The sequence below is a fragment of the Acipenser ruthenus genome, chromosome 41, assembly GCF_902713425.1.
Source record: "Acipenser ruthenus chromosome 41, fAciRut3.2 maternal haplotype, whole genome shotgun sequence".
NCBI classification, from domain to species: Eukaryota; Metazoa; Chordata; class Actinopteri; order Acipenseriformes; family Acipenseridae; genus Acipenser; species Acipenser ruthenus.
In genome coordinates this window covers 7943691-8087869 of record NC_081229.1, presented here as the reverse complement: position 1 = coordinate 8087869, position 144179 = coordinate 7943691, and the positions used below count along the sequence as shown (strand labels likewise).

Genomic DNA, 144179 nt, shown 5'->3' with positions numbered 1-144179 from the left:
CACAGGCTTCAGTGTGGTTACGTACACATCCACACAGGCTTCAGTGTGGTTACGTACATGTGCACGCAGGCTTCAGTGTGGTTACGTACACATGCACGCAGGCTTCAGTGTGGTTACATACACGTGAACGCAGGATTCAGTGTGGTTATGTACACATGCACACAGGCTTCAGTGTGGTTACATACACGTGCACACAGGCTTCAGTGTGGTTACATACACGTGCACACAGGCTTCAGTGTGGTTACGTACACGTGCACGCAGGCTTCAGTGTGGTTATGTACACGCAGGCTTCAGTGTGGTTACGTACACGTGCACGCAGGCTTCAGTGTGGTTACGTACACATGCACACAGGCTTCAGTGTGGTTACGTACACGTGCACGCAGGCTTCAGTGTGGTTACGTACACGCAGGCTTCAGTGTGGTTACGTACACGTGCACGCAAGCTTCAGTGTGGTTACGTACACGTGCACGCAGGCTTCAGTGTGGTTACATACACGTGCACACAGGCTTCAGTGTGGTTACATACACGTGCACACAGGCTTCAGTGTGGTTATGTACACATGCACACAGGCTTCAGTGTGGTTACGTACACGTGCACACAGGCTTCAGTGTGGTTACGTACATGTGCACACAGGCTTCAGTGTGGTTACATACACGTGCACACAGGCTTCAGTGTGGTTACATACACGTGCACACAGGCTTCAGTGTGGTTATGTACACGTGCACGCAGGATTCAGTGTGGTTACGTACACGTGCACGCAGGCTTCAGTGTGGTTACATACACGTGCACGCAGGCTTCAGTGTGGTTACATACACGTGCACACAGGATTCAGTGTGGTTACGTACACGTGCACGCAGGCTTCAGTGTGGTTACATACACGTGCACACAGGCTTCAGTGTGGTTACGTACACGTGCACGCAGGCTTCAGTGTGGTTACGTACACGTGCACGCAGGATTCAGTGTGGTTACGTACACGTGCACGCAGGATTCAGTGTGGTTACGTACACGTGCACACAGGCTTCAGTGTGGTTATGTACACGTGCACACAGGATTCCTACACATTACGTACAGTGACGGGGTAATGCAGTGTCCGTTGTGTTGGTTGGAATGCAGACTGCATTTTTGTTTCAGCAAGTTCAGTTTGGAAGTAGTTTTTATTGCATTTAGAATTAAGTTGCGGGTTACTTAACTTTTAGATAAACTCACAATGTTGAAATGATTTTGATGTTCATAGTTGTTTTCAAATACACACAATATCATCACTTCAGTTGAAGTCTCATTGTGGTGATTACAATATCTTACTGTAATGTCTAGGGTGTTACCACAATACCTTCTATGTTACCATCACAAATACATCAAAAGTTATCAAAAGTTATACTGAACATATATTTTACAATAAACTATAAATAAGCTATAAATATGATTGATTCATTCAGCATATGATTTAAGGTTTAGACAATATTCAACCTTGATTCAATTCAATGTTATCATATATCAGTGCTATTCAACAGTCAAAATCAATAGAAATAAATCTTGTTGAAAGTAAATACCTTTCATTTAAAAAGTTACAAAAAAATAAAGTAGATTGTATTAGATTGTAATAATTAGTTTTCAATGTATAATCAAGTATTATACTAAGAATGTTCAAGACAAATTAACCATATATTCAGTTGTAATTAAGATTCTAAATATATTCAACATTGCATTCATAACCATGTAATTCAACACAGGTTAATATTACTTCATACTCAATTTAAACAGAATTAATCATATAATCTATTTATGCACCATGGAAATTAATAATTGTTTAGTTACCAGTCCTTATATGTGAAGAAAGTTGAAAGAGTCTTGCAAGGAAGAATTATATAGCTTTCTCATCAGGGTTAAAAGCTTTTCAGTTTGGAACACAATCTGAAACACAAGATTGCTTTTTCTTCAGGACTCCATGCCCCACAATGCAATGAAACCACACACCAAATGGTTTCCTCTTCCTGTGTGCTTCAATGCGGTTTGATCCCAGTGATGCAGCGCCAACAAGAAACGTTTTAAAAAGCCCTTTGGTATTAAGTAACTTCAGTATTCTTCTGTTTACTTTGTGGATTTAGCATACTTTCAGATTTAGTAGCAACAACGTATTTTTATTCATCGTTTGATTTAAGATCTTTTCTTTAAAAAGCAGTTTTCTTGTGGTCCAGCAGCTGTGTTTTAGTTTTCGTTCCTTGAAGTTAAAATGTTGAGATTTGTTAAGTCTTCAACGATTCAGTCCAATTGTTTCTGTGGAGCTTTTCCAAGAGAGACTTATTTTACATCTTGCAAGCGTCTTTATAACATTGCAAATGGGCAGGACATGGTCAAGATTATCGAATCACAGAAGAGTTTTCATTAGAATATTTCTTATTATCATTTCAAAGATTGGCTGTTTTCAATGTAAGCAAGATTACATCATAAATTCATTACAAAGATACCTCCCTCTTTATTCGGACAAAGAGGTCGTAAATCACAGAAAATGCATTCAGTTAAAAATACTCTTGTGAAATAAGTTTTCCTAAGTTATTCATTTTTACTTAATAATCACATTTCTATATTCCTGGTGTGTTTTCAAACAATGCAATACCAACATAAATCATATAAGTACCATAATTATCAATATAATGAATTAATTAGATTTTAATCCGAGTTCACAAGAATATCGTTTTTATAACAGTTAACATATTTTCCCATTTAAAACAATGGGAATTTAATTCCAAACTGAATCATCTCCATCGTTCACTAGAAGGCAGGATTACACCATTTTTGACCAGATTTCTTATTGCATACCATTCAGAGACACAATGTCTCGTATGAACTTTACGTGGTCATGTTATCAGTTTAAAGATACAAGGTGTAAACAAAATCTCGGTACTTAATCTGATAAAGATTTGAATTTGTTTAACAAAGTCACACCTAGCCAATCTTCACAGCAGGGATTTAGCTTAACAAATGGCATTCTGTGTCCTGGTGAGTTTATCCAGATCTCTTATCAGAGTTGTCTTCGGAATAAAGATTCATTTAAGAAAATATAAATTGTACTTTTTATATCACATCATTTTGTTTCAATTGTTCATCAAAGTAGCATTGTTTGTCTCTTTAATCTTAGTGTCACGCTGTGTTACACTGTATTAAACGTTTATTTTTTGTTTGCATGTAGATATTTCTTATCCAAACAAATAGTATTTTAATTGAATCTTAAAAATCTTGAATCTTAAAAAAGTCTTTGATACGTAATATTTATTCTGGAGATGTGGTCGTTGTTGAAAAACGAAGTTGAAATGCAGCTGGTCTTCTTCGTAACACAGAGTTGCATTTGGATGTAGATTCAACATCTTGGGAGGACGTCGGCATTACGGTGCTGAATGGAGCCCCATTCCAGCGTTGGCTCTGAGGTCACTTCACTGTGAGAGGAGTCTGGATCCAAGATGAAGACCCCAAGAGAACGAGTTCATGCTTGCTTCACTTCATTGTGAGATGAGTCTGAATCCAAGATAAAGATCCCAAGAGAACGAGTTCATGCTTGCTTCACTTCACTGTGAGATGAGTCTGAATCCAAGATAAAGATCCCAAGAGAATGAGTTCATGCTTGCTTCACTTCACTGTGAGATGAGTCTGGATCCAAGATAAAGATTCCAAGAGAACGAGTTCATGCTTGCTTCAATTCACTGCAAGATGAGTCTGAATCCAAGATAAAGATCCCAAGAGAATGAGTTCATGCTTGCTTCACTTCATTGTGAGAGGAGTCTGGATCCAAAATAAAGATCCCAAGAGAACGAGTTCATGCTTGCTTCACTTCATTGTGAGATGAGTCTGAATCCAAGATAAAGATCCCAAGAGAATGAGTTCATGCTTGCTTCACTTCACTGTGAGATGAGTCTGGATCCAAGATAAAGATTCCAAGAGAACGAGTTCATGCTTGCTTCAATTCACTGCAAGATGAGTCTGAATCCAAGATAAAGATCCCAAGAGAATGAGTTCATGCTTGCTTCACTTAATTGTGAGATGAGTCTGGATCCAAGATAAAGATTCCAAGAGAACGAGTTCATGCTTGCTTCACTTCACTGTGAGATGAGTCTGAATCCAAGACAAAGATCCCAAGAGAACGAGTTCATGTTTGCTTCTCTTTAAATATAGCGCCCAAAGAGGAGTTTACTTTGGTGATCCAATCACTTCGGGGTAAAACAGGAAACTAACCCCTGACCGAAATCAGTCCTTTCATTGGCTTATAGAGTTTGACTGACACCTCACTTTTACACAAGCAATGCATGTCATTAACACAAGCAGTGTCCCTCCCCCATGGATAGAGAATTCATTGAAACAGTAACCTTTATAGAACTATAACAATAAGCAGTTCAGTTTCCTTCTCCTAATTAAATTACCATTACAAGCATGTTAAACATGTTATACAATAAATTAAAGGAAAATAATGTAATATTAATTAATTTCACTTTAAACGTCATTCAAACACAATAAACATTTCAATTGTATTGGGAAAACATACTTAAAAAACTCTTACACTTGCGTCAGCAAGATTAGTTATTAAAATGATTTAACCAGGTTAACCCTTTGCGGTCCTATGTCGGACCAGGTCCGACACTACAATTATTCCTTTCTGGTCCGAATCATCATCAAAAAGACATCAAGCACAGGTCTCTAGTCATTTTTCTCTAGAAAAAGCAGAGAAAACCTTTCAATGGCCGAGTGAGAGCGAGAGAAGCCAAAAAAAAAAATACAGGGCGGATCTGAGCAATACACCCTGCACCACAGAGATAACACGGACATAAACAAACAAGACAGCTGCTTCCGCATCCAGCGCTCAAAGAACATCACAGACATTTTCAGAGCGTTTTGAGATGTTACAGTGTGGCAAAGTGGTAATGACGTGCAGGTGAGTGCAGTGCAGAAGAATCACACAGACAAACGTTGGTACAGGTGCAAGGGTGTTTATTTAAATTAATAAATGTCCAGAGCCTCAAGGCAAAACCTGTAACTAATAATAATGCTGGAAGTGATACAGCGGCGTGTATCACTTCTCGTTATAATCCTACGGGTTTGACCCGCAACCCCAAAGTCCCGTTCCGACACCCACACTAAACACAAACACAAAGACAGTGCGTGATTTAAGTGCTAAAAGGTGCAAAACAAAAGACAGTTCCAGTAGTGAAAAGGTGAGTGGTGAAGTCCGGGTTTGTCGCTGGCCTGCGGCTGCAGCTCCGGATCGTGCTCAGTAATCTTTAGTGAGACAACAACACACAAGACACACAGTGCTAGAACACAGACACAAAACACTCACGGTCGATCTCACAAACGGGCTCCTTCTTGGTCATATAATTTAACCATATGCAAAGGAACAGATCACTCAAGCCATGCCCCCTATTTATACCCTTGCCCATGACCCCGAGGTTAACGAGCGCATCCGCTCCTCCAGTCCTCGGATGCCACGCCGCTTACCGTCTGGGTCACTGAGCTCGGGTGCCATAGCTCCGCCCCCTTCCGAACTGACCGACTTCCATCTACCCTACGGAATAAATTGTCGTGCCATTTCATTAAGGGTACTCTGTTCCTCGTACACCGTGCTCTCACAGGTCGAAAGGGAGATCTAACACTAAGACTCATTCGATCTCTGTCACATATCCCACCGCTCAGAGTGGAGCCGAAGGAACACTCGGCTAAACCTACCTTTCCCATTACTCCCCCCTCCCGGGAAAAATAATCCGCATTTTGGTGGTCTTTCCCTGCACGGTGTACCATATGGTACATGAAGGGCTGCAATGCCAGATACCACCGAGTTATCCGGGCATTGCTGTCCTTCATTGTGCTTAACCACTTGAGTGGGGCGTGGTCAGTGACAAGATCAAATGAGTGTCCCAGCAGGTAATATCTTAAAGAGTGAGTAGCCCATTTAATGGCCAAACACTCTTTTTCGACGACGGAGTAGTTGCGCTCCCGAGGGAGCATTTTTTTACTTATGTACAGAACAGGGTGTTCTACTCCGCCTACCATTTGAGACAGGACTGCACCCAAGCCGACATCCGAAGCATCGGTGTGGAGGATGAATCTCTTAGTGAAGTCTGGCGTGATGAGAGCAGGGGCCTGGCAAAGTCTCTGCTTAACAGTATTAAACGCCCCCTGACATTCTTCTGACCATTTAATTGAATTTGGTGCGCTCTTTTTGGTGAGGTCAACTAAGGGATTAACCACTGTGGCATACTCGGGGATAAAGCGGCGGTAATAACCGGCTAACCCCAGTAGCGACCGCACTTGAGCCTTGGTTTTGGGGATTGCCGCGTCTACCAAGGCCTGGACCTTGGAGACAACGGGTTTCACCCTGCCATTCCCCATTACAAACCCCAAATATTGCGTTTCTTTTTTGGCAAACGCACATTTTCGCAAGTTAGCTGTCAGCCGGGCTGCCCTTAGAGACTGAAGGACGGCTGTGATCCTAGCCAAATACTCTCGCCAGGTGGAGCTGTAAATGACCACATCATCAATATACGCTGCCGCATATTCACGATGTGGGTGTAAAACCTGGTCCATCAGTCTCTGGAAGGCAGCAGGCGCACCATGTAACCCAAACGGCATGGTTGTAAAATGAAACAGCCCCTCTGGTGTTGAAAATGCGGTTTTCTCTCTAGAACTACGAGTTAACGGGATCTGCCAATATCCCTTCGTCAGATCCAGAGTGGAGATGAACCTCGCCGTCCCCAGTCTATCTAGGAGTTCGTCGACCCGAGGCATGGGATACGCATCAAACTTGGCAATAGCGTTTACCTTGCGGAAATCAACGCAGAAGCGGTTGGTGCCGTCCTTTTTGGCCACTATCACAATTGGACTGCACCACTCGCTCCTGGAAGGCTCAATCACCCCAAGTTCGAGCATGTCCCATACCTCTTTGCGAACGCCACTCCGTCGACTTTCCGGGATCCGGTAAGGTCTCTCTCGCACTGTGACACCTGGGGGAGAGATAATGTCATATTCAGCGAGGTTAGTTCTACCGGGCGTGTTAGAAAAAACATCGCTAAATTCCTCAATTAACCTACGTAGTTCACGTTGCTGATCAGGAAGTAACTGTTCCCCCATCGAAATGTTCTTTGTGCTAGAGGGTTCTAGCTCGGGCCCTAAATCATCCTCTATATTGCCTGGGGCTATAAATAACACCTCTCTTGCCTGCCAGGGCTTTAATAAATTTATATGATAAATTTCTTTTTTGTTACGGCGATCGGGCTGTTTAATTTCGTAATTCACCTTTCCTATAGCCCGAATCACCTCATATGGCCCTTGCCATTTAGCACATAGTTTGGATTCCGCTGAGGGAAGTAGCAGCATTACTTTGTCTCCAGGTCGAAAAGTTCGGATTAATGCATTTTGATTGTAATGCTGCTGTTGTCGATGCTGAGCCGATCTGAGATTGTCTTGGGCCAAACGACCGACCAAATCTAGGCGATCTCTCAGTAGGAGCACATGCTGCACTACATTTTTGGACGAGCCTTTGTGCTCCTCCCACCCCTCTCTCAACAGATCGAGAATGCCGCGAGGCTGTCGGCCGTACAAGAGCTCGAAGGGGGAGAACCCTGTCGAACTCTGCGGCACCTCTCTCACCGCAAAAAGGAGGTAGGGAAGAAGCGATGCCCAATGTTTTTGCTCCTGATTCACAAATCGTCTCAGCATCGCCTTTAGAGTCTGATTAAAACGTTCCACCAAACCGTCCGTCTGTGGATGGTAAACCGACGTTCTGATGGGACGTATTTTTAGTAATTTATATACCTGCTGTAGCGTATTTGACAAGAAATTAGTTCCATGATCAGTCAATATCTCGTTGGGGATCCCTACTCTTGCCATAATCTGCACTAGTTCTTTGGCTATCGCAGCAGCACTAGTGGACCTCAATGGAACTGCCTCTGGGTATCGCGTTGCGTAATCTACCACCACTAATATATGCGTATACCCGGAGTCAGAAGGTAGCAAAGGGCCGACTATGTCCACTGCGATGCGTTCAAAGGGGGTGGAAATAATCGGCAGTGGGACCAAAGGGGCGGGGCGCACTCGACCCGGCGCTACTCTCTGGCAGTCTGGGCATGTGGCTACATATTTCGACACTTCCTTATAAAGACCTGGCCAAAAGAATCGAGCCAATATCCGTTCCCTTGTCTTGTCAACTCCGAGGTGCCCCGCAAAAGGGATATCATGCGCCAGCCTCATGACCTCCAGCCGACAAGACGGGGGGACCAATAATTGTGTTACAGGATGTCCTGTGCCCGCGGCCAGGTTTACCCTATATAGTAATTGCCCCTTGATAATGAAGTGTGGAAATACTAGTGCCCCAGCGCCTTCAACATCCTTACCTTCAATGGACCGGACCTGTCCCCGAATGTGCACCAGTGATGGGTCATTGTCCTGCTCCCACACTAGGTTCACATTCGAGTGCCACATGTCCGGTATATTGAGCGGGGCGGGAGTAACATCTGCCCTTGATGGCCCAGTAACCTCGCCCTCTCGGTCACACTGCGTTCCGACCCCCTTCGACTGACGTTTTTCACCGTTATAACAGGCTCCCACCAGCCCCCAGCCTTGTCTCATTAACGCTCCCTCCCATTTCCGCAGCCTTCTCTCTTTGTTTGTTTTTTTCGGCCGGAACAGGGAAGAGAACATTTCCGCTTGAAAGGGAAAAACATTACCAATCATTTCCCCTTCTACTTTTTCTGCCACATTTGCGTGTATGGCCGGGACTGCCCTTAATTTCAATAAATCTTTATAGTTGGGCCAGTCCCGACCCAGAATAATGGGATGTGGTAACCTTTCCGCTACCCCAACTACCAGGGAACGTTTCATCGGACCGACCGATAAATATGCTTTTACTGTGGGGTATGTTGCCGTGTCTCCATGGATACAGGAGATCGCCACCTGACCTTGTGGCTGCCACACCATACCGCCTAAGAGAGATGCTCTAATTAAGGTCTGACCACACCCTGTGTCCACTAATGCATGGGTTTTCACATTTCCAAAAATCACCTTAACAATACAAGGCCCCTCCCGACCATTTTTCCCTCGCTTACCCGCTTCAGATGCCAGATTACAGACGGCCACGTCACACTCCATCGCAGATGGGCATGACCTAGCCTGATGTCCCGGCTGGCGGCACCTAAAACAGGTAGGGGGAAAGGAGGGCACAGTATTAAATGGTCTGTCCCGCTGCTGGTATGGCAACGGGGCAGGGGCAGCACCTCTACCCCAGCTGGGGGCCAACCTTGGTCTCCATGAAGAGGAGGCAAGGTCGCCCATTGGGGTTGGTGCTCTTGGAGGTCGTTGAACCGGTCCTGGTGGTGGGGCTGATGGAGCAGAGAGAGGAGGTGGGGCTCGGCCGCTCCGTTGAGGTGGGGTGAGTAGCCCGGTCTGGGCGGATACCAGGGAGTCCTCGAAGTCCTCAGCGAGCTTGACTGCCTGTTCCAGGGTGTCGGGGTTGTGGCGCCGTATCCATCCTTGGGTCTCGGCGCCGACCACATGACAAAACTGCTCAATGACGATGGCCTCCCCCATCTGGGCAGTTGTTTTTAGCGCCGGGGTGAGCCAGTGTATCATGTGGTCACAGAGCTTCTGCGCGACCACCCTGGGGCGTACGTTCGGGGACCTCCTGTACTCCCTGAACCTCACTCGGTGCGTTTCCTCCGTAATGTTAAGACGGCAGAGAATAGCCAGCTTTACCAGGTCATATTGAGCGGCGTCGTCATCCCCCATCGCCTGGTAGGCTGCCTGCGCTTCCCCAATCAGGCAGGGTCCCAGCTGGCTTGCCCAGAACTGTCGGGGCCATGACGCGGTGGTAGCCAGCCGCTCAAATGCCACCAGGTATGCCTCTGGATCATCATCCGCCGTCATTTTCTGCGTCCGTGCTTTGGGCGCTCTGAAGCTGCATTCTGCTGATGCTGTGGGAGGTATTGCCAGCCCGACCCTCTCGATCAGCGCAGTGTACCTCTCCTCTCTCCGTCTTTCCTCCACCTCCCGTCTGCTGTCCAGCTGCTCCAGCAGCGCCGACAGTGTTGCGTAGTCCATCCTTACTTCTGACAACCACGTGTGGCAAAGTGGTAATGACGTGCAGGTGAGTGCAGTGCAGAAGAATCACACAGACAAACGTTGGTACAGGTGCAAGGGTGTTTATTTAAATTAATAAATGTCCAGAGCCTCAAGGCAAAACCTGTAACTAATAATAATGCTGGAAGTGATACAGCGGCGTGTATCACTTCTCGTTATAATCCTACGGGTTTGACCCGCAACCCCAAAGTCCCGTTCCGACACCCACACTAAACACAAACACAAAGACAGTGCGTGATTTAAGTGCTAAAAGGTGCAAAACAAAAGACAGTTCCAGTAGTGAAAAGGTGAGTGGTGAAGTCCGGGTTTGTCGCTGGCCTGCGGCTGCAGCTCCGGATCGTGCTCAGTAATCTTTAGTGAGACAACAACACACAAGACACACAGTGTTAGAACACAGACACAAAACACTCACGGTCGATCTCACAAACGGGCTCCTTCTTGGTCATATAATTTAACCATATGCAAAGGAACAGATCACTCAAGCCATGCCCCCTATTTATACCCTTGCCCATGACCCCGAGGTTAACGAGCGCATCCGCTCCTCCAGTCCTCGGATGCCACGCCGCTTACCGTCTGGGTCACTGAGCTCGGGTGCCATAGCTCCGCCCCCTTCCGAACTGACCGACTTCCATCTACCCTACGGAATAAATTGTCGTGCCATTTCATTAAGGGTACTCTGTTCCTCGTACACCGTGCTCTCACAGGTCGAAAGGGAGATCTAACACTAAGACTCATTCGATCTCTGTCACAACAGTAATAAAATAATGACTTGGATCGCATTATTGAGGAGTTTGGTGATAAAACGAGTGATCAGGAGATGATTTATCAATATGCACGACTATGAAGAGGTATGTGAAAAATACAGCGAACAAGGGGTGGGGCGGTGCTGGAGATGCAGTACTGAGTGTCCTGTTGATATGCAGTGCCTTTCAAAACTGTTTTACTGTGAAAAAAATACTTTTAAACAGCGCGTCTAAAATAAACTGCGTGTGTGAAAATAAATTGGACCTGACGCGCCTGAGACGTGCTGAATAAATGGGCCGCAAAGGGTTAATCAGTTAAATTGTGACTCATTTCATCAAACTATATTTGAACCAGTTTCAGTCATTTCATGGGAGTGTCACGGCACCTCATATCCACCAGGTGACGCACTTCTTAACCCTTTATAGGAAGAAAGTTGTAGATTGGCTTTCAGACAGACATTCTTACTGGAAAGATAATAATCAGCTTGTTTGTTTAGACAAGACTGGCAGGTCAGCACAGCAGGGAATCTAAACCATTCCCCAATTGAAATCTTTACGACCCTGTTACTGATATCTAGTCCTTTGAAGCAGATTTAGGCTGTTTTGGGGGGAGGAAGGGGAAAGACAAACTTCATTAACATCACAGCATCTCAAGTCTCATAGGGTTAAGAAGTGAAATGTCATGTTATGGTACATTCAATTACAACTACGAATTTCTCCCACAGAATCCAGGTGCATTATGGGACACTATCATTTATTAGTTTTAGAATCATGATGAATTTACAAGTCAAACCCTCCAGGCGGTTGTCCAGTAAGGACGGTGCAGTCTTGTCTCTGGGATGCTACATACCGGGGTCGGGATACTCGTTCCCATCAATGTATTAATTTTCAAGTTAATGCAGTTTAAATGCTAAACCCTGAAACTCATTCCCCACACTGAGTTATCGGTTTCTCCTGAACATGGTTCCTAGGGTTTGTCTCCTGTGTGAATTTGCTGGTGTGCTTTCAGGGATTGTGTGTGACTGAAACTCATCCCACAGTCAAAGCAGCTAAATGGTTTCTCTCTAGTGTGCATGCGTTCGTGTTTTCTTAGAGTTTCTGACTGTCTGAAACTCTTCCCACAGTCAGAGCAGAGATATGGCTTCTCTCCAGTGTGAATTCTCTGGTGTATTTTCAGGTGTGCTGACTGACTGAAACTCTTCCCACAGTCAGAACAGTGACACGGTTTATCTCCTGCGTGAATTCTCTGGTGTCTTTTCAGATTTTGTAACACATTGAAACTCTTCCTACAGTTAGTGCAAAGATACGGTTTCTCTCCAGTGTGAATTCTCTGGTGTATTTTCAGGTGTGCTGACTGACTGAAACTCTTCCCACAGTCAGAACAGTGATACGGTTTATCTCCTGCGTGAATTCTCTGGTGTCTTTTCAGATTTTCTACCACACTGAAACTCTTCCCACAGTCAGTGCAGAGATACGGTTTCTCTCCAGTGTGAATTCGCTGGTGTGTTTTCAGGTTTTGTAACACACTGAAACTCTTCCCACAGTCAGAGCAGTGATACGGTTTCTCTCCTGTGTGAATTCGCTGGTGTGTTTTCAGGTGTCCTGAATGACTGAAACTCTTCCCACAGTCAGAGCAGCGATACAGTTTCTCTCCAGTGTGAATTCGCTGGTTTGTTTTCAGGTTTCCTAACTGGGTGAAACCTTTCCCACAGTCAGGATATTCTCCACTGCCCGCACTCGCTTTAGCTGCTGGACTGGAACCTGGAAAATATGAACAGGAAAGAAAGTCAGAGGGACTGCTTGTAGGCTTAGGGCATGTGGCTAGGTGGTGAAGTGGATTAAAGTATGTGACAACATTACAAATATGTTTAGGCAAAATCCACGTGAATGATCTCGATCACATTCCTAGTGGATCTGTGTGTCCTCATACACCTGTTCTTGTGCGGATTAGACACAGGTGTTAAAAGCCAAGCAAATCCACAATCACCCCAGGAAACTTTATTAAAATATCTAATACGCTGTTTCCTATGTCAAGATCTCATTATTTACTCTTAGGTTTCTATTTGTATAATTCAAAAAAAATCTACAGTGGAGCTCAGCTGTCATGTATTGTACGTATGCAGAGTTCAGCTGCAGTGATCATTTCTTGGTACAGTGGTAACATTACACTGGGTGCAAATAACAGAATATCATTTTAGCAATACAACACATGTTCCGTGAGGTTACACATGATTAAAACAAGTGAATAAATATCATTCATAACCACAGGTATAGAAAAGGCTAAAATATTTTCATAACTGCAAATATTGAATTATTGAGGTAGTCTGTAAGAAATTAACCCTGGTCCTGTACACTCTCTCTCTGTATCACCGGTATCACAGCTGCAGTCTGTTAAATTTTGTTTCAAGGCGAGTTATATTCTCTTTTATTAATTAAAACCCTCCTTTTCCAAGTGGAAATTAACTTCTGATAAATTATATCAACATGGATTTGCTTTTAAATTCCCACACAAACAAAAGAAATAGTCTCAAGAAGCCCTGCTCATTAAGATATTAACACAATTCTGGAACATTAGCACAATTATTTAATAATGAAATAGACATAACAACCACGTGAAAATGCCAAAATCAATGCTACATACAGAATTTCTGATTAACACTGGAGTTAGCATTTACAGCCTTCTGAACATCCTGCCCTGTGTTTTTTGTTTAGAAAAAAAAGATTTCTTATTTCTGTAATTGAATCCCAACATTTATTGTTAAACATGAGAGGATGTTGCTTTTAGGTGATTTTAATGTACGTGTTGATGTCGCTGGAGACCCTCTTGATAGAGATTTTCTGGCATTGCTTGAGTCCTTGGGTTTCATTCAACATGTTACTGGTCCTACTCATATTCATGGCCATACATTAGACTTGGTTATCTCTTGTGGTCTAACTATTCAGAATCTGTCCATCAATGATCTAACAATTTCAGACACCTATGCGGTTGTCTTTGAAATGTTATTTCCCGACTCTATGAAACAGCCACCATCCAGTATTAAAACTAGATCTCTAAATTTATAAACTTCTAAAAAGATCCTGGAAGTTTGTCTGTTTTAGATTGTGCTCACTCTGGAGCGGTCGGAGAGTTGGTAGATAACTGTAATGCCACTCTAACAATCACCTTGGATACTACTGCACCCTATAAACTGAAGGAACTATCTACAAAAAGATTATCTCCTTGGTTCAATGATACAACACATACACACAAACGTATGAGTCGCAAACTAGAACACAGATGAGAGCTACAGGACTTCAGGTACATTATCTAACTTGGAAAGATAATCTTTCAAAGTACAGGCTGCCTTGTCTCTAGCTAGATCAGTCTATTATTCTGATCATAAGAATAGCCCAAGATTTATCTTTCAGTCCACAACAAAAACAAATCCACAAAATCTGCCTGCAAGAGGTGCTCCTCCTACGCTGTAGCTCTGAGGTGGCTGCATGGGGGGCCTGCAGAGTGAAAAGAAGCGGACGGCTGACGACACATATCGGAGGACGCGTGTGTTCGTTTTCGTCTCTCCCGAGTCAGCGCAGGGGTTGCAGCGGTGAGCGGGCTTGAAATTAGACATTTCAAATTGGAGAGAAAACGGGGTGAAAAAAATTTTTTAAAAAAATTTTAAAAAATAATTGGCGATTCCAAATTAAAGAAAAAGAAAAACATAAAACCCACATCAGGTACATTAGATCCCATTCCTACTACACTTTGAAAAGAAGACTATCCAAAAATAAATAGCACCATTTTAAATATTGTTATCAGCTCTCTTTCATCAGGTATTGTTCCTAATTCTTTCAAGACAGCAGTAATAAAACCTTTGCTCAAGAAGCCCACCCTCGATCCCAATGTGTTTAATAACTACAGGCCTGTACCCAATCCTCCTTTCTTATCCAAGGTGCTAGAGAGAGTGGTGGCGGAGCACCTTAACAGATTTCTTGCTGCACAGAACATTGCTGAAAAATTTCAGTCTGGTTTCAGGTGGTATCACAGCACTGAGACGGCACTAATTCGAGGGGTAAGTGATGTGTTGTGGTCCTCTGACGTGGGCTCGTCTTCGGTTCCTGTTTTACTGGATTTAAGTGCAGCTTTTGACATCGTTGATCACTCTGTTTTAATTACGATGGGAATTAAAATATGATGGTGTGCCAGGGTGACTGGGCGGTGACGTCAGGCAGAAGCAGGAAGGAAAAAATACTGACACCAGGGAAGTACTGCAGGTAAAGGCTGTGCCGTTTTTATTCCAGCAAAAATAAATCAAAAGTCTAAACAAAAAGAAACTGTGCCCACAGAGCAAAACAAATAGTCAAACAGAACAAAATCACAAACACAAAAATACACACTGAATAGGTCAGGCTGGGCTATCGCCTTCAATGTTCCTATCCGTTTTACTGTTTACGTTTCTCCCTCTCAGTTCTCTCCACTCTCGCTCTCTCTCTCCTTCCAACACCACCCTGAGTGCCGAGAGCTGCAGGCTTTTATAACAGGTGACCATCTCCCAATTAGCAACAAATTAAATCACCTAATTAATTCGGGAAATGGCCACCTTCTGCACGAGTTTTTAAATGGGGCTTCCCATCCACGCTACTAAACAAAAACAAAACATTTGGCTACGCCATCACTAACAAAACAAAATATGCAGCGCCTCGCCGTCATACATTTAAATATAATAAAACAAATAAACAATACAAAATAACACAGGGGCAGAGGGGGAGACCCCTTTCTAAAATAAACAAACCCTGTACAGGGCTGCTCGCCCTGTTACAGATGGGACTGTCAGGTCCTGTCCTGTCCTGGTTCCAGTCCTCTCTCTCTAACAGGTTTCAGTTTGTTAAAATTGAGGAGGAGACCTCTTTTTTGTCAAAGGTTACATGTGGGGTCCCCCAGGGTTCGATTCTTGGCCCATTTCTGTTTTCTCTTTACCTGCTACCCTTGGGTAATATTATTCGTAGACGTGGAGTTCATTTTCATTGCTATGCTGATGATGCTCAGCTTCACCTTTCCCTCAAGCAAGGTGGTGGGTCTGCTGCTAATATTTTGAAAACCTGTCTTGCTGACATCAAAAATTGAATGTTTGAAAACTTCCAAATGCTAAATTCAGACAAAACAGAACTGCTGATATTGGGACCTCAGAAACAATACAAGAATATACACTTGTGTGATTTTGTGCTCGACTGTCTTTGTACAGATGTTACAGCAGCAATAGAAAATAAAAAAACGTAGGTGTCATTTTTGACCCAGGCCTCTCATCTGAGGCACACATTAGAAATGTTACAAAAAATATATACATTTTTCCCCCCATTTAAGAAACATTGCCAGAACATTTTCCAGACATGATGCTGAGCGATGATGCATGCTTTTATATCGTCAAGAATTGATTATTGTAATAGTTCTTTGAATTGGTACTGATAGCAATGTGATACCTCGTGTGCAACTTGTACAAAATGCTGCTGCAAGAGATTTAACTGGGACGAAGAGATGAGATCATATCACTCCTGTGTTGGCATCCCTACACTGGCTTCCTGGCTTTAGGATTTTAAGGTGTTAATCTATAAGGCTGTAAATGGCCTTGCTCTATTTAGACCTTAAAGATCTTTTGACATCATGTCTCCCTAATTGGTCACTCCGATCTGAGGATGCCAGGTTATTTTCTAAACCCATTATTCAGAAAAAAAACCCTCAGGTGGTAGATGCTTCTGCTAGACTGCTCGACATTCTGGAATGAGCTGCCCAGTGCTGTAAGGGAAGCTCCCTCGAATGAGCTGCCCAGTGCTGTAAGGGAAGCTCCCTCGAATGAGCTGCCCAGTGCTGTAAGGGAAGCTCTCTCGAATGAGCTGCCCAGTGCTGTAAGGGAAGCTCCCTCGAATGAGCTGCCCAGTGCTGTAAGGGAAGCTCCCTCGAATGAGCTGCCCAGTGCTGTAAGGGAAGCTCTCTCGAATGAGCTGCCCAGTGCTGTAAGGGAAGCTCCCTCGAATGAGCTGCCCAGTACTGTAAGGGAAGCTCTCTCAAATGAGCTGCCCAGTGCTGTAAGGGAAGCTCTCTCGAATGAGCTGCCCAGTGCTGTAAGGGAAGCTCTCTCGAATGAGCTGCCCAGTGCTGTAAGGGAAGCTCCCTCGAATGAGCTGCCCAGTGCTGTAAAGGAAGCTCCCTCGAATGAGCTGCCCAGTGCTGTAAAGGAAGCTCCCTCGGTTCTTGATTTTAAATCTCAATTAAAAACACATTTTTATAGTCTGGCGTATCCAATTAGCTAAAATGAAATTCTCTTGTCTCTATAAGGCATGTTTGACTATTTAGCATTATTTTCCTGTTTTATTTATTCTAAATAAACTATTGTATGTGTATTGTTCTTGTTGTTATTACAACTACTGTTATTACTTTTTTTTATTATTATTTTTTGCTCCTTATATATTACAATGTGACATTTCCAAATCGAACATAGAATACCGTGCTACTGTTCGGGCTTCTGGTAGACATTTGCAATTTAATTTAGTAGTTTCTTTGATTATATGATGCTAAATAAAAGGTCTAAATGATGTTTAGATATTTTTTTATTATGCCTCAATCCTACAATTGTAGGAGATGCAAAGCTTTTGTCCATAGCTGTAGAGCCCTGTCTAATCCAGCCCCTCTACAAACCAGCATTCTAATTCGGTATGATTTTGGGGTCCTGATCAAATCCCTATTGAAATGAATGGTGTGATCCCCTCTACAATCCAGAACCTGGCTATTCTGGAATCTGTCCCTTCTGCCTGATGTTGTGTATACACTACCATGTCCAGCCGGCTCCATTCTGAATTGTGCAGTTGTTGAACAGCAAATACATGTCTAACCGTCCACACAGCGAGCGAACTCTTGAAAGAAAAGATGAACAAAACACCAACTCAAAAGAGCTAACAGTGAGAGACCCTGAATGCAGCAGAAAGCACCTGAATCCTCATACAGGTACAGTACGAGAACGTGAAGGTCTTTCTATGGGAATGGGTTAAACAGGCTTGTGATAATAACAGGTGAAGAGTTTGCTGTAGCATTACTGTGTTTATTACACTGTGTATGTACAGTAACACAGTTGATTTTTAACTGTTCAAATAGTTTAGTCATTTTTAGATCAGTATTCTGATTGGACAGGTTTTAAAGCAATCTAACCAATATGCTCCCTCCCTCTCCACCACACTGTGGATTTCACATAATCTAGAATGACAATGTCACAGCTACTGGGAGTCACTCACCTGCTATACTGCATTCTGAATGGGAGCGCCCGTCTTCCTTTCCACCTCCTTGCATGCTGTTGGGAGAGCCTTCCTCTCCAGCGCCTTGCTCTCTCACGCAGATTCTCTCCAGCACCACGCTACACTCCCGCAGGCGTACAGGCTCCAGCTCAGGGATGTTTGGTTTGAAGTCCTCAGATTCTTCCTTCACTGGTTCCATGTGCTCAAACTCTATTTCAGGGGGCTCCTGTTTAATACAGACAGTTTCCAGCACCTCTTCTTGTTTAACAGGAAGGGGTTCTTCTGTCTGGGGGATCTCCAGTTCATTATGCTCAGCTTTAATCTCAGAGTCCTCTGGCTGACTGCTGTCACATTGCATCTCACAGAGCTCCTGTTTAATAGGGAGGGAAGCCAGCCCAGAGAACTCCACTCTAATGGGGACAGGTTCAGGTTCAAGGAACTCCTCTTTAATCTGGACAGATTCCATCTTCACACTGTCCATGGCAGCAGACAGGATTCTGTTTGATAGCTGCCAAAAAAAGAAAATCATTGATTTATTTAAATACAGTGTTATGAAGAGCATTCAATGGACAAATGCAATCTGGCCTTAACAGCAGGAGTGGCTTTACTATTGAAGGAACACAGAACTTCTTGCAATAGGAAGTTTATTATATCATAGGATTTTATCTGTTGAAAAAGTTTACTCAATTTATTTAACCATTCTATATAGTCCATCCATATCTGTAACCACTTAATCCTATAGAGGATCGCGGTGAGCCAGAGCCTGACCCGGCAGACACAGGGGTGCAAGACGGGGCTACACCCTGGACGGGACGCCAGTCCATCGCAGGTCAACTAAGGGACACATTCTATATACAGTGTTTCTGTGAATGAAAGCATTTGTACTGAACAGATAGGAGAGAGAAGACTTCCATAAGACCAGGCTGGCAGATCTAGACTAGACTTTGCATTGTGCTTTCATGTCGACGAACACACGAGGCAGCCAATCAGAATCATGCATGAAAAGGAAATAAACAAATCCTCCCTCCATCGCAGACTTGCTTTGTTAACAAGCCTGGAACTGCCCAATCACGCACTCATTCGATTGGCTGTGCCTTTAAAGGGCGGGGTCTAGAGGCCCGTCACAGACCTATCGCTGCCAGTCAAACTGACGAGCGGCTTCAGTCTCTGCCAGTCAACTAGCTTTTGAACCTGCCTGACAGGTTTACCAGTGCAGTTTTGTGATAGTTACTTTTTTATATATTATGTACAGTGCCTATAGAAAGTCTACACCCCCTTTCAAATTTTTCACCTTTTGTTGCCTTATAGCCTGGAATTAAAATGCATTAAAATAGTTTTTTTTTTCATTGATCTACACATCCTACCCCACAACTTCCAAGTGAAAAAAATGTTCTAGAAATTTGTAGAAAATTAATTAAAAATAAAAACTGAAATAGCTTGGGTGGATAAGTGTCTACCCCCCTTGTAATAGCAATCCTAAATTAGCTCAGGTGTAACCAATCGCCTTCAAAATCACACACCAAGTTAAGTGGCCTCCACCTGTGTTAAATTGTAGTGATTCACATGATTTCAGGATAAATTCAGCAGTTCCTGTAGGTTCCCTCTGCTGGGTAGTGCATTTCAAAGCAAAGACTCAACCATGAGCACCATGGAGCTTTCAAAAGAACTCTGGGACAAAGTTGTTGAAAGGCACAAATCAGGGGATGGGTATAAAAAAATATCAAAGGCCTTGAATATCCCTTGGAGCACTGTCAAGACGATTATTAAGAAGTGGAAGGTGTATGGCATCACCAAGACCCTGCCTAGATCAGGCCATCCCTCCAAACTGGATGACCGAGCAAGAAGGAGACTGATCAGAGAGGCTACAAAGAAGCCAATGGCAACTTTGCAAGAGCTACAGGCTTTTACTGCCAAGACTGGTCAAAGTGTGCATGTGACAACAATATCCCAAGCACTGTATGGTAGGGTGGCAAGAAGGAAGCCATTATTCAAGAAAGCCCACCTTGAATCCAGTTTTGAAGTATGCAAAAAAACACACAGGAGATTCTGTAGCCATGTGGCAAAAAGTTTGGTGGTCTAAAATGGAACTTTTTGGCCTAAATGCAAAGCGTTATGTTTGGCGCAAACCCAACATGGTGCATCACCCAAAGAACACCATCCCTACTGTGAAGCATGGTGGTGGCAGCATCATGTTATGGGGATGTTTCTCTTCGGCAGGGGCTGGGGCACTTGTCAGGATAGAAGGGAAAATGAATGGAGCAAAGTACAGAGAAGTCCTTGAGGAAAACCTGCTGCCCTCTGCAAGAAAGCTGATGCTGGGACGGAAGTTCACCTTTCAGCATGACAATGACCCAAAGCACACAGCCAAATCTACACTGGAGTGACTAAGGAACAAAAAGGTAAATGTCCTTGAGTGGCCCAGTCAGAGCCCCGACCTAAATCCAGCATTACTTGAAGATTGATGTCCATCAACGCTCCCCAAGGAACTTGACAGAGCTTTAACAGTTTTGTAAAGAAGAATGGTCAAATATTGCCAAATCTAAGTTGGTATCCCAACAGACTCACAGCTGTAATTGCTGCCAAAGGTGCTTTTATTATTATTTGTTTATTTAGCAGACGCCTTTATCCAAGGCAACTTACAGACTAGGGTGTGTGAACTATGCATCAGCTGCAGAGTCACTTACAATTACATCTCACCCGAAAGACGGAGCACAAGGAGGTTAAGTGACTTGCTCAGGGTCACACAATGAGTCAGTGGCTAAGGTGGGATTTGAACCAGGGACCTCCTGGTTACAAGCCGTTCTCTTTAACCACTAGACCACACAGCCTCCTATACGAAGTACGAAGTATTAACCAAGTATTAACTCACGGGGTGGAGAATTATCCAATTATGATCTTTCAGTTTTGCATTTTTAATATATAATCTTTTTCTCAATAAAACCTTTTTTCCCCTTAACAGTGTGGAGTATGGTGTTGAGATAAGTGGAAAAAATCCTAATTGAAATACATGAAACTCTGAGGCACTGACACAACAAAATGTGAAAAAAGTTCAAGGGGGTGTAGACTTTCTATAGGCACTGTATATAGTCAACTCTCATTAATATGAATTTCAAGGAACCAGCAAAAAAAATGTACCATCAGTAATTATTTTTATCAGGTACTGTGAGTTTTTATCAAAGTTACAGTGACACTGCAATCAAATTTAAATTACAGTACAATGAAAAGTACCAGAAATGTAAAAGTACTGTGCATTTTATTGAAAATACGGTTGTAAGTGAACTTTTAAAAAGTATACATGGCAAATGAACTGCAGTTGAAATGTGCATGTCCCAGCTGCTGTGCTCATTCCTTAGGGAGGGTCTCATAGCGAATGATTAAGCTCAGAAAACAAGTTAATGCCCGTCTTAAAAGGTACGATGTACTGAGTTTGGACTTAAAGATCTTTTTAATATCTTTTTTTTTTCACAATTCAGCAAATGCATGTGACTAACTGATGAGCAACACATTGTGTTATCTAACATTGTAAACATGTAGGATTCTGTGTGTGATCTACAGTTTGTCTTGTTTATAGAGACAGTGGATCATTTTTTTTTACGGTACACAGGTCAAGTTTTGGTACCACTTTCTGCACCTACACTGGTTTTCAGCCACTTCCTGTAGCGCGACACACTCTAAATACTTAAAACAACAAAATAACGTAAAACAACCGCGTCAGTATCATTTAGTTTATGGCATCTGCAGTGAAAACAAAATAACATTTTTAAAAAGTACTATTGTAATCAAGAACATTGTTTTATAAAGTGATTAACACAGACAGACGTGCTTATTTCTCAGCGCGCAATGCGTTTTCATGTAGTTTATATTCAATATGAATCTACAATCACGTGTAGTTTCGTACAGTATCTGTTCAGTTCAGTCGGGATTTATCCCAGACACTAGGAGAGCATCGAGAGGTTGCAAGCATCCGAGTTCAGCAGGTTAAACCACATCAACAACGCGCTGACATTACTAGCTGCTTAAAACAAAAGGGAGATAATATTTAAAAAGTGAGCGGATGGGTATTTTAAAATAACTATCAAATAGGCAATATTTAAATGGTCAAAGTAGTCTTATGAATGATTTAACAGTGTGTCCCGGTTTTGAGCTTTGGAAATCTGGTCACCCATAGCGGGAATATCACAAGCCTGTGCTGGAACGGGTTTGAATGAGCATTGCCTTGTTAACACAAGAGCGTCGCAAACAACTCCACTAAAATGAGAAACTAAATGTAGCTTACTTTTTTATCATCCACGCCTTGTCAACGGGTTCCCAACAACATTTAAATATATTAAATACAACCCTGCGGGGCTCGGTCGGTTTTTTAACTGCAGACGTTTGTTGTTGTTATTCTCTTTGAAACGACGCCATGTCTGCAGCAGGCACCCTTTTAATACGTCACTGAAGCTTTTATGAGCTGCCTCGGTCACATGACAGGTTTGTATTCCGCAGTGAAGCCGCTGTGTGAGCCTGTACCGTAAACCCGTCTCCTTGTTAGGAGGGAGCGCTCTTCATTTTTCTTAGTGGAAGGGAACAGTTCAGACTCTGTGCCTCAAACCTGCCCTGCAGGGAGTACTGAAGCCAGTGGTTTTATATGTGGCTGTTCTGTGTTGTATTCAAATCTAAATGTAATGATGCTGTTTATATGTGTCTGTTTTGTGTTGTATTCAAATCTAAATGTAATGATGCTTTTTATATGTGTCTGTTTTGTGTTGTATTTAAATCTAAATGTAATGATGCTTTTTATATGTGTCTGTTTTGTGTTGTATTTTTTTGTGATATTACAGAAGCGAGTCAGTGCATTTGTTTTGTGTGTTTTTAATTCATTCTAAATGTCATCAGTCACAATTCATGAAAACCAGGGACCGGTTGCATAAAACACCTCCAGGTAACCCTTTACTGCACAGAGCACTATCATCATCATCATCATCATCATCTTCATCATCATCTTCATCATCATCACCATCATCACCATCACCATCATCACCACCATCACCACCATCACCATCATAATAATAATAACACACTACAATAGTCTTCGTATTACACTGGACACTGCATCCAGATTTTAATAATGGTGCAATGAGCCTCCAGCATGAGTCAATGCAGCTCCATTGAAACACATACTAACTCCTGCACTGGGAGACAGTGGACACAACCCTTATATTCAACTCTTAAGAAGCTGTCAAAGTAATTTTATTCCAAAGCACAGCATAACAGTATAATAAAATGTATACACAGATATATACTTCAGTTAATTCTTTCCTCCATTTACAAACTTGCAAAGTGTAATAAACAAATAATAATGTTGAGTTTTCTGTCCGGTTTGGATGGAAATAGACAGAGACAGATAAAAAAGCAATAATCTCCATTTATTTGTACAAAAAATAAATAAAACAGAAGGGAAGGGAACTGGGAGTTGAAAAATAAAATACAAGGTTGTCATTTATTTCATCTCTATTCTCAATTATTTTAATCACACACACACCCTCATATTCCCCCAACGACGTGGGCAACTCCCATGTGTCCCCTATATACCCTCAGGTCTCCCCCTTCTGTCAGGGTGCATATCCTCATGTTCTTCCCGTGCCAAACATGCTGCAAAACTCTCTCTTGCACACACATACACAAATGCACACACACACACACACACACACACACACACACACACACATTATTATTATTTATTTCTTAGCAGACGCCCTTATCCAGGGCGACTTACAATCGCAAGCAAATACAAATACATTCAAGTGTTACAATACAAGTAATACAATAAGAGCAAGAAATACAATTATTTTTTTTTTTCAAGTGTGACAAACCACAATTCAATAATACAGCAGATAATAGTGAAAGTTACATCAGGATATGATTAAATAGTGATAGTTACATCAGGATATGATTAAGTACAAAATACTACAGGTTAAACACTTGGCAGATTACAATATTCTGAAGTACAGGATTAAATGCAGTAAAATAGGGGGCAGATAAGAGCAAAATAAAGCACATTTAAATGAAGGGTGATAGTGTCCCAGGATACAACAGAGGAGTTCTACAGGTGCTGTTTGAAGAGGTGAGTCTTAAGGAGGCGCCGGAATGTGGTCAGGGACTGGGCAGTCCTAACATCTGTAGGAAGGTCGTTCCACCACTGCGGAGCAAGGGTGGAGAAGGAGCGGGCTCTGGAGGCAGGGGAGCGTAGCGGAGGTAGAGCCAGTCTTCTAGTGCAGGCGGAGCGGAGAGGTCGAGTGGGGGTGTAGGGAGAGATGAGGGTCTGGAGGTAGCTGGGTGCAGTCTGGTCAAGGCATCTGTAGGCTAGTACAAGAGTCTTGAACTGGATGCGAGCGGTGATCGGGAGCCAGTGGAGCGAGCGGAGTAGTGGAGTAGCATGGGCGAAGCGAGGCAGAGAGAACACCAGGCGGGCAGCAGAGTTCTGGATGAGCTGGAGCGGACGGGTGGCGGACGCAGGGAGGCCAGCCAGGAGGGAGTTGCAGTAGTCTAGGTGGGAGAGTACCAGGGCCTGGACCTGGAGCTGGGTAGCATAGTTGGTGAGGAAGGGTCGGATTCTTCGGATGTTGCTCAGGAAGAATCGGCAAGTGCGTGCCAGAGTGGAGATGTGCTGGGAATAAGAGAGGCAGGGGTCCAGGGTGACTCCAAGGTTCTTAGCGGAGGAAGAGGGAGAGAGTGTGGTAGATTCCAGAGGAACAGAGATAGAGAGATCAGAGGAGGGGGAGGAGGAGGGAAAGAAAAGGAGGAGGGAAAGAAAAGGAGGTCAGATTTAGAGAGGTTGAGTTTGAGGTGATGCGAGTGCATCCAGGAGGAAATAGCAGACAGACAGGTAGAGATACGGGAGGAGATGGTGGAGTCAGAGGTGGGGAAGGAGAGGAAAATCTGAGCATCATCAGCATAGAAATGGTATGAGAAACCATAGGATGCGATGAGGGGGCCCAGGGAGCGGGTGTAGAGAGAGAACAGGAGAGGACCCAAGACTGACCCTTGGGGGACTCCAGTTAAGAGTGGGTGAGGTGTGGAGGTTGCTCCACGCCAGGTTACCTGGTAAGTGCGGTTGGAGAGGTAGGAGGAGAACCAGGCCAGAGCAGTGCCAGAGATCCCCAGGTCAGCAAGAGATGATAGTAGAATAGAGTGATCAACAGTGTCAAAGGCAGCAGAGGCACATACACACACACACACAGAATGCAACCCCTGCACACACGCTAAACAGCCTCCCCCTACACAATTAGATCCACGAACACATTGGTTTGAGAACCTCCCCCACGACACAGAGGTCTGCAGATTCTTCTGGACATTGCCATCCTTTCTGATGCCAGCCAGTGGCAAGAGGGCAGAGCATTGTGGCTTCAGGCATATTGTAGGTCTGATCTAGCTGATGCACACTGGGATTTATATGAGAGTGAGGCAGAGAGGTTTGTGGAACACTTTGCTGTGACACAAGAAACAGTGGCCAGAACAACTTGCTCAAAGCAAACGTGTCCATAAAACATAATGTTGGAGGTAAAATGACACTGGTTTCCAGATATTTGCATTTCAAGCGGTTTGCTGAAAGCATCTTTTAAATATCTGTTAAGAACGAGGTACATGTTGGAAATCACAGGTCCTACAAATCCATACCCCTGAGCATTAAAAGTAGCAGCTGATATACAGTATATGTAAAGACAGATTTTAAAAGAAATGCCATTTTATATACACTGTAATAAAATTAGTAGTTTCATGGTGTCCATTTGTATGTGAGCAGCATGATTTATAAACATTATGCATGCTTCTTTTTGACAGTAGACAGGGCAATGTTCACATGAAGTTAGAACCACAACCACAATTTAAGATATTAGTCATATTAATTCAAAGCTTACTGTATTGACTTTGTGGTAATAATAGCATCTGTTTTTTTCTTATTTGTAGAGACAGAATGGTACAGTACAGTGACTCTGCAGGACAGAATGGTACAGTACAGTGACTCTGCAAGACAGAATGGTACAGTACAGTGACTCTGCAGGACAGAATGGTACAGTACAGTGACTCTGCAAGACAGAATGGTACAGTACAGTGACTCTGCAGGACAGAATGGTACAGTACAGTGACTCTGCAAGACAGAATGGTACATGACGCTGCAGGACAGAATGGTACAGTACAGTGACTCTGCAGGACAGAATGGTACAGTACAGTGACTCTGCAGGACAGAATGGTACAGTACAGTGACTCTGCAAGACAGAATGGTACAGTACAGTGACTCTGCAAGACAGAATGGTACAGTACAGTGACTCTGCAGGACAGAATGGTACAGTACAGTGACTCTGCAAGACAGAATGGTACAGTACAGTGACTGCAGGACAGAATGGTACAGTACAGTGACTCTGCAGGACAGAATGGTACAGTACAGTGACTCTGCAAGACAGAATGGTACATGACGCTGCAGGACAGAATGGTAGAGTACAGTGACTCTGCAGGACAGAATGGTAGAGTACAGTGACTCTGCAGGACAGAATGGTAGAGTACAGTGACTCTGCAAGACAGAATGGTAGAGTACAGTGACTCTGCAGGACAGAATGGTAGAGTACAGTGACTCTGCAGGACAGAATGGTAGAGTACAGTGACTCTGCAGGACAGTATTTGTCAGTGTGAGGAAAGCAGCACTCCTGTTTTGGTGCACAATAAACAACTAGTTTTGTTACCTTCATATTTTGAAGTCTATATAATAAGAAATCATTTGTAATAGCAATATAATAGGATTGTATTACTGTAATATGGGTATAGAATAATATACACTGTAACTATGTGATTACTGGCTATGGACTGATGCTAATGCTGTTCAATGAATTTGAATAGGAAGGTGTGGAATGTATGCTGTGCAATACGGGTGTGTGAAGCTCGGAAATTTGTGCAAGACTCGCCACCTGTACTGATCCTTAGTGTTTCATTTCTCAGCCAAGACACAGGACTTAACCCAATCATCTCCCACAGTCTGTGGATGTTCTGGGGATAAAGATAGTACAGAAGCAGCTATATAACTTTATCACACACGCCCATTTCAGTTTTAACATTACATTTGTAAAGAACTATGCATTGATTTGGCATAAAGGGTTTTTCACAAAGGATCATTAACTCACTCAGTATGTTCTGTTTGGACAATTAACATGAAAAAACGTGTTACATAGTTAAATAGTTAAACGTGTTACACATGTTAAATAGTCTTTAACTGATGTGTTTCAGACAAAACAAATCTTTCAACACTTTCAATCATTTTACTTTTATTTCCATTTTACGTAACACGTGATCTATTTGTTCATGTTGAGCAAAATATTGATTTTTATTTTAAACGTACACCACACTTGCATGCACTTCATGCAATGGAAGTGATCTTCATGGCTCCTTTTGGAGTGGAGTCTGTGGCATGTGGTGCAAGTACGATGGAGTGTCAGCTCCAGAAATGAAAGCTGTGAAAGAAAAGGGCAATGATGGAAGACATGAGCATGATGTTTGGTAGTTTCATGCAGAGAAGATGTTAAGACTAAGAAGATGTTAAGACTTCATTATATTTTACATGAATATTATTTTGCCAAAAGTTGCCTTCAAGTACAGCAGATATGCAGGAATGTGTCCAGTTGTATAATTACTGTGATATAACTGCCACTTTCACAGGAGCAGAATGGTAGGCTATCATTTTTTTTACAGTATTTCATTTTGGGGCCTTTTTTGTTGAGAATAATATTTTCAGATTCTAAACCATCAATCAGGACAATCAAGAATGAAAAAGTAATCTGCACCGTCAGAAACCGAAAGGTTATGCTTGGTAATACTGACATTCTATTTGACCTAGTTGTGTTGAAATGGCACGTGTTAAATACATTGTCTGCTTTATTTCTTTGCACTTCAAAGTCTCAGTCATTGGTGTTTGCTGTGCAAGGTGGAGACAGCTTTAATCCGCACTGGTGATGAGGCTCATAAGAAGGGCAGTGTTCTCCAGAACTATCCCAGATGAATGCAATAGTGCATGAATTACTACCACTACTACTACTACTACTACTACTACTACTACTACTAATAATAATAATAATAATAGATGTCATCAACCCCAGTGCATTCCAGTTGCTATCAAACCAGTGAGATCTGGCAACGCTGTGCCAAGAGTTTCCAGAGCATGTTGAGAGATGATAATGTGGGGGAGGAAACGAGAATCACCACAGATAAGTTGCAATTATTCTAAATGCTAGCAGCACAGCTGTGCTCCACATACAGCTCTAATAGGAGATGCAGAACGCCATCTTCGCGGCTCTGCCCACTCCCTCGCTCGCCCGCTTCCTCGCTCCCTCGCCCGCTCCCTCACTCATTCGCTCCCTCGCCCGCTCCCTCGCTCGCTCCCTCCCTCATTCGCTCCCTCGCCCGCTCCCTCGCTCGCTCCCTCCCTCGCTCGCCCGCTCCCTCCCTCCCTCCCTCCCTCGCTCGCTCCCTCCCTCGCTCCCTCACTGAAGGGCAGTATGCGCTGCTGCCGCTGCCCCTCCCTCCCGGCTCGGTCTCAGTCTCGCTCCCGGTCCCTCAGTCACAAGTGGAGTTTATAAATACCTTACCCATCCCAATGGGATGTGTCATTGAATTTGTTTTTCTATTATTTTTCCATTAGCCTCGGGTGGATGAGCTCTTAGGCAGGCTGGGGAAGGCTCGGTATATCTCTAATCTGGACCTCACCAAGGGGTACTGACTCCGTCATCACAGCCTCAAACAGCTTTTCCAGCTCCGGATGGACTGCTCCAGGTTTGCATGATGTTGTCACGTTGGTAAAGCTGAGGAGGGAGCAGCACTAGTGGTTTAAAGGTTGTATACTCATGCTCTAGTGGTTTAAAGGTTGTATACTCATGCTCTAGTGGTTTAAAGGTTGTATACTCATGCTCTAGTGGTTTAAAGGTTGTATACTCATGCTCTAGTGGTTTAAAGGTTGTATACTCGTGCACTAGTGGTTTAAAGGTTGTATACTCGTGCTCTAGTGGTTTAAAGGTTGTATACTCGTGCTCTAGTGGTTTAAAGGTTGTATACTCGTGCTCTAGTGGTTTAAAGGTTGTATACTCGTGCTCTAGTGGTTTAAAGGTTGTATACTCGTGCTCTAGTGGTTTAAAGGTTGTATACTCATGCTCTAGTGGTTTAAAGGTTGTATACTCATGCTCTAGTGGTTTAAAGGTTGTATACTCATGCTCTAGTGGTTTAAAGGTTGTATACTCATGCTCTAGTGGTTTAAAGGTTGTATACTCATGCTCTAGTGGTTTAAAGGTTGTATACTCATGCACTAGTGGTTTAAAGGTTGTATACTCATGCTCTAGTGGTTTAAAGGTTGTATACTCATGCTCTAGTGGTTTAAAGGTTGTATACTCATGCTCTAGTGGTTTAAAGGTTGTATACTCATGATCTAGTGGTTTAAAGGTTGCATACTCATGCTCTAGGCCAGAGGGAAATGAACACATCAAACCCAGTAAACTTCATGAGAAACTAAAACCAGACACCACACTTGTTTCAGGATAACAGCCTACTTCAGAGAAGCTACCCTTAATTAAGAACAATACTGCAATAATACCGCATCGCTTCTGACAATATGTTGTACTATTTGAAAATGATATTTAATTTATTCAAACAAGCTTTGCATAAAGAGAGACTCGAAAGAAAAATAGCTAAACAGTTACTGCATTAGTCAGGCATATAATCTATCTATACCACACTATACATGCATATGCTAATCCCACTCATATTTGAAACCTCTATCTTTCAGGTAATGAATTCATGCTTACCTCCTTCTGTGAGGTGTAATTAATTCAGAGCAGGCAGGTGATGTCAAGTAAGTCATGGTTTTTCAGAGTCTCGAATCAGGATTCAGCTGCAAAGGCCGGGTTCAAATGCTCACAAGCTCAAGTCAAGATCGGAGATTGAGATCAATTTGGTATATTTTGACTAGCCTTTAATGCTCAGTTTTCCTTTCCACCCATCCTATATGATATCAGCACAGACCCCCTGCTCATGTGGTTACAATGTGTTTGATAACTATGAAGCTCACTCAAATGGTTAAACAAATCTTACAAGCAAGTCTGCTCACTTGAGCCATTTTAATGTCCCTAATATAATATCGACTGGCTTCCATGTCCGCCACCTTCCACACCTCAGTGCTGTAGCACTGCCTCAGCAGTGTGGAATAGTGGTTAGGGCTCTGGACTCTTGACCGGAGGGTTGTGGGTTCAATCCCAAATGGGGGACACTGCTGTTGTACTCCTGAGCAAGGTACTTTACCTAGATTGCTCCAGTAAAAACCCAACTGTATAAATGGGTAATTGTATGTAAAAATAATGTGATATCTGTATAATGTGAAATAATGTATAATGTGATATCTTGTAACAATTGTAAGTCGCCCTGGATAAGGGCGTCTGCTAAGAAATAAATAATAATAATAATAATAATAATAATAATAATAATAATAATAATAATAATAGACACAGTCAGTAGGTATTTGCAGCATCGCATTTGACAAGGAGCCTACCTGAACATCAGTATTTACTTTAGAAATTCTCAAAAACTTGCCAGCCTCCAGGGTTTTAACCAGCTCTGTGACAAAGCCTTTTGGATTGCACGGAGCCCCAGATTGATGGACCCTTGACTGGGAAAGTCATGCGAGGGCTGACTGCTGTTCTAAGATCTTTGAGACAGCCGGGGTTAACTGCAAATCCAGGCAAGTGCGCAATAGGGCAACGGGAAGTTTGGTATTTGGGTTATATTTTAGGGAATGGAAGGATTAGGCCTCTGACTGACAAAGTATAAACCCTAATAAATGCTCCAGTTCCAACCACCAAGAAACAGGTTAGGTCAATTCCGGGGTACTACTGGCGGTTCGTGCAGTCGTTCATCACAGTGGTGGCCCGCTCACAGAATTGACGAATATATTGAACCCAAATAAGATCCTGTGGACAGATGAGTGTTGAAGGCCTTTACTGCCTTGAAAAGGGTTCTCACATCAGCACCTTTATTAATCTGCCCTGACTTTTAGCAGGATTTTATCTTACGGATGCTTCAGAAGTCAGGCTGGGAGCTGTCCTGTAGAAAGAAAAAACATTTTTTTGAGTGAAAGCATGTGTTGCATCGTTATGTATTTGTGTACTAAAGGTAAATAAATCCCTTGCAAAATCTATCTGCCCCCCCATGTTTATTCCCATTACCACACTGCATTGTATATTATCCTGTGCTCTGTAATCTACAGACCCCCCATGCTGATTCCATTGGAACAGGCTATAGCAAAGACTATCGGATCCTTCAAGAATAGACTGGATGCTGTCATGAACAACACTGTATAACCCTCTCTGTGATCATAATAAGACCTTTAGCTAGCCGTCTGGAGGAAGGGCGGACCGTCTAGCCAGGGATTCCCACAGGTTTCATTTCCCCTACTAACTAAATGGTTTGGGGGGTTTTGTTTTTCCTCTCCTGAGTGTTAACGGACCACGCTTGCATTAAGCGAGCGAGCAGAGGTGGGCCGAATGGTCTTTTCTTGTTCTAAAATTTCTTATGTTATTTAAAAAAAAAATAGAAAGAAAAGAAAGAAATCAAATGAAGAGAAAAAGATCAGATGAAATATACAAAAAATGAATAATAGTTTTTTGAGGGTCGGTAGAAAAAAGAAATTAGATCTAATATAAATTTATAAAAGTAAGAAATATGACTATAGGGATTACAAAAAAAATAAGATACACTATTTGAAAAATATGTAAAATAGATCACTCCTATGTTCAAACTCATTAGCCTAACAGTTCCTCTCCAACCAACTCAACCAGACACAACAAGTCTGAGATACGAGGTTTCACTCACAGTAACTGTTTACCCTCTGATCACTGAGTTTACGCCACAGGACAAAATAAATAAACAAATAAATAAAGTTGCAGCTACAGTAGCTCCCACACGCTTGGTGCATTACAATGGTGTCACACGATGATACAGTAGCTCCCACACACTCTGTACATTACAATGGTGTCACACGATGATACAGTAGCTCCCACACACTCTGTACATTACAATGGTGTCACACGATGATACAGTAGCTCCCACACACTCTGTACATTACAATGGTGTCACACGATGATACAGTAGCTCCCACACACTCTGTACATTACAATGGTGTCACACGATGATACAATAGCTCCCACATGCTCGGTGCATTACAATGGTGTCACACGATGATACAGTAGCTCCCACACGCTCGGTGCATTACAATGGTGTCACACGATGATACAGTAGCTCCCACACACTCTGTACATTACAATGGTGTCACACGATGATACAGTAGCTCCCACACGCTCTGTACATTACAATGGTGTCACACGATGATACAGTAGCTCCCACACACTCTGTACATTACAATGGTGTCACACGATGATACAGTAGCTCCCACACACTCTGTATATTACAATGGTGTCACACGATGATACAGTAGCTCCCACACGCTCGGTGCATTACAATGGTGTCACACGATGATACAGTAGCTCCCACACACTCTGTACATTACAATGGTGTCACACGATGATACAGTAGCTCCCACACACTCTGTACATTACAATGGTGTCACACGATGATACAGTAGCTCCCACACGCTCGGTGCATTACAATGGTGTCACACGATGATACAGTAGCTCCACACGCTCTGTGCATTACAATGGTGTCACACGATGACAGTCAGGAGCAGGAAGTATCTTCCTCTCTGTCACATGAACAAAACAAGACATAGACAAATAGTCGTATGTAACTTCAAAGCTGATTTCATGAAGCACAGCTCGATAAAACAGCTACTAATCAAAAGGTAAACTTTTTTTATTATCAATCCTCATTGAAAAGAAAACAAAAGTTACACACAGATTGTTTTAAATTCATTCTGGATGTTTCCAGTGCAAGCCAAAGATGGCCACTGCTTGCATTCAAACAGGCTGTAAATTACATTTAACAACTGCATCACATCAAATATATTTTATCTGTGTAATATAATGACATTAAAGCAACCAACCTAATATGTTGTGTAATAACTCCTCAATGAGCCACCCCGAATGAAAAAACAGCAATCCAGATTTTTTAAACCATGTTTTTAATCATAACGTACCAGGTATACCATGATATGAAAATTCTCTCAGACGATTATTCTGTGGGGTATTATCACGATAATTGCGATACAGCATGATATTTTACAAAGAACTACAAAAAATGTGAACTACTTATTAAGCTAAAATATGTTTTACAACATTATAAACCAAATTGAAAAAAAATATGGTGCTTAATACAACAGATATTTATAAAACACTCAATATTTTAAATACAGAACTCAGAACCATTTTTAAACATCGACGAAACATAGGTATCAATTACAGTAGATAAACTAAAGTGCATTTTAATCAAGATTGGTCTGTATTTTTTTTTTTTTAAATGGCTTTTGTTTAGTTTTTTTACCAGATTAGTTTGCGTGTTTCTCATAATTGTTAGTCTGATTTCAAGGGTGTTAAATGTCTTATTCCCAAATCCAATAGCTACACTATTAATGGGTTAAACGCATTTCTAAATGGAGCTGGTTCCGTCAGCCTAGTTTTACTCCAGTACCAGTAATTGAGCATATGAAAATGAATACATAGAAAAAATGTCAATACAGACCAGCTGTGGTGAACCTCTCCTTACAGTCAGAGCCCAGGGGGTTTATGACTTTACTGATGACCTGTACATCAACAAAATGATAGACGTGAATTAAATTAATGTTTGAAAACGCTAATATTTAGTTGGAAATAAATAATTAGAAAACAGCCGCAAGGATATAGTGTGCTCTGAGAGTTTAGGGAGCAGACAGATATATTGACGTTCCTGTTTGAGTCACACCACACTCACTATATCCTTGTGTGTTTTAAATAGTGTTAAAATGTTTGTCCTACTTAAGCTATGTAGATAAAAATATATCATTTTGGTTTTTAATCATAAAACGGGAATACTTAAAACGCATTAGGATTATTATTATACACGCAAATGGTTTTACTTAAGACTGTTTTTAATAAATACTGTGTTCCTTACCGATGTTGCTTCTTTATAAAGTGCTCGACAATTTACAAAGTGGCCCTCCCTCTTCAATAACCTGACCATCGTCATTTTTTAAACCCAGAATGATCCCAGATAACTGATTATATCTGTTTTTTAGGAGGAAAGTTAGTTTCTGTCGTTCTCGCTATCTTCCACATTTGTTGTGCGCTGCTCTTGTTGATTTTTGTGCCCATATAAAACCCAGTGGAAGGTTCATTACATTATTTGTTTATTTAGCAGACACCTTTATCCAAGGCGACTTACAGAGACTAGGGTGTGTGAACTATGCATCAGCTGTAGAGTCACTTACAACTACGTCTCACCCGAAAGACGGAGCACAAGGAGGTTAAGTGACTTGCTCAGGGTCACACAATGAGTCAGTGGCAGAGGTGGGATTTGAACCGGGGACCTCCTGGTTACAAGTCCTTTTCTTTAACCACTGGACCACACAGCCTCCTATCATTATCGCCATCTATTGGATGTTTCTACTGTAGTTTTTTTTGCATTCTGTATAGTTGATGAGTCTCTGTGTGTAAAATCATAAATATAAAATTACTGCGATATTTGAAACTACTGACAATAGAATAATTATTAGAATGCATATCGCGATTATCTTTATCATCATATCGCAACACTCCTATCTGTAGCACAGGGAAAGCACTTGTTATGACGTGCAAGGTATGCCGTAGCACAGAAGAGGTTAATGTTAAAATATAACATAATGAATTTGCAGAGTCTGTGTGATACCTGGGAAAAAATGTGCTGAGCCGATAAAGAACCTTGGAGAACTGTGGTTGTACCGTAGTTCAAAGAAACACTGCAGTTAAAATGGAAGGCTTTTTTTTTTAATGCCTGCCCATTAGCATCAAAGATTGTACAGTATTTATCGAGATTACTCAGGACTTCAAGGTAATGTTGCATTTTACCCACTGAAAATACATTTTACTCTCAGTGTTAAAAATTAGAGGGTAAGTTACCCCCAGACCCAAAACCTTATCTGGAGCGCTGATGTAAGGTAATGTTTCTTTCTGAATGAACATGGTCCTTAGGGTTTGTCTCGGTTGTGAATTCGCTGGTGTGTTTGAAGATGTCCTAACTTGTTGAAACTCTTCCCACAGTCAGAGCAGCGATACGTTTTATCTCCATTGTGAATTCGCTGGTGTGTTTGAAGGTTTTGTAACACACTGAAACTATTCCCACAGTCAGAGCAGCGATGCGGTTTCTCTCCTGTGTGAGTTAGCTGGTGTATTTTCAGGTTACTTAACCGACCAAAACTCTTCCCACAGTCAAAGCAGCGATGCGGTTTCTCTCCTGTGTGAGTTAGCTGGTGTGTTTTCAGGTTACTTAACTGACTGAATCTCTTCCCACAGTCAGAGCAGGGATACGGTTTTTCTCCTGTATGAATTCGCTGGTGTTTTTTCAAGGAGTCTGCATGCCTGAAACTCTTCCCACAGTCAGAGCAGCAATATGGTTTCTCTCCTGTATGAATTCGCTGGTGTGTTTTCAGTTTTCCTGAAACTCTGAAACTCTTCCCACACTCAGAGCAGTGATACGGTTTCTCTCCTGTATGAATTCGCTGGTGTGTTTTCAGTTTTCCTGAAACTCTGAAACTCTTCCCACAGTCAGCACAGTGATACAGTTTCTCTCCTGTGTGAATCCGCTGCTGTCTTTTCAGGTTTCCTAACTGGGTGAACCCTTTCCCACAGTCAGGATATTCTCCACCACCCGCCCTCGCTTTAGCTGCTGGACTGGAACCTGGAAAATATGAACAAGAAAGAAAGTAAGAGGGACTGCTTGTAGGCTAAGGGCATGTGGCTAGGTGGTGGAGTGGATTAAAGCATGTGCATTTTAGTTGTGAGGGTTTGCTCTGGGTTACACCAGTTTAAAAATACAATGTTAAACTTAAAGCCTTTATGTGTGAAAGCAAAGTCAGTAAAGACTGATGTTGATGAAATCGAACCCTGGGATCAAAATCTGACTTTGAAGTTCTCCTGTAATGTTTCAGGTCTATTTCCCCTGACAAACCCTACAATATATCTTTCTCCTCAACATTAGATTACAATGATATCTTTCTCATGATGGCATTTTGAGTTTTTTCTAATCTTGGGGTCTGTACAGATGCATACACTGAACTGCAGTGTAATCCGCATCAGATGTCAATGATGTGCTTGGAGACTGGAACGGCTCCCTCCCTCTCTCTGTTTGGAATCATCTTGTTTATTGTTGTACAGATATACATCACGGTGCATTAGAAATGTGCAGCCCCATGCCATAGCATTACATTACACATGCAGGGTTTATGTGTTTTGTTAATTCAATTCTCTCTATTTATCATTCCTATAATTGAATCCCAACACAGTGGGTTACAGGACTCCAGTATACAGACAGAAACACAAGCAGTTTATTTTATACAGTTACACAGACTGTAAATGCATCAGCAACCTACACTACGGACAAAAGTTTAGAAACACCGAGAATTTTAGGATTGAGACAAAAATAAATAAATAAACACTATATAATGTGACATTTCGAAATCTAACAGGAAATACTGTGATACTATTCTGGCTTCTGGTAGAATTTTGCAATATGTCGTTTCTTTGATTACATGATGCTAAATAAAAGGTCTAAATGATGTTTATATATTTTTTATTATGCCTCAATCCTACAGTTGTAGGAGATGCAAAGCTTTTGTCCATAGCTGTAGAGCCCTGTCTAATCCAGCCCCTCTACAAACCAGCATTCTAAATCGGTATGATTTTGGGGTCCCGATCAAATCCTTATTGAAATGAATGGTGTGATCCCCTCTACAATCCAGACCCTGGCTATTCTGGAATCTGTCTGCCTAAATCAATGTATATCTGACTACAGCATCGACTCATGTGATTTTTTCTTTTTTATGTTTGAAACTAGTCTGTAAAACAAAACAAATACAAATACAGTAATCTGTTGCGTATCTGACTGCAGTGGAACCAGAGTAAATACCATTATACACAGCTGTAACAATTATTGTATTGCCGTCTGCTGTTGCATTCACTGCTGAGTGGCAGGCAGGAGATCGAGACGGAGGTTGAAGTTGATACGCCCCGCAGGTGAACAGGATTTATTTACATATCAACACACTGAACAGCTCACGTGACACTACCAGCAATGGCAGCACACGGAGCACATACAACACAGTGTCCGAAAACTTTAGGAGGATCTACAATCTCTGAACTAATCTTCTCTGTTCAATAATAAATGAATGCTGCTGAAGAGATTGATCATGGCAGATAAATGGTTAGGACGGATATGTGACGGATTACTGTACAAAAGCAAGGTGTTGTGTATATGCTACCATGTCCAGCCGGAGCCATTCTGAATTGTGCAGTTGTTGAACAGCAAATACATGTCTAATCGTCCACACAGCGAGTGATTTCTTGAAAGGAAAGCTGAACAAACACTTGGTGTAACGATTCACCGGTATGGACGATATGTCGCTCCTGACTCTCTAGGTTCAGTTCAATCGATAAGGAATCATTCATACCGGTACAGATGCAATGCAGCTCATTAAGTAAACACAGTGCTAATGCAACATCGTTCACTGAACATATTGTTTGTTATGAGCTATTTCTTTATTGAAGGATAGTAGCATGTTTGCTCTGAGTTGTAAAACTGGTTATTTACACTTGTTTCAGGACGCAGTTAATAAGATTTAATAATCAATGTTTCATTAACATTAGAATTATTCATGATCATAGTTCTTCCAGTTAGCATTACTGGATTATACTGATAAGCAACTTTTTGTGCTTTATTAGTTGTATTGTGATATGTATCGTATCGAGGTACATATAGTATCGCAGCCCATATATCGAGGTACATATCGTATCGAGGTACATATCGTATCACAACCCATGTATCAAGGTACATATCGGATCACAGCCCGTGTATCGAGGTACATATCGTATCACAGCCCGTGTATCGAGGTACATATCGTATCACAGCCCGTGTATCGAGGTACATATCGTATCACAGCCCATGTATCGAGGTACATATCGTATCAGGGTACATATCGGATCACAGCCCGTGTATCGAGGTATATATCGTATCAAGGTACATATCGTATCACAGCCTATGTATCGAGGTACATATCGGATCACAGCCCGTGTATCGAGGTACATATCGTATCACAGCCCGTGTATCGAGGTACATATCGTATCACAGCCCGTGTATCGAGGTACATATCGTATCACAGCCCATGTATCGAGGTACATATCGTATCAGGGTACATATCGGATCACAGCCCGTGTATCGAGGTATATATCGTATCAAGGTACATATCGTATCACAGCCTATGTATCGAGGTACATATCGGATCACAGCCCGTGTATCGAGGTACATATCGTATCACAGCCCGTGTATCGAGGTACATATCGTATCAGGGTACATATCGTATCACAGCCCATGTATCGAGGTATATATCGTATCAAGGTACATATCGTATCACAGCCTATGTATCGAGGTACATATCGGATCACAGCCCGTGTATCGAGGTACATATCGTATCAGGGTACATATCGTATCACAGCCCGTGTATCGAGGTACATATCGTATCGAGGTACATATCGGATCACAGCCCGTGTATCGAGGTACATATCGTATCACAGCCCGTGTATCGAGGTACATATCGTATCAAGGTACATATCGTATCACAGCCTATGTATCGAGGTACATATCGGATCACAGCCCGTGTATCGAGGTACCTATCGTATCAAGGTACATATCGTATCACAGCCTATGTATCGAGGTACATATCGTATCACAGCCCGTGTATCGAGGTACATATCGTATCAAGGTACATATCGGATCACAGCCTGTGTATCGAGGTACATATCGTATCACAGCCCATGTATCGAGGTACATATCGTATCAAGGTACATATCGTATCACAGCCTGTGTATCGAGGTACATATCGTATCACAGCCCGTGTATCGAGGTACATATCGTATCACAGCCCGTGTATCGAGGTACATATCGGATCACAGCCCATGTATCGAGGTACATATCGTATCACAGCAAGTGTATCAAGGTACATATCATATCACAGCCCGTGTATCGAGGTACATATCGTATCGCAGCCCATGTATCGAGGTACATATCATATCGAGGTACATATCGTATCAAGGTACATATCGTATCACAGCCTGTGTATCGAGGTACATATCGTATCACAGCCCGTGTATCGAGGTACATATCGTATCACAGCCCGTGTATCGAGGTACATATCGGATCACAGCCCATGTATCGAGGTACATATCGTATCACAGCAAGTGTATCAAGGTACATATCATATCACAGCCCGTGTATCGAGGTACATATCGGATCACAGCCCATGTATCGAGGTACATATCGTATCACAGCCCGTGTATCGAGGTACATATCATATCACAGCCTGTGTATCGAGGTACATATCGTATCACAGCCCGTGTATCGAGGTACATATCGGATCACAGCCCGTGTATCGAGGTACATATCGTATCAAGGTACATATCGTATCACAGCCTATGTATCGAGGTACATATCGGATCACAGCCCGTGTATCGAGGTACCTATCGTATCAAGGTACATATCGTATCACAGCCTATGTATCGAGGTACATATCGTATCACAGCCCGTGTATCGAGGTACATATCGTATCAAGGTACATATCGGATCACAGCCTGTGTATCGAGGTACATATCGTATCACAGCCCATGTATCGAGGTACATATCGTATCAAGGTACATATCGTATCACAGCCTGTGTATCGAGGTACATATCGTATCACAGCCCGTGTATCGAGGTACATATCGTATCACAGCCCGTGTATCGAGGTACATATCGGATCACAGCCCATGTATCGAGGTACATATCGTATCACAGCAAGTGTATCAAGGTACATATCATATCACAGCCCGTGTATCGAGGTACATATCGTATCGCAGCCCATGTATCGAGGTACATATCATATCGAGGTACATATCGTATCAAGGTACATATCGTATCACAGCCTGTGTATCGAGGTACATATCGTATCACAGCCCGTGTATCGAGGTACATATCGTATCACAGCCCGTGTATCGAGGTACATATCGGATCACAGCCCATGTATCGAGGTACATATCGTATCACAGCAAGTGTATCAAGGTACATATCATATCACAGCCCGTGTATCGAGGTACATATCGGATCACAGCCCATGTATCGAGGTACATATCGTATCACAGCCCGTGTATCGAGGTACATATCATATCACAGCCTGTGTATCGAGGTACATATCGTATCACAGCCCGTGTATCGAGGTACATATCGGATCACAGCCCATGTATCGAGGTAAATATCGGATCACAGCCCGTTTATCGAGGTACATATCGTATCGCAGCCTGTGTATCGAGGTACATATCGGATCACAGCCCATGTATCGAGGTATATATCGTATCGAGGTAAATATCGTATCGCAGCCTGTGTATCGAGGTACATATTGTATCGAGGTACATATCGTATCACAGCCCGTGTATCGAGGTACATATCGTATCAAGGTACATATCGCATCACAGCCCGTGTATCGAGGTACATATCGTATCACAGCCCGTGTATCGAGGTACATATCGTATCAAGGTACATATCGCATCACAGCCCGTGTATCGAGGTACATATCGTATCACAGCCTGTGTATCGAGGTACATATCGTATCACAGCCCGTGTATCAAGGTACATATCGTATCACAGCCCGTGTATCGAGGTACATATCGTATCACAGCCCGTGTATCGAGGTACATATCGGATGGCAGCCCATGTATCGAGGTATATATCGTATCGAGGTAAATATCGTATCGCAGCCCGTGTATCGAGGTACATATCGGATCACAGCCCGTGTATCGAGGTACATATCGTATCACAGCCTGTGTATCGAGGTACATATCGTATCACAGCCCGTGTATCGAGGTACATATCGGATCACAGCCCGTGTATCGAGGTACATATCGTATCACAGCCTGTGTATCGAGGTACATATCGTATCACAGCCCATGTATCGAGGTACATATCGTATCGCAGCCCATGTATCGAGGTACATATCATATCGAGGTACATATCGTATCACAGCCTATGTATCGAGGTACATATCGGATCACAGCCCGTGTATCGAGGTACATATCGTATCAGGGTACATATCGTATCACAGCCTATGTATCGAGGTACATATCGGATCACAGCCCGTGTATCGAGGTACATATCGTATCACAGCCCGTGTATCGAGGTACATATCGTATCACAGCCCGTGTATCGAGGTACATATCGTATCGCAGCCCATGTATCGAGGTACATATCATATCGAGGTACATATCGTATCAAGGTAAATATCGGATCACAGCCCGTGTATCGAGGTACATATCGTATCACAGCCTGTGTATCGAGGTACATATCGTATCACAGCCCGTGTATCGAGGTACATATCGTATCACAGCCCATGTATCGAGGTACATATCGTATCACAGCCCATGTATCGAGGTACATATCGTATCAGGGTACATATCGGATCACAGCCCGTGTATCGAGGTACATATCGTATCACAGCCCGTGTATCGAGGTACATATCGGATCACAGCCCATGTACCAAGGTACATATCGTATCAGGGTACATATCGTATCACAGCCCATGTATCGAGGTACATATCGTATCAAGGTACATATCGTATCACAGCCTATGTATCGAGGTACATATCGGATCACAGCCCGTGTATCGAGGTACATATCGTATCAGGGTACATATCGTATCACAGCCCATGTATCGAGGTATATATCGTATCAAGGTACATATCGTATCACAGCCTATGTATCGAGGTACATATCGGATCACAGCCCGTGTATCGAGGTACATATCGTATCACAGCCCGTGTATCGAGGTACATATCGTATCAAGGTACATATCGTATCACAGCCTATGTATTGAGGTACATATCGGATCACAGCCCGTGTATCGAGGTACCTATCGTATCAAGGTACATATCGTATCACAGCCCATGTATCGAGGTACATATCGTATCACAGCCCATGTATCGAGGTACATATCGTATCAAGGTACATATCGTATCACAGCCTATGTATCGAGGTACATATCGGATCACAGCCCGTGTATCGAGGTACCTATCGTATCAAGGTACATATCGTATCACAGCCTATGTATCGAGGTACATATCGTATCACAGCCCATGTATCGAGGTACATATCGTATCAAGGTACATATCGGATCACAGCCCGTGTATCGAGGTACATATCGGATCACAGCCCGTGTATCGAGGTACATATCGTATCACAGCCCGTGTATCGAGGTACATATCGGATCACAGCCCATGTATCGAGGTACATATCGTATCACAGCCCGTGTATCGAGGTACATATCGGATCACAGCCCGTGTATCGAGGTACATATCGTATCAGGGTACATATCGTATCACAGCCCATGTATCGAGGTATATATCGTATCAAGGTACATATCGTATCACAGCCTATGTATCGAGGTACATATCGGATCACAGCCCGTGTATCAAGGTACATATCGTATCACAGCCTGTTTTATCGAGGTACATATCGTATCACAGCCCGTGTATCGAGGTACATATCGTATCACAGCCCGTGTATCGAGGTACATATCGGATCACAGCCCATGTATCGAGGTACATATCGTATCACAGCCCGTGTATCAAGGTACATATCGTATCACAGCCCATGTATCGAGGTACATATCGTATCACAGCCCGTGTATCGAGGTACATATCGTATCAAGGTACATATCGTATCACAGCACGTGTATCGAGGTACATATCGTATCACAGCCCGTGTATCGAGGTACATATCGGATCACAGCCCATGTATCGAGGTACATATCGTATCACAGCCCGTGTATCGAGGTACATATCGTATCGCAGCCCATGTATCGAGGTACATATCGTATCGAGGTACATATCGTATCACAGCCCGTGTATCGAGGTACATATCGGATCACAGCCCATGTATCAAGGTACATATAGTATCGCAGCCCATGTATCGAGGTACATATCGTATCGCAGCCCATGTATCGAGGTACATATCGTATCGCAGCCCGTGTATCGAGGTGCATATCGTATCACAGCCCGTGTATCGAGGTACATATCGTATCACAGCCCGTGTATCGAGGTACATATCGTATCACAGCCCGTGTATCGAGGTACATATCGGATCACAGCCCATGTATCGAGGTATATATCGTATCGAGGTAAATATCGTATCGCAGCCTGTGTATCGAGGTACATATTGTATCGAGGTACATATCGTATTACAGCCCGTGTATCAAGGTAAATATCGTATCACAGCCCGTGTATCGAGGTACATATCGTATCAAGGTACATATCGCATCACAGCCCGTGTATCGAGGTACATATCGTATCACAGCCCGTGTATCGAGGTACATATCGTATCAAGGTACATATCGCATCACAGCCCGTGTATCGAGGTACATATCGTATCACAGCCCGTGTATCGAGGTACATATCGTATCACAGCCCGTGTATCGAGGTACATATCGTATCACAGCCTGTGTATCGAGGTACATATCGGATGGCAGCCCATGTATCGAGGTACATATCGTATCAAGGTACATATCGGATCACAGCCCATGTATCGAGGTACATATCGGATCACAGCCCGTGTATCGAGGTACATATCGTATCAGGGTACATATCGTATCACAGCCCATGTATCGAGGTATATATCGTATCAAGGTACATATCGTATCACAGCCTATGTATCGAGGTACATATCGGATCACAGCCCGTGTATCGAGGTACATATCGTATCACAGCCCGTGTATCGAGGTACATATCGTATCAAGGTACATATCGTATCACAGCCTATGTATCGAGGTACATATCGGATCACAGCCCGTGTATCGAGGTACCTATCGTATCAAGGTACATATCGTATCACAGCCCATGTATCGAGGTACATATCGTATCACAGCCCATGTATCGAGGTACATATCGTATCAAGGTACATATCGTATCACAGCCTATGTATCGAGGTACATATCGGATCACAGCCCGTGTATCGAGGTACATATCGTATCAAGGTACATATCGGATCACAGCCTGTGTATCGAGGTACATATCGTATCACAGCCCGTGTATCGAGGTACATATCGTATCAAGGTACATATCGGATCACAGCCTGTGTATCGAGGTACATATCGTATCACAGCCCATGTATCGAGGTACATATCGTATCAAGGTACATATCGTATCACAGCCTGTGTATCGAGGTACATATCGTATCACAGCCCGTGTATCGAGGTACATATCGTATCACAGCCCGTGTATCGAGGTACATATCGGATCACAGCCCATGTATCGAGGTACATATCGTATCACAGCCCGTGTATCAAGGTACATATCGTATCACAGCCCATGTATCGAGGTACATATCGTATCACAGCCCGTGTATCGAGGTACATATCGTATCAAGGTACATATCGTATCACAGCCCGTGTATCGAGGTACATATCGTATCACAGCCCGTGTATCGAGGTACATATCGGATCACAGCCCATGTATCGAGGTACATATCGTATCACAGCCCGTGTATCGAGGTACATATCGTATCACAGCCCGTGTATCGAGGTACATATCGGATCACAGCCCATGTATCGAGGTACATATCGTATCACAGCCCGTGTATCGAGGTACATATCGTATCGCAGCCCATGTATCGAGGTACATATCGTATCGCAGCCCATGTATCGAGGTACATATCGTATCGCAGCCCGTGTATCGAGGTACATATCGTATCACAGCCCGTGTATCGAGGTACATATCGTATCACAGCCCGTGTATCGAGGTACATATCGTATCACAGCCCGTGTATCGAGGTACATATCGGATCACAGCCCATGTATCAAGGTACATATCGGATCACAGCCCATGTATCGAGGTATATATCGTATCGAGGTAAATATCGTATCGCAGCCTGTGTATCGAGGTACATATTGTATCGAGGTACATATCGTATTACAGCCCGTGTATCAAGGTAAATATCGTATCACAGCCCGTGTATCGAGGTACATATCGTATCAAGGTACATATCGCATCACAGCCCGTGTATCGAGGTACATATCGTATCACAGCCAGTGTATCGAGGTACATATCGCATCAAGGTACATATCGCATCACAGCCCGTGTATCGAGGTACATATCGTATCACAGCCCGTGTATCGAGGTACATATCGTATCACAGCCAGTGTATCGAGGTACATATCGTATCAAGGTACATATCGCATCACAGCCCGTGTATCGAGGTACATATCGTATCACAGCCAGTGTATCGAGGTACATATCGTATCAAGGTACATATCGGATCACAGCCCATGTATCGAGGTACATATCGGATCACAGCCCGTGTATCGAGGTACATATCGTATCACAGCCCGTGTATCGAGGTACATATCGTATCACAGCCCATGTATCGAGGTACATATCGTATCAGGGTACATATCGGATCACAGCCCGTGTATCGAGGTATATATCGTATCAAGGTACATATCGTATCACAGCCTATGTATCGAGGTACATATCGTATCACAGCCCGTGTATCGAGGTACATATCGTATCAAGGTACATATCGTATCACAGCCCATGTATCGAGGTACATATCGTATCAAGGTACATATCGGATCACAGCCCGTGTATCGAGGTACCTATCGTATCAAGGTACATATCGTATCACAGCCTATGTATCGAGGTACATATCGTATCACAGCCCATGTATCGAGGTACATATCGTATCAAGGTACATATCGGATCACAGCCTGTGTATCGAGGTACATATCGTATCACAGCCCATGTATCGAGGTACATATCGTATCAAGGTACATATCGTATCACAGCCTGTGTATCGAGGTACATATCGTATCACAGCCCGTGTATCGAGGTACATATCGTATCACAGCCCGTGTATCGAGGTACATATCGGATCACAGCCCATGTATCGAGGTATATATCGTATCGAGGTAAATATCGTATCGCAGCCTGTGTATCGAGGTACATATCGTATCGAGGTACATATCGTATCGCAGCCTGTGTATCGAGGTACATATTGTATCGAGGTACATATCGTATCACAGCCCGTGTATCAAGGTACATATCGTATCACAGCCCGTGTATCGAGGTACATATCGTATCGAGGTACATATCGTATCAAGGTAAATATCGGATCACAGCCCGTGTATCGAGGTACATATCGTATCACAGCCCGTGTATCGAGGTACATATCGGATCACAGCCCATGTATCAAGGTACATATCGTATCACAGCCCGTGTATCGAGGTACATATCGGATCGCAGCCCATGTATCGAGGTAAATATCGGATCACAGCCCGTGTATCGAGGTACATATCGCATCACAGCCTGTGTATCGAGGTACATATCGTATCACAGCCTGTGTATCGAGGTACATATCGTATCACAGCCCGTGTATCGAGGTACATATCGTATCACAGCCCGTGTATCGAGGTACATATCGTATCACAGCCTGTGTATCGAGGTACATATCGGATGGCAGCCCATGTATCGAGGTATATATCGTATCAAGGTACATATCGGATCACAGCCCGTGTATCGAGGTACATATCGTATCGCAGCCCGTGTATCGAGGTAAATATCGGATCACAGCCCGTGTATCGAGGTACATATCGTATCACAGCCTGTGTATCGAGGTACATATCGTATCACAGCCCGTGTATCGAGGTAAATATCGTAACACAGCCCGTGTATCGAGGTACATATCGTATCACAGCCCGTGTATCGAGGTACATATTGTATCGAGGTACATATCGTATCACAGCCCATGTATCGAGGTACATATCGTATCAAGGTACATATCGGATCACAGCCCGTGTATCGAGGTACATATCGGATCACAGCCCGTGTATCGAGGTACATATCGTATCACAGCCCGTGTATCGAGGTACATATCGTATCACAGCCCGTGTATCGAGGTACATATCGTATCACAGCCCGTGTATCGAGGTACATATCGTATCACAGCCCATGTATCGAGGTACATATCGTATCGAGGTACATATCGTATCACAGCCCGTGTATCGAGGTACATATCGGATCACAGCCCGTGTATCGAGGTACATATCGTATCACAGCCCGTGTATCGAGGTACATATCGTATCAAGGTACATATCGGATCACAGCCCGTGTATCGAGGTACATATCGTATCGAGGTACATATCGTATCACAGGCCATGTATCGAGGTACATATCATATCGTCATCAAGCTTAAGGTGCACACCCCTAACAAACACTAACTCAAAAGAGCTAACACTGTGAAACCCTGAATGCCGCAGAAAGCACCTGAATCCTCATGCAGGTACAGAACAAGCACATGAAGGTCTTTCTATGGGAATGGGTTAAACAGGCTTGTGATAATAACAGGTGAAGAGTTTGCTGAAGCATTATTGTGTTTATTACACTGTGTATTTACAGTAATACTGTTGTTTAGTGTTCAAATAGTTTAGTCATTTTACCTTTAGGTCAGTATTCAATGTTTTACATTAACTCTCTAATCCGGCACCACTTTCCAGTCCCAAGCGATGACGGATTGGACAGGTTTTAAAGTAAAGTAATCTAACCAATATGCTCCCTCCCTCTCAACCACACTGTGGATTTCACGCAATCTAGAATGACAATGTCATAGCTACTGGGAGTCACTCACCTGCTAGACTGCATTCTGAATGGGAGCACCCATCTTCCTTTCCACCTCCTTGCGTGCTGTTGGGAGAGCCTTCCTCTCCAGCGCCTTGCTCTCTCACGCAGATTCTCTCCAGCACCACGCTACACTCCCGCAGGCGTACAGGCTCCAGCTCAGGGATGTTTGGTTTGAAGTCCTCAGATTCTTCCTTCCCTGGTTCCATGTGCTCAAACTCTACTTCAGGGGGCTCCTGTTTAATACGGACAGTTTCCAGCACCTCTTCTTGTTTAACAGGAAGGGGTTCTTCTGTCTGGGGGATCTCCAGGTCATTGTGCTCAGCTTTAATCTCACAGACCTCTGGCTGACTGCTGTCACATTGCATCTCACAGAGCTCCTGTTTAATGGGGAGGGAAGTCAGCCCAGAGAACTCCACTCTAATGGGGATAAGTTCAAGTTCAGGGAGCTCCTCTTTAATCTGGACAGATTCCATCTTCACACTGTCCATGGCAGCACACGGGATTCTGTTTAGTAGCTGTCAAAATAATAAAATCATTGATTTATTTAAATACAGTGTTATGAGGGGCATTCAAGGGACAAATGCAATCTGGCCTTAATAGCAGGAGTGGCTTTACTATTGAAGGCACACAGAATGTCTTGTAGTAAGTTCATAATACCACAGGATTGTCTCTGTTGAAAAAGTTTACTCAATGTATTTAGCCATTCTATATACAGTCTTCCTGCTGTAGGCTTGGTCTGGTACCTTGTGAGCATGGCAGACTGAACATATTTTTGGAGCAGGTGAAAATATGGACCTTTGTTAATGGATTTAGCATTGCAACTCCTCCCTATACTAGATGAATGGGTTTTTTCTGGGATTTTTGATCGAACATCCAGGAATATTTAAGACAAGTTGTATTTGTTTGTTCATTGGATCTGCTATTTGCAAGGGCTTTCGAGTTACATTTTAAACAGGCTGGCCAGGCTTTGTGTGTAATGATTTAATGTAGTAAAGCTTGTGTTCATTAGTTCAATTAGAATAGATTGACATTTATCTAGTAAGACTTGCATAAGATACAATTAACTCTACCTGAAAGCAAATGTCACTCAGTACTTAACCTATTATTTAACTGTGTGTTACATTAGCATTTAGAAATAGGACTGGCAGGGTGACTATATTACTCCATGGTCATCGGGACACCGAGACAGGACAGGATTTTAAAGATACCCTTAAACTAAGAGATTAACGTGGAAATTAAGCATTACACCTTAATTACACTACACATCAATACTAATAATAATGAATAAAATGCTTATCAAACATATATTTTAATTAATTTAAATGATCGATTCCAGTTGTTCACTCCCTCTGATCGGTGGGAGGAATACTGAAGAGCTGATATGTACAGTGGGAGGAATAGTGAACAGCTGATATGTACAGAGGGAGGAATAGTGAACAGCTGATATGTACAGAGGGAGGAATAGTGAACAGCTGATATGTACAGAGGGAGGAATAGTGAACAGCTGATATGTATTACTTGTTTGATTCCCACAGTAATTAAGCAACAATATTCATCTTAGCAATTTGTCCCGGTGACCATGAAGCCATATGTTCACCTTAACTTGTGGTCATTTATGTGGCGCATATGTAGAATAATATTGTCTGGCATTAGGTTTGAATACCAAATACTTAACGCTTGAGGACTAAATTACTCAAAATTCCCATCCCTAATATATACACAATCAACTCTCATTAATATGAATGTCAAGGGACCAGCAAAAAAATGGGTCTCATCAGTAATTATTTTTTATCAGGAGTCCAGGCCAGACTGTGAGTTTTTACTGAAGTTACAGGAAGACTGAACTTTCAAATTACAGTACAATGAAAAGCATATAAAATGTAAATGCTGTGCATTTTTTTGAAAATACGGTTGTGAGTATGCATTGCAAATTTGAACTGCAGTTGAAATGTGCACGTCCCAGCTGCTGTGCTCATTCCTCAGGGTGTGTCTCATAGTGATCCCAGATTCAGGCACATTCTGATCACAGGCATTTTTAAAGCACAGAAGCAAGGCGTCCTCAGCATCAGGTATTGAGCAAATCAGAAACGCTGACGACTTGCATCCAGTTTGCTGTTCACAGGCCTGTATTATTGTATCCCGTTATTTCAGAACGGTTTTCAAAGTGCTTGTGGGAATGTTGAAATCTGCAGCAGCATCTTTCTTTTTCTTGTACGGTGCTGCATTATCCATCGCTTTCAGCACCTCCACTTTTTTATTTATTTATTTTTTTTTTTTTAAATTTAGTCGTTGCCAATTATTTTTTATTATTTTCTCCCAATTTGGAATGGCCAATTATTTTATTACGGTCGGCTCACCGCTACCACCCCTGCGCTGACTCGGGAGGGGCGAAGATGAACACACGCTGTCCTCCGAAGCGCGTGCCGTCAAGCTGACCGCTTTTTTCCACACTGCAGACTCACCATGCAGCCACCCAAGAGCTACAGCGTCGGAGGACAACGCAGCTCTCGGGCAGCTACAGGCTAGCCTGCAGGTGCCCGGCCAGACTACAGTGGTCGCTGGTGCGCGGTGAGCCGAGGATACTCTGACCGACCTAACCCTCCCTCCCCCCGGGCGACGCTCGGCCAATTGCGCGCCGCCACTTGGAAGCTCCCGTCCTCGATCGGCAAAAGACTAGCCTGGATTCAAACTCGCGACTTGCAGGCTATAGAGCGCATCCTGCACTCACGTGGAGCGCCTTTACTGGATGCGCCACATGGGAGCCCCCAGCACCTCCACTTTTGTCTGCACAGATAATGCATGTTTTTTGCTCTGGTCACTAATTTCAATGTTTCCTGGAAATGGCAAAAAACACATTGCAACTGCAGTTTAACACCAGACTGTAATAATCATTGTAACTGCAGTGTAACACCACACTGTAATAATCATTGTAACTGCAGCGTAACACCAGACTGTAATAATCATTGTAACTGCAGTGTAACACCAGACTGTAATAATCATTGTAACTGCAGTGTAACACCAGAGTGTAATAATCATTGTAACTGCAGTGTAACACCAGAGTGTAATAAAGGAAGTTGTCTCATGCCATCTAACAGCAGATGATGAGCGCCCGCTATCCCCTTCTATAACATCAGACACATCCCCATTTTCCAGGACTCTGAATACATTGTATTATGTTTCTTTCTCTTGTTTTCCTTTTCCCTCCTTCAATACGCTGTGTATTAATTTATTATCCATCTCTAAGCATTCAACTGATTTATTAACACCTCTTTGTTTGAATTTACTACATTCCAAAATATAATGTTGTACAGTTTCCAACCTTTGACAATCTCCACATGATCCATCTACGTGTTTCCCTATTCTAAACAGATGCTGCCTCAATGCTGTATATCCAATTCTCAATCTCTTCATTATAGTTTCTTCCACTCTGTTCAATTCCCCTCTAGATGTTTCACTCCCTAATCTATCCTTTGACTGTCTATCATAATAAAACCTTCCCTTAGGATTGTCTTCCCATTGGTTTTGCCATAATTCCATGACTTTTTGTTTAGTTATTGCATTTATTTCTGCCATTCCCACCCCCACACAGCAGCCAAAGGAACCAGACAACACAAGCAACCGCAGACTGCCGTGATCAGGTAAGACACAGAACATGCAACTCTTTCCAGGTGACACAAGAGACACCCACCCTCATGGTCCACCGGCGCTGTAGCAATGGATATACATGAACACTTCAACACATACACACCCACTTCAGGCTGCAGAACCGTTTCAACTTTAATAGTGGGTGTGAATGGCGAGTTAGGGTTAAAAACCCTATATATTATTGTGAATGATCTGTTCGGTATTTAACGTGGTAGCCAACTGGCAGTATGAGAGGCGACACACGGAGGCAGAAAGGAAGGATGAAGAAGAGGCAGTTTTATTATTGCTTGTTTTAAAGTTCACACAGACCAACCAAAACGTTTATGAAAATAATAAAACAAAAGAAAACCTGCACACTAAGCTCACTCCTTCAAGCCTCTCTAAACCTGCACGAGCTTGTCTCGTTTGCAAGTGGAAATTGTTTAAATCCAGATCAGGCTCCTTTGAGTGGCTGCTGAGTGCAGACCCAGCGTTGGATCAGTAGGCTCCACTAGGTAAGTAAAGCATACAATATAATTGTAATCCTTTTGCAGGTAAGCAGTTGGTATCTCTCTCTGCGCCCGATGAGATTGCAAACCCGTGTGGCCCACACAGGAACAACAGGTAAGTAAGGTTGGTTTGGTTATAGTCCTTTGGATTAATGTAAAACCCCTTTCTTTCAGGTGTGCTGGCGCCCTCTGCTGGTGAGCACTGTGTCTGGCAGTCAGCACTTTGCAGCCTCCTGGTTCAAATTCCACAACAAAACAATAAACTTTAACACAGTCTGTGTCGCGGTTGCTTGTTTGTGTTTCTTTATTATGGCACACAGTTCATTAAAAAAAGTGTCTGGGTCCATAAATTCCTTTCAAACACTCAGTCCACTCACTGTAGGCTGTAATGCTTCCATAAGAACATAAGAACATAAGAACATAAGAAAGTTTACAAACGAGAGGAGGCCCCATTCAGCCCGTCTTGCTCGTTTGGTTGTTAGTAGCTTATTGATCCCAGAATCTCATCAAGCAGCTTCTTGAAGGATCCCAGGGTGTCAGCTTCAACAACATTACTGGGGAGTTGGTTCCAGACCCTCACAATTCTCTGTGTAAATCGTATTTTCTGTTCTGAATGCCCCTTTATCTAATCTCCATTTGTGACCCCTGGTCCTTGTTTCTTTTTTCAGGTCAAAGAAGTCCCCTGGGTTGACATTGTCTATACCTTTTAGGATTTTGAATGTTTGAATCAGATCGCATCGTAGTCTTCTTTGTTCAAGACTGAATAGATTCAATTCTTTTAGCCTGTCTGCATTGCGTGCACACAGTGCATGCACACAGTTTGCACTGGTAAAACTAGTGTTCAGTTTGGCATTTTTACCTTTACAGCTGGGGCAAGCAGAGTAAGAGCTGTACACAGCAGGTAGGTGAACAGGTGAGTAAAAACAGTCTCAATAACACCGTGGCTTTCTTTATAAAAACAGGTGCACACAGAACGCTGCTTTAAAAACAGAGCACAATTGAATACCGCCAGCTCGCGGTTTGAATTACTCACTGTAGAGATCTCTGTTTGGAGAATGCATCAGTTAGGCTTCAATCCAGGCTGCAGACACGTTGCAGTTTCCTCCAGCAAGACAACGACAAAACACTACTCGCTTTGCAGTCTGAAGTCCCTCCACACAGCCACCTTTGATTCTGGAATCTGAAGTTCTTCTCTGGTCGCCTTTTTCAATCTCTTTGTCTCCGTGTTTCTATACACAGAAAGCACGGCTGTTCTTGACTCTGCTCCGCTATTACACACACACACACACACACACACACACAGAGGTATAATAGTTGCTGTTTTACAATGCACTTATCTGCAATGGTGTAAAACCGACCACACCGCTTGGCAGCACAGACACGCTGCTGTACAGCACAGAGTACCTCCCTCCTCGCTCTATGCTTGCTTTTAAACCCCCTTGAATTCCCTGGGGCAGGTCACCTGACTTTTGACCATTGGAATCATGGGAAATTAAGTTTCTTTAACACACAGTACTACTACCGAGATAAACGTCATTCTTGTTTTGAGCTCAGAAGCAAGATATCAGAATCCCCACTTTTCTGATGCCTTACTCGTATGTGGATGTGCACACGCATGTACGTGTGTGCATGTGTGTATGTGTGTGTGTGTATAGTTTTTGTTCAATGTAAGCACAATAAACTGTGTGTATGATGTCTCATAAAAATTGTTTTATAGTGTGTTCAATTGTAAAAAGGTCCCAGTGCCCCGACATTTCCCAGATGCCCATATCTTCCTCTCCACCCTCTGACTGACATTTCCTCCCGTATCTCTACCTCTCTCGGCCATCTCCTCCTGGATGCACTCACATTATCTCAGACTCAAACTCTCCAAATCAGACCTCCTTTTCTTCCCCCCTTCCTCCCCCACCGCTGATCTCTCTATCTCTATTCCTCTTGAATCCACCAAGAACCTCAGTGTCACCCTCGACCCCTCCCTCTCCTACTCTCAGCACATCTCTACTCTGGCACGCTCCGGTCGCTTCTTCCTCAGCTACATACGCAGAATTCGCCCCTTCCTCACCGACTACTCCACACAGCTCCATGCCCTGCTACTGTCCCGCCTTGACTACTGCAACTCTTTCCTGGCTGGCCCCTCTGCCTCTGCTATCCATCCGCTCCAGCTCATCCAAAACTCTGCTGCTAGCTTGTCTTTTCCTTCCTTGTTTCTCCCACGCTACACCACTGCTCCACTCTCTACACTGACTCCCTACTGCTGCTGGCATTCAATTAAAAACTCTTGTACTCGCCAATCGCTGTCTTGACCTTTCTGCTCCCTCCTATCTCCAAACTATCATTTCTCCCTACACCCCCTGATCACCCCCCTCTGCTCCTCCACCTCTGGCAGAGTACTCCCCCCGTCCACTCCACCTCCAGAGCCTGCTCCATCTCCATCCTTGCCTCCCAGTGGTGGAATGGCCTACCCATGGATATCAGGACTGCTCAGTCCCTGACCACCTTCCAGCACCTCCTCAAGACACACCTGTTCAGACAGCATCTGTAAACCTCACAACTCTCCACTATACTGGACTATACAGAATTGTTCCAGTACTTGCATCAGTTTGTACTTGCACTGAACTGCTCCATACCTTGCTGTACTCTACTACTGCTCCTAACCAGGGTTGGCTGATTTAAATCAAGTCGATTTAAATCATTGATTTAAATCATGATTTAAATCATTTGATATATATTTTTAAATTATTTATTTAAATCATTTTTTCATGTACTACCTATTTTATATAGTTTCTCAAGGAAGACATGAAAAGCATATTTAAAAAAAAAACATTTTAGTAATACAAACATCTTAAACTCTTCCTGTCTATATACTAAAACTCTTAGGGCTGTATTCTGATCACAGTGCAAATGCGAGTGCAAGCGCTACCAGCCCCGATTCTGTGGCTCATAAATGGAGCGAAAAAAAAAAAAAATTTACTGCACTGAAATGGTATTCTGAAGACATGTCTTGCCCCGTTATAGAGCGTCTGCCCCATCATTAACATATTCACCGAAGCGATTCTGATGACTGTGCAATGGGGTCCCAAATAGACAATTGAGCTCTGTGTTAGACCCGCTGAAACCAGGTTTATTTAGTGGTGCAATCAGGAACTTTAGCAATTGAACACACTATAAAAAGCAAAGCAGTCCTAAGTGACAACTGCTTGTGTTTGGACCGACACAGTAAGAGGAAATCAAAGAAAGAAAAGAATGCCTGGGATGAGTTTCCCTGGCGTACTCCATCGCTAAATTCTTGTAGTTCACATATTGTAGTTCACATTTAGAGGCTGCCACAGTGATAAATAATTTGCTTTATGTATTAATTTAAGATTAAGATAAGCAATTTTAATTTAGTTTGGAATGTAACTATTCACAAACCACCATTTCCAACATCCTTAAATTTAGTTTGGAGGTACTGTGGAGCTACAACTACGGTACTACAAAAACAATTCCATAATTAATAAAAAAAGAGATTTAAAATCAAATAAATCAGATTTTTTTTATTTTACTCTTATAGGTAACCGTACTCACTTTTGTTTGTAATTGCTCTTATTTGAAATCATTCTCATCCATGTATCATTCTTACTATGTGTTCTTACTGGACTTTACTCATGTAAGCAGATATTTACTGTTTTAGCTGCTCTCAGTGGAACTCGCTCTTTACTGTATTCTTTATTCTGCTCTTACTTGAATTTGATCTCACTGTACGTTCATAACTGCTCTTACCTGTATTATGATATTCTGTAATGTGATATTTTATAATGCAATACTTTGTACTGTGATAACTTGTAACAATTGTAAGTCACCCTGGATAAGGGTGTCTGCAAAGAAACTGTCTTCAAAAGACTTCTGAACACGACCCAAACACAATCATCCCCTAGTCCACCTCTGCTACATCTCCAAAATATGTAAGGTGAACTTCTGAACTGATGTTATTCTTTCTTGGTACCAGAGAGTTCCTAAACACAGCATGCATGTGAATACAGTGCAAGTATATGAAAAATACATCGAAAGATGTGTTTTTTTAATATATAACACCTATCTCGGTGTAAATAAGGAGAACGTCTTTTGAAGTTAAAAGGGACATCATATATATATTATATATATATATATGTCCCTTTTAACTTCAAAAGACATTCTCCTTATTTGGTTGGCTTTGTTACATAGATGTGGTTTAACAATTAACTAAAATATATTGGATAGGGGCTGGTAGAAGGCTCATAGCAAACGTCTTAAGCAGGCAACTATATATTCAAGCATTCTCACTTAAATTCAGTCTATCAGGAACATAGCCAAAATATAAACAGTCTCATAGTAGCCATTCAGTACTTTAAACTTGACCTCTCTGTTTTTTTTCTTACAAAAATCCTGTTAAGGTAATTTCTGAACCACCTGCTTCTCTATCAAGGTCATCCATTATTGATAGAAGACTGTTTTGTAAGCACCTTCTCAGATGTATGGCATTCCATGGTCCTATGCTATGGCCCCCCTCATTTGTTCCAAGAGATATTTCTTATATGTAACAGATCACTCATTATATAAACCTTGGATTCCAAACCCCCAGACTTCACCCTCCGCCTGGTACTGTAAACAAGCAAGGGTTACCAAGGTTAATTACCTTCTCTTTGGCAAGCCTGCTGGATGCCTGACACAGACTGGTACCATTCTGCTTTGACTACCATTCTTACTTTAGGTTCATTTCTGCACTAGATTCTCTTAGTTCCAAATTCTTATAAACTTTCTGCTAATACACTTCATATTGTTCTACCTTACAGTAAAATCACAAACCAGTATTTCTTTTAATTCAATTCTAACTGTCTTTACACTATTTGGGTTATTTTCATTTCACTTGCCTTTGCTTTACTGGATTGGAATGCTAAGGAGGCTCCATGTATATGTTAGAGATCCTACCCCCTGATAAGAGAGAGAGGCCCCAGACTTCAACATGCTAGCAGGAGTTTCTATCAATGAACCGTTTACACAGACTCCATCCAATTCCACTAATAACATTGTTACTGGTTACAAAGAATATTTTAAACAATCATACAGTAGATTAATAACAAGGTACATCATATTATATTATTGTAAACTAACACAAAGAATATAGCATAATACATTTATAAGTAAGGTACTTCAACAATCTTAGATTCTCCCATTGATTTCAAGCAAGTCAGCCCTGCTCCAGCAGGATTCAACTTCTCTCTCTGGTTCAGCTCTGAGTGGTTCTGTGAAGGCCACGACAGGCCGAGATAGCCATCTTTTCACATCACAGGTATGAGGGACATCAGCCTTCACTTGATACCTGCAAGATATCTGGACACGTCTAGCAGGGATACCTTCTTCGCATTCCAGTTTACCCAATGTGCCCATCTTACAGTACGATCAGTTTCACACCCCACACATTCGACTCGTCTTACATTATCTGGATCAATATTCAGGTGCGAGAATGACACACCTTCAGGTCCATCACATTGAAAGAGCATTCGACAATGCTTACCCATATGGCTACAAGCAGGGCAGGGTTTAGGCCCTGTCATTGATAACTCACCCTTACATTTGTCACATCCACAGTTTACCAGAGACTTGCTCCTGGTTCCTTTACTCAGAGTCATTCTTTCACCAGCAACAATCGTACTGGATTGATAGCTATTTTCATGATGCATTTCATGCTGCTCACAAAGGGTAACCTTAAGAGGGATTCCCTTCATCCAGAACACAGGTGTAGGCCAGAACTCACTATTCTTCATATCACTAGATTTCCAGCATATTCCTTCATCTATATCATCAGTGGGGAAGTTCATAGTAACTGATTCTGGACCCAATGAGGATCCGCAAAAGGGTCTAAATTCTTATAGCACAGGATGTACAAACCAAAGCTGCTTGCGACAAGGAGCTGCCTCTCCCTTCACCACTACAGGACCAGGACAGGATGCTGCCGGTCCTCAGCAGCCCCTGAATATGCTGCTGAGCGGAGCACGGGGGGAAAACCGTCCGGCCGCAGCGGCCACGAGCAGGGTCAACACCAGCACCCCAGCTAGTCCTGATTCCTTCACCAGGGGGAGAAGTGGAGCGCCCGCTGCCACCTTCATGGCCAGGGGCTCCCCTTCCGCCATCACCTCCCGAGGGTCCACTGCTGACGTGCGCAACTGATTTCAGCTCAGAAAACAAGTGAACGGCCGTCTGAACGGGTGCGATGCTGTAAGAAATAATAACACCCGATACAAACTGAACACGGAGGCTTTTCTGATAAACACGGACCCTGTGCGGGGCGGTGTACACATGGCTCTGTTCCAGTTCAATGGCACAAGCTCTTATTGTTTCAACAGCCGTTTGTTCCTTTTCACTAAGCAACCCGTTGCTCATGCTTACCTTTTAAATGGTGAAGAAGTGAGAACTGTCTGTAAATATTCTGTGGTTTTCCTGTGTTTAATGTAAGCTCTGAATCAACACAGGGTTTATGAAGTCTTAAAATGAAGCTGTACATAGCTGGTGCACATCAGCCGTTTGCAATCAGCAGTCTTGTTGTTCGACCTTGTGATGCGTGGGTATAGCACTTTGCAGTCTAAGAATTTAGCAAAACTCATATCAAGTTGTTCTTAAATGTAACTACGGGGCAGCAGTGTGGAGTAGTGGTTAGGGCTCCGGACTCTTGACCGGAGGGTTGTGGGTTCAATCCCCAGTGGGGGACACTGCTGTTGTACCCTTGAGCAAGGTACTTTACCTAGATTGCTCCAGTAAAAACCCAACTGTATAAATGGGTAATTGTATGTAAAAAAAATGTGATATCTGTATAATGTGAAATAATGTATAATGTGATATCTTGTAACAATTGTAAGTCGCCCTGGATAAGGGCATCTGCTAAGAAATAAATAATAATAATAATAATAATAATACTTGTAATCTGGGTTTCTGCTGACCTTGGTGAAGCGAAGAAGAAACGTAGATGTTAACTGTTAATTTGCTTTGTCTCACATCATACTCAGGAAATAAGACCAAATGTCAAAGATCATAGACATTACATAAGCTAGCTGTATATCTGTGCTGTACTAAGTCATTTATTGGCTCAGAAACTATGAAAGCTCAGAAGAGAAATATCTACACTGATACCAGCTCAGAACACCACCAACTGAGGCTTGTGCGTCAAGATCACTGATGTATCACATTTGATTTGCTTTGTTCCTGAAATTAAACTCTTTTGATTAAAACTTAACGGAAGACGACTGACTGACTTTTTTTTTTTAGAAGAAGAAATCGAACCTTACAATGTACTGAGTTTGCCCTTAAAATTATATTAATTTGCTGCTGCCTTTCGCCACTGTACAAAGCCTTGGTGTACTTCTGGATAGTAGCCTCTCCTTTGATGCCCAAATCTCCTCTGTAGTCAAATCCTCCTTCTCCCACCTCCGAAACATCTCAAAGGTCCATCCCTACCTTTCCCTCCTGGATGCAGAGATACTCTGTCATGCATTCATCTCCTCTTGACTCGACTACTGCAACTCTCTCTATGGTGGTCTTCTATCACGCGCCATAAACCGATTGCAGCTGGTCTAAAATGCTGCTGCTAGGATGTAAAAACATGATCACATTACCCCCTGTCTTGCCCAGCTGCACTGGCTACCTGTCAAGTTCAGGATTACTTTCAAAATTCTCCTGCTTGCCTACAAGGCCCTTCATCACACAGGTCCGGAGTATCCAACCTGCTGACCCGCTATGTCCCTGCACACAAGCGGAGGTCCTCTGACTCAGGCCTGCTTGTTATACCCAAGCAAAAGTGCACCACACTGGGAGACGCTCTCTTAGCGTCATGGCCACGACTCTCTGGAACTCTCTCCCATCTGTAGTGCGTGATGCTCCCACCGTCGCTCGCTTCAAATCAACTCTCAAGACCCACTTGTTCTCTCTTGCTTTCCATGCTCTTTAAGCCTGATATCTGTTATTAGCTGTTGTCTAAATTGCTATTTCAGGTTTTTCACTCCAACTTATCATTTAATTCTGCTTGATGCACGCATCCACAATGTTTAGAATTCACATCCTAGCCTGTATTTAATGTATTTGCATTGTTTTTTACTGTCTGTATTTAATGTGTTTGCATTGTTTTTTACTGTTTGTATTTAATGTACTATGCCCTGTATTTCACTGTATTTAATGTATTATGCATTGTTCCTCACTATCTTGTAAAGCGCTTTGTGATGGTGGTCCACTATGAAAGGCGCTATATCAAATAAATATTGATTCATTGATTAAAAAGACCTTCTTCACAATCCAGCAAATATGTGAAAAAACCACAGCATTGGCAGCGTACCATTTTTTGACGTCACACGGGTCAAGTTCTGGTACCAGTACCACATACCACCACTTTCTGGACCTACGCCAGTTTTCAGCCACTTCTTGTAGCGCGACACACTCTAAATACCTTTTGTCAAAATAACGTAAAACAACCGCGTCTATATCATTTAGTTTAAAACAACCGCGTCTATATCATTTAGTTTAAAACAACCGCGTCTGTATCATTTAGTTTAAAACAACCGCGTCTGTATCATTTAGTTTAAAACAACCGCGTCTATATCATTTAGTTTAAAACAACCGCGTCTATATCATTTAGTTTAAAACAACCGCGTCTATATCATTTAGTTTAAAACAACCGCGTCTGTATCATTTAGTTTAAAACAACCGCGTCTGTATCATTTAGTTTAAAACAACCGCGTCTATATCATTTAGTTTAAAACAACCGCGTCTGTATCATTTAGTTTAAAACAACCGCGTCTATATCATTTAGTTTAAAACAACCGCGTCTCTATCATTTAGTTTAAAACAACCGCGTCTGTATCATTTATCTGTATCATTATGGCACCTGCCATGAAAAAAAAATAACATTAAATAAAATAAAATAGAGTAATCAAGAACATTATGTTTTATAAAGTCATTAACACAGACAGACGTGCTTATTTCTCAGCGCGCAATGCGTTTCCATGTAGTTTATATTCAATATGAATCTACAATCACGTGTAGTTTCGTACAGTATCTGTTCAGTTCAGTCGGGATTTATCCCAGACACTAGGAGAGCATCGAGAGGTTGCGCGCATCCGAGTTCAGCAGGTTAAACCACATCAACACCGCGCTGACATTACTAGCTGCTCAAAACAAAAGGGAGATAATGCTAAGAGGATGGCTATTTAAATAACCATCGAATAGCCTATATGTAAATGGTTAACACATTAGTCGTATCAATTATTTAACAGTGTGTCCCGGTTTTGCGCTTTGGAAATCGTGTCACTCATATTGAGAATATCTCATACCTGTGCTGCACACAAAGCATGGACCGTGCTGAGATTTGAATGAACATTACCTTGTTCAGTCTGGCTCTCCCGCACCACTGCGTGGCAAACAAACTAAACCTAAATTAAAAACTAAATGTAACTTACCTTTTTTTTTATTGTCCACGCCTGCCAATAAATACAACTCTGCGGGGCTCGGTTGTTTTTTTAACGTCTGACGTTTGTTGTCGTTCTTATTCTCTTTGAAACGACGCTGTGTCTTTAAATGACTGCAGCAGACAAATTAACACGTCACTGAAGCGCTTATCAGCTGACTCGGTCACATGACAAGATTGTATTCCGTCGCGAACTGGAAAAAGAGAAAGTTACTATAAAAACGAACTGTTTTATAACTTATGAATGCATGTCCTTATTTTAGTGATCTGTATGGTTTGTGTTTATATTGAAGTTGTCACATGTTCACCAGGAATGTAATGTTAACTATAAGTAACATAATTAATTTGGAGTCAGTGATACCTCGAGAAAAATGCGCTGAGCCGATAGAGGCTTGTAACACTCGCAGCTGTACAGCGGTTCACATTGCAGTTAACATGGAAGTCTGTTTTTAATGCCTACCCCATCACTATTAAACATTGTACAGTATTAATCGAGATTACTCAGGACTTCAAGGTAATGTTGCATTTTACCCACTGAAAATACATTTTACTCTCTCTGTTAAAATTAGAGGGTACAATACTCCCAGACCCGGACCCTTCTCTGGAGCGCTGCGCAGTAGCGAACTACATCGAGAGGAGCAACTTCCTGGACTATGATATATTATTAATATTAAAAACTCTGCGAAAAAAACAAAAACATTGTTGGATTTTTTTCAGGTAGAGAATAAGCAAAGGGAAGTTTTTTGTACAGTCGTAACATTACAGTGAAAATTTAGGGCTGTAGTTCATGCATGCCCCAAGTTTGCATTTTTTTTTTTTAAATTTATTTATTCCTTAGCAGACGCCCTTATCCAGGGCGACTTACAATTGTCACATTATTTTTTACAGACAATTACATTATTTTCTACACATTATTTTTACATACAATTACCCATTTATACAGTTGGGTTTTTACTGGAGCAATCTAGGTAAAGTTTCTTGCTCAAGGGTACAGCAGCAGTGTCCCCCACCTGGGATTGAACCCACGACCCTCCGGGTCAGGAGTCCAAAGCCCTAACCACTACTCCACACTGCTGCCCATGAAAGCATGTACTGTATACTGTAAGTACACGTGACTTCAAGGTAATGTACATAATGTTGCATTGTACTCACAGTGTTTAAACTGGAGAGTAAATTACTCAATGACCCTAACCCTGATCTGGAGCGCTTTAATTAGTAACATGACCCAATGAAATTATTCAATGATCCTAACCCTGATCTGGAGAGCTGGGTTAGTCCAGAGCAGGCTTGAGGTACAGAGACTGAACTGTTCCCTCCCTCCATCCCTCACCCACCTAAGAGAAAGGGTGCTCCCTCCAGTCCAGGGCAGGCTTGAGGCTCGAAGGCTGAACAGCTCCCTCCCTCCATCCCTCACCCCCCTAAGAGAAAGGGTGTTCCCTCCAGTCCAGGGCAGGCTTGAGGCTCGAAGGCTGAACAGCTCCCTCCCTCCATCCCTCACCCCCCTAAGAGAAAGGGTGCTCCCTCCAGTCCAGGGCAGGCTTGAGGCACAGAGACTGAACTGCTCCCTCCCTCCATCCCTCACCCACCTAAGAGAAAGGGTGCTCCCTCCAGTCCAGGGCAGGCTTGAGGTACAGAGACTGAACTGCTCCCTCCCACTAATAAAACGAAAGAGTGCTCCCTCCTAGAGATGTGCGAACCAGTTCCTTTGAAACCGGGTACCCGGTCCCTGCTTTGGAACCAACAAACCGGATACAAACATTATGTTTTTAATAAAACTGATTATTAAAAACATTGATATCTGTCAAAAAAATACACTTAATAACTATAATTATTAAATGTAGGGTTCTTAGAAGAAAAAAAGGTCTGGAATGTACACACATTTATTTGAAAAAAAAGTATATAAATGATGGACATTGACGAAATGTTTTTGGTTTCTTTTTATTCACTCGATCATTCATCCTTGACCATGACACACTTGAGTGACTATGACTGAAGCATATTAATCACCTAATTAGTGAGACAGTTGACTGGACACTGGGTATGGAGTGATTTCAGCTGTTGAATTGCAAGCTTGAATAAAAGCAATAAAGAAAATCACAGAAAAAAAAGCTACATATCTGTCAAGAGAGCAGCACCTTCGTGCGATCGGGATATTGGAGGCTGGACGAGGGCAGCGTGCTGTGGCTCGCCGTCTTGGGTGCTCACAGCCAGCGATTTCAAACCTGGCGAGACGGTATAACCAGACACACTCTGTCAATGACAGGCCACCAACTGGGAGACCAAGAGTCACAACACCTGCCCAAGATCGACAGATCATTTTGCAGCATCTTCGTGATGTCAGTTGTTAATCAACACAATAAAAAGTCACTGCACCTGCTCTGAAACAGAGTTTGTCATTTTTCGATCACATCTAGTGCATTTTATACAAATATAAGTGATCATTTTCTTTTGATGCTCAAATATAAGTGATACGTTTCTTTTTACGTTCAGTATATTTATTACAGCATTTTTTAACGTTTATTTATTATTATTATTATTATTATTATTATTATTATTATTATTATATTTATTTCTCTGGAGAATAATCTCACTTTGATATGAAGGGATGATCGGATCTTCTTCAGATGGGCTTCGGGTGAAATGAATCTTCTGCACCTCATGGGCTCATTCACAAGACAACCCAAGCCAAACAAGACAAGATTTTAATTAACTAAAAATGTCATTTAACCCCAAGCCAATCGGGTCGTATTTTGTGTTTTTATAAATAGTTTTGGAACCGGAATCAGAATCGAAATACCCGGTTCCAATGACAGATAGGCGGTTCAGAACCGATTGTAAAAATCTCATCAAATGCACATCAGTAATCCTTCCTAAAGCAAAGTGACCGATTCCATTCTCACAGCAGCTTCAATGCGGAATACAAACCTGTCATGTGACCGAGCTAGCTCATAAGAGCTTCAGTGACGTACTAAAAGGGTGCCTGCCGCCGTCATTTGAGGCACAGCGTCGTTCCAAAGAGAATAAAAACAACAGTCAGAAGTTGTATTTAATTTATTTACATTCTGTTGCGCATCAGTTTGCAAGGCGTAGACGATAAAAAAGTAAGTTACACATTTTATTTTTTAAATTTCGTTTTAGTTACTGGTGTGGCAGTCAGAATATCAGGGCATGGCGGTCGGGCCTCAATGGTCTTTCCAATACAGACCTGTTTGTGCAGCGCAGGTATGAGATATTCTCGCTGTGGATATGCTTACTACACCGTACCACGGCTTAATGGGAGAATACAGCGCTATAGACCAGGGTGACGTTGTTTTGATATTGGATATTCGCAGTACACTGTATAATACTACAATTATAGTGCCAGCTTCAACCGCTCCTACCAAAAAAAACTAAACGCAGTACTTATTCAACATTTCAAATCCACGTTTTTTTTCAATGAAGTAAGTTTCATCACGTGGTGTTGCTGGGAAGGAGGATCAGAAATACATTGTAGACTGGCAGCGTGTGTTCTGTGAAGCAGGAGAGTTTTTAGAAATACATTCTAGACTGGCAGCGTGTGTTCTGTGAAGCAGGAGAGTGTTTAGAAATACATTCTAGACTGGCAGCGTGTGTTCTGTGAAGCAGGAGAGTGTTTAGAAATACATTCTAGACTGGCAGCGTGTGTTCTCTGAAGCAGGAGAGTGTTTAGAAATACATTCTAGACTGGCAGCGTGTGTTCTCTGAAGCAGGAGAGTGTTTAGAAATACATTCTAGACTGGCAGCGTGTGTTCTCTGAAGCAGGAGAGTGTTTAGAAATACATTCTAGACTGGCAGCGTGTGTTCTGTGAAGCAGGAGAGTGTTTAGAAATACATTCTAGACTGGCAGCGTGTGTTCTGTGAAGCAGGAGAGTGTTTAGAAATACATTCTAGACTGGCAGCGTGTGTTCTGTGAAGCAGGAGAGTGTTTAGAAATACATTCTAGACTGGCAGCGTGTGCTCTGTGAAGCAGGAGAGTGTTGAGAAATACATTCTAGACTGGCAGCGTGTGCTCTGTGAAGCAGGAGAGTGTTTAGAAATACATTCTAGACTGGCAGCGTGTGTTCTGTGAAGCAGGAGTGTGTTTTGAAATACATTCTAGACTGGCAGCGTGTGTTGTGAAGCAGGAGAGTGTTTAGAAATACATTCTAGACTGGCAGCGTGTGTTCTGTGAAGCAGGAGAGTGTTTAGAAATACATTGTAGACTGGCAGCGTGTGTTCTGTGAAGCAGGAGAGTGTTTAGAAATACATTCTAGACTGGCAGCGTGTGTTCTCTGAAGCAGGAGAGTGTTTAGAAATACATTCTAGACTCGCAGCGTGTGTTCTGTGAAGCAGGAGAGTGTTTAGAAATACATTGTAGACTGGCAGCGTGTGTTCTGTGAAGCAGGAGAGTGTTGAGAAATACATTCTAGACTGGCAGCGTGTGTTCTGTGAAGCAGGAGAGTGTTTAGAAATACATTGTAGACTGGCAGCGTGTGTTCTGTGAAGCAGGAGAGTGTTTAGAAATACATTCTAGACTGGCAGCGTGTGTTCTGTGAAGCAGGAGTGTGTTTTGAAATACATTCTAGACTGGCAGCGTGTGTTTTGTGAAGCAGGAGAGTGTTTAGAAATACATTGTAGACTGGCAGCGTGTGTTCTGTGAAGCAGGAGAGTGTTTAGAAATACATTCTAGACTGGCAGCGTGTGTTCTCTGAAGCAGGAGAGTGTTTAGAAATACATTCTAGACTCGCAGCGTGTGTTCTGTGAAGCAGGAGAGTGTTTAGAAATACATTGTAGACTGGCAGCGTGTGTTCTGTGAAGCAGGAGAGTGTTGAGAAATACATTCTAGACTGGCAGCGTGTGTTCTGTGAAGCAGGAGAGTGTTTAGAAATACATTCTAGACTGGCAGCGTGTGTTCTCTGAAGCAGGAGAGTGTTTAGAAATACATTCTAGACTGGCAGCGTGTGTTCTGTGAAGCAGGAGAGTGTTGAGAAATACATTCTAGACTGGCAGCGTGTGTTCTGTGAAGCAGGAGAGTGTTTAGAAATACATTGTAGACTGGCAGCGTGTGTTCTGTGAAGCAGGAGAGTGTTGAGAAATACATTCTAGACTGGCAGCGTGTGTTCTGTGAAGCAGGAGAGTGTTTAGAAATACATTCTAGACTGGCAGCGTGTGTTCTGTGAAGCAGGAGAGTGTTGTTCAGTGAGCTTGTGTGTAGTAGTGGAATACAAGTGCATGTCTTGTGCTTTGTTCAAATTTGCAAACCAGCTAGCTGAGGCTGGGAAGGAACAGCATTTGCTAAATCAGAGGGCTGCCTTTCCAAAACGTTTGTGATAAGCATTTAGTGTGTAACGTGACATGCATTGCAAAACCTTCAAGAAAATGCGGGTATGTAGATCTGTTAAGATAATCAAAGGAACATGTAAGGTTTATGAAGTGTGGTAATACTGTAGCATCAAGGACTACCTATTGTAATCAGATTTTTGCCTAAGCGATGCCCTCACAGTTTAGTTTGACACAGTTTAGTCCTGTGTTGCGTGTTGTGTTCTTGTTGTAGCACACGTCTTGTCAGCATGTTAACACAGCTGATGTGTTGTGCTCCATGCTGTTGTACACACAGTGTGTAAATGTGGAGAATAATAAGCAGAATGGCAAGTAATAAATCAGATATTATTAAAAATAACTGTTTGTCCAAAATAACTACTGATGGAAGAGTCACATGTTTAATTACAATTGGAAAACATGAAAACGATTTGAAATGTGGCTGGAAGAAATCAACATCTTTATGTGGGGTAGCAGCAAAGAGTCTGCTAGCAAACATGCCAGCAATCGCCTGGGGCTGAATACCTTGTTTAAAAATAATCGTAAAGGGGTAATAGAGCAAGTTCTGGGCAAAAAAGTCACTATAAAAGTGAAAGAAAGAAGCAAAGATTCAGCGCTACAATGTGTAAATAAATCCTGTTCGCCTGGGGGGTGTATCAGCTTCATCCTCCGTCTCGATTACCTGCCTGTCACTCAGCAGCGAATCCACGCACCCACACAGCACACAGGCATCAATACCCTGTGTCTTATAAACAAGGGATTTAGGGGAGCCCCCTAATAAAAGCTGAATCTCAAAGCAATAATAATAGTCATTGTTATAGATGTGTATAATGGCCTTTAAAACAGGATTCATTTACATATTCTCCCTTCTATGATCCCATCGCAGCCGCATACGTGACACATTACTGTATATAGAATGGTTAAATGTGTATCTTTTTCAACCGTTCAAATGGTATTATAAACTTATTACAATACATTCTGTGCTCCTTCAATAGTAAAGCCACTCCTGCTACTGCCAGAGTTTGTCTGTCTCTTGATAGCCCTTAACCTTCGACAGAACACCTCATGGAAGATGATAAATATAAAAAAAGATTAATAGCACTGTATTTAAATAAAATAAATACTTTTCTTTTTCCAGCAGCTACTAAACATAATCCCGTATGCTGCCATGGACAGTGTGGAGATGGAATCTGTCCAGATTAAAGAGGAGCTCCCTGAACTTGAACTTATCCCCATTAGAGTGGAGTTCTCTGGGCTGGCTTCCCTCCCCATTAAACAGGAGCTCTGTGAGATGCAATGTGACAGCAGTCAGCCAGAGGTCTGTGAGATTAAAGCTGAGCACAATGAATTGGAGATCCCCCAGACAGAAGAACCCCTTCCTGTGAAACAAGAAGAGGTGCTGGAAACTGTCTGTATTAAACAGGAGCCCCGTGAAGTAGAGTTTGACCACATGGAACCAGTGACGGAAGAATCAGAGGACTTCAAACCAAACATCCCTGAGCTGGAGCCTGTACGCCTGCGAGAGTGTAGCGTGGTGCTGGAGAGAATCTGCGTGAGAGAGCAAGGCGCTGGAGAGGAAGGCTCTCCCAACAGCATGCAAGGAGGTGGAAAGGAAGACGGGCGCTCCCATTCAGAATGCAGTCTAGCAGGTGAGTGACTCCCAGTAGCTGTGACATTGTCATTCTAGATTGCGTGAAATCCACAGTGTGGTTGAGAGGGAGGGAGCTTATTGGTTAGATTACTTTAGAACATAATAACATAAGAAATTCTAGAACGAGAAAAGGCCATTCGGCCCACCTATGCTCGCTTGCTTAATGCAAGCATGGTCCGTTAACACTCAGGAGAGGTAAAACCATTTAGTTATTAGGGAAATTAAACCTCTGGGAGACCATGGCTAAACAGAGCGCCCCTCCTCCAGATGGCTAGCTAAAGGTCTTATCATGATCACAAGGAAGGTTATACAGTGTTGTTCATGACAGCATCCAGTCTATTCTTGAAGGATTCGATAGTCTCTTCTATAGCCTGTTCCAATGGTTCAGCACCCTCTCTGTGAAAAAGCTCCTTCTCCCCTTGGTTCTGAATTGACAATTTTAAATACCTCTATTAAATCACCTCTGGCTCTCCTTCTTTCTAGGCTCTACAGATTCAGCTCTTTCAGTCTATCTTCATATGACATGCCCTTCAGTCCTGGAATTAATCATGTTGCTCTCTGTACTCTCTCCAATGCCTCAATGTCTTTCTTATGATAAGGGGACCAGAACTGGACACACTATCCTAGGTGTGGTCGTACCAGTGCATTGTATAATTAATATAACTTCTCTTGATTTGAATTCAACTGTCTTGAATATATAACCTAACATTCTATTTGCCTTGTTTATAGCTTCTTTAGAGATTCATGCACTACGACCCCCAAGTCCTTTTCATGCATAGCCTCCTCTATTTCGTTACTGTTCGTGTTATACTTGACTCTAATGTTTTTGTTCCCTATGTGCAAGACTTTGCATTTATTCACATTAAATTTCATGCGTCAGCCCAAGCTTGAATCTTGTTTAAATCTCTTTGTATTATTAAAGTTTCTGATTGGGAGTTGGCTACCCCTCCCGGTTTTGTGTCGTCTGCACTTGGTCCAAGTCATTTATATAGATTAAGAATAGCAATGGTTCCAGTACTGATCCCTGTGGTACCCCACTTGTTATGTTACTCCAGTTTGATGACTGGCCTCTAATTATAACTCTCTGCTTCCTATCTTGTAACCAGTTATGAATCCATGCAGCTACTTTACCATTTATTCCTATTGATTTAATCTTTAGATATAGTCTTTCCTGCAGTACTTTGTCAAATGCCTTTTGAAAATCTAAGTAGATGATGTCATACGCACTATCCTAGTCCACTCTAGTAGTCGCCTCCTGACAAAAATCTAGTAAATTAGTTAATCAAGATCTCCCCTTCCTAAAGCCATGCTGGCTGTCTCCTATAATGTTGTTACTATATAAATATTCCTCCATTTTGGTCCTTATTATAGTTTCCATGATTTTACATAAACTTATAGGTCTGTAGATCCCAGGGTCAAATTGATCTCCCTTTTTAAATATAGGAACAACATTGCCAATTTTCCAGTCCAGTGGGATGGCTCCATTACTTATAGATGTATTGAATATGTAACATATTGGTTTAAAAATCTGTTCTCTAGTTTCCCTGAGGACTCCTGGACAGATTCCTTCGGTCCCTGAGGATTTGTTTATTTTCAGTGCTGCTAGTTCCCTTAGTGCTTCATTCTCTTCTATAGCAAACTCTGGTAATGATGTTTGTGCACATTCTGTTAACCTTGGTATATTGTATAAATCCTCCTTTGTAAATACTTGTACAAAGTATTGATTAGGTACATCTGTGATTTGGTTGTCTTTAGTCACTAAATCACCACTGCTGTAAACTAATGACTTCCTCTTTCAGTTTCCTTTTAGCATTAACACCCTTTTGGATTAAGTTTATTTTCTGCCACTGCTTGTCTCTCTAATTTCCTTTTCACTCTCCTAGTCTGCTTTTTAAAGTCTCTACAGGCCTCCCTGTATTCTATTTGTGAGGCTGCTCCCTTTGATTTAGTATATATATATATATATATATTTTTTTTTTTTCATACCCAGCTTAGTAGATTGATTTACCCATCGTGGTTTATTTTTCTCATTTTTGGGATATGTGTCCTGCATTTCTAACATTATATCCCTAAATGTAATCTAGTTGTTTTCAGCTTCATTATCTCTTAGTATTCTATCCCAGTCTGTGTTTAGAAGCTCCTCTTGCATTCCTTTGTAATCTGCTCTCCTGAAATTGTAAACCGTTGTCATTGATTTATATACTGCCTTTGATTTATTTACTACAAACTTCATCATATTCTGGTCGCTTATTCCTAGTGGTTCCATCACCTGTAAGTTGTGTATCCTTGCTTCCCCGTTTGTTAATACCAAATCTAGACATGAATTGTCTCTAGTCAGGGCATTCACCATTTGTGTTAAGAATCAATCTTACACTAACTCTATCATTCCCATGTCTGAACTGCTGTCTGACGTCGTGTGGTCCCAGTTTGTTTGGGAAATTGAAGTCTCCCATAATTCGGGTGACCCCTTCCTTCCTTCCTTACTTACCTATTTTTTAGATGCTTGTATATAAGTTTTCACTTAGTGATCCATCAGAACTTGGGGGCCTATAACAGACTTCCACTATTAAACCTTTAGATTTCATTTCAGTTCATTGAATCCACATTGATTCATTGTTGTTACCATCACTTTCCAGTATTTCCCATTCTAAGTCATTTTTAATGTATGTTGCGACCCTTATCGTGTCTCTTTCCTAGCTAACCTATATCCTTCCATGTTATACTCGTCTCCATCATTTGGAGTTATGCATTGTTTTTTTTACTGTATATCATGTATTATGCATTTCTCTGTATTTAATGTATTATGGATTTTCTTGCTGTTACTGCATCTAGTAAAGCGCTTTGTGATGGTGGTCCACTGTGAAAGGCACTATATAAAATAAAGATTGATTGATTGATTGATTTGTAGTTTTTGATAAGCACATCCTTTCTTTCAAGAGATCGCTCGCTGTGTGGACGATTAGACATGTATTTGCTGTTCAACAACTGCACAATTCAGAATGGAGCTGGCTGGACATGGTAGTGTATACACAACATCAGACAGAAGGGACAGATTCCAGAATAGCCAGGCTCTGGATTGTAGAGGGGATCACACCATTCATTTCAATAGGGATTTGATTGGGACCCCAAAATCATACCGAATTAGAATGCTGGTTTGTAGAGGGGCTGGATTAGACAGGGCTCTACAGCTATGGACAAAAGCTTTGCATCTCCTACAATTGTAGGATTGAGGTAGCATTTAAAAAAATATATAAACATTATTTAGACCTTTCATTTAGCATCATGTAATCAAAGAAACGACATATTGCAAAATTCTACCAGAAGCCTGAAGGCAGGATTTTCAAAAGGTTGTAAATGATAACTCCAGTGTTAATCAGCAGATTGGTATATAGCATTGATTTTGGTGTTTTCACGTGGTTGTTATGTCTATTTCGTTATTAAATAACCACGCTAATGTGATTTTCAAAATTCTTGATTTACTAAATATTGAGCAGTGCTTCTTGCAACTATTTCTTTTGTTTGCGTGAGAATGTAAAAGCAAAGTTAATTGTCATAATTTATCAGGAGTTAATTTGCATTGGAAAAGGAGGGTTTTAATTAACGAAACAGAATATAACTCGCCTTGAAACAAAATTTAACAGACTGCAGCTGTGACACCGATGATACAGAGAGAGAGTGTACAGGACCAGAGTAAATTTCTTACAGACTACCTAGATAATTCAATATTTGCAGTTATGAAAATATTTTAGCCTTTTCTATACCTGTGGTTATGAATGATATTTATTCACTTGTTTTAATCATGTGTGACCTCACGGAACATGTGTTGTATTGCTATAATGATATTCTGTTATTTGCACCCAGTGTAATGTTACCACTGTACCAAGAAATGATCAATGCAGCTGAACTCTGCATACGTACAATACATGACAGCTGACCTCTACTGTAGATTTTATTTGAATTCTACAAATAGAAACCTAAGAGTAAATAATGAGATCTTGACATAGGAAACAGCGTATTAGATATTACAATAGTTTCCTGAGGGGATTGTGGATTTGCTTGGCTTTTAACACCTGTGTCTAATCTGCACAAGAACACAGAACAGGCGTATGAGGACACACAGATCCACTAGGAATGTGATCGAGATCATTCACATGGATTTTGCCTGATTTGTAATGTTGTCAGACCCCCCCCCACACACACACTTCATGTGTGTGTGTATATATATATACAGACGTGCTCAAAATTGTTGGTACCCCTCCACAAAAAATGAAGAATGCACAATTTTCTCTGAAATAACTTGAAACTGACAAAAGTAATTGGCATCCAAGATTGTTTATTCCATATTTAATAGAAATCAGACTTTGCTTTTGATTTTTTATTCAACATAATATTGTAAATCATAAAACAAATGAAAATGGCATGGACAAAAATGATGGGACCGCTAACCTAATATTTTGTTGCACAACCTTTAGAGGCAATCACTGCAATCAAACGTTTTCTGTAGCTCTTATTGAGACTTCTGCACCTGTTAACAGGTAGTTTGGCCCACTCTTCCTGAGTAAACTGCTCCAGCTGTCTCAGGTTTGATGGGTGCCTTCTCCAGACTGCAAGTTTCAGCTCTTTCCATAGATGTTCGATAGGATTCAGATCAGGACTCATAGAAGGCCACTTCAGAATAGTCCAATGTTTTGTTCTTATCCATTCTTGGGTGCTTTTAGCTGTGTGTTTTGGGTCATTATCCTGTTGGAGGACCCATGACCTGCGACTGAGATAGAGCTTTCTGACACTGGGCAGTACGTTTCGCTCCAGAATGCCTTGATAGTCTTGAGATTTCATTGTGCCCTGCACATATTCAAGGCACCCTGTGCCAGGTGCAGCAAAGCAGCCCCAAAACATAACCGAGCCTCCTCCATGTTTCACTGTAGGTATGGTGTTCTTTTCTTTGAAAGCTTCATTTTTTCGTCTGTGAACATAGAGCTGATGTGACTTGCCAAAAAGCTCCAGTTTTGACTCATCTGTCCAAAGGACATTCTCCCAGAAGGATTGTGGCTTGTCAATATGCATTTTAGCAAATTCCAGTCTGGCTTTTTTATGTTTTTCTTTCAAAAGTGGAGTCCTCCTGGGTCTTCTTCCATGGAGCCCACTTTCGCTCAAAAAGCAACGGATGGTGCGATCAGAAACTGACGTACCTTCACCTTGGAGTTCAGCTTGTATCTCTTTGGCAGTTATCCTTGGTTCTTTTTCTACCATTCGCACTATCCTTCTGTTCACTCTGGGGTCGATTTTCCTCTTGCGGCCGCGCCCAGGGAGGTTGGCTACAGTTCCATGGACCTTAAACTTCTTAATAATATTTGCAACTGTTGTCACAGGAACATCAAGCTGCTTGGAGATGGTCTTGTAGCCTTTACCTTTACCATGCTTGTCTATTATTTTCTTTCAAATCTCCTCAGACAACTCTCTCCTTTGCTTTCTCTGGTCCATGTTCAGTGTGGTGCACACAATGATACCAAACAGCACAGTGACTACTTTTCTCCATTTAAATAGGCTGAATGACTGATTACAAGATTGGAGACATGTGTGATACTAATTAAAGAAACTAATTAGTTTGAAATATCACTATAATCCAATTATTTATTATCTTTTCTAAGGGGTACCAACAAATGTGTCCAGACCATTTTAGAATATCTTTGTAGAATAAGCAATAATTCATCTCTTTTCACAGCTTCTTTGCTTTATTCAATGACATACCAAAGGCATGCAAGTATACATGATAAAATAGCTTTTAATTTCATCACTTTTCAGGAGGAATGAAGCATTATTTCAATGAGCTGTAAGGGTACCAACAAATTTGAGCACGTCTGTGTGTGTATATATATATATATATATATATATATATATATATAATATTCATCAGTGCTCTCATTTCATCCTTTGGGGTAAACCCAAGGTTCTATTAGTCTCCGTCCACAAAATGGTGCCAGCCATACCCACTTTTACTGATAAACACTCAAGATGAATTTTACAGCCCACAACAATCCCCACAGCAACTACAGGCAAATTAGGAAGTGCAAAATATTCATTTGTGTATTCATTTAGTGCACTAATGCTGATCCCATATCAAACTGAAATGTGCACCTCCTTCAGTTTGCTATGTGGTTAACCGCATTCAGCACGCACCCTTTTAAAATTAACATTTTTCTTTTTTTCATTTCACTGCCCTTCACCAAACAAAGGTACTGAGACCCTGCAGACCGCGTCTCAACAGCTGTGTGTGTTTTCTCCTTGCATTGTTGTTTTTGTTAAACAGTCCATGTGTTTTTTATTTTATTATTTTTTTTAATTTGGAATCTCCAATTATTTCTTATTTTCTCCCCAGTTTGGTAAGCCCAATTACTGTTTATTTCAACCCGGCTCACCGCTGCCAAGCCCGATTGCCCAGTATATTTCTCTTCTCTCTCGTGAAAAGGTCATCCAATAGTCTGTGAGTTTCTTCACCAAACCCACAGGTTTTGGCTGTTCCAGAATGCAAGTGAGACCCCAGGTCTTCCATGACGTTGAGCGCTGAGACAGCAGTAGGGCGGTGGGTACCCTCAAAGATGGTCAGGACTGTGTCAGTTTGGGGCTTCAGATATGAAAGCTGTCTTAAATTTCAGAAAGTCTTGTTTCTCCTGACTGTTAAGTAATGTCAGAAGGTTTCACAGCCTCTGGTGATGATTTCTGTTTTTCAAAAAAGTCCTGGTAGTGCTCATTGTGCTCTACATGGTATTTTACTGCCTGAAACCAGCTATTCTGTCTTGTATGTACTGCTTCAGGGGGGACCTATGTGTTGTGCACATCTATGGACTTAAGAAAAGCAACCCATCTTTTCTTTCTGGCTGGCTTTAAGAAAGCAGATTTCATCCAAGGAACTAAAGATGCCACATCGCTAAAGAAGTGACAGTGCCATGTCTCGCCTATCAGATTGAATATGTGACAGACGTGTCACGTGTACACTGGTGGGCATGACGCATGTCAGTGCTTCTCTGTGTGCTTTGATACAGTGTGCTGCATCATCAGTCACAACTGTCCAAACATCACTGAGGCTGAGCTGGATCCTATTCATTGCCTCAAACAGCTTGTGAGAATGTGTGGTGGTTGCAGCTCTCCATGAAGATGACATCAGTCAGGTAGTACTGGTCTGGGAAAAAAAATCTGTTGTCATAATTTTTCTACTTCAGTTTTTTTACTGGAGGATATCATTAAACAAACTTCAGTAATGGGAAGGAAAAACATCCCTAACTTATAGTAAGTCCATGTTATGTTTATTATACAGGTGCAATATTACAAGACCATTACATTTCCTGATACATATTAAATAAAAACGCTTGATTAACGAGCATTTTATAGAATAGCTCCAAAATCTCAATGTGATGCTTTGTTATTTTTGTATAGGCAATTTTAAAGGGTTACTGCATCTTAAAGGACTCATTGGACCGTAATCAAAGTTAGAGAAGTGTAGCAATGAGATCTTCCGAGTTTTAGCGTCCAAATTAAATCTTCATTAGTTTGTAATCCACAAGGGAAAGACAGCAGCAGTGCAGTGAATCATAAAAGCATGTTCAGTGAAACAGAACGAGTTCGTTCTCTCGGACCTAAGTAAACCTGATCATAACCAAACTTTCTTTCTTTTCAAGCGCTAATACAAACTATTGATGAAGAAAAATAACAAACAAGCGACAGTCCCTCCCAGCAGACTGTATGTGAACTTGCCTCACGCACAGGGCTACCCTGGGTCCTAAAGACAGGGATTGTAGTAACCACACACCGGCCATGACTTTTGCAGACATTAAAGGTTTGCTCACAAGGTTTTTTTTTTTTACTCATGTATTAGTAAATACGGTAGTTTTTAATTTAAAACGAAAGTGACACGTGTTAGCTCTTGCGTGTGTCATTCGGTGCAGCACAGAATCCAGAATCCTGCAGCTTTGCAGTTTTCTGCTTGAAATGTTTCTGCTGAAGCGCTGTGGCTAGCTTCAAGATGAAATCTCTCATACTGATATTTTCCCCGGTGCATTCCTTGTACAAAAAGAAGGAATTGATGGCTGCCAGGTCCAGCAGAGATAACAACAGGCTTGTGTAATATATATATATATATACGGACAACCGCATCACTTTCATGCACGCAGAGTCATTTAAATTTGAAAACCTCAACCCATCAGAATGACTCTGTGGCTAGTGTTAAGGTGGTACACATGAATACAATATTGTATCGAGCCCTGGTCTCGAGGCTCACAGCAGGAGATGGAGAGGGGATTCCGGTGTTATGCAGATTTCTGTACCCCCATAGAATTCTGTACCCCTTAGATTTGATGCCTGGGTAGATTCAGATCGCTATACGTGAACGCTTGATGTTTCTGAACAGTACTTACATGTAATAAAATTAAAATGTGTTTTAAAAGAAATACAGTTTTATAAGGTTACTTTTAATCAAGGGTTTCGTGTATTCAGCAATGCAGGAGGCTGAGCGTACTGTAGAAAATCAGTGGTGTTAAATGTGTTGTTTTATTTTGCTACAGGATTAGTTTGGTCTTGTTTTCAATATTTGTTGCAAGCTGCAGCAGAACTCAATGGTAGTGCTTGAGAACACAGCGGGACTCGGGCACAGGAATATCACACATCCACATCCAGCTTTGATGACATGGTCCGCGCCCAACAGCGGCTCACCACACACACACACACACACCCACACCAACAAAAGAAAAAATAGATGTAGTCATTAGGCTTTGGTGTGGCTGAATTCCTCTGTGATAAATGAGGGATCCAACATTTGAGATCCGGATCTTCAGCCAAATACGAACACTGTTGAAGCAGGAAAGGTCATTCAAAATGATCTAGACAGCATTCAGAATTGGGCAGACACATAGCAAATGAAATTTAATAGAGAAAAGTGTAAAGTATTGCATGCGGGCAATAAAAATGTGCATTATAAATATCATATGGGAGATAGTGAAATTGAAGAAGGGAACTATGAAAAAGACCTAGGAGTTTATGTTGACTCAGAAATGTCTTCATCTAGACAATGTGGGGAAGCTATAAAAAAGGCTAACAAGATGCTCGGATATATTGTGAGAAGTGTTGAATTTAAATCAAGGGAAGTAATGTTAAAACTCTACAATGCATTAGTAAGACCTCACCTAGAATATTGTGTTCAGTTCTGGTCGCCTCGTTACAAAAAGGATGTTGCTGCTCTAGAAAGAGTGCAAAGAAGAGCAACCAGAATTATCCCGGGTTTAAAAGGCGTGTCGTATGCAGACAGGCTAAAAGAATTGAATCTATTCAGTCTTGAACAAAGAAGACTATGCGGAGATCTGATTCAAACATTCAAAATCCTAAAAGGTACAGACAATGTCAACCCAGGGGACTACTTTGACCTGAAAAAAGAAACAAGGACTAGGGGTCACAAATGGAGGTTAGATAAAGGGGCATTCAGAACAGAAAATAGGAGGCACTTTTTTACACAGAGAATTGTGAGGGTCTGGAACCAACTCCCCAGTAATGTTGTTGAAGCTGACACCCTGGGATCCTTCAAGAAGCTGCTTGATGAGATTCTGGGATCAATAAGCTACTAACAACCAAACGAGCAAGATGGGCTGAATGGCCTCCTCTCGTTTGTAAACTTTCTTATGTTCTTATGTTCTTATGTTCAAATCAAGCTGTGTAGGCTGCTTTTCTGTTCGTGAGTGCTGTATGTCTCCCCTTGATTTTTCTCAGCCTTCTTTATTTTTATTCATGTTCCTCCTGTTTTGCTTATGGAATTTTTCGTGGTCTAATATATTTCATCGCATTATTAATACTTGCCAGTTTTCTTACATGTTTATTTACTGTAGAGCCGGTACATGTGATTTTTGTGTTACGTGTCAAGCTATTTATGTAAAGGACTTCACAAAGTAATGTTATGAAGTGTTATCATGGTTCATACACCTCCGCACTGCAGCCCAGTGCTATACCGCTGTACAAGTGAAGGGTATTATTATTGGGTCTCTCATTCCTGAGCACCGCATCACCACTGCACCTGTGCACTACAAACCACTTGGCCACAAGCTGATTATGCATTCTCATTATGTGTGTGTGCGTGTGTGTGTTAGTTTGGAGCCTCCCCGCATGTACAGAATCTGTGCACATCGGTGCTTCATGCTCTACTGCCAAAGGGCTTTTAGTTTGTTTGTCTGATTGTTTGTTTTGATTCCGCGGTTCCGTCTGTGTTCTCAGATTTCATAGGGCCCTGCTTACTACCCCATCCAAAAAAATGACAAAATGCACACTTTTAAATGAAGTATGCACAGAACAGATATTTCCATTCTTCATTTCCATTTGGCTGCTGCTCGCTGGTGGGAGAGCCGTCTCCCTGCACGCTAGTTTCCAAAACAGTGAATTCTGCTTCCATTCGTTTCTATTCAGCTCATTTAACATACATTTTGATTGAGTTCCCCTTATCTAGTCATTGAGACAGGAAGTGATGTACATGACCTGCGACAATTAAGCTTTTTAATGAGAAATGCGTTCATTAACGATCTCACTCAATTTCAAAGCATTAACGGATTGATTTAATTAACAAATTTCATTTGAAAACCACTTGCTACTAAAGCTGTCGTTACTATACCGCAAGTTCAATACAATAACACTGGTGTTTGAAAATCCTGCCCGTAAACCCTGCATGTGTAATGTAATGCTATGGCATGGGGCTGCACATTTCTAATGCACCGTGATGTATATCTGTACAACAATAAACAAGATGATTCCAAACAGAGAGAGGGAGGGAGCCGTTCCAGTCTCCAAGCACATCATTGACAGCTGATGCGGATTACACTGCAGTTCAGTGTATGCATCTGTACAGACCCCAAGATTAGAAAAAAACTCATAAAATACCATCATGAGAAAGATAGCTATAATTATAATCTAATGCTGAGGAGAAATATATAGTGTAGGGTTTGTCAGGGGAACTAGACCTGAAACATTACTTCGAATTGCAGTGTGTTTGGGGAAATAGAGGGTTAGGGACTCTGCTTTTGCACAAAGTAAAGGCTTTAAATTTATCTTTGCTATTAAGTTTATCTTTGCTTTTTAAACTGGTGTAACCCAAAGCCCCACAGCTGAAATTCACGTGCTTTAATCCACTTCACCACCTAGCCACATGCCCTAAGCCTACAAGCAGTCCCTCTTACTTTCTTTCCTGTTCATATTTTCCAGGTTCCAGTCCAGCAGCTAAAGCGAGGGCGGGCGCTGGAGAATATCCTGACTGTGGGAAAGGTTTCACCCAGTTAGGAAACCTGAAAACAAACCAGCGAATTCACACAGGAGAGAAACCGTATCACTGCTTTGACTGTGGGAAGAGTTTCAGTGTGTTACAAAACCTTCAAACACACCAGCGAATTCACACTGGAGTGAAACCGTATCGCTGCTCTGACTGTGGGAAGAGTTTCAATGTGTTACAAAACCTGATAAGACACCAGCGAATTCACACAGGAGAGAAACCATATCGCTGCTCTGACTGTGGCAAGAGTTTCAATCAGTTAGGACACCTGAAAACACACCAGCGAATTCACACAGGAGAGAAACCGTATCACTGCTTTGACTGTGGGAAGAGTTTCAACATCTTAGAAAATCTTCAAACACACCAGCGAATTCACACAGGAGAGAAACCATATCGCTGCTCTGACTGTGGCAAGAGTTTAAATCAGTTAGGACACCTGAAAACACACCAGCGAATTCACACTGGAGTGAAACCGTATCGCTGCATTGACTGTGGAAAGAGTTTCAGTCACACACAATCCCTGAAAAGACACCAGCGAATTCATACAGGAGAGAAACCGTATTGCTGCTCTGACTGTGGAAAGAGTTTCAATGTGTTACAAAACCTGAAAACACACCAGCGAATTCACACTGGAGAGAAACCGTATTTGTGCTCTGACTGTGGAAAGAGTTTCAATGTGTTACAAAACCTGAAAACACACCAGCGAATTCATACAGGAGAGAAACCCTAAGGACCATGTTCATTCAGAAAAAAACATTACATTATGAGTTCCTGTGTAATTAGTGTTTTGTGTATCGCTCTTAAGAGCATGCATTTGAAATGGTAAAAATGCTCTTCAGCTCTCTTGCACTCTGATTGTGTCACAAAGTGGGCAGAGACACGGACACGTCACAAGAGGCTTCTCTGCTGTCAGTTTAACTCAGGCTGTCAATGCAGTCAGTGCCTGGGAGCGGGAATATGCAGAAAGGAAACTATTCTGCACCTCATCTGATGGACGAGTCAGGAGAAATTGATAACTCAGTGTGGGCAATGAGTTTCAGGGTTTAGCATTTAAACTGCATAGACTTGAAAATAAATACATTGATGGAACGAGTATCCCGACCCCGGTATGTAGCATCCCAGAGACAAGACTGCACCGTCCTTACTGGACAACCGCCTGGAGGGTTTGTCTTGTAAATTCATCACGATTCTAGAACTAATGAAAAATGATAGTGTTGCAATGATTGAATATTTTGCAATGTGCATTGTCCATGCTTTTATTTTACCCTGCTTTTGTAAACTGCACCATGTAATACAAGTGTAGCACGCATGTGTATGGGTCATAGGTACAGAAACTCAGACAGGTTCTACCCTGGCTTTTTCTTGCTCTTTTGCAGTGTTGGACCATAAGAATATGAGCTTTGGCAGCCCTGAATAAACAAGATCGGGAAATTACTAGCTGCTCAAAACAAAAGGAAGATAATACTAAAAGTGAGAGTTTGACTATTTAAATAATCTATATTTAAATTGTTAACAAATGAGTCGTATATTATTTAACAATGTGTCCCGGTTTTGAGCTATGGAAATCGTGTCACCCATATTGCGAGTATCACCTACCTGTGCTGCACACAAAGCATGGACCGTACTGAAAACCTGTGGCTAACAGTAATACAGCTGCAGGCAGAGGATTTCTGTCACAGGTTTGAGTTGTAATGGAAATTGAATCGGCCAGTGTGTCGCATTGTCCACGCCTTGCGCAACAAAATGTAAATACATTAAATACAACTCTGCGGGGCTCGATCGGGCTGTTTTTATTTGAAACGACGCCGTGTCTTAAATCACTGCACCGGGCACCCTTTTAGTACGTCACTGAAGCTCTTATGAGCTACCTCGGTCACATGACAAGTATTATGTATTATGAATTGAAGCGAGGGTTAGTCTTGAATGAGGCAGATGTGTAAGTATATGCTGTAAACCCGTCTCTTTGTTAGGAGGGAGAACTCTTTCTGTTTCTTAGTGGGAGGGAGCAGTTCAGTCTCTGTGCCTCAAGCCTGCCCTGGACTGGAGGGAGCACCCTTTCTCTAGGGGGGTGAGGGATGGAGGGAGGGAGCAGTTCAGTCTCTCTGCCTCAAGCCTGCCCTGGACTGGAGGGAGCACCCTTTCTCTTAGGGGGGGTGAGGGATGGAGGGAGGGAGCAGTTCAGTCTCTGTGCCTCAAGCCTGCCCTGGACTGGAGGGAGCACCCTTTCTCTTAGGAGGGTGAGGGATGGAGGGAAGGAAGGAGCAGTTCAGTCTCTGTGCCTCAAGCCTGCCCTGGACTGGAGGGAGCACCCTTTCTCTTAGGGGGGTGAGGGATGGAGGGAGGGAGCAGTTCAGTCTCTGTGCCTCAAGCCTGCCCTGGACTGGAGGGAGCACCCTTTCTCTAGGGGGGTGAGGGATGGAGGGAGGGAGCAGTTCAGTCTCTGTGCCTCAAGCCTGCCCTGGACTGGAGGGAGCACCCTTTCTCTTAGGGGGGTGAGGGAGCAGTTCAGTCTCTGTGCCTTAAGTCTGCCCTGGACTGGAGGGAGCACCCTTTCTCTTAGGGGGGTGAGGGATGGAGGGAGGGAGCAGTTCAGTCTCTGTGCCTCAAGCCTGCCCTGGACTGGAGGGAGCACCCTTTCTCTTAGGGGGTGAGGGAGGGAGCAGTTCAGTCTCTGTGCCTCAAGCCTGCCCTGGACTGGAGGGAGCACCCTTTCTCTTAGGGGGTGAGGGAGGGAGCAGTTCAGTCTCTGTGCCTCAAGCCTGCCCTGGACTGGAGGGAGCACCCTTTCTCTAGGGGGGTGAGGGATGGAGGGAGGGAGCAGTTCAGTTTCAGTTTATTTGTTTTGTTTTCCAATACATTTTATTCTTAACTGTATTAATATACATGTACGGCTGGGGAGAGCAAATCTAAATGCAATGATGATTTTTATATGTGGCTGTTTTGTGTTGTATTCAAATCTAAATATAAAAAGCATCATTATATTTAGATTTGCTCCCCCAGCCATACATGTATATTAATAGTTCCTTAGAAAAGAAAAAAGTACAGATATAAGAACGATGGAGCCTCATCTCAATTTCACAATCAAAGACCATTCTGCATTGAGAGTGAACTTCTCCCTCCCTCTAATAAAAATAATGTGTGCTCCCTCCAGGCTATAGCAGATTTAAAGCAAGGAGACCAATGTCACAGGGCGCGTTTACGACACCTTTGCGCCGGCTAGATTGCAGACGGGAGTGCGCGCGTGACGTCACGGTCTGTGCAGACGCAGCGTGGACAGCTTTGGAAGATGAGCAGCAGTTCAGAGCAGAACCCATAACATGGAGGTGGTGTTGAGAGTAATTCAAATCACAGAAGTGGATGCAATCGAAGATCCCTTTGTGCTCCACCAGCTTCATAATTTACAGCATGATCAGAAAATGTATAGTAGAAACAGTCCCTGCTATAAAGAGATAATATAAACGTATGTTTTGTGATGTGAGACAAATTAATGAGGATTATAACGGGCAGGATTCACCCCCGCCCTCTCACAAAGGGGTTTTTAGACAGTACTGTATTTTGATCTGCGACAAAATAGTTCAAATACTTGCACATATGGTCACATATCTCACTTCAGCTACCTGTTATTAAAGCTGATTTATTCTCCTTAATTCAAAGTAGGTTATTCCCTGTCCCTGATAGCCTTTCATCAATAACCAATTACACCTGCTGAAAATAACAGAGCGGTTTTAGGTTCATTTCAACCGTTTAGCATTATTTTATTTTTTTACACGTTTAAACATTTAGAATAAATATCTAAATATTTGAAGAGTATAATAACTGTGTGGGAAAAGAGTCGAATCATTTTAATGTGTATTACAAATCATTCATAAGATAATTAATGACATGACTGGAAGGTGATTCACAGCCCCTGACTCGGTGGCAGTAGCACATGGAGTGAGGATTGGATCTGCTTGCTACACACATCTTTGTCATCCAGCGCTCGTCTCTTGTTTTGCGCCGCGGCTGCTCCAGCGCAGGACCTCTCGATTTAGCAAAGTCTGCGCATCGTGAACGCACCCACATGCTCACAGCTGCTTCACTGCGGAATACAAACGTGTCATGTGACCGAGGCAGCTCATAAGCGCTTCAGTGACGTGTTAAAAGGGTGCCTCCTGCTGCAGATACAGCGTCGTTTCAAACAGAATAAGAACAACAAACATCAGAATTTAAAAAAAAACGACTGACTCCTCACAGTTGTATTTAATTTATTTACATTCTGTTGCCCACCAGTTGACAAGGCGTGGACGAGGTTTAAAAAGTAAGTTCCATTTAGTTTTTAATTTAAGTTTAGTTTGTTTGCCACGCAGTGGTGCGGCAGAGCCAGGCTGAACAAGACCATATTCATTCAAATCCTTTTCAGCACGGTCCATGCTTTGTGTGCAGCACAGGTATGAGATATTCTCAATATGAGTGACACGATTTCCAAAGCGCAAAACCGGGACACACTGTTAAATAATTGATACGATTAATGTGTTAACCATTTACATATAGGCTATTCGATGGTTATTTGAATAGCCATTCTCTTAGCATTATCTCCCTTTTGTTTTGAGCAGCTAGTAATGTCAGCGCGGTGTTGATGTGGTTTAACCTGCTGAACTCGGATGCGCGCAACCTCTCGATGCTCTCCTAGTGTCTGGGATAAATCCCGACTGAACTGAACAGATACTGTACGAAACGACACGTGATTGTAGATTCATATTGAATATAAACTACATGAAAACGCATTGCGTGTTGAGAGATAAGCACGTCTGTCTGTGTTAATCACTTTATAAAACAATGTTCTTGATTACCCTATTTTTTTTTTAACTTATTTTGTTTTCACTGCAGGTGCCGTACAGTAAATGATATAGACGCGGTTGTTTCTGTTATTTTGATAAAAGGTATTCAGTGTCGCGCTACAGGAAGAGACTGAAACCCGGTGAAGGTCCAGAAAATGGTACGCTGTCAATGTTGTGATTGACTGCTGCACAAATCAGTAGGAACAAGACAAACTAGATCACACACAAAATCCTGCATGTTTACAATGTTAGATAACACAATGTGTTGCTCATCAGTTAGTCATATAAATGTGCTGAATTGTGGGAAATATATATATAATATTAAAAATAACTTGACGTGACAAACAGTACATCGCACCTTGTTAAGATGGGCGTTCACTTGTTTTCTGAGCTAAAATAATTTGTGCATGCCCGGGTAACAAAATCACACAACACTGGGGCTTTTTAACAAGATTGAAAAGTGTCGGGGCACTGGGAGCTTTGAAGGAAAGCTGGGATGCCTGGTCACCATACATATTCTTTGCAAATAACTTTGTTAATGCATTGGTTAGGGTTGATATTAAAACGACAAAAGTAGGGAAATGTGATTTTAGGGTTTTTAACCCTAACCCTGCATTTCCTCCCACCTCCTTACAAGCAGTGGAGGGGCAAGGCAACACAAGCAACCACAGACAGCCATCATCAGTGAAGACAATCAGCAGACAACTCTGTGCAGATAACACAAGAGACATCCATCATCATGGTCATGCGACCCCTGCACGCAGACACCACCATGCAACCCCTGCACGCAGACACCACCATGCGACCCCTGCACGCAGACACCACCATGCGACCCCTGCACGCAGACACCACCATGCGACCCCTGCACGCAGACACCACCATGCGACCCCTGCACGCAGACACCACCATGCAACCCCTGCACGCAGACACCACCATGCAACCCCTGCACGCAGACACCACCATGCAACCCCTGCACGCACACACCACCATGCAACCCCTGCACGCAGACACCACCATGCAACCCCTGCACGCACACCACCAACATGCAGCCCTAGCACGCAGACACCACCATGCAACCCCTGCACGCAGACACCACCATGCAACCCCTGCAACAAACCACCAACATGCAGTCCTTGCATGCAGACACCACCATGCAACCCCTACATGTATACACCCACCTTAGCAATTCATTGCAAAATATATTTTCGGGTATTCAGCCCCATTCACGTCTATGGCAGTGTTAAAAAACACATTTTCAGTCATATCTCTCGAACCAGAGCACCTACAACCACCATTTGAAGGGTTCTAGACCAGCCTGAATGTAACATGCACAGTTTCGTAGCAATTCTTTGCAAAAAATATTTTCAGGGCGTTCAGGGTGTTGTAGTTGAAGCATGGCACACCTGTGGAATTGTAGTTGAAGCATGGCACACCTGTGGAATTGTAGTTGAAGCACGGCACACCTGTGGAAGTGTAGTTGAAGCATGGCACACCTGTGGAAGTGTAGTTGAAGCATGGCACACCTGTGGAAGTGTAGTTGAAGCATGGCACACCTGTGGAAGTGTAGTTGAAGCATGGCACACCTGTGGAAGTGTAGTTGAAGCATGGCACACCTGTGGAAGTGTAGTTGAAGCACGGCACACCTGTGGAATTGTAGAGGGAGGCGGGCAGCTCTTGTGTAGCTTCACAGTATGTTTCATCGTGAAATCTCTTAAAAAGCCTGTTTTTAGATAGAAATAAGCCATTTCTACAGTGAAAATAATACCGCCCTGTCACTTCACCTCCTTGTGCTCGGTCTTTCAGGTGAGACGTAACTGTAAGTGACTCTACAGCTGATGCATAGTTCACACACCCTAGTCTCTGGAAGTCGCCTTGGATACAGGCGTCTGCTAAATAAACAAATAATAACAGCGTTTAAACCACCTCCTCTTCCTCCATATTCAGAAGCATTGGACTCATTCTGTACATCTAGGATTCGTGTTGCCAGTGACACATGCCATAAGCTTTTTGAAATGATCTCACAACGTTGTCTTCTGTTTTTTGTATAAAGGTAGATATAATAGATATCCTAAAATGTAAGTATTGCTGTAAGAACCTTAGGAACCAGTCTTGAAATGATTTTCTTTATTCAGCAGCTACTAAACAGAATCCCGTGTGCTGCCATGGACAGTGTGAAGATGGAATCTGTCCAGATTAAAGAGGAGTTCCCTGAACTTGAACCTGTCCCCATTAGAGTGGAGTTCTCTGGGCTGGCTTCCCTCCCCATTAAACAGGAGCTCTGTGAGATACAATGTGACAGCAGTCAGCTAGAGGTCTCTGACATTAAAGCAGAGCACAATGAATTGGAGATCCCCCAGATGGAAGAATCCCTTCCTGTGAAACAAGAAGAGGTGCTGGAAACTGACTGTATTAAACAGGAGCCCCCTGAAGTAGAGTTTGACCACATGGAACCAGTGAAGGAAGAATCCGAGGACTTCAAACCAAACATCCCTGAGCTGGAGCCTGTACGCCTGCGGGAGTGTAGCGTGGTGCTGGAGAGAATCTGTGTGAGAGAGCAAGGCGCTGGAGAGGAAGGCTCTCCCAACAGCACGCAAGGAGGTGGAAAGGAAGACGGGCGCTCCCATTCAGAATGCAGTCTAGCAGGTGAGTGACTCCCAGTAGCTGTGACATTGCCATTCTAGATTGCGTGATATCCACAGTGTGGTTGAGAGGGAGGGAGCATATTGGTTAGATTACTTTAAAACCTGTCCAATCTGGCATTGTTTGGGACTGGAAAGTGGTGCCGGATTAGAGAGTTACTTTAAAACATTGAATACTGACCTAAAGGTAAAATGACAAAATTATCTGAACACTAAACAACAGTGTTACTGTACATACACAGTGTAATAAACACAGTAATGCTTCAGCAAACTCTTCACCTGTTATTATCACAAGCCTGTTTAACCCATTCCCATAGAAAGACCTTCACATGCTCGTACTGTACCTGCATGAGGATTCAGGTGCTTTCTGCTGCATTCAGGGTCTCTCAGTGTTAGCTCTTTTGAGTTGGTGTTTGTTCAGCTGAGTTAGTGCGTCTATTTTTGCATTGTTTATATGTATTTAACCCTTTGCAGTCCATTTATTAATCGCGCGTCAGGCACGTCAGGTCCAATTTATTTTCACAAGCGCATTTAATTTTAGACGCGCTGTTTAAAAGTATTTTTTTCCACAGTAAAACAGGTTTAAAAGGTCCTGCATATCAACAAAGCACTCACTAGGCATCCCCAGCCCCGCCCCACCCTTTCGTTCGCTATAGCTTTCACCTATGTAAGAAATAAATAATAATAGTAATAATAATAATAATAGTCATACATATCGATCAATCATCTCCAGATCACTCGTTTTATCACCAAACTCAAAGAACATCACAGACATTAGCAGAGCTTTTTTTAGATGTTTTAGTAATAAAATAATGACTTGGATTGCATTATTGAGGAGTTTGGTGATAAAACGAGTGATCAAGAGATGATTTATCGGTATGCACGACTATGAAGAGGTATGTGAAAAATACAACGAACGAGGGGTGGGGCGGGGCTGGAGATGCAGTACTGAGTGTCCTGTTGATATGCAGGGCCTTTTAAACCTGTTTTACTGTGAGGGGAAAAAAAAAAAAATTTAAACTGTGCATCTAAAATAAACTGCATGTGTGAAAATAAATTCAATTGGGGCAGCAGTGTGGAGTAGTGGTTAGGGCTCTGGACTCTTGACCGGAGGGTCGTGGGTTCAATCCCAGGTGGGGGACACTGCTGCTGTACCCTTGAGCAAGGTACTTTGCCTAGATTGCTCCAGTAAAAACCCAACTGTATAAATGGGTAATTGTATGCAAAAATAATGTGATATCTTGTAACAATTGTAAGTCGCCCTGGATAAGGGCGTCTGCTAAGAAATAAAAAATAATAATAATAATAATAATAATAATAATAATAATAATAATAAATTGGACCTGACGCTCCTGAGACACGCTGAATAAATGGACCGCTAATGGTTAACCATAAACAAAGGAACAGATCACCTATCCACGTCCCCTATTTGTACCTTCAGTCACGCCCCCTTGGTTAGCGAGTGCAGCCGTTTCTCCTCCAATCCACGGTTGCCACATCGCTTTCCCTCTGGGGCAATGACTTTTAATGTACCACAGCTGAGACCCCTTTCTAGATGGCCGACTTCCACCTAACCCTGGGAATGAATTGTCAGCCCATGCAGTCCAGGGCATTCTGTTCCCTTTACACTGTGTCCTCACTGGTCGGGAGGGAGATTTACCACCAAGAATCATTCAGTCTCTGTCACATGGCACTTTAAATATTTAGCTTATTAGCCATGCTGATACCTGTGATAATGATAAACATTAGATTCAAATGTATGCATGTGAGCAAATTTCATATGCCTAAGCGCAGAAATATTTGAATTGCTCCGAAGGCCAAATTTGAATGAAAATGGCTAAGTTTTGTGGTAAGCGTGACAGGCTTGCAGTGCACAGAATGTTTCCATTACATTACATTGTCGTGTAGTATTCCAATTCTGCGCATTGACGCGTAGCTCTTGTGCGTTTCTGCTATATTGGTATTGAATGCGCAGGTGGTTTTGCGAGGCACAAACACATTTGCTATTTTCCAACTTCGCGCAACTGTTTTGTGCCATTTTGGAAAATATCCATTTTTGTGCAACAGCACTAATTTTTGAGAGGCACAAATTTTGCGAGGGGATTGCGCATCGCTTCCAATGTCTGGGCCATAAACCCTGCATGTGTAATATAATGCTATGGCATGGGGCTGCACATTTCTAATGCACCGTGATGTATATCTGTACAACAATAAACAAGATGATTCCAAACAGAGAGAGGGAGGGAGCCGTTCCAGTCTCCAAGCACATCATTGACAGCTGATGCGGATTACACTGCAGTTCTGTGTATGCATCTGTACAGACCCCAAGATTAGAAAAAACTCAATGCCATCATTGTAATCTAATGTTGAGGAGAAAGATATATTGTAGGGTTTGTCAGGGGAAATAGACCTGAAACATTACAGGAGAACTTGTCAGATTTTGATCCCAGGGCTCGGTTTCACCAGCATCAGTCTTTACTGACTTTGCTTTCACACATAAAGGCTTTAAGTTTAACTTTGCATTTTTAAACTAGTGTAACCCAGAGCAAACCCCACAGCTAAAATGCACATACTTTAATCCACTTCACCACCTAGCCACATGCCCGAAGCCTACAAGCAGTCCCTCTTACTTTGTTTCCTGTTCATATTTTCCAGGTTTCAGTCCAGCAGCTAAAGCGAGGGCGGACGCTGGAGAATATCCTGACTGTGGGAAAGGTTTCACCCAGTTTGGAAACCTGAAAACAAACCAGCGAATTCACACAGGAGAGAAACCATTTCACTGCTCTGACTGTGGAAAGAGTTTCAATGTGTTACAAAACCTGAGAAGACACCAGCGAATTCACACAGGAGAGAAACCGTATAGCTGCTCTGACTGTGGCAAGAGTTTCAATCAGTCAGGAACCCTGAGAAAACACCAGCGAATTCACACTGGAGAGAAACAATTTCACTGCTCTGACTGTGGGTTGAATTTCAGTTGCACAGAAGACCTGAAAGCACACCAGCTAATTCACACAGGACGGGAACCATATTGGTGCACTGAATGTGAAAAGCGTTTCTTTAACATACCAAGTCTTGAAAGACACCAGCGAATTCACACAGGATTGAAAGAAACCATATCGCTGCTCTGACTGTGGGAAGAGTTTCAATCAGTCAGGAGACATGAAAACACACCAGTGAATTCACACGTGAGAGAAACCGTTGACCAATCATGTATATAATGTAACAAGGTAAGAGGGAATACATGTTAGTCTCAGAAGAAGAAGAGCATTATTCCCCACATAGTGGAATAGGACAGCTTGCAATACCAGCAACAAGGCCACTAGAGGGCACTGGTCAGCTAAAATCTAAAACAACATCGGTGTGGAACAAAGTGATGATTCAGTGTAAATAGAAGCAATTAAAAAGGGGTGTGGTTTACAGGTGGAGAGATGAAAACTAGATTCTGGTGAGTCTCGGGGAGGGTGTATTGGAGAAAAGACATGGAGTTGTTGCAGAGAGCGAAGGATCTGTGTGTAAATTAAAACTTTACAGGGAAAGAGTTTGTCCTGTTGTAGAGAAGTAGTTATTATTATTTATTATTATTTGTTTATTTAGCAGACGCCTTTATCCAAGGCGACTTACAGAGACTAGGGTGTGTGAACTATGCATCAGCTGCAGAGTCACTTACAACTACATCTCACCCGAAAGACAGAGCACAAGGAGGTTAAGTGACTTGCTCAGGGTCACACAATGAGTCAGTGGCTGAGGTGGGATTTGAACCGGGGACCTCCTGGTTACAAGCCCTTTTCTTTAACCACTGGACCACACAGCCTCCTATAATAGTTAGACAAAGAAGTTTAGTTTTTCGTTTAGAGCTCCTTGGGGAGTTAGGTCTTTTTTGTTTTGTTTTGTTTTGTTTGTAGACACTGCCCTGTTTCACAGCATATCTGGTCCTGAGTTCATTTTACACCAGAGAGACAGTGTCTGGCAAAGAACACTCCACTTTGTCACAATAATCACAGAAGGGTTGTATCCACTGTCTCCCAATGCAGGAGTTAGGATGTGTTGCAATGGAGCTGCACTGACTCATGCTTGAGGCTCATTGCACCATTATTAAAATATGGATGCAGTGTTCAGTGTAATAAGAGATAACAGAAGACTGTTGCTAGGCTGTTGTAGTGGATGATGATGATGATGATGATGATGATGATGATGATGATGATGATGATGATGATGATCTGTGCAGTAAAGGGTTACCTGGAGGTGTTTTGTGTAACCGGTCCCTGGTTTTCATGAATTGTGACTGATGACATTTAGAATGAATTAAAAACACACAAAACAAATGCACTGACTGGCTTCTGTAATATCACAAAAAATACAACACAAAACAGACACATATAAAAAGCATCATTACATTTAGATTTGAATACAACACAGAACAGCCAAGTATAAAAAGCATCATTACATTTAGATTTGAATACAACACAGAACAGACACATATAAAAAGCATCATTGCATTTAGATTTGAATACAACACAAAACAGACACATATAAAAAGCATCATTACATTTAGATTTGAATACAACACAAAACAGACACATATAAAAAGCATCATTACATTTAGATTTGAATACAACACAGAACAGACACATATAAAAAGCATCATTGCATTTAGATTTGAATACAACACAGAACAGACACATATAAAAAGCATCATTACATTTAGATTTGAATACAACACAAAACAGACACATATAAAAAGCATCATTACATTTAGATTTGAATACAACACAGAACAGACACATATAAAAAGCATCATTGCATTTAGATTTGAATACAACACAAAACAGACACATATAAAAAGCATCATTACATTTAGATTTGAATACAACACAAAACAGACACATATAAAAAGCATCATTACATTTAGATTTGAATACAACACAGAACAGACACATATAAAAAGCATCATTGCATTTAGATTTGAATACAACACAGAACAGACACATATAAAAAGCATCATTACATTTAGATTTGAATACAACACAAAACAGACACATATAAAAAGCATCATTACATTTAGATTTGCTCCCCTAGTCATACATGTATATTAATACAGTTAAGAATAAAGTGTGTTAGAAAACAATGGATCACCATCTCAAATTCACAACCAAAGAACATTCTGCATTGAAATGGAGTTAAAAAAAAAAAAGATTCACTGACTATACTTTAAACACCACGGGTTTGCAGAATGAACAAGGCAGACCTGTAACAAAAACCTAACGGGACAGGAAGCCTCTGCCTGCTGCTGTATTACTGTTAGCCGCAGGCTTCAGCACGGTCAATGCTTTCTGTACCAGCACAGGTGTGTGATATTCTCACTATGTATACTGATCCACAAAAGAAATGCAACACTCGGGTCTAATGGAGTTACTCAAACATTTTAAACAGAGATATCAAACAAAATCACAGAAAATGTGAACAAAAATACAGATCAAAGAATCATAGGTTTTCAGTATGAAACGTGACACACTGTCAAAATGAAAACATGATAAAGTTAATATCGGGTGTGACCTCCCTGAGCATTAACACAATCCTGGCAGCGTTGACGCATAGACCTGATCAGCCTCTGGATAGACTGCTGTGGGATGTTCCGCTGCAGCCAGCTGGTGAAGGTTGGCTGGTCTCGGTTGTCTCCTGTGGGTGGCACTGGTGATTTGGTCCCACAGATGTTCTATTGGACTCAGGTCAGGAGAAAAAGCTGTCCATGGCAAGACCTCGACATTGTTTCCTTGAAGTCGTGCAATTGTAATCGCTGTTCTTGTGTTAAAGAAAATCATGTCTTTTCAAATGGCTATTTATACAGATTCTTAATCAACTCATTTTGGCAATTTAAAGTGTGGAGGGGTTTCAGTGTGAGCTTTAGTTTGGAGAGATTCCTAAGGCCAATTAGAACCAAATATAACGGCAAAAGATAGGGCACAAATACAAAATGCAAGTCCAGTATTTGCAATAACTCACCGTCATAGCTTCTGTTAAAACAGCAGAAGACCGTGACAACGACCACGGACAGACAAACAGTGGCTACTGAAGAACGAAATACGGTAAGATGATTATTATTATGATTATTATTATTATTATTATTATTTTACAAAAGGATTTCGTAGTTTAGTCGCAAGTTCAAAGCGAAGTGCTGTTCTGTTACTCCTATGTGAAAGGTCAGAGAAAAACAATTCGGGCCTTGCTTGCACTCCCCATGTTGCAGGTCCTGAAAGATGTCATTCTAATTATATATGGAAATGCACATGTTTTTTGTACATGGTGTAGTAACATGAATGTTCAAAAAGGACGGGGCCAGTGAACTATATTAGATATTTTCCGATTACTTGGGATGACTGAACATTTTTGTGGAAATCCCCTTTTTTTTTTGGTGAACAACAAATGTTTCTAAAAATTCCCTGTTTCATTTGTACAAAAATGCACCAAGCCTCGTACACGTTTGTAAAACAGTGCATTTGTAAAATGTGCCAATGCTAATTTGAATCCCAGTGCACCACTACAATCTTATTCTGATAGGCAAATGTTATTATTACTAATGAGATTAAATACAGTCCTATGTTTTGTCCATAACTGTATTTAATTTATTTAAGAATTACGTTTTGTGTATTTTTAAAAATGGCATCCAATAATCAGCGTTGTAAGAATTAAAAAAAAAAAAAAAGGGAACTCTCTTATTGTATGTGTATTTTTTTCTTAATATGGCAAACACGTTTCTTCTGGGTTTTTTCAGATCTTAGTAATGGGATTTAATAAAAAATAAAATGAATTTAACTTGCTTTTTCTTATTTATTTATAATCATTAACACAGTTCTTCATTAAAGTCACTGCCGCAGAATTTTGCAGAAAACTTTTCTCGTTGCAGATTTTAGGAAATTTTACCGTGGATTTCGGTGGATTTCTATACAGCAGTGTGGAGTAGTGGTTAGGGCTCTGGACCCTTGGCCAGAGGGTTGTGGGTTCAATTCCTGGTGGGGGACACTTCTGTTGTACTTTACCTAGATTGCTCCAGTAAAAAAACAACTGTATAAATGGGTAATTGTATGTAAAAGATAATGTGATATCTCGTAACAATTGTAAGTCGCCCTGGATAAGGGCGTCTGTTAAGAAATAAATAATAATATAAGCTCTGTGACACTCAACTACATTCCTATTATTAAACCCAGGTGATGCTTCTCCTGGGCCTGTTACAGCTTCTTGTCTTGTGTTGGATGTCTATGAAGTTTTTGATGTTGAATTCGGATAATACTGAGGTTATGCTACTGGGCTCACAGAAGCAGCTAAATAACACTGATTCACTTGGGCTGGACATTAGCCGTATCCCTTCAGAATGAAGACTAGAAATGAGAAATATCTGACCCTCCTCTTTCTTTTGAGACTCATATTAGAAACATTACTAAATCATCTTTTTATGATCTGAGAAATATTGCAAAACTCAGACCTATTGTTTGTGTAGCTGCTGCTGAAAGACGAGTGCATGCCTTTGTGTTGTCAGGCTTGATTATTGCAGTGCTCTGTTTTCTGGCTGTGTCTCTCTTGCAGCTCGTTCAGAAAGCTGCTGCTTGAGTTCTGAGTAGATCTAAGAACAGAGAACACATCACCCCTGTGCTGGCCTCCCTGCACTGGCTCTCTGTGCAATTTAGAGTTGATTTCAAGATTCTGCTTTGAACTTCTAAGGCCTTGACTGGACTGGAGCCTATTTATTTACAGGAGCTGCTGACCCCATGCATTCCTAATCGCAGTCTTAGATCACACAACGCAGGATTGTTGGCTGTTCCCAAGGATGATAAAATATAAATGGGAGTTAGAGCTTTCTGTTATAAAGCTCCGGAATGATGGAGTGATTATTCAGGGAAGGTGGGTTAACTGTTTTAAATCTAGATTAAAAACACATTTTTATAAATTCACTTTTTTAATCTAAGCTTTTATTATCATTATATATATATATATATATATATTAATTTCAGTTTTATATAAATTATTGTTTGTTTTTAGTCTGTTTTTAATTGTTCTATTTTTACAAACTGGGCTTTTATCTTAGTTTTTCTAATTTTACAATTAAACTTTTTTTTTTATTCCAATCTTATAAAATGTTTGTATTTGACTTTAATTGTTCTATTTTTACAAACTAGCTTTTTATCTTATATCCACACACACACACTGACACACACAGACTGACTGACACACGCACACTGACACACACTCACACACACAAACTGACACAGACACACACTCACTGACACACACACACTGGGAGAGGCTGCTCCTCTGTGCTGATCACACTGAATGATCACACGCTGGGAGAGGCTGCTCCTCTGTGCTGATCACACTGAATGATCAACACGCTGGGAGAGGCTGCTCCTCTGTGCTGATCACACTGAATGATCAACACGCTAGGAGAGACTGATCACTGAATGATCACACGCTGGGAGAGGCTGCTCCTCTGTGCTGATCACACTGAATGATCACCCGCTGGGAGAGGTTGTTTCTCTGTCATGTTTAAATCACAGGTTAAATCTTGTCCAACAATCACAGCAAAGATGAGCATTGAAACCAGACATTGAAATCAACATGATTTAATAGACAACAGATAAACGAAAGTAAGACAGTCACAGATTAACAAATACATTGCCACATTGCTGATGTCATTGCTGATTACCTCACCTGCTTTTTTGAGGGGGTTCAAATAACAAATTCAACAAACTGTGACTATGAAATATGAAGACATCTTAATTATAATAACAAAGTGACCTCAGACTAGTAGAAAGTGTGATTGAATGCTGTGGGAGCAGGGTGCTTTATAACTGCTCACAGTACAATCCAGCTGCACTCTGGATTGCTGCGAGAAGCTTGCAGTGAGGGGGTTAAGAGCGATGAGATCACGACACACAAGGGATGGGATGCTGCACAGTGTATTGATCGAGGGTCTGGTACATTCTGAGTGTTTGTGACTCAGCAGGACACGGCACACACTGGACAGCACAGCGTCAGTTTGCAGTTCAGATCAAACCCTCCTTTCACTCATCATGAAAAGCAGGCAGCTCGTTCCCCAGGATCACTTTCTCTTCACTTCCTTTTTCAGTGATGGTTACGAGATAAGCCACTCCTCCACTGGATCCATCTCTCCCCATAGCCAGTGTCAGGGCTGCAAACGAAACATGAGTCAATACTGCTACTCACACCATACAGCAAATACAATGCACTGCCTGACCCTGACACTGATCCTAACCCTGACCCTGATCCTAACCCTGACCCTAACCCGGACCCTAACAAACATGAGCATGATTTTGTGTCTACACTGATAATTAGAGATTATTATTTATGTACTCTAGCAGCCTCACCTCATTCACTGTGTTCAGGGTGTTTTTGTCAAGCCCGCCTGCAGCAGAGTGAAAAGGAAGCTGAGTGGAGACGGGTTAATGTTGAGAATCTCATCAGAGCGACGGTGAAATTCGACTGATCCGGCTGGTTTAAAATCCAGTGTGGACTCGCCTCATGTTATGTAAGTCACGCTGTGTGTAAAATGTGTAAGGCTGGAATTTGCAGCGCTCCAGACTCAGACTGAAATGGTTGCAAGTGGGTTTAGGCGCTTTGGCACCTGGAACACAGAAAAGCTGCCTCTCCCTTTAAAAGCATGTGTCAATATTTATGAATGCGTCGTGACGTCGGTCTGTTAGGGAAAAAACGCATATCACATGGAATAAACTGAAGTCTGAGAAGGATGCTAACAAATACACTAATAATAATCATTTAATCGAATACAAATGCTTGTGCACTGACAGGTGCTGTATTAAACCCAGCAGAATACGGGAGCCCCCGTTTCATGCAGCAGCTGGGATGGTGTTCGAGTGTTGTGTAAACATTTAGGGGTAGATGTACTAAGATGGGCCAGTCGCAGCGCAAACACACCGCAATGTGCATTATCGTTGTGTCAATTCACAAAGTATACATGTCGTATGAACTAAGAGAAAATATGTTAATGAAAAGAGCCTCAGTATACTAATTAAAATATTTCTGAGCGAGACCTCTAGCATACATTGCGAGTGTTGTGCGACAATAAATAATAAATAGCGGCAGCCGAGTTGTGGTTTGAGAGCGTGCCCGACGGATAACGACTGTACATGCAAGGGTGCAACAATATAATAGAAATCACACACACATACAATTACACTTCTCAATGTATTTTAAATATAAATCATTGCGCAGAAATAACACTAATGTGTTTTGGGTACGCTACACATTACATTATGTAAAAATATGAATCTGTACAGTAGGCCTATACATTATACAGTACAGCAGTAAAATCAAATTAATTCCTAGCACACTTTCTTTGTACTTTAGCCTACTGGTAACACAGAATAAATCATGCTGCTGCATTGAACACATTGGTGTACAATGCGAATAAAAGATTATTATAAATTGAAACTAAATGATTTTTGGGTTTTTTATTTCATTTTAATTATTATTTTTAACTTGGCCTACTTAGTAGCCTAGACAATTAACACACAATAGATCCTGGTCCTATACAGAATGATTCAGAATGAGTTAGTGGCACATGTGTGCAGTATATTGCTCTCAACACGCTGGGAAAACCAGAAATGTCATAGAAATTTGTTTTCAAGGCTTGTAAGTACACCCTGACTTTAGTGAAAATTAGGTACTTGGGTGTCTGCCTCAAATGTATTGAGCACAACTGGCAACGCACGAGAAAAAGTGGACTGGGAAATGCCAGCAACAATTGTGACTGCTTAAAACACGCTTTCAAAAGTTCTAAACAAATTGATGCATTTGTAAGTGTCGCAATTGCCCGCAGCTTTAGTACATCTCATTATAATATTTGTGAATCCTCATCTCCACCCCCGTTTTGAGAATTTATGCAGGAACGCCCATAATTACATATTCATCTAAGGTTGAACCTCAAAGAAAAACTGCAGCCGCAAAGCATTCCCTAAAGAGACTAACAGCATTGCGCATGTTTAGTACATTTCACCCTAGACTTCCGACTCGCAAATACATTGCGCTGCCTGATACAGTGACATCATATAGCAAATACAATGCACTGCCTGACACGGTGACATCATATAGCAAATACAATGCACTGCCTGACACAGTGACATCACACAGCAAATACAATGCACTGCCCCAACAGTGACATCACACAGCAACTACAATGCACTGCCTGACACAGTCACATCATACAGCAACTACACTTTTGCACTTTTTATATTTTGTTCTACCTCATGCAGGATTTTCAAGGCTAGAAAAGCCCATCCATCCTCTGCAATACAGTCACAACAGTGTGGGTGAAATAACCGCTTCTTTAAACTTACTGTTTGTAATGAAATGCAGGCACTCCTCCTTCGCTTCTTTAACTTACTGTTTGTAATGAAATGCAGGCACTCCTCCTTCGCTTCTTTAACTTACTGTTTGTAATGAAATGCAGGCGCTCCTCCTTCGCTTCTTTAACTTACTGTTTGTAATGAAATGCAGGCACTCCTCCTTCGCTTCTTTAACTTACTGTTTGTAACGAAATGCAGGCACTCCTCCTTCGTCATTCCTGGTCTGTACGCCGAATCCACGTAACCGTAGATGTATGAACTGCCAGAGCCTCCAACAGCAAACGGCTGCCTGGCAATCATCCCATCAAGAGTGACAAACACCTGTGAGAAGCAGGGAGACAAACACGAGAGAAACACCTGTGAGACGCAGGGAGACAAACACGAGAGACAAACACCTGTGAGACGCAGGGAGACAAACACGAGAGACAAACACCTGTGAGAAGCAGAGAGACAAACACCTGTGAGACGCAGGGAGACAAACACGAGAGACAAACACCTGTGAGAAGCAGAGAGACAAACACCTGTGAGACGCAGGGAGACAAACACGAGAGACAAACACCTGTGAGAAGCAGGGAGACAAACACGAGAGACAAACACCTGTGAGAAGCAGAGAGACAAACACCTGTGAGAAGCAGAGAGACAAACACGAGAGACAAACACCTGTGAGAAGCAGAGAGACAAACACCTGTGAGAAGCAGGGAGACAAACACCTGTGAGACGCAGGGAGACAAACACCTGTGAGACAAACACCTGTGAGAAGCAGAGAGACAAACACGAGAGACAAACACCTGTGAGAAGCAGAGAGACAAACACCTGTGAGAAGCAGAGAGACAAACACGAGAGACAAACACCTGCGAGACGCAGGGAGACAAACACGAGAGACAAACACCTGTGAGACGCAGAGAGACAGGCAGTTTTAATCAGGTTTAAAGCACAGTGTGGACATGGCCTTAGTAACGTGTTTTAGTATCTTCTAGAGTATCTTCAGTGACAGCCTCGATTCACACAGACTGGAGACAAACATTTTCCTTTAATTATAGCAGTGTGGATTCATGAAGCAGCGTGGGTTCATGAAGCAGCGTGGGTTCATGAAGCAGCGTGGGTTCATGAAGCAGTGTGGATTCATGAAGCAGCGTGGGTTCATGAAGCAGCGTGGGTTCATGAAGCAGCGTGGGTTCATGAAGCAGCGTGGGTTCATGAAGCAGCGTGGGTTCATGAAGCAGCGTGGGTTCATGAAGCAGCGTGGGTTCATGAAGCAGCGTGGGTTCATGAAGCAGCGTGGGTTCATGAAGCAGCGTGGGTTCATGAAGCAGCGTAGGTTCATGAAGCAGTGTGGATTCATGAAGCGGCGTGGATTCATGAAATTAGATTGAATTGGTATACTTCTGCTTTTATTTTGTTCGTTATTTTACATGCCGGTGTATGTTTATCTGCTGTGTGTGAACATATGGAGGCTATACTTGCGTACGCATCCACAAAAAATGGCAGCCCCAAAGCACAATACTTCCAGCAGTGTGGTTTGTGGGATACAGTATGCAGGTAACCTTACAACTGATGGATTGAGCTTCATTTTGCTGTCTGGATCTTGCTTGTTGATGTGGAATTGGATAGGATAAGTTTACTTGTTTTATTCATTCTGTTAAATATCTGCGTGGTCTTGGGGGTATGTTATTCATGTATGAAGTGTAGGTGCTTTGCTGATAACAAGCACAGCTACTGTCACAAAAGAAAAGAAAACTACTATACTGGAAGTATACCTGTTCAAAACAGGATCACATAGCAGCATACATTAAATACAACAGTGATAATAATCGAGATACCAAATTTCCATTATCGTCCCAACCCTGCCTGCTGTGTGTGGATGTAAGAACACAGTGTCACACTGTAACACAGTTAATTGATGTAAGAACGCGTCAGTGTCACACTGTAACACAGTTAATTGATGTAAGAACACATCAGTGTCACACTGTAACACAGTTAATTGATGTAAGAACGCGTCAGTGTCACACTGTAACACAGTTAATTGATGTAAGAACGCGTCAGTGTCACACTGTAACACAGTTAATTGATGTAAGAACACATCAGTGTCACCTGTAACAGTTAATTGATGTAAGAACGCGTCAGTGTCACCTGTAACAGTTAATTGATGTAAGAACGTGTCAGTGTCACACTGTAACAGTTAATTGATGTAAGAACGCGTCAGTGTCACACTGTAACACAGTTAATTGATGTAAGAACGAGTCAGTGTCACACTAACAGTTAATTGATGTAAGAACGCGTCAGTGTCACACTGTAACAGTTAATTGTCCTTTAACATGTTGTATTGGAGCAAACATATTTCAGTAAGGCAATGTGTAGCTCGCTGTGACGGAGTACACCCCGCCTATGTATTATTATTTGTAAATATGTATGTTCTGTATTATTATTATTATTATTGTATTTGTAGGCGGGCGGACGAAGCCGTCCTTCCTAATCATTATTGTGTTTATGTGCGGGCGGTCGAGCACCGTCCCTCTTTTATTATTGCTGTTTGAGACCGGCGAGAGAGCCGGTCTTGTAATGTGTATTAGGTGGGTATGGGGTTAAAACCCCTTCCCTATAACTCTCGTGGGAATGTGGCTGGAGCTTTAATAAGGTCATTTATTAATAGGTAATTAAGGCTCCAGCCACGAATATAAAAGACCCACTCTCGACTCAGAAGGCGGAGAGTGTCAGAGGCGAGACGTGATTTGCGAAGTAAGAGAGAGAAAAACAATTGCTATATACAATATACTTGTTAATGTTTGTTTGTTTGTTTGGCCCTTGTGCCCTTTTGTTTGGTGTTCTGTTTAAATCTTTTGTTTTATTATTTAATAAAACACTGAGTGCAGCCATAGAGCTTCAGTTTCAGTGACTACTTTGTTTCTGACTGCTGCTTCCTGAACCTGACGTCACCACCCACACGCCACACAAAGACATCTGTAACATACGGTGTCTTCGTGGGATACAGCGCCTTCGGAGGAGTCAGGTCAGGAGCAGGAGTACAGGATTTCTTTTTGGTTTTTGTAGTTGGTGGAGTTTGAAAAAAATAAATAAATACATATATAATATATAAATAAAAATAATGGGATGGAAGGAAGAGCAAGAGGTGAAGGACAGGGAGGAGGAGTGTCGCCTAATGGCCAGACATCAAGGGTGATATAGCGAGCCATCGCAGGTGTGCCCCCTCTGCAACCAAAAACATCGATTTGCCAACTGTCCCTATTATGAAGAGGAGGAACTAGCGCCCGGACGGGGGGGGAGCGCGAGCGCCCAGCGCCCAGACGGGGGGAGCGCGAGCACCCAGCGCCCAGACGGGGGGAGCGTGAGCAATACATCCTGCAGCTGCACACTGTCTCCTGTGAGTCATTTCAACAGCAACACATCCTGCAGCTGCACACTGTCTCCTGTGTTTCATTTCAACAGCAACACATCCTGCAGCTGCACACTGTCTCCTGTGTTTCATTTCAACAGCAACACATCCTGCAGCTGCACACTGTCTCCTGTGTTTCATTTCAACAGCAACACATCCTGCAGCTGCACACTGTCTCCTGTGTTTCATTTCAACAGCAACACATCCTGCAGCTGCACACTGTCTCCTGTGTTTCATTTCAACAGCAATACATCCTGCGGGAGAGCGCTGAGAGAGCACGGTGGCTCCAAATTTCACTCGGGAAGAGAATAAGGAAAAATTCTTGCTTCAAAGAAAAAATGAAGCAATACCTATTCACATAACCACCATGCTATTTTAATTAGGAATGGCAGCACACAACAGTATCTCACAGGCTAAAGTAAAGCTAAAAATAAGAGAAGTCCTGTGATGTTCAAGCCTCCGCTGTGAAAGAAAGTGTGTAATATAATTGTGCACATTAAAGAAAGTGTGTAATATAATTGTGCACATTAGGGAAAGTGTGTAATATAATTGTGCACATTAAAGAAAGTGTGTAATATAATTGTGCACATTAAAGAAAGTGTGTAATATAATTGTGCACATTAGGGAAAGTGTGTAATATAATTGTGCACATTAAAGAAAGTGTGTAATATAATTGTGCACATTAGGGAAAGTGTGTAATATAATTGTGCACATTAAAGAAAGTGTGTAATATAATTGTGCACATTAAAGAAAGTGTGTAATATAATTGTGCACATTAAAGAAAGTGTGTAATATAATTGTGCACATTAAAGAAAGTGTGTAATATAATTGTGCACATTAAAGAAAGTGTGTAATATAATTGTGCACATTAGAGAAAGTGTGTAATATAATTGTTACATTACATATGAGCCGCTGGTTATAGTTCAGTGGAGTGTCTCTGTGTAATACAATAACACAACAGAATCAACACAGAATACTTCATATCTTATTCCTCAGTAAAGCACCGGTAGCCATCTTGTTTACCGTTACAGATGTACAGTAACTATGAAACTGAGTGACCAATTACCAGCAAAAAATCACAAAGGTAGTAAGTAGACATGCCGATTTGGATGAAGAACAATTAAATGAACTGGAAGAAGCAAAACAGAAAAAAATACCAAACAATAAATAATCGCTGTCTTTCAGGACTGGCTGAAACACAAACAAATTGTCTCAACTGTGGAAAATGCACATATTAAGAGAATCTTTATTAAATACTCAGGGATTTCTATAGAAATGTAAGAAATATTTCAAGCTCTGTTAGTCTCTGAGCTGCAATAAACCACTGTCTAAATGAAAACTAAACTGTAGAATCTGTCACTATACACACTCACCCCAACTTCATCACTTCAAAGAATGTATTTTTAGCAGCACTGGCACAGACGGTTCTGGCACGTCCCTTTTGTGCTATAAGTCATTAGATCCTTTTGCATGGAAGGCCTCGGTTGCAAGGGTGTGTGGTTCTTTGATGGACCCAGATTCAGTTCAAATGTTTTTGCCCACTGACGATGGGAATGGGAATGTAGAGATGGAAGCCCAGCTAACAGTTTTTTCAGGTATCAGGCTTTTAAAGACTGTCACCCACTCCTGTGAGCAGAAACTGACCCAAGACTGTCACAGCTACTGGAAGCAGGCTGATCTTTGGGAAACAAATTGAACATTTGTGAAACTGCAACAAATATTGTGATGACTATAATGTGTTTTAGAAAATATTTTTAGCAGCTGTGCATAGGCCTGTCGAGGTGTTTGCAGAACCAGTCCGAGCTGAGCCTGGCACAGAGTTCAAATCCTGCTGGGAATGTGCGGAGTTATTGGAGGATTTAAACTGACATGTATTGATTGAAATAATATGATTTACACTTTGTCAGTAATTATAATAATACTGTATATGTTCCTTTCAAAAAGATCTGCAAACAGTGGATAGTTGTGTGCAGTCTGTGAAAGCACCTGCTAGGAGGAGTCAAACACTGCAGGCTTGGTTAGCGCATTCCAGTTTTATGAGAAAAAAATAGCCAATTTCTTTTGTTACTTTACTTTCATTACTTTTGGATAACAGAAGGTAAGCGTATTAGAAAATGCTTGCTAATCAACACCAAAAATTGGCAAAAGGCTAGGATTAAAACTTGCTTCAACTGGATTTTGTATGAACAAAGAAAGGGGTCAGACTTAATTCAGTAAAATAATATTAGCAACTGTTATACTGAAGTAACTGAATTAGAAATACAAGTTATAAAATCATTTAAAGTTAAACAAATAGGCCTAACAGTATTATTGTTGAAAGAACGTATTACAGTTAAAAACTAAAGAAGTTCAGTACTACCTGACACTGTCAGAATATTGTAATAATTGTACTGTGTTTTAAAGAATTAAAACCAGCATAAACAATATTGCAGCAAATTATGAACAGGTTACAATGATTTACACCTCTCCCTCCCCCGCACCCCCTCCTGCTCCAACCCCTACACCCACTACATCCCCTACTTACTCGCCCTCCTTCTCCACCTTCTTGCCCCTCTCAGACTCTGACCTCTCCTCCCTGCTCCAGGGTCACAAACCCACCACGTGTGCCTTGGACCCCCTCCCCACTCACCTCTTTCAAGCTGCTGCTCCTGCTCTACTCCCCTTCATCTCCTCCCTCCTCAACACCTCTCTACTTTCTGGTATCTTTCCCTCTGCCTTCAAAAAAGCCTCTATCACTCCCCTCCTCAAAAAACCTACCCTCGACCCCACCTCCCTCCAGAGCTACCGTCCTGTCTCCCTCCTACCCTTCCTCTCCAAAACCCTCGAGTGGACTGTACACTGCCAGCTCTCTGCTTTCCTGTCCAACCACTCTCTGCTTGACCCTCTCCAATCTGGCTTCCGCTCTGCTCACTCCACTGAAACCGCCCTTCTCTCTGTCACCAACTCACTTAAGTGTGCCCGAGCTGCCTCTCTCTCCTCTGTCCTAATTCTCCTCGACCTCTCTGCTGCCTTTGACACTGTTGATCACTCTATTCTACTATCATCTCTTGCTGACCTGGGGATCTCTGGCACTGCTCTGGCCTGGTTCTCCTCCTACCTCTCCAACCGCACTTACCAGGTAACCTGGCGTGGAGCAACCTCCACACCTCACCCTCTCTTAACTGGAGTCCCCCAAGGGTCAGTCTTGGGTCCTCTCCTGTTCTCTCTCTCTACACCCGCTCCCTGGGCCCCCTCATCGCATCCTATGGTTTCTCATACCATTTCTATGCTGATGATGCTCAGATTTTCCTCTCCTTCCCCACCTCTGACTCCACCATCTCCTCCCGTATCTCTACCTGTCTGTCTGCTATTTCCTCCTGGATGCACTCGCATCACCTCAAACTCAACCTCTCTAAATCTGACCTCCTTTTCTTTCCCTCCTCCTCCCCCTCTGATCTCTCTATCTCTGTTCCTCTGGAATCTACCACACTCTCTCCCTCTTCCTCAGCTAAGAACCTTGGAGTCACCCTGGACCCCTGCCTCTCTTATTCCCAGCACATCTCCACTCTGGCAGGCACTTGCCGATTCTTCCTGAGCAACATCCGAAGAATCAGACCCTTTCTCACCAACTATGCTACCCAGCTCCTGGTCCAGGCCCTGGTACTCTCCCGCCTAGACTACTGCAACTCCCTCCTGGCTGGCCTCCCTGCGTCCGCCACCCGTCCGCTCCAGCTCATCCAGAACTCTGCTGCCCGCCTGGTGTTCTCTCTGCCTCGCTTCGCCCACGCTACTCCACTACTCCGCTCGCTCCACTGGCTCCCGATCACCGCTCGCATCCAGTTCAAGACTCTTGTACTAGCCTACAGATGCCTTGACCAGACTGCACCCAGCTACCTCCAGACCCTCATCTCTCCCTACACCCCCACTCGACCTCTCCACTCCGCCTGCACTAGAAGACTAGCTCTACCTCCGCTACGCTCCCCTGCCTCCAGAGCCCGCTCCTTCTCCACCCTTGCTCCGCAGTGGTGGAATGACCTTCCTACAGATGTCAGGACTGCCCAGTCCCTGACCACATTCCGGCGCCTCCTTAAGACTCACCTCTTCAAACAGCACCTGTAGAACTCCTGTTTGTATCCTGGGACACTATCACTCTTCATGTAAATGTGCTTTATTTTGCTCTTATCTGCCCCCTATTTTACTGCATTTAATCCTGTAGTTCAGAATACTGTAATCTGCCAAGTGTTTAACCTGTAGTACTTTGTATTTAATCACATCCTGATGTAACTATCACTATTTAATCATATCCTGATGTAACTATCACTTATCTGCTGTATTATTGAATTGTGGTTTGTCACACTTGAACAAAAGTTACTGTATTTCTTGCTCTTATTGTATTACTTGTATTGTAACACTTAATGTATTTGCTTACAATTGTAAGTCGCCCTGGATAAGGGCGTCTGCTAAGAAATAAATAATAATAATAATAATAATTTGAACTAAGAAAACTGAACAAGTGTTAATGTTAGAAAACAAGCTTGTCTATGTGCCTTTGTTATTCGTGCACATACACTCGTGGAAGCCTGTAACCTTGAAAGAAAGGCATCTGCGGGAACTAAACACAGAGGCGAGGTATTGCAAATTAATAGAAAACAAAAGGGTACCCCTTTTTAAACAGAACGATATTTGAAACTAAAAAGACCTATTTGATTTTATTTGATTGTGTTATGAAGCATAGAGCTTTTAAAAAATATATTCTGATCTAATAATAGTGAGACAAAACTCTCTGAAGAGAAATAATATGTTTTACGTATTTTGATCGAATATGAAACATAATATTTAAACTAGTGTTTTTGCTTGTTTAAGGCTCTACTGTAATACAAATAGACTGTAAAAGCAGGAGCGAGCATTTAATTTAATCAGTTTAAGAATTAGTTCATTCTCTTTCTCCAACTAAACAAAAAATCTTTTAGACATTACAGTATCCATTAAATTAAAGAATATAAATGTTTAGTTTATATAAAGGTTTTACTGCAATAAAAAACAGGAACTGTTAGGGTGGAATTAGACAAATAAAGTATAAACTGTATTCAATAATTTTAGTACACAATAAAGCTAAAGAAAAATAGCCTTGCCCTTATCTGCCTGCAAGCAGAGTGGTGCTGGATATGGAAGGTTCTTTTTATTAGTCAAAGAGATTTACTTGTAGTCTGCAGTTTTGAATCCAAGGTCTTGGCAAGAAAACAGGGTGACTGAATCCTGCTTGTGCAGGCAATGTTCAGAAACAGAGAGAGATCAGGCTTGGTCCAAGAATGACACAGTTAAATAAGGCTGTTATACTTAATGTTAATTATAGCTTAAAACTTAAATGAAACTAACTGAACTGACCACTGCATGCTTATTCAAAGGCAGTCTTTGTCAAATACATTGTTAATACACATTTGTATATGAAGTTAAACTGACCCATTGACAACACACTGAAAAGGTAATGTAATATGCAGCTAAGAGGGACATACAATTTTTGACTAAATAATAATATAATTTTAGCTAAATATAATCAAATAGAGCTGGTGTTACGTATTAAAAACATCTCTCATATCTACACATATACTTGTATTATATTATAGCAAGGATTGTGTGAACTTTGGTCCACCTGACTTTTTAGAAGAAGGAGTTGGAGAAAGAGAGCAATGAAATCATGTTCCAGTATTTTTTGGCAATAAGTAATATTCAATCAGTTTTGAAAAAGGAGTTGAACAGATCCTTCTAGAATGTATAATTAACTTAAAGATAAGAAATGTCAAGGCTGAGTGATGATTAGATTTACTTGGGACCTGATGTATTCAATGGAGGGAAAATCCTATAAAAACCAAGGCAAAACCCCAGTCAAGTATCGCTCAGCTTGCTAACTACAAGCTCTGAGGATCTCTGAAATACTGATTGCTGTTTGGTCGTATTCACAAGTCTCTGCCTTTTGAAGGCAGTTCTTATTGTTCAATATATCCTACACTACACTTCCATATACTGGAACGTAAGCATATATTTGAATTGAATATCTCTTATGTTGATGCATTGCTATAAGGTATAGAAATGTTTTAGTCTTGAGAGTGATATATAGAATGTTCTAGAATTTAGCGGTGGGCGTTTTTAGCTTTATGCATGCATAGCCCAAGGGCTAAGCATATAATTAAACACATTCCTATTACTGTATTGAAGTACTAATGCTGTTAAACCTGTAAAGCACTGGATCACCCAGACTGCTTTTTACTTTGGATTTACGGTGGTCTGCACAACCAACCAATCCAATTAAAGCATTTAATAAACCGAAAAGAGCACTACTACTGCTCCGATTCGTTAAAACGTCAAATGAAATGAGTCTGTGATATTTTCTTGATTATTAAAACGTTGTCTGGACATATAGACCGCCCAGTGCACGAACAAAACCACTACAGGAGTTTAAAACATCTCTGTCCTCCTTGAACGTCTCCCCTGGGTTTAAGAGTGTGCTCAGAGAATATATAAATAAAAAGAGTACGTGCGAGATTTCTGACAAAACGCTACAGAAAATCATAAAAATACACTTCTGCACATTATCCACCCCTCTCAGACACAGACTTCGAAAAAGTAATGAAATCCGAGACGGCATCGAATTAATTTTTTTCCTCCCGTCCCTCTGTTCTGCTGAAACAGTTGAGAGAAAAAATATTTCAGTGACGTCTCAACAGCGCTGCCTGGTGGATCTCTTCCAAGGTACAATTCAACATATCAAAAATAAATATTTACTTACGTTTGCATGTTTCAACTCAGCTGTACAGCTCAAAGTTATAAATGAGACTGCTTTTTTGGTGCCTTTATTGGCATAAGTATATTTAATTTAAAAAAAAAAAAAAAAAGAAAATGTGCCCTAATTTATTTATTTTTAAATCCATGGTTTGACCTGGATTATAAATGCAATAGACCCTTCAGGACACCCTGTCAGGCCTCATTGCACACATATATTCAAGATTCCGTGCACTCTGATTGGCTGGGCTTGATGATGCTGAAGCGTTGCAAAGCAATGACACACCCAGTGTGTGGCGTGTGTTTGGCTGCGGCCCCAGTGCACACAGTGATATATTTCAAAGTATTTCCAGTCCTATACCTGGCCTCCTTTCCTGCGGTCCCATCCGGCCACAATGAGGTGAGCAGACAGCTCCTCCTTGTACTTGTAAGAGATGTTTCTGACCAGTGTGGCAGCAGAGCACACCCGCGGAGCCTCGCCCATTTCTATACTGCAGGAAATAAAAAACAAACACTTCCAATCACAGAAACAATGAATGCAGGGACTTTCAGAAGCTCAGAGCCAAATAAACTGGAGTGGCATTGGAAGAGGATTCCTCTACATACCTGTGCAGCTGCAGCTGATAGCTGACCATGTCAGCCATGGCCTGGGCGTCTGCAGCAGAGCCTGACAGAGCGCAGTAGATCTTGTCATGAAGAGGAGACAGCTTGTTCATCACGCGGTTCACTATGGATTCACTGTGGGGAGGAGGCATGGAGGGGTTACTCACTGATAGCTGTAAAAGCATCTTCTCAGTGTCGTTAGCGTGACAGCACTCTTCCAATGCACTGAGACAGCACTGTAACTACCAGCTTCCTTCTCCCACTAACTCCTGCCTTCCTTCCTGCTCCAGGTGGAAAGTGCAGGCTGAGCCCTGCTGGGATTTCTATACTGAATCACTGCCAGCACTGAACCAAACTAACCAAGTGTTGGTGCTGGAGATAGTATTGTCAAGACCATTATGCTTAGCATAGCAACGTGGAATCATGGAAAAGCACTGACACACAGTGAGTATCAATCATGCATGCTAAAGCATGGCACAGCATTGTAATATAGAGTATAATCATGGAAAAGCAGAGTGCAACACCTCTGATTATTAAAGTCTTACCCTGCAGAAACACGGGAATCTGACCCCAGAACGACCCCTCCGTCAAACTCAATCGCCATAATCGTGGTCTGAAAATCAAAATTATAACAATTAAAACAGGTGAAAAATAAGAGTGGTGGGAATAGGAGAGTGAGTGACACCTGCTGCTGTAGATAACACACGAGAAATGAACCTGCTGCTGTAGATAAAACACTAGAAATGAACCTGCTGCTGTATATAAAACACGAGAAATGAACCTGCTGCTGTAGATAAAACACTAGAAATGAACCTGCTGCTGTATATAAAACACTAGAAATGAACCTGCTGCTGTAGATAAAACACGAGAAATGAACCTGCTGCTGTAGATAAAACACGAGAAATGAACCTGCTGCTGTAGATAAAACACGAGAAATGAACCTGCTGCTGTATATAAAACACGAGAAATGAACCTGCTGCTGTAGATAAAACACAGTGGAAATGAACCTGCTGCTGTAGATAAAACACGAGAAATGAACCTGCTGCTGTAGATAAAACACGAGAAATGAACCTGCTACTGTAGATAAAACACGAGAAATGAACCTGCTATCTATGGTGGTTGCATCATCTAAAACAAAAAGACAGAGCGATTGTGTGAGTGCATCACCATCTAAAACAAAAAGACAGAGCGATTGTGAGAGTGCATCACCATCTAAAACAAAAAGACAGAGCGATTGTGAGTGCATCACCATCTAAAACAAAAAGACAGAGCGATTGTGAGAGTGCATCACCATCTAAAACAAAAAGACAGAGCGATTGTGAGAGTGCATCACCATCTAAAACAAAAAGACAGAGCGATTGTGAGTGCATCACCATCTAAAACAAAAAGACAGAGCGATTGTGAGTGCATCACCATCTAAAACAAAAAGACAGAGCGATTGTGAGAGTGCATCACCATCTAAAACAAAAAGACAGAGCGATTGTGAGAGTGCATCACCATCTAAAACAAAAAGACAGAGCGATTGTGTGAGTGCATCACCATCTAAAACAAAAAGACAGAGCGATTGTGAGTGCATCACCATCTAAAACAAAAAGACAGAGCGATTGTGTGAGTCCCACTAAAAGGAACGTCCCGCTCCAGGAACCTACTACTCTACGGTAACCCTCTTTATACTGTTTTGGGATCCACCTCCCCTAAGCTGACCTACTTCTGTTGTGTTATTTCTGAAGTCCTGGCCTCCCAGCGACTCCGGGCCATTCTGATGGTCCTGGCTGGGCAATCGCCTTCACAGAGTCTTGCAGTTAAAGGGCTCCGTAGTAGTCGTTCCCGCAGAGCGGACGCTTCCCTCCTGGATGTAAACAAACTCTCACTCCGCGCCAGTCTGCACAGCGATGGCCTTGCAGCGACCCCGAGCTGCAGCGCAGCTGCTTTTTGAGCTCTGCGCAGCATCCCCAGGCACGCCCCCCAGCCAATCCAGACCTCCCGATCACTTTAGCTCAGTACAAGCCTGCCACTCAATTGGTTGCTTAGCAATGCGTCTCCAACTGCGCGTCCCCGCTGATTTTTCACAGGCACACACTTGCGCAGGAACCAGCGACCCGGTTCCCTGTCACACTCCTGAAAAACAATGTTGTGGGGACGTCCCCACTTTGTAAAACACCTTTTTTAAGAACTACCCTATATTTCTATCGAATTCAATAGAAGACTGTGACAGGCTGACGCTGCAGGGGTTGAAGTCAGACCAGAAAAGAGTACACAGATAGACAGTAGTGGTGAGTGAAACCGAGAGGCGGCAGCGCTCAGTGTTTTAATAAACAAACAAAAATTCACTTGAATCCCAGCACGTGAACTAAATCTGTGCAACCCCGTGCTCACATACTATTAAATACTTTAAATGCACGTGAAGTGAAGTGCAATCCCCGTGCCTAAATACAATTATACTTTTTAAACACTCGTGCTCATTACCCACATTATATCCCGTGTACCAACTACAATACACCAACATTAACACCCCACACACAACATATAACACACAAATGCACACAGGGGCAGGCAGCTGATTCCGCTGTTGCCAGTAGCGGCACAAACACATTCTTAATATAACCAGCCATTCACTTTCTCTAAACTCGACGTCAATAATAGAAGCATTTCTCTTTCTTCAGCCCTGGTGTTACATTACTGGCAGCAGTCTTCTTGTGGCTCAGCAGTAGAATTTGTACTGGGAATAGGAGACCCCAGAAAGACTGCCAGGGAGGCAGGTAAAGAAACATTGTGAAGGTGGGGTGTGATTCAAACGAGGTGCAGAACCCCTGATCTATAGAATATCACAGAATACTACAAAACTGCACAATATGATAGCATGTACTGTACCACCTAGTGGTGAACTAGATGCACTGCAGTCAATAATACTGCAGTATGTACTGTAGTACCTTGTAAGATCTATTGTAATGCATACTACAGCATACACAAGTGAACGATGCTGAATTGTTTCATCTAGAATTGATTATTGTAATGCACTTTTTTGTGGCTCCCAAAACATGTGGTATCCTGCTTGCAGCTTGTTCAGAATACAGCTGCTAGAATTCGGACTAAAACCAGGAAAAGTGAACATATTACCCCTGTGTTGACCTCTTTACATTGGCTCCCTGTGCAGTATAGAATTGATTTTAAGATGCTGTTAACTTCCAAGGCCCTGAATGGATTAGCACCTAGTTATTTGCAGGAGTTACTGACCCCGTATCTTCCAAACCGCACTCTGGATCACAGGATGCGGGGCTGCTGGTTATTCCTAGAGTCAACAAAAGCAACACGGGAGGGAGGGCTTTTTCTTGTAGAGCTCCTGAATTATGGAATGCTCTGCCTTCGTTTGTCAGGGAAGCTGGGACTGTTAGTTATCAAGTCAAGACTACAAACACACTTTTATAAAATGGCTTTCTTATCTCAGTGGGTTTTAATGTAACTTTAAAATGGCTGCTTTTGTATTATTATGTGTGTCCTGTTATTTAAATCTGTATTTTAATGGTGTGACTGTGGCAGTTGTATGTGTGACACGCTATTCAAATGTATTGTGGTTTGTTGTTTTTTTCTGCTATGTGCTGTACAGTGCTTTGCAATACTTGTGTATAAAAAGCACTTCATTGTACACTGTGGTAGTTCTTCTAAATAATGCTAATTTATTGATTAATTTAGTTATTAATTTTTTACATAAACTGTGATGTGCATCTCACCTGAGATACCTTTCGTAAATATACTGATTTTGGGTCTGATTTATTTATGCATTTATTGATGTATTTATTCATGCATTATTATTTATTTCTTAGCAGATGCCCTTATCCAGGGCGACTTACAATTGTTTCAAGATATCACATTATTTTTACATACAATTACATTATTTTTTACACATTATTTTTACATACAATTACCCATTTATACAGTTGGGATTTTACTGGAGCAATCTAGGTAAAGTTCCTTGCTCAAGGGTACAGCAGCAGTGTCCCCCATCTGGGATTGAACCCACAACCCTCCGGTCAAGAGTCCAGAGCCCTAACCACTACTCCACACTGCTGCCCTGTCCACAGCCCTAACCACTTCTCCACACTGCTGCCCTTATGGATGTATTTATTTTGCTGTTCACATCAATGCAATCTTTTTAAAGTGAAGAACACGCTCTCAACAGCAGCATAGCTCTTGTGTCCTGCAGCTTGACTTGCATTGTGTCTTACCTGTACTGTAGTTCTATAATAACTAACATGTGACCCCAGCCTCGATCTCTGCCATTACCACCACAGCCAGGGACCGCTTTTAAACACTTACTTATCAATATCAAATCACTGCTATATAGCAGTACTATATAAGGTGCTGAAGTGCTACATTAGGTACCATATTACATGTAATAAACCCACTGAGGAGTTGAACTGGAACCTGTGCTGAAGAATGGCAGGTATTTAAACCTGCATCTCCCCTCACTGGGCTTGCTGGTCCAGTGATTAAAGGAGATTCCAGGTTCAAATCCCAGCTCAGCCACTGACTCACTGTGTGTGTGCGACCCTGAGCGAGTCACTCAACCTCCTTGTGCTCCGTCCTTCGGATGAGACGTAAAACAACCGAGGTCCTATTGGAAGCGACTCTGCAGCAGCAGCAGCAGCGATGCATATTTAAAGTGACCCACTTTCTTGGGACCCTCATTTCGTCCCTTTTTTTTTTCCCAGAGCATCGTCGGTTACAGAATATTGTATTTTCCTGAAGGCTGCTGTGTTACTAACATATCTAACTTACTACAACACAATGACACTTGATGTGACTACAGGGAAGGTTGAACGACCAGAAGCATTAAAAAGCGGCTGTACAGCCCTGTGCAAATCTGGAGAATTACTGAAGAGTCAACGTTCATATTTGCAACCAATCAAAGAGTATTGCGGGCGGGTTTATCCTCTGACTGCTGTTAAAATGACCTGGTGGCTATCCTCGTCTGAATCATCACTCTCGCTGCCTGGAGAGGTTAGATTACTGTAACAATAACGGCTCATACAGGTACCATTGTATTGTGTTGGAATGATTCTCTTCATCCATGATATTTGTATATCTGCGTGCAATCGGCTTTGCTTTGTGTGTAGCTATAGGCGACAATTGTGGAAATCAACACTATCATGTCACATCACCCTGCCATGTTTCAATGACTTGAAGCGTGTCCTGATTTGAACACGTTGTGCATCGAAATAGCCCATCACAACAATAGGAGGGGCTGTAAAACATGAGCAAGGTATTTGGAATCACATTGTAACGACCCCGGGTTTGCTGCTCAGGAAGGCTCTGGCCCCAGGTTCAGTGCAGCAGGTGTTCAGGGGCGACACAGACAGGAGAACCTCCACCAATCAGGGGCTTGGCTTGCAAGCTGCAACATTGCTGGCAGAACCACGGGATGGAATGTTGCAACATCAGGGGCTTGAGGCGTGTCTGCATGGGATTGGTGGCAGGTGCACGGGGGGCGTGGCCCGGACACAGAGATAAGTAACAGGCTGAGAAAGACAGAGAGAAGCGGGACGATGCCTAAAGAGAGCAGAGCTGGAGACTGTGTTAGGGGTGCAGCACACGGCTGAAACAGCGTGCTGTGGACTTCCTTTTCTTATGTTGTCACAGTGTGAGCAGCACCGCGCTGCTCAGCTGCAGCTGTACCACTGGCTGGTAAAGCAGCTCACATAAACACCAGTGTAGAGTCCCGGCTTCAATAAACCAGGAATCATGAACCGCATTCCAGTCTGAGGAGTCGGACTTTCACTGTTACAATATTCTACTGAAATAACTCTCGATTCACTTGCAGTTCACCACAGGTGCCCTCGAAGAAACGCATGCTCGTGAATAATAAATGATTTGTGAACTATATTTTCACACTTGTGAAATTCATGTTGTAAAACTATTTTAAAAGTTTCAGAACAGTTTGTATTTATTTTATGTTGTTTTTAGCAATAATGAAATACAATAGTTTGAGGTCTCCATGTGCCCATTTCATTTCTTTAAACAATGTGTTTACATTGATATTTGAGTGCTGTATATGATACAAACAGTTTAAAACAATTACAAAAAAATAATCACAACCTCGTTTTATTTTGCCTTTCTTCTTTTATAGAAATCTCAATAATCTGCCTCAGAGGCAGGATACATCTCGCTTTAATTTGGTGACCCCTTATTTTTTATTCCTCTGTACATGTATTATAGAAGAAGGATATTTTATCCTGCAAAGTTTAAGAAAAGAAATAGAGACAATGGAGTATTCATATTTAAGATGAATGCTATCTGTTGCACAGGTGTGATAGCTATATGAGGTATGTTATAAGTATTTTACTTTATCACTGCTTATAATTTAATAGAAGAAAAACAACACATTGATAACAATGTTTTTTCTCAAGTAAAGGTCAGGGCTTGAATTACTGGGGGGCTGGGGGTGGGGTCGATCCTTTAAGTTTCTCCAAATGGTTTTATTTCCAGATTTCCTTTTTAACATGTTTTAAACCGACTGGTATCACTTAAACAGAAAGGAACCTGTTAAACATGTTCATCGTGTGAAGACATTTCCTGCCTTGTCTGTGCAGTGTTTCAATACCAATCAATAATAATAAGAACGCGTCTCCTGACAATCTGAAAACGTCTCTGTGTATTTTACACAGGATAATGCTTATGCTTATATTAAGGAAGATTACATAGCATTCCTTTCGTGAGTAAAGAAGTGACAGCATTTCATTTGATCAGAAAATGAATATGATTTAATCTCATTACAGCTCAAAAAATAAATTCCAGCCAAGATCAGCAAAGAAATTAGCCTTCGTAAAATGTGTAGTTATCTAATTCAGATTGTCAGAAGATGCTTTCTCATGATCATTGATTGGTACCGAAAAATGGAATAAGCAGGCATGCAGTGAACATGTTTTTAACGGGCTCCTTTCCATTTGAAGCGATATGCCCGTCAGATTACAGCATGTTAGGGGGGTTTGGAAATACAGCTATTCAGAGAAACTCAAAGGGTTTGCCTGCCTGGATTACTATTTACCAGAATTAATAACTACTTCAGAAGGACATTCCTGCTTCTGCAACCAGGGCAGCTTCTAAATGAAACTCAGAAAAGCTGATTATCAGTGAAAAGGTGGGGAAGCGTCTGGGTGATGCAGTGGCTTCAGTTATTACACACAGTTAAAATATATGATATTTAACACATTGCATCACCTTTAATAGTAATAGTGCAATGGTAGAAAGTTGCTGAAAAAAAATCCTAGTATCTATTAATCACGGATCACTAATGAATCAAGCAGAAACTGCAATAGAAAAAATACACAGAACAAATACCATGTCATATTACATGGTAGAAATTAAATCTTTTGAAAACAACCGATTCTATGCAGTAACCCTTTAAGGGTCTGGTTTGCAGATTGGACACTGGAGGATAGTATAGAGATAGAGATAGAGATGGAAAGTGGAAATCAAAGAGAGAAGAAGCAGTTTCTTACGCAGAAAAGGGACTGGATTTGCAGCAGCAATCAGCAATAAAATAGATTTTTTTTATTAAGAATCTCGAATTTGATATTATTGAATTGCTACTGTGCATTAAATATACCGGTTGTGTAGAAATTAAATTACAAAGACAATAATATAATGTATTCACAAAAAAAAAAACGTTTTTGAAAATAAAAGATTCCACTCTGAATCTCAGCACGAGTCTCAGCATTCACCTTGAATCTGATATTAGATCAAACATTCAAAGTGAAAATAAAAAGCAGAGAGCTTCCCCGGAGCTTGGACGCTGGAAGTTATTCACAATATTTCATACTGTGCCAGTTTAAGAACTTACATATCATAAATAATCATAATAATAATAATAATAATAATAATAATAATAATAATAATAATAATAATAATACGTTTTACAAAACAAGCCTGTTTAAAAAAGAGATCTTCACGCGAGAAAGGGAACGAAAGTGAAACAAAAAAAGATGAAAAAGTGCGTTAAATTAGAATCTTGAAACACGACAAACTGAATGAATTCCGTTCTGCAGACCCCTTGATTAGAATCTTGAAATACGACAAACTGAATTTCACATTTGCAAGTGTTTTAAACTAGCCTATCATTTAAATGCCTACTCATATAATAAACGAAAAGAAAACCTGACACATATTACTTCTCTTCAAATGCAATATTAGTTCTGCGAGCTAATGTACTCACCCCTGTCTTGACCTCCTCTGAAAGCCAGCTGGAATTGGAGGTTTCAAACATTTTTATAAAAGTTTCTAAGCAGAAAAGATTGAGCAAGTGTGCGCGCGTCTTGTGAGTGTGACAGGCAGGCGGTACAGAAAGCCAGCCCCGCCCCTCCTCGAGTGCGCGTCTTCAGAGGTGAGCGACAACCAGAAAGCGACTGAAAGAAGCGACACAAGACCAAACACGCACTCCCACACACTGAAAAACACTCGAAAAACACTACATATCCACGGGGCCAGCTGGCTGTGTACAAACATACACTATCTCTATCTAAAGAACTGAGCCTCGTTACCTATGGGACATTACTGGATTCATGTGCAATGCAATATGGAGTCCTATACCACCTGGGTCCGTGTCCATTCCGCCCAATCGTTTTTGCATTCTAAATCGGAAAGCAGAAAACCAGAAAAAGACTCGTTTTTTCTATTTCGGTTTTTCATAAAAAAAACAAAAATCGACCAGTTTTTCATTTTCCAATTTCTGAGTTTAAAGTACAAAAACTGATTTAGGCTTGCTTCCCATTTTTCATATTGCTTTTTGTAACAAACTATTCGAAATGGAATAATCTGTAATACAAAACTAAATAATTGACCATTAAAAATTTCAGAACAGAAAATAGGAGGCACTTTTTTTACACAGAGAATTGTGAGGGTCTGGAACCAACTCCCCAGTAATGTTGTTGAAGCTGACACCCTGGGATCCTTCAAGAAGCTGCTTGATGAGATTCTGGGATCAATAAGCTACTAACAACCAAACGAGCAAGATGGGCTGAATGGCCTCCTCTCGTTTATAAACTTTCTTATGTCCTTATGTTCTAAAAAAAAGTACTGATGCGTGCTCTACTCGTATCGAATGTGTCTTGTTGTTATGACAGTAGTGTGGCGTGGTTGTTAGGGGCTCTGGACTCTTGACCGGAGGGTCGTGGGTTCAATTCCAGGTGTGGGACACTGCTGCTGTACCCTTGAGCAAGATACTTTACCTAGATTGCTCCAGTAAAAACCCAACTGTATAAATGGGGAATTGTATGTAAAAAAAATAATGTGATATCTTGTAACAATTGTAAGTAGCCCAGGATAAGGGCGTCTGCTAAGAAATAAATAATAATGACGTTTTCTGCATCAATACATCTATATCTATTATCTATTATATCTAATAATAGATAATAATATCTATTATTTTTAGTATTATTACAATGCACTGTACCTGAGTGACACAAGGATGATGATTATATTAACTTAATGTAGCCCAACGGCTGTATTGTAATACAGTACTTTGTAACAACTGCTAAATTAATTAATTCATAAATAATGTTGGTAAGTAGACAGAACACTTCCATGACAATAAGCACAGGCGCATCGTCATAACAGCGGGACACTGAGAGCTGGTCGTGTCTGACCTTTTTTTTTAAAGGTCTTGAAGGAGCTACATCATTTTTAAGATATTCAATGTTGTGGAGTGTTTTCGTGCTGCAGTGGGGGGTTCTTTTGTAACAGAATATGATGAAGGGTGGGGGTGAATTCTGTTTACAGTTTCGCACTCTATCGCTGTTCCGTCTTTTGTAAGAGCTGCAAACCTTCTTTATCACCGACTCTTGTAGATTGATTTCATTTTCCGTCCCTGCAGTCTGTTATTTATTTTTGTATTAGATTATTCCATTTCGAATACTTTGTTACAAAAAGCAATATGAAAAATGGGAAAACAAGTCTGAATCAGTTTTTGTATTTTAAACTCAGAAGTTGGGAAATGATAAACGGGTAGATTTTTGTTTTTATGTAAAACCGAAATAGAAAAACAAGTCATTTTCTGGTTTTCTGATTTCCGATTTAGAATGCAAAAACGATTGGGCGGAATGTACACGCACCCACCTGGGAGTTGCTTCTTCCCGGTTCCTTATTCGCGGTGTAGTTGACAAAGCAGCGTGTCCTTTCTTTCTGTGTGTTTTAACTCGCTTACACATCTTGCTCAATAAATAATATAGGCTATTGCTACTATTTTAAAAATAATCGCTCATTCTTAAAAAAAAAAAAGTGAGTGACAACACACAGAAAAAGGACACCCTGCTTTGTGAACTACACCGCGAATAAGGAACCGGGAAGTAACCAACTCCCAGGTGTAGAATCACATCAGATGACAGATTCGTCCTGGTCTGATCTTTGCTTGTCAAGTATATGCGAATTCACGGCTACTGTTTAAATGACTCGGAGTTGAAGCAGCTCGATTGCAGACTCAGATCAAATAAAACAGCCCGTTACAGCGTGCGGCTCAACCGAAGTAGATATGATGATGCCGTGTTTAGCTGTAGCGGTTTGTTTCAATCCAATGAATATATTTTTTAATTAGTCGTAAAAACTAATTCCAGGCTTGTAATGCAAAGTGCCAAACTTCTTTCATGAACACATATTTGACATTGCTTAAGTGCCTGAAGACTGTTAGTTAAACTGCCAGTAATTGTGAATTGTTGGTTATTATATATGAATGAGAGGCCACGGCTCACTAAACGCTTGTATTAAACATGTTTTCTTGAGATATGTGAAGTGTAGTGTGCGTACTTGTGCCTGCGATTGCATCTTCAGTAAAATCGTTTAATAGACTGAACAGCTTTTATTTTAAGGTGCACATCAAAAATGAATTGATGAATTTCACAAAAAATATATTCCTTAAAAAGATTGTAACGCAATAAATTAACTGTGGTTAAGCGCGTGTTTTGGGGATCCCCCGGATTTTGAGTTCAGTTGCTTGTGAAACAGAACAGTGTATCAACTACATCGTGAGCGAAACCTGCAGAAACACAGTCTGCCCGGCGACCACTGACGCGTTTAACGAATATTTTGTTTCTCAAAGCTCATTGGTCACGTACATATAACAAAGAGAATATGTTAAAAAATACTTATTTTTATTTTCACAAAAATAAAAACTGCAACACAAGCTTTTATTGAACTTCACGTTTCTTTATTTATTTCTTTTTTTTTAACCTGCTGAGATTTGAACACTTTCCATAGCCGAGCAGTTTTATCAGTTTCAACACATCGCTTATCAATCCCCAGCAAACTGCTTTCGGTTTCGCGCAGCTCCCATCTCTAAACAAAACTACATGATAGCACCAGGAAATTGATTAGTGCAACATGGCGCTGCTGGACGTGTGCGGCTACAGAGACGGGGACAGGAGCGCGGGTCCTTTCGGGACCAGGGGGACAGTCATGGACAGGTCCAGCCATTTCTCCTTTGGGATGAAAACGGCAGAATTCGCGGTGCCGGTAGGAGTTGATGTGAGTACCAGCCAGGTCTATGACATCATTATAGGGGATGTGAATTAACTAAGAGAGGTATCACACACTCATTGGAAATGTGTCCCACTTTCAAACACTGTAGTTCAAATCACAAATATATTGTTTCCTTGTAAGAATGTGTGTAGTCTTCATGTCAGCACAGCACTATTTAACCGCAGGCACGCTGCGCTCGCTGTGGGCAATGGGAAGTCCTTTATTACAGCTGCGTTATATAAATATATCAGTGAAGAAAAGTGCATCTTTGAAATATTACACTTCAGTGTTTGTGTTCCGCGCAGTTAGTTACAGTTTGAGGTACTGGACGCGTCCCTTTGGGAGCAGGCTATTGCTGGGCGATCATTGCAAAACCCGCCTGTCGTTTTATTAGTACGGGTGTGTTATTGAAACACGAAGGCCGTAGTTTTTGTTCATATTTAACTTTTTTTTTTCACCTCCATTTTTGGCTATATCTTGTGAACCGCTAATCCAATTGTGATGGCACTTAGTATATTTATACTTATAAAGTATCATGTTGATCTATTTAACAGTATTGACACCTGCATGCATAGAAAAGCATATCGACCTCCTTGTTTCAAAACGTTATTCTAAATACAGTGGAGTACTTTAGCTAGTTTTTATTTCACTACACCTTAGTGTTGAGGCTGTAAGGCAGTATAGCTGTGTGTTTGCGATGAAGCCTGTCTGTGTCTGCACTGTGGGACCCGTGGGATTCTGGGATGTGTGGTGTGATGGGGCCTCCTGCGGACACTGGAGGAGTACCTGTATGTTACACGCATGCTTTGCTAATCTTGATCACTTTTCAGTCATTCTTTTTGTAAATTCTAAGGGATTGTTGTAGAAGTTCTAGGGATGTTGTAGAAGTTCTAAGGGATGTTGTAGAAGTTCTAGGGATGTTGTAGAAGTTCTAAGGGATGTTGTAGAAGTTCTAAGGGATGTTGTAGAAGTTCTAAGTGATTGTTGTAGAAGTTCTAGGGATGTTGTAGAAGTTCTAAGGGATGTTGTAGAAGTTCTAGGGATGTTGTAGAAGTTCTAACGGATGTTGTAGAAGTTCTAAGGGATGTTGTAGAAGTTCTAGGGATGTTGTAGAAGTTCTAACGGATGTTGTAGAAGTTCTAAAGGATGTTGTAGAAGTTCTAAGGGATGTTGTAGAAGTTCTAGGGATGTTGTAGACGGTGTTCTAAGATACCTCCTGATTCGTTCTGTTCTACAGCCTCAAGCATTCCTCAGCCCCTACACTGCAGGGGAAGGAGACGTGAGGATCCATCTGAACCACGGCACCACCACCCTGGCCTTTAAATTCCAGCATGGGGTTGTGGTGGCAGTGGATTCCAGAGCCTCTGCTGGGGACTACATTGGTAAGATTGCACAGAAACACTGCACTCCTGTTCAGATTGCACAGAAACACTGCACTCCTGTTCAGATTAAACAGAAACACTGCACTCCTGTTCAGATTGCACAGAAACACTGCACTCCTGCTAAGATTAAACAGAAACACTGCACTCCTGTTCAGATTGCACAGAAACACTGCACTCCTGTTCAGATTGCACAGAAACACTGCACTCCTGTTCAGATTAAACAGAAACACTGCACTCCTGTTCAGATTGCACAGAAACACTGTACTCCTGTTCAGATTAAACAGAAACACTGCACTCCTGTTCAGATTAAACAGAAACACTGCACTCCTGTTCACATTAAACAGAAACACTGCACTCCTGTTCAGATTAAACAGAAACACTGCACTCCTGTTCAGATTAAACAGAAACACTGCACTCCTGTTCACATTAAACAGAAACACTGCACTCCTGTTCAGATTAAACAGAAACACTGTACTCCTGTTCAGATTAAACAGAAACACTGCACTCCTGTTCAGATTGCACAGAAACACTGCGCTTCTGTTCAGATTAAACAGAAACACTGCACTCCTGTTCAGATTGCACAGAAACACTGCACTCCTGTTCAGATTAAACAGAAACACTGCGCTCCTGTTCAGATTAAACAGAAACACTGCGCTCCTGTTCAGATTAAACAGAAACACTGCGCTCCTGTTCAGATTAAACAGAAACACTGCGCTCCTGTTATTATTCAAGTGTATCCAATGTAAGGTTCTCATGATGAAACTGATTTCAGCTTCCAAGGATGCGAATAAAGTGATTGAGATTAACCCGTACCTGCTGGGGACCATGTCAGGAAGTGCAGCTGACTGCCAGTACTGGGAGAGACTGCTGGCAAAAGAGTGCAGGTGAGGAGGGAGGGATGGAGGGAGGGAGGGAGGCCTTGCCTGGATACAGTGTGTCCTGTAGCCCGCAGGGACCTCCTCATCATTTTGCAGTATTAATGATACAGTGTGTCCTGCAGGGACCTCCTCATCACGCTGCAGTATTAATGATACAGTGTGTCCTGCAGGGATCTCCTCATCACATTGCAGTATTAATGATACAGTGTGTCCTGCAGGGACCTCCTCATCACATTGCAGTATTAATGATACAGTGTGTCCTGCAGGGACCTCCTCATCACATTGCAGTATTAATGATACAGTGTGTCCTGCAGGGACCTCCTCATCACATTGCAGTATTAATGATACAGTGTGTCCTGCAGGGACCTCCTCATCACATTGCTGTATTAAAGATACAGTGTGTCCTGCAGGGACCTCCTCATCACATTGCAGTATTAATGATACAGTGGGTTCAAGGTGTGTCCTGTACACTTAAAGTGGTCTTGTATTAGAGCTGTCTTATTTCTCAACTTGAAATAACTTGGAACCCTTCCTGTTTTTTTTTCATTCCTAACGCTGAAGGCTGTTCAAACTGCGAAACAAAGAGCGCATCTCAGTGTGCGCCGCCTCGAAACTGCTTTCCAACATGATGTGTGAATACAGAGGGATGGGGCTGTCCATGGGAAGCATGATCTGTGGCTGGGACAAACAGGTACCCCTGCCCTGCCTGATCTACATGAACAGCATTCACACTGATCTACATGAACAGCATTCACACTGATCTACATGAGCAGCATTCACACTGATCTGCATGAACAGCATTCACACTGATCTACATGAACAGCATTCACACTGATCTGCATGAACTGCATTCACACTGATCTACATGAACAGCATTCACACTGATCTACATGAACAGCATTCACACTGATCTACATGGACATCATTCACACTGATCTACATGAACAGCATTCACACTGATCTACATGAACAGCATTCACACTGATCTACATGAACAGCATTCACACTGATCTGCATGAACAGCATTCACACTGATCTACATGAACAGCATTCACACTGATCTACATGAACAGCATTCACACTGATCTACATGAACAGCATTCACACTGATCTACATGAACAGCATTCACACTGATCGACATGAACAGCATTCACACTGATCGACATGAACAGCATTCACACTGATCGACATGGACAGCATCACACTGATCGACATGAACAGCATTCACACTGATCGACATGGACAGCATTCACACTGATCTACATGAACAGCATTCACACTGATCTACATGAACAGCATTCACACTGATCTACATGAACAGCATTCACACTGATCTACATGAACAGCATTCACACTGATCTACATGACCAGCATTCACACTGCCTGATCTACATGAACAGCATTCACACTGATCTACATGAACAGCATTCACACTGATCTACATGAACAGCATCACACTGATCTACATGAACAGCATTCACACTGATCTACATGAACAGCATTCACACTGATCTACATGAACAGCATTCACACTGATCTACATGAACAGCATCACACTGATCTACATGAACAGCATCACACTGATCTACATGAACAGCATTCACACTGATCGACATGAACAGCATTCACACTGATCTACATGAACACATTCACACTGATCTACATGAACAGCATTCACACTGATCTACATGAACAGCATTCACACTGATCTACATGAACAGCATTCACACTGATCTACATGAACAGCATTCACACTGATCTACATGAACAGCATTCACACTGATCTACATGAACAGCACTCACACTGATCTACATGAACAGCATTCACACTGATCGACATGAACAGCATTCACACTGATCTACATGAACAGCATTCACACTGAGCTACATGAACAGCATTCACACTGATCTACATGAACAGCATCACACTGATCTACATGAACAGCATTCACACTGATCTACATGAACAGCACTCACACTGATCTACATGAACAGCATTCACACTGATCGACATGAACAGCATTCACACTGATCTACATGAACAGCATTCACACTGAGCTACATGAACAGCATTCACACTGATCTACATGAACAGCATCACACTGATCTACATGAACAGCATTCACACTGATCTACATGAACAGCATTCACACTGATCTACATGAACAGCATTCACACTGATCTACATGAACAGCATCACACTGATCTACATGAACAGCATCACACTGATCTACATGAACAGCATCACACTGATCTACATGAACAGCATTCACACTGATCTACATGAACAGCATTCACACTGATCTACATGAACAGCATTCACACTGATCTACATGAACAGCATTCACACTGATCTACATGAACAGCATTCACACTGATCTACATGAACAGCATTCACACTGATCTACATGAACAGCATTCACACTGATCTACATGAACAGCATCACACTGATCTACATGAACAGCATTCACACTGATCTACATGAACAGCATTCACACTGATCTACATGAACAGCATTCACACTGATCTACATGAACAGCATTCACACTGATCTACATGAACAGCATTCACACTGATCTACATGAACAGCATTCACACTGATCTACATGAACAGCATTCACACTGATCTACATGAACAGCATTCACACTGATCTACATGAACAGCATTCACACTGATCTACATGAACAGCATCACACTGATCTACATGAACAGCATCACACTGATCTACATGAACAGCATCACACTGATCTACATGAACAGCATTCACACTGATCTACATGAACAGCATTCACACTGATCTACATGAACAGCATTCACACTGATCTACATGAACAGCATTCACACTGATCTACATGAACAGCATTCACACTGACCTACATGAACAGCATTCACACTGATCTACATGAACAGCATTCACACTGATCTACATGAACAGCATTCACACTGATCTACATGAACAGCATTCACACTGATCTACATGAACAGCATTCACACTGATCGACATGAACAGCATTCACACTGATCTACATGAACAGCATTCACACTGAGCTACATGAACAGCATTCACACTGATCTACATGAACAGCATCACACTGATCTACATGAACAGCATTCACACTGATCTACATGAACAGCATTCACACTGATCTACATGAACAGCATTCACACTGATCTACATGAACAGCATTCACACTGATCTACATGAACAGCATTCACACTGATCTACATGAACAGCATTCACACTGATCTACATGAACAGCATTCACACTGATCTACATGAACAGCATTCACACTGATCTACATGAACAGCATTCACACTGAGCTACACTAACACATTCACACTGATCTACATGAACAGCATTCACACTGATCTACATGAACAGCATTCACACTGATCTACATGAACAGCATTCACACTGATCTACATGAACACATTCACACTGATCTACATGAACAGCATTCACACTGATCTACATGAACAGCATTCACACTGATCTACATGAACAGCATTCACACTGATCTACATGAACAGCATCACACTGATCTACATGAACAGCATTCACACTGATCTACATGAACAGCATTCACACTGATCTACATGAACAGCATCACACTGATCGACATGAACAGCATTCACACTGATCTACATGAACAGCATTCACACTGATCTACACTAACACATTCACACTGAGCTACACAAACACAATCACACTGCCTAGAATAATTGTACAGTATAGTTATGCTTTGTTATTTCACAATTGAAAATAATAAGTGAGAGACTGTAAATACAAAATGAGACCTTTTGCTGTCCTGCATTCATTTTGTGGATACTGGCAAATTTGATTTCCAATGTGTTTTCTACCACCACCCTTAGAACCTTCTGATAGTTCATTTATATTAATGACCATTTGAGCAGTATTTTCAATGCTTCTACTCAAAAGTGTAACTGCCACCAGTTTTTGAAGGCAGAAAACCACACTACAGAGTTTATTTTCTCCTTTCAATTTCTTCCCATTGTGTAGTGAATATAGTTAACCTTGTATATTTTAGTTTTCAGATTTATTTTCTTTGATATATATATATACTTTAAATATCAGAAACTATATACAGTATGTGTTCATAGTTGTGTAATGGCTAAATACCCTTTAATAACTGAGAAACTCCTGCATGCTGAGTGAATGTTTTGCTGTGTTGTGCTCAGGGCCCAGGGCTGTACTATGTGGATGACAATGGGACCAGGCTCTCTGGACAGCTGTTTTCTACTGGCTGTGGCAGCAGTTACGCCTATGGAGTTGTAGACAGCGGCTACAGATACGATCTGTCCGTGGAGGAGGCGTATGATCTGGGCCGGCGTGCGATCGCACACGCCACCCACAGAGACGCTTACTCTGGAGGGGTGGTCAACTGTAAGTACCCCATGCCTTCGCTTTAGTCAAGCACATGCGTACATGCCAACAGTCCCTATATGGCCGGGACAGTCCTGATATCCTAGCAACTGTCTCGCATCCTGATGCACAGGGGGAAAATCCTGATGTTGATCCTTTGAGATTCTTCACAGCTAGTCCAGGGCATTCGCTCTCGCGCCACACTGTTTTTCTCTCTCTCTCTTTAGCGGCTGCTGGCCCTCGTCACTGCACTGCCTGGCAGGGATTGTGATCACATGACCAGACCTCAGTCTATTGACACGTCTCATCCAGTCACATTGCAGAAGCGTATTGTTTCCTCGAAGCTGCTGCACTGTGATTGGATGTGTGTTATTTAGAGTGCAATGTGGGAGCCAATGGAACGTGAAGGACTGGAGTTCATGACACTCTTCATTACCGTGCAGTGTTATGTTTTTATGTGTAGCAGATGAAGCCTGTTTCATGTCTGTTATTATGCCGTCATCATCGCAATGTTCTTGTTTCATTTGCCCGTCTTCATCTTTTCTTTCCAGTGTATCACATGCGTCAAGATGGATGGATCAAAATCTGCAAAGACGATGTTGCTGAGCTTATTCACCAATATGCATTAGAAAACAAGTGACACAGCAGCACTGCTACAAGCAATACAAGATCACACACGTTTTATTAATGGATCTCTAACAGTGTCTTCAGCTGCTCAGCTGTGCACAATACATGCCTTCAAATAAAGGATCTCTGGTGTTAAACTCTCAAATGCATTGCTGTTGTACTTTACACTCTAGATACGTTCACATCATCAAGACCTATAGATTGTACTTTACAGCTTCCTTTATATCATCTGCATCTCCTAATATACTGGATATGCTTGATATAGCGTCCAGTGTGGACTGTCCTCCCTTATTCATATCAGCACCCAGCCTGCACTGTCCTCCCTGATTCATATTAGCACCCAGCCTGCACTGTCCTCCCTTATTCATATTAGCACTCAGCCTGGACTTTGGTTTTAAAAGATAAGGGGAGGCAGACCCATGGAAGATACATTAAGGATCTCTAAGAAAGGACTGGAGGAGTATTTTTGTTGCAGAAGGTTTTCATGAATTTTTGTTTTTAGTAAAGTCTAAATGATCAAGATGACTCTCAATGTAATATGATAAACTCACTGCCAATACATGATATTCAAGAGATACCAATTGTTACCACAGCCTATTGTACTGCGCACACACACACACACACACACACACACAGCCTATTGTACTGCACACACACACACATGCTGTCACACACAAAGCCTATTGTACTGCACACACACACACACACACACACACACACAGACTGTCACACACACAATGTCATGAAAGAAAAGCACTACCCTGGGTGTGATGCATAGCTCTATTACTTAAGAACATAAGAAATGAGGCCATTCAGCCCATCTTGCTTGTTTGGTTGTTAGTAGCTTATTGATCCAAGAATCTCATCAAGCAGCTTCTTGAAGGATCCCAGGGTGTCAGCTTCAACAACATTACTGGGGAGTTGGTTCCAGACCCACACAATTCTCTGTGTAAAAAAGTGCCTCCTATTTTCTGTTCTGAATGTCCTTACTGTAATATCTACAATACAAGCTCAAATGAATGCAATGAGGTCAACTTTTAAAATAGTTTCTTAAATACTTTTATAAGACCCCCAGCCCCCCCCCCCGATAGCTCTAATTCACAGTCGTGGGGGTGTGTGTGTTACTGATGGCTCTAATTCTCAGTCGTGGGGGGTGTATGTTACTTTTCTTATGTTCTTGTTATAATAAATCTTGCCTGGGTGCAGGTGGATCTCCTCAATGAAACAGTATTTCTGCTGTGCTTCCTGCTGGCTGGTTTGTATCGGCCTGTATAAAGTTGCAGAGAGCAGGCAGCAGTTTCTGGGTCGTCTGCCACATTATTACAGAGCAGCGCACCCAAAACAACAGCACCCCACCCCAGGAGTGAACTCCACTGTGTGCCCATAGCAACAACCTGGCTGAGTTTGATTCACTGTGCCATAGCAACAACCTGGCTGAGCTTGATTCACTGTGCCATAGCAACAACCTGGCTGAGCTTGATTCACTGTGCCCATAGCAACAACCTGGCTGAGCTTGATTCACTGTGCCATAGCAACAACCTGGCTGAGCTTGATTCACTGTGCCCATAGCAACAACCTGGCTGAGCTTGATTCACTGTGCCATAGCAACAACCTGGCTGAGCTTGATTCACTGTGCCCATAGCAACAACCTGGCTGAGCTTGATTCACTCTGATTTCCCTGAAGTCATGTGATGAGAAAGCTGAGCAGTAAGCCTGTAGGTGATGCTGTTCCCACACACAAGCAGCACAGCTCCTCCTGCTCAGCAAAGCAAACTCGCAGGGGCTTTCCAGGGCAGAGTCCCCAGTGAGCAGCCAGCACCCTGTGGACAGCACAGCCTGAGCTGAGAGCACACTGCAAAGCAGGGCTCAGGAGTCTGTGACACATACAGCCTGAGCTGAGTGCACATTGCAAAGCAGGGCTCAGGAGTCTGTGACACATACAACCTAAGCTGAGTGCACATTGCAAAGCAGGGCTCAGGAGTCTGTGACACATACAGCCTGAGCTGAGTGCACATTGCACAGCAGGGCTCAGGAGTCTGTGACACATACAGCCTGAGCTGAGTGCACATTGCAAAGCAGGGCTCAGGAGTCTGTGACACATACAGCCTGAGCTGAGTGCACATTGCAAAGCAGGGCTCAGGAGTCTGTCACACATACAGCCTGAGCTGAGTGCACATTGCAGAGCAGGGCTCAGGAGTCTGTCACACATACAGCCTGAGCTGAGTGCACATTGCAAAGCAGGGCTCAGGAGTCTGTGACACATACAGCCTGAGCTGAGTGCACATTGCAAAGCAGGGCTCAGGAGTCTGTTACACATACAGCCTGAGCTGAGTGCACATTGCTTCTGATTCAGGGGAGACACTATTCATGTCACACAGAAGAGCTGGCAGGCTTTGTTGTTCTGCACACAGCCTGGGTGCTGTTAGTTGATATTGTGATTACAACAGGGAAGCTGCTTGCAGATAAACAAGCTGATAAACTTTCAGCTCAGAACACAATGGAGACAAGCAGCTCTGCTATTGGGACTGGGCTCTCAGAAACACAATGGAGACGAGCAGCTCTGCTATTGGGACTGGGCTCTCAGGAACACAATGGAGACGAGCAGCTCTGCTATTGGGACTGGGCTCTCGTCCATCCAGCCTCCATTTTAGTGCTTGACGAAGGCTCTGTGATTACACAAAATGGCGACGGGTTCTGCTGATTCACTGCTTGAGCCAGAGAGAGCGAGAGCGCTGGTCTGCACCTGCAGGGGGCGCTCTCTCCCTGCCTCAGCAGCGCTGGAGAAAGTGAAAGCACATTGCACTGGGACTTTCCAGCTGCAGTCATGTGACTGTGTTGATTTGCTTGTTTCTTGTGAAGGGCCGTGCGTGTATTGGAGCGAGCCCAGTTCTGTGTTTGTGGCAGCGTGACAGCATCACAAACAGCGTGCCACAAACTCAAGAGAGCCCAACACATCCCTACTAGTTAGGAGCTTGGGACAGGGCTGCAGCCAAGGGGTGTGTAACAAACAGGGGACACAGAGACACACGAGAGCAATACACACACACACGAGGAATACACACACACACACATGAGGAATACACACACTCACATTCGAGCAATACACACACACACACTAGACACACACACACGAGCAACACACACACACACACACACAAGGAAAACACACACACAAGCACACACACACACACGTGGAACACACACACACACACATGAAGAATACACACACACAAGCAATACACACAAACACACACACACGATCAATACACACACACACACACACACACACAAGGAAAACACACACACACAAGCACACACACACATGTGGAACACACACACACGAGCAATACACACACAAACACACACGAGCAATACACACACACACACATAAAAGGAAAACACACACACCTGAGGAATACACACACACATGAGGAATACACACACGCACTCACACACGCTCACACACACATGAGGAATACACACAGACGCACTGACATACAGGAGTGTGTAACAAACAGGTGACACAGAGACACACACGAGGAATACACACATATAAAAGGAATACACACACACACACACGAGCAATACACACACACACACTAGGAACATACACACACAAGGAACACACACACACTCAACATAAGGAATACAGACACACACACGAGGAATACAAACACACACACGAGGAACACACACGCACACACATGGCCAGCACTGTGGAGTAGTGGTTAGGGCTCTGGACTCTTGACCGGAGGGTCATTGGTTCAATCCCAGGTGGGGGACACTGCTGCTGTACCCTTGAGCAAGGTACTTTACCTAGATTGCTCCAGTAAAAACCCAGCTGTATAAATGGGTAATTGTATGTAAACATAATGTGATATTTTGTAACAAGTGTAAGTCGACTTAGATAAGGGCGTCTGCTAAGAAATAAATAATAATAATAATGAGAAATACACACACAGATATATACAGTATATTTTGTAGGGCCGTGGGACACATACAGACACACAGTATAACCTGTCATAGAGGGTACTATTGACAAAGTAATTGATCTCTTTTAGTTCTCTCAGTCACCACAGAAAGACTACGCTAGCACAGCAAATGCAACGGATTCTCGTGGTTTCCGTGTCTTACACTGAAAACTATAATAATGCAAAGTGCACAGACAGTCACATGTTAGTATATTTGATGAATTCACTGCTCTGCTATTCTGAGTGGATTTCTCTTTGTGCTTCTCTTCAGAGCTGTTCCTCGTCCTGTATACAGGTCTGCAGTGTTGAAAGGGTTAACAGATATATTTCAATGGGAGCTTTGTATTGTATCAGCTCTCAACAACAATCCTGCTGATATGTTAACAAATGTGCTTCAGTTTTTATTAATGGCAGGAAACCCGTTTTATAAACTTTTAACAATTCTGCTGAGGGACGGGAGGGGGTGGGGGGTGCAGAGCACTTCACCTGGGATTGGTAAGAAACGAACTCCTAATGAAACACAGTATTCAGATTGGAATAAGCTGCTGTTATTACCAGGGCAGTTCATAAAGCAAACACAGCTCCAGATACAATCTCACTAGTATTATTCCTGTTGCACTGAAGTCTCTGGATTTACTCTGAATCTCTGAGTGTCTCTCCAGGGCAGCGCTGCTCATTACAGTGAGAGAGGGTCAGGTTGAAGTCTCTGGATTTACTCTGAATCTCTGAGTGTCTCTCCAGGACAGCGCTGCTCATTACAGTGAGAGAGGGTCAGGTTGAAGTCTCTGGATTTACTCTGAATCTCTGAGTGTCTCTCCAGGGCAGCGCTGCTCATTGCAGTGAGTGTCTCCAGGTTGTTTTTTGCAGTGTAAGTTTTGTTTTGTGTTTCAGTTCATTGCAGTGAGTTTTGTAAAGCGCTGCTCTGCTCTGTTTGCATCCCCGCTGACTCACATAGGAGCAGCTTCAAGCTTCAAACTGAAACTGCAGCACCTGAGAGAGCAAGAGACAGAGCAAAGGAGAGGAGAGGAGAGAAGAGGAGAGGGAGGAGAGCAGAGGAGAGGAGAGCAGAGCAGAGGAGAGGAGAGGAGAGGAGAGGAGAGGAGAGCAGAGGAGAGGAGAGGAGAGGAGAGGAGAGGAGAGCATCAACACACAGCAACCAGGCTATTGGACTGTCTGTAACCAATCAGCACGCAGGACTGGGCACCAGCATCAGTAGTTACCAGGAAGATTAGCTAGTCACAGGTTCTGCACATTCCACAGATACACCTGCAGAGCACCAGAGCACCGTGTTTGTTTACATGAGTTTATTATTAGTTGTGGGTATTTGTAGGTCTGCCTGATCTGCATATTTTATTAAGAAGAGGAACTAGCAGCAGGATTTCAATAACACTTAGAAAACACTGCAGTGTCTCTGTTCTCTGTGAAATAAATTGGAACTGCAACTTCCTTAAGGGTTAGAAACGGCTAAGTATTTTACAGCGATGATAATACAGAACTAGCATCCTGTTGTATTGGTGCGTCTGGGGCAGTGAGGGAACACACTGAGAACAGCATCCTGTTGTAATGGTGTGTCTGGGACAGTGAGGGAACACACTGAGAACAGCATCCTGTTGTAATGGTGTGTCTGGGACAGTGAGGGAACACACTGAGAACAGCATCCTGTTGTAATGGTGTGTCTGGGACAGTGAGGGAACACACTGAGAACAGCATCCTGTTGTAATGGTGTGCCTGGGGCTGTGAGGGAACACACTGAGAACAGCATCCTGTTGTAATGGTGTGTCTGGGGCAGTGAGGAACCCACTGAGAACAGCATCCTGTTGTAATGGTGTGTCTGGGACAGTGAGGGAACACACTGAGAACAGCATCCTGTTGTAATGGTGTGTCTGGGACAGTGAGGGAACACACTGAGAACAGCATCCTGTTGTAATGGTGTGTCTGGGACAGTGAGGGAACACACTGAGAACAGCATCCTGTTGTAATGGTGTGTCTAGGACAGTGAGGGAACACACTGAGAACAGCATCCTGTTGTAATGGTGTGTCTGGGACAGCGAGGGAGCACACTGAGAACAGCATCCTGTTGTAATGGTGTGTCTGGGGCAGTGAGGGAACACACTGAGAACAGCATCCTGTTGTAATGGTGTGTCTGGGGCAGTGAGGGAACACACTGAGAACAGCATCCTGTTGTAATGGTGTGTCTGGGACAGTGAGGGAACACACTGAGAACAGCATCCTGTTGTAATGGTGTGTCTGGGGCAGTGAGGGAACACACTGAGAACAACAGGAGCAATACAGTCATATATTTTATAAAGTCACATCAAAAAAAAAATTAAAAATACAATGACAGTATATAGTTTGCAACTTGAATTAAGAGCTCATCATGAATGGAGTGTACAGACAATCATATGTTGATTTCTAAATTTCTAAAGATTTTCTTAAATACTTTATAAGACCACCCCCCCCCCCTCCCCCCCCCCCCCCCGATAGCTCTAATTCACAGTCGTGGGGGTGTGTGTTACTGATAGCTCTAATTCACAGTCGTGGGGGTGTGTGTGTTGCTGATAGCTCTAATTCACAGTCGTGGGGGTGTGTGTGTTACTGATAGCTCTAATTCACAGCCGTGGGGGTGTGTGTGTTACTGATAGCTCTAATTCACAGTCGTGGGGGTGTGTGTGTTACTGATAGCTCCAATTCATAGTCCTGGGGGGGGGGCGTGTTACTGATAGCTCTAATTCACAGTCGTGGGGGTGTGTGTGTTACTGATAGCTCCAATTCATAGTCGTGGGGGGGGGGGGGGTGTTACTGATAGCTCTAATTCACAGTCGTGGGGGTGTGTGTGTTACTGATAGCTCTAATTCACAGTCGTGGGGGGGTGTGTGTTACTGATAGCTCTAATTCACAGTCGTGGGTGTGTGTGTGTGTTACTGATAGCTCTAATTCACAGTCGTGGGGGGGGTGTGTTGCTGATAGCTCTAATTCACAGTCGTGGGGGTGTGTGTGTTACTGATAGCTCTAATTCTCAGTCGTGGGGGGGTGTGTGTTACTGATAGCTCTAATTCACAGTCGTGGGGGTGTATGTTACTTTTCTTATGTTCTTGTTATAATAAATCTTGCCTGGGTGCAGGTGGATCTCCTCAATGAAACAGTATTTCTGCTGTGTTTCCTGCTGGCTGGTTTGTATCGGCCCGTATAAGGTTGCAGAGAGCAGGCAGCAGTTTCTGGGTCGTCTGCCACATTATTACAGAGCAACGCACCCAAAACACCAGCACCCCACCCCAGGAGTAAACTCCACTGTGTGCCCATAACAACAACCTGGCTGAGCTTGATTCACTCTGATTTCCCAGAAGTCATGTGATGAGAAAGCTGAGCAGTAAGCTTGTAGGTGGTGCTGTTCCCACACAGAAGCAGCACAGCTCCTCCTGCTCAGCAAAGCAAACTCGCATGGGCTTTCCAGGGCAGAGTCCCCAGTGAGCAGCCAGCACCCTGTGGACAGCACAGCCTGAGCTGAGTGCACATTGCAAAGCAGGGCTCAGGAGTCTGTGACACATACAGCCTGAGCTGAGTGCACATTGCACAGCAGGGCTCAGGAGTCTGTGACACATACAGCCTGAGCTGAGTGCACATTGCAAAGCAGGGCTCAGAAGTCTGTGACACATACAGCCTGAGCTGAGTGCACATTGCAAAGCAGGGCTCAGGAGTCTGTGACACATACAGCCTGAGCTGAGTGCACATTGCAAAGCAGGGCTCAGAAGTCTGTGACACATACAGCCTGAGCTGAGTGCACATTGCAAAGCAGGGCTCAGGAGTCTGTGACACATACAGCCTGAGCTGAGTGCACATTGCAAAGCAGGGCTCAGGAGTCTGTGACAAATACAGCCTGAGCTGAGCGCACATTGCAAAGCAGGGCTCAGGAGTCTGTGACACATACAGCCTGAGCTGAGTGCACATTGCAAAGCAGGGCTCAGGAGTCTGTGACACATACAGCCTGAGCTGAGTGCACATTGCAAAGCAGGGCTCAGGAGTCTGTGACACATACAGCCTGAGCTGAGTGCACATTGCAAAGCAGGGCTCAGGAGTCTGTGAGACATACAACCTGACCTGAGTGCACATTGCAAAGCAGGGCTCAGGAGTCTGTCACACATACAGCCTGAGCTGAGAGCACATTGCAAAGCAGGGCTCATTAGTCTGTGAAGCAACTCTGCTATTGGGACTGGACTCTCAGGAACACAATTGAGACGAGCAGCTCTGCTATTGGGACTGGACTCTCAGGAACACAATGGAGACGAGCAGCTCTGCTATTGGGACTGGACTCTCAGGAACACAATGGAGACGAGCAGCTCTGCTATTGGGACTGGGCTCTCAGGAACACAATGGAGACGAGCAGCTCTGCTATTGGGACTGGACTCTCAGGAACACAATGGAGACGAGCAGCTCTGCTATTGGGACTGGGCTCTCAGGAACACAATGGAGACAGGCAGCTCTGCTATTGGGACTGGGCTCTCAGGAACACAATGGAGATGAGCAGCTCTGCTATTGGGACTGGGCTCTCAGGAACACAATGGAGACGAGCAGCTCTGCTATTGGGACTGGACTCTCAGGAACACAATGGAGACGAGCAGCTCTGCTATTGGGACTGGACTCTCAGGAACACAATGGAGACGAGCAGCTCTGCTATTGGGACTGGACTCTCAGGAACACAATGGAGACGAGCAGCTCTGCTATTGGGACTGGGCTCTCAGGAACACAATGGAGACGAGCAGCTCTGCTATTGGGACTGGGCTCTCAGGAACACAATGGAGACGAGCAGCTCTGCTATTGGGACTGGACTCTCAGGAACACAATGGAGACGAGCAGCTCTGCTATTGGGACTGGGCTCTCGTCCATCCAGACGCCATTTTAGTGCTTGACGAAGGCTCTGTGATTACACAAAATGGCGGCGGGTTCTGCTGATTCACTGCTTGAGCCAGAGAGAGCGAGAGCGCTGGCCTGCACCTGCAAGGGGCGCTCTCTCCCTGCCTCAGCAGCGCTGGAGAAAGTGAAAGCACATTGCACTGGTTCTTTCCAGCTGCAGTCATGTGACTGTGTTGATTTGCTTGTTTCTTGTGAACAGCCGGGCGTGTCCTGGAGCGAGCCCAGCTCTGTGTTTGTGGCAGCGGGACAGCATCACAAACAGCGTACCACAAACTGAAGAGAGCCCAACACATCCCTGCTAGTTAGGAGCTTGGGACAGGGCTGCAGCCAAGGGGTGTGTAACAAACAGGGGACAGAGAGACACACACGAGCAACACACACACACGAGGAACACACACACACACATGAGGAACACACACATACACACACACGAGGAATACACACACATACATATGAGGAATACACACACACACACACAAGGAACACACACACACACGAGGAATACACACACACACGAGGAATACATACACACACACACACTGACATACAGTATAACCTGTAATAAAGGGTCATATTAATAAAGTAATTGATCTCTTTTAGTTCCCTCAGTGACCACAGAAAGACTACGCTAGCACAGCAAATGCAACAGATTCTCATGGTTTCCGTGTCTTACACTGAAAACTATAATAATGCAAAGTGCACAGACAGTCACATGTTAGTATATTTGATGAATTCACTGCTCTGCTATTCTGAGTGGATTTCTCTTTGTGCTTCTCTTCAGAGCTGTTCCTCGTCCTGTAAACAGGTCTGCAGTGTTGAAAGGGTTAAGAGATATATTTCAATGGGAGCTTTATATTGTATCAGCTCTCAACAACAAGCCTGCTGATGTGTTAACAAATGTGCTTCAGTTTTTATTAATGGCAGGAAACCCGTTTTATAAACTTTTAACAATTCTGCTGTGGGACGGGAGGGGGTGGGGGGTGCAGAGCACTTCACCTGGGATTGGTAAGCAACAAACTCCTAATGAAACACAGTGTTCAGATTGGAATAAGCTGCTGTTATTACCAGGGCAGTTCATAAAGCAAACACAGCTCCAGATACAATCTCACTAGTATTATTCCTATTGCACTGAAGTGTCTGGATCTACTCTGAATCTCTGAGTGTCTCTCCAGGGCAGCGCTGCTCATTACAGTGAGAGAGGGTCAGGTTGAAGTCTCTGGATTTACTCTGAATCTCTGAGTGTCTCTCCAGGGCAGCGCTGCTCATTACAGTGAGAGAGGGTCAGGTTGAAGTCTCTGGATTTACTCTGAATCTCTGAGTGTCTCTCCAGGGCAGCGCTGCTCATTACAGTGAGAGAGGGTCAGGTTGAAGTCTCTGGATTTACTCTGAATCTCTGAGTGTCTCTCCAGGGCAGCGCTGCTCATTACAGTGAGAGAGGGTCAGGTTGAAGTCTCTGGATTTACTCTGAATCTCTGAGTGTCTCTCCAGGGCAGCACTGCTCATTACAGTGAGAGAGGGTCAGGTTGAAGTCTCTGGATTTACTCTGAATCTCTGAGTGTCTCTCCAGGGCAGCGCTGCTCATTACAGTGAGAGAGGGTCAGGTTGAAGTCTCTGGATTTACTCTGAATCTCTGAGTGTCTCTCCAGGGCAGCACTGCTCATTACAGTGAGAGAGGGTCAGGTTGAAGTCTCTGGATTTACTCTGAATCTATGAGTGTCTCTCCAGGGCAGCGCTGCTCATTACAGTGAGAGAGGGTCAGGTTGAAGTCTCTGGATTTACTCTGAATCTATGAGTGTCTCTCCAGGGCAGTGCTGCTCATTACAGTGAGAGAGGGTCAGGTTGAAGTCTCTGGATTTACTCTGAATCTCTGAGTGTCTCTCCAGGGCAGCGCTGCTCATTGCAGTGAGTGTCTCCAGGTTGTTTTTTGCAGTGTAAGTTTTGCTTCGTGTTTCAGTTCATTGCAGTGAGTGTCTCCAGGTTGTTTTTTGCAGTGTAAATTTTGCTTCGTGTTTCAGTTCATTGCAGTGAGTGTCTCCAGGTTGTTTTTTGCAGTGTAAGTTTTGCTTCGTGTTTCAGTTCATTGCAGTGAGTGTCTCCAGGTTGTTTTTTGCAGTGTAAGTTTTGTTTTGTGTTTCAGTTCATTGCAGTGAGTGTCTCCAGGTTGTTTTTTGCAGTGTTAGTTTTGTTTTGTGTTTCAGTTCATTGCAGTGAGTGTCTCCAGGTTGTTTTTTGCAGTGTAAGTTTTGCTTCGTGTTTCAGTTCATTGCAGTGAGTGTCTCCAGGTTGTTTTTTGCAGTGTAAGTTTTGTTCTGTGTTTCAGTTCATTGCAGTGAGTGTCTCCAGGTTGTTTTTTGCAGTGTAAGTTTTGTTCTGTGTTTCAGTTCATTGCAGTGAGTGTCTCCAGGTTGTTTTTTGCAGTGTAAGTTTTGTTTTGTGTTTCAGTTCATTGCAGTGAGTGTCTCCAGGTTTTTTTTTGCAGTGTAAATTTTGCTTCGTGTTTCAGTTCATTGCAGTGAGTGTCTCCAGGTTGTTTTTTGCAGTGTAAGTTTTGCTTCGTGTTTCAGTTCATTGCAGTGAGTGTCTCCAGGTTGTTTTTTGCAGTGTAAATTTTGCTTCGTGTTTCAGTTCATTGCAGTGAGTGTCTCCAGGTTGTTTTTTGCAGTGTAAGTTTTGCTTCGTGTTTCAGTTCATTGCAGTGAGTGTCTCCAGGTTGTTTTTTGCAGTGTAAGTTTTGTTTTGTGTTTCAGTTCATTGCAGTGAGTGTCTCCAGGTTGTTTTTTGCAGTGTTAGTTTTGTTTTGTGTTTCAGTTCATTGCAGTGAGTGTCTCCAGGTTGTTTTTTGCAGTGTAAGTTTTGCTTCGTGTTTCAGTTCATTGCAGTGAGTGTCTCCAGGTTGTTTTTTGCAGTGTAAATTTTGCTTCGTGTTTCAGTTCATTGCAGTGAGTGTCTCCAGGTTGTTTTTTGCAGTGTAAGTTTTGCTTCGTGTTTCAGTTCATTGCAGTGAGTGTCTCCAGGTTGTTTTTTGCAGTGTAAGTTTTGTTTTGTGTTTCAGTTCATTGCAGTGAGTGTCTCCAGGTTGTTTTTTGCAGTGTTAGTTTTGTTTTGTGTTTCAGTTCATTGCAGTGAGTGTCTCCAGGTTGTTTTTTGCAGTGTAAGTTTTGCTTCGTGTTTCAGTTCATTGCAGTGAGTGTCTCCAGGTTGTTTTTTGCAGTGTAAGTTTTGTTCTGTGTTTCAGTTCATTGCAGTGAGTGTCTCCAGGTTGTTTTTTGCAGTGTAAGTTTTGTTCTGTGTTTCAGTTCATTGCAGTGAGTGTCTCCAGGTTGTTTTTTGCAGTGTAAGTTTTGTTTTGTGTTTCAGTTCATTGCAGTGAGTGTCTCCAGGTTGTTTTTTGCAGTGTAAATTTTGCTTCGTGTTTCAGTTCATTGCAGTGAGTGTCTCCAGGTTGTTTTTTGCAGTGTAAGTTTTGCTTCGTGTTTCAGTTCATTGCAGTGAGTGTCTCCAGGTTGTTTTTTGCAGTGTAAATTTTGCTTCGTGTTTCAGTTCATTGCAGTGAGTGTCTCCAGGTTGTTTTTTGCAGTGTAAGTTTTGCTTCGTGTTTCAGTTCATTGCAGTGAGTGTCTCCAGGTTGTTTTTTGCAGTGTAAGTTTTGTTTTGTGTTTCAGTTCATTGCAGTGAGTGTCTCCAGGTTGTTTTTTGCAGTGTTAGTTTTGTTTTGTGTTTCAGTTCATTGCAGTGAGTGTCTCCAGGTTGTTTTTTGCAGTGTAAGTTTTGCTTCGTGTTTCAGTTCATTGCAGTGAGTGTCTCCAGGTTGTTTTTTGCAGTGTAAGTTTTGTTCTGTGTTTCAGTTCATTGCAGTGAGTGTCTCCAGGTTGTTTTTTGCAGTGTAAGTTTTGTTCTGTGTTTCAGTTCATTGCAGTGAGTGTCTCCAGGTTGTTTTTTGCAGTGTAAGTTTTGTTTTGTGTTTCAGTTCATTGCAGTGAGTGTCTCCAGGTTTTTTTTTGCAGTGTAAGTTTTGCTTCGTGTTTCAGTTCATTGCAGTGAGTGTCTCCAGGTTGTTTTTTGCAGTGTAAGTTTTGTTTTGTGTTTCAGTTCATTGCAGTGAGTGTCTCCAGGTTGTTTTTTGCAGTGTAAGTTTTGTTTTGTGTTTCAGTTCATTGCAGTGAGTGTCTCCAGGTTGTTTTTTGCAGTGTAAGTTTTGCTTCGTGTTTCAGTTCATTGCAGTGAGTGTCTCCAGGTTGTTTTTTGCAGTGTAAGTTTTGTTTTGTGTTTCAGTTCATTGCAGTGAGTGTCTCCAGGTTGTTTTTTGCAGTGTAGGTTTTGTTTTGTGTTTCAGTTCATTGCAGTGAGTGTCTCTAGGTTGTTTTTTGCAGTGTTAGTTTTGTTTTGTGTTTCAGTTCATTGCAGTGAGTGTCTCCAGGTTGTTTTTTGCAGTGTAAGTTTTGCTTCGTGTTTCAGTTCATTGCAGTGAGTGTCTCCAGGTTGTTTTTTGCAGTGTAAGTTTTGCTTCGTGTTTCAGTTCATTGCAGTGAGTGCCTCCAGGTTGTTTTTTGCAGTGTAAGTTTTGTTTTGTGTTTCAGTTCATTGCAGTGAGTGTCTCCAGGTTGTTTTTTGCAGTGTAAGTTTTGCTTCGTGTTTCAGTTCATTGCAGTGAGTGCCTCCAGGTTGTTTTTTGCAGTGTAAGTTTTGTTCTGTGTTTCAGTTCATTGCAGTGAGTGTCTCCAGGTTGTTTTTTGCAGTGTAAGTTTTGTTCTGTGTTTCAGTTCATTGCAGTGAGTGTCTCCAGGTTGTTTTTTGCAGTGTAAGTTTTGTTTTGTGTTTCAGTTCATTGCAGTGAGTGTCTCCAGGTTGTTTTTTGCAGTGTAAGTTTTGCTTCGTGTTTCAGTTCATTGCAGTGAGTGTCTCCAGGTTGTTTTTTGCAGTGTAAGTTTTGTTTTGTGTTTCAGTTCATTGCAGTGAGTGTCTCCAGGTTGTTTTTTGCAGTGTTAGTTTTGTTTTGTGTTTCAGTTAATTGCAGTGAGTGTCTCCAGGTTGTTTTTTGCAGTGTAAGTTTTGTTCTGTGTTTCAGTTCATTGCAGTGAGTGTCTCCAGGTTGTTTTTTGCAGTGTAAGTTTTGTTCTGTGTTTCAGTTCATTGCAGTGAGTGTCTCCAGGTTGTTTTTTGCAGTGTAAGTTTTGCTTCATGTTTCAGTTCATTGCAGTGAGTGTCTCCAGGTTGTTTTTTGCAGTGTAGGTTTTGTTTTGTGTTTCAGTTCATTGCAGTGAGTGTCTCTAGGTTGTTTTTTGCAGTGTTAGTTTTGTTTTGTGTTTCAGTTCATTGCAGTGAGTGTCTCCAGGCTGTTTTTTGCAGTGTAAGTTTTGATTTGTGTTTCAGTTCATTGCAGTGAGTGTCTCCAGGTTGTTTTTTGCAGTGTAAGTTTTGTTTTGTGCTTCAGTTCATTGCAGTGAGTGTCTCCAGGTTGTTTTTTGCAGTGTACGTTTTGTTTTGTGTTTCAGTTCATTGCAGTGAGTTGTGTAAAGCGCTGCTCTGCTCTGTTTGCATCCCTGCTGACTCACACAGGAGCAGCTTCAAGCTTCAAACTGAAACTGCAGCACCTGAGAGAGCAAGAGACAGAGCAGAGGAGAGGAGAGGAGAGGAGAGGAGAGGAGAGGAGAGGAGAGCATCCAGGCTATGGGACTGACTGTAACCAATCAGCACGCAGGACTGGGCCCCAGCATCACTAGTTACCAGGAGGATTAGCTAGTCACAGGTTCTGCACATTCCACAGATACACCTGCACAGCTCCTGAGCACAGTGTTAGTTTCCATGTGTTTATCATTAGTTGTGGGTATTTGTAGGTCTGCCTGATCTGCATATTTTATTAAGAAGAGTAGCTAGCAGCAGGGTTTCAATTACAGTGAGAAAACACTGCAGCGTCTCTGTTCTCTGTGAAATAAGTTGGAAATGCAACTTCCTTAAGGGTTAGAAAGGGTTAAGTATTTCACAGCGATGATAATACAGAACTAGCATCCTGTTGTAATGGTGTGTCTGGGGCAGCGAGGGAACACACTGAGAACAGCATCCTGTTGTAATGGTGTGTCTGGGACAGTGAGGGAACACACTGAGAACAGCATCCTGTTGTAATGGTGTGCCTGGGGCAGTGAGGGAACACACTGAGAACAGCATCCTCTTGTAATGGTGTGCCTGGGGCAGCGAGGGAACACACTGAGAACAGCATCCTGTTGTAATGGTGTGCCTGGGGCAGTGAGGGAACACACTGAGAACAGCATCCTGTTGTAATGGTGTGCCTGGGACAGTGAGGGAACACACTGAGAACAGCATCCTGTTGTAATGGTGTGTCTGGGACAGTGAGGGAACACACTGAGAACAGCATCCTGTTGTAATGGTGTGTCTGGGACAGTGAGGGAACACACTGAGAACAGCATCCTGTTGTAATGGTGTGCCTGGGACAGTGAGGGAACACACTGAGAACAGCATCCTGTTGTAATGGTGTGTCTGGGACAGTGAGGGAACACACTGAGAACAGCATCCTGTTGTAATGGTGTGTCTGGGGCAGTGAGGGAACACACTGAGAACAGCATCCTGTTGTAATGGTGTGTCTGGGGCAGTGAGGGAACACACTGAGAACAGCATCCTGTTGTAATGGTGTGTCTGGGACAGTGAGGGAACACACTGAGAACAGCATCCTGTTGTAATGGTGTGTCTGGGGCAGTGAGGGAACACACTGAGAACAGCATCCTGTTGTAATGGTGTGTCTGGGACAGTGAGGGAACACACTGAGAACAGCATCCTGTTGTAATGGTGTGCCTGGGGCAGTGAGGGAACACACTGAGAACAGCATCCTGTCGTAATGGTGTGTCTGGGGCAGTGAGGGAACACACTGAGAACAGCATCCTGTTGTAATGGTAATAGATAAAGATACACTCCAGTTTTTTACATCAGCATGCAGTGATCTCACATGATTCTTTCATTCTGCAGTTTTCATGTCAGTTTGCGGGTCGCTTGGGTGGATCTGCAGTCGTGTCACATGATGCTCGGACACGGTCTGCACCAATAATGAAACACTATGAAGAATGCTGTGAAATGAAGCCGGGATTGGGCTGTGT

At 42.4% G+C, this 144179-nt stretch overlaps 6 protein-coding genes across 9 annotated transcripts; 3 read left to right on the top strand and 3 right to left on the bottom strand.

The window, feature by feature from the left end:
• Nucleotides 1–10727: 10727 nt before the first annotated feature.
• On the bottom strand, nt 10728–22548 carry LOC117434222 (zinc finger protein OZF-like). Its single transcript, XM_059011071.1, has 3 exons — nt 22393–22548; nt 18117–18624; nt 10728–12617 (listed from the first exon to the last, which is right to left on the bottom strand). The coding sequence occupies exons 2-3, from the start codon at nt 18595–18597 to the stop codon at nt 11824–11826; spliced, it is 1275 nt and encodes a 424-aa protein (XP_058867054.1). The 5' UTR covers nt 18598–18624; nt 22393–22548; the 3' UTR covers nt 10728–11823.
• An 8081-nt stretch (nt 22549–30629) lies between these two features.
• On the bottom strand, nt 30630–61739 carry LOC131709126 (zinc finger protein 664-like). Its single transcript, XM_059011072.1, has 3 exons — nt 61575–61739; nt 47994–48501; nt 30630–35981 (listed from the first exon to the last, which is right to left on the bottom strand). The coding sequence occupies exons 2-3, from the start codon at nt 48472–48474 to the stop codon at nt 35272–35274; spliced, it is 1191 nt and encodes a 396-aa protein (XP_058867055.1). The 5' UTR covers nt 48475–48501; nt 61575–61739; the 3' UTR covers nt 30630–35271.
• Nucleotides 61740–64326: 2587 nt separating this feature from the next.
• Nucleotides 64327–81900, top strand: LOC131709125 (zinc finger protein 664-like). Of its 2 annotated transcripts, none has more exons than XM_059011070.1 (3): nt 64327–64683; nt 68040–68547; nt 79776–81900. In XM_059011070.1, exons 2-3 carry the CDS (start codon nt 68067–68069, stop codon nt 80567–80569), a joined length of 1275 nt encoding a protein of 424 aa, XP_058867053.1. In that variant the 5' UTR covers nt 64327–64683; nt 68040–68066; the 3' UTR covers nt 80570–81900. The 2 variants fall into 2 exon arrangements, with proteins under 2 accessions (XP_058867053.1, XP_058867052.1); XM_059011069.1 differs by having other exon boundaries at nt 68037–68547.
• Nucleotides 81901–82571: 671 nt separating this feature from the next.
• On the top strand, nt 82572–91617 carry LOC131709130 (zinc finger protein 79-like). 2 transcript variants are annotated; one of them, XM_059011081.1, is made up of 3 exons: nt 82572–84136; nt 86792–87299; nt 89951–91617. In XM_059011081.1, the coding sequence occupies exons 2-3, from the start codon at nt 86819–86821 to the stop codon at nt 90421–90423; spliced, it is 954 nt and encodes a 317-aa protein (XP_058867064.1). In that variant the 5' UTR covers nt 82572–84136; nt 86792–86818; the 3' UTR covers nt 90424–91617. The 2 variants fall into 2 exon arrangements, with proteins under 2 accessions (XP_058867064.1, XP_058867063.1); XM_059011080.1 differs by having other exon boundaries at nt 86789–87299.
• A 4274-nt stretch (nt 91618–95891) lies between these two features.
• Nucleotides 95892–117759, bottom strand: LOC117434219 (proteasome subunit beta type-9-like). Of its 2 annotated transcripts, none has more exons than XM_059011083.1 (6): nt 117630–117759; nt 109966–110033; nt 109424–109555; nt 109179–109308; nt 98850–98991; nt 95892–96476 (listed from the first exon to the last, which is right to left on the bottom strand). In XM_059011083.1, the coding sequence occupies exons 1-6, from the start codon at nt 117678–117680 to the stop codon at nt 96349–96351; spliced, it is 651 nt and encodes a 216-aa protein (XP_058867066.1). In that variant the 5' UTR covers nt 117681–117759; the 3' UTR covers nt 95892–96348. The 2 variants fall into 2 exon arrangements, with proteins under 2 accessions (XP_058867066.1, XP_058867067.1); XM_059011084.1 differs by lacking the exon at nt 117630–117759 and adding an exon at nt 111129–111303.
• Nucleotides 117760–120682: 2923 nt separating this feature from the next.
• LOC117434215 (proteasome subunit beta type-8-like) lies at nt 120683–128342 on the top strand. The gene is made up of 6 exons (XM_059011082.1): nt 120683–120928; nt 122160–122304; nt 123077–123188; nt 123744–123873; nt 127387–127591; nt 128122–128342. The coding sequence occupies exons 1-6, from the start codon at nt 120785–120787 to the stop codon at nt 128208–128210; spliced, it is 825 nt and encodes a 274-aa protein (XP_058867065.1). The 5' UTR covers nt 120683–120784; the 3' UTR covers nt 128211–128342.
• The last annotated feature ends 15837 nt before the right edge of the window (nt 128343–144179 follow it).

Coding starts and splice junctions, on each gene's coding strand:
- LOC117434215 (XM_059011082.1), top strand. CDS start 120,785: ATGGCGCTGCTGGACGTGTGCGGCTACAGAGACGGGGACAGGAGCGCG. Junction 123,874..127,386: donor TCTGTGGCTGGGACAAACAG/GTACCCCTGCCC, acceptor TGTTGTGCTCAG/GGCCCAGGGCTGTACTATGT. Junction 127,592..128,121: donor CTCTGGAGGGGTGGTCAACT/GTAAGTACCCCA, acceptor TTTTCTTTCCAG/TGTATCACATGCGTCAAGAT.
- LOC117434219 (XM_059011083.1), bottom strand. CDS start 117,680: ATGTTTGAAACCTCCAATTCCAGCTGGCTTTCAGAGGAGGTCAAGACA. Junction 109,556..109,965: donor GATTCCCGTGTTTCTGCAGG/GTAAGACTTTAA, acceptor TCCTCCCCACAG/TGAATCCATAGTGAACCGCG. Junction 98,992..109,178: donor ACCGCAGGAAAGGAGGCCAG/GTATAGGACTGG, acceptor TGCTTCTCACAG/GTGTTTGTCACTCTTGATGG.
- LOC117434222 (XM_059011071.1), bottom strand. CDS start 18,597: ATGGACAGTGTGAAGATGGAATCTGTCCAGATTAAAGAGGAGTTCCTT. Junction 12,618..18,116: donor TTCAGAATGCAGTATAGCAG/GTGAGTGACTCC, acceptor CATATTTTCCAG/GTTCCAGTCCAGCAGCTAAA.
- LOC131709126 (XM_059011072.1), bottom strand. CDS start 48,474: ATGGACAGTGTGAAGATGGAATCTGTCCAGATTAAAGAGGAGCTCCCT. Junction 35,982..47,993: donor TTCAGAATGCAGTCTAGCAG/GTGAGTGACTCC, acceptor CATATTTTCCAG/GTTCCAGTCCAGCAGCTAAA.
- LOC131709125 (XM_059011070.1), top strand. CDS start 68,067: ATGGACAGTGTGGAGATGGAATCTGTCCAGATTAAAGAGGAGCTCCCT. Junction 68,548..79,775: donor TTCAGAATGCAGTCTAGCAG/GTGAGTGACTCC, acceptor CATATTTTCCAG/GTTCCAGTCCAGCAGCTAAA.
- LOC131709130 (XM_059011081.1), top strand. CDS start 86,819: ATGGACAGTGTGAAGATGGAATCTGTCCAGATTAAAGAGGAGTTCCCT. Junction 87,300..89,950: donor TTCAGAATGCAGTCTAGCAG/GTGAGTGACTCC, acceptor CATATTTTCCAG/GTTTCAGTCCAGCAGCTAAA.